Source organism: Dryobates pubescens, chromosome Z (assembly GCF_014839835.1).
Source record: "Dryobates pubescens isolate bDryPub1 chromosome Z, bDryPub1.pri, whole genome shotgun sequence".
Taxonomy (NCBI): domain Eukaryota; kingdom Metazoa; phylum Chordata; class Aves; order Piciformes; family Picidae; genus Dryobates; species Dryobates pubescens.
In genome coordinates this window covers 89542629-89686508 of record NC_071657.1, presented here as the reverse complement: position 1 = coordinate 89686508, position 143880 = coordinate 89542629, and the positions used below count along the sequence as shown (strand labels likewise).

The 143880-nt window shown below is 42.7% G+C and overlaps 5 protein-coding genes across 5 annotated transcripts; 3 read left to right on the top strand and 2 right to left on the bottom strand.

Moving 5' to 3' along the window:
* Window positions 1-54545: 54545 nt before the first annotated feature.
* Window positions 54546-78607, top strand: PRLR (prolactin receptor). The gene is made up of 12 exons (XM_009904033.2): window positions 54546-54642; window positions 55618-55750; window positions 57766-57935; window positions 58633-58799; window positions 62743-62884; window positions 64991-65123; window positions 66250-66419; window positions 71565-71734; window positions 73220-73364; window positions 75527-75626; window positions 76489-76558; window positions 77183-78607. Exons 1-12 carry the CDS (start codon window positions 54573-54575, stop codon window positions 78206-78208), a joined length of 2496 nt encoding a protein of 831 aa, XP_009902335.1. The 5' UTR covers window positions 54546-54572; the 3' UTR covers window positions 78209-78607.
* An 8676-nt stretch (window positions 78608-87283) lies between these two features.
* AGXT2 (alanine--glyoxylate aminotransferase 2) lies at window positions 87284-101890 on the top strand. Its single transcript, XM_054177823.1, has 14 exons — window positions 87284-87356; window positions 88968-89053; window positions 89488-89672; window positions 89989-90112; window positions 90825-90919; window positions 92032-92125; window positions 93793-93886; window positions 94919-95019; window positions 96069-96161; window positions 96935-97067; window positions 97726-97814; window positions 99761-99910; window positions 100267-100365; window positions 101774-101890. The coding sequence occupies exons 1-14, from the start codon at window positions 87302-87304 to the stop codon at window positions 101888-101890; spliced, it is 1515 nt and encodes a 504-aa protein (XP_054033798.1). The 5' UTR covers window positions 87284-87301.
* Window positions 101891-103857: 1967 nt separating this feature from the next.
* DNAJC21 (DnaJ heat shock protein family (Hsp40) member C21) lies at window positions 103858-121619 on the bottom strand. The gene is made up of 12 exons (XM_054178902.1): window positions 121429-121619; window positions 120974-121067; window positions 119824-119944; window positions 118819-118941; window positions 113594-113898; window positions 111763-111914; window positions 111324-111411; window positions 110933-111091; window positions 109076-109115; window positions 106817-107007; window positions 104804-104879; window positions 103858-104121 (listed from the first exon to the last, which is right to left on the bottom strand). The coding sequence occupies exons 1-12, from the start codon at window positions 121523-121525 to the stop codon at window positions 103957-103959; spliced, it is 1611 nt and encodes a 536-aa protein (XP_054034877.1). The 5' UTR covers window positions 121526-121619; the 3' UTR covers window positions 103858-103956.
* A 3872-nt stretch (window positions 121620-125491) lies between these two features.
* On the bottom strand, window positions 125492-130463 carry BRIX1 (biogenesis of ribosomes BRX1). The gene is made up of 10 exons (XM_009904045.2): window positions 130314-130463; window positions 129521-129632; window positions 129085-129128; window positions 127943-128013; window positions 127543-127592; window positions 127351-127424; window positions 127089-127139; window positions 126710-126811; window positions 126064-126192; window positions 125492-125778 (listed from the first exon to the last, which is right to left on the bottom strand). Exons 1-10 carry the CDS (start codon window positions 130461-130463, stop codon window positions 125509-125511), a joined length of 1053 nt encoding a protein of 350 aa, XP_009902347.2. The 3' UTR covers window positions 125492-125508.
* Window positions 130464-130592: 129 nt separating this feature from the next.
* On the top strand, window positions 130593-137332 carry RAD1 (RAD1 checkpoint DNA exonuclease). Its single transcript, XM_009904056.2, has 5 exons — window positions 130593-130801; window positions 132512-132620; window positions 135420-135678; window positions 136019-136117; window positions 137053-137332. Exons 1-5 carry the CDS (start codon window positions 130607-130609, stop codon window positions 137234-137236), a joined length of 846 nt encoding a protein of 281 aa, XP_009902358.1. The 5' UTR covers window positions 130593-130606; the 3' UTR covers window positions 137237-137332.
* Window positions 137333-143880: the final 6548 nt, after the last annotated feature.

The following is a 143880-nucleotide window of genomic DNA, read 5'->3' as shown; positions in this document are numbered from 1 at the left end:
AGTCTTCCACTAATGTTGGGCATTGGAGAACCTCCATCACGTAGCTGTGTGGAAGTGGTGTAAGAAAGCAGAACATGTATTTATAATGTCTGTTCATTCTCAGATATTATGAAATTACTCAATAATGTTGTGTATATATATATGTGTGTGTGTGTGTGTATATAATCTATGAGAATCACAGAATCACAGAAACATTCAGATTGGAAAAGACCCCTGGGATCACCAAGTCCAACCAATAACTACAAGGTTCACCCATAAACCATATCCCCAAGCACCACATCCAAATGACCTTTAAACACATCCAGGGTTGATGTCTCCCTGACCACCTCCCTGGGCAGCACATTCCAATGCCTGACCACTCTTCCTGTGAAAATTTTGTTCCTAATGTCCTGTCTAAACCTACCCAGACATAGCTTTAGGCTGTTCTCTCTTGTTCTATCACTAATTACCTGTGAGAAGAGACCAGCACCAGCCCCTCTACAGTGTCCTTTTAGATAAGTTGTAGAGAGCAATGAGGCCTCCCCTCAGCCTCCTCTTTCTCAAACTAAGCAGCCCCAGCCCCTTCAGTCACTCCTCATAAGATTTATTCTCCATTTCTCTCCAGGCCCTTCACCAGCTTCATTGCCCTCCTCTTCACTCGCTCCAGCACCTCCACATCTCTCCTGTGTTGAGGTGCCCAAAACTGGACACAATACTCAAGGTGTGGCCTCACCAGAGCTGAGTACAAAGGGACAATCAACTCCCTACCCCTGCTGGACGCAGCATTTCTGATACAAGCCAGGATGCCATTTGCTTTCTTGGCCACCTGGGCACACTACTTACTCCTATTCAGTTGCTTGTCAGTCAGAACCCCCAGACCCCTTTCTGCCAGACAGCTTTCCGGCTACACTTCCCCAGGCCTGTAGGGGTTGTTGTGACCCAAGTGCAGGACCTGGCATTTGGGCTTGTTGAAGCTCATCCCGTTAATGTTGGCCCATTGATCCAATCTATCCAAGTCCCTCTGTAAAGCCTCCCTACAAGAAGGTTGGGAGGAAAAGATGAAGGCATGTATGCACTGGCCAGAATAATTTAGAAAATATGCAGAACTTTAGAACAGTTCTAAGATACAACAGATACAGAAATAAAGGGAGAGAATGAAATGCTGAAGTAGTTTCAGCTAGACTAATCTGATACCTGTCTACAGAGAAGCAAGTAAATCTCTTCTAACTTCAATAAAGTCTATCTTTTGTTGACACATGGGAAAGTAGATAGCAACACTTGCAATGAAAGTTCTTGTGTAGAGGAGGTAGCTTTGAAATGCCTTAGCATGAGTGTTGTGTCTAGATCTTTAATACTGGTTGTGATCACTTGGATGCAAAATCTAGGACTATGGCGATGAAATTTCCTGGTTATGCAAAGTGTGCTCTGAATACCAAAGTGCTATACTGGAAGAAATAGGTGACCTTGAGAACTACAGTAATGTAAGCTGAGGGTGCTGGGGTTGCTTAGCCTGGAGAAGAGGAGACTCAGGAGTGACCTTATTGCTCTCTACAACTACCTTAAGGGAGGTTACAGACAGGCGGAGGTTGGTCTCTTCTCCCAGGCAACCAGCACCAGAACAAGAGGACACAGTCTCAGGCTGTGCCAGGGGAGGTTTAGGCTGGATGTTAGGAAGAAATTCTATACAGAGAGAGTGATTGGCCATTGGAATGGGCTGCCCAGGGAGGCAGTGGAGTCACCATCATTGGAGGTGCTCAGGAGGAGACTTGATAGAGTGCTTGGTTGCATGGTTTAGTTGATTAGGTGGTGTTGGATGATAGGTTGGACATGATGATCTTGAAGGTCTCTTCCAACCTATTCTATTCTATTCTATTCTATTCTATTCTATTCTATTCTATTCTATTCTATTCTATTCTATTCTATTCTATTCTATTCTATCATAAAGGTCTTTTCCAACCAAATCAAATCAGTAAACAGGATGAAATTCAGCAGTAGAAAATACAAATCCAGTGGAATGGAAAGCAGAGACTGAGAATGAACTCAAAGTACTTGGGCAAGTACAATACTGGGACCTTTGGCTTGCCTTAGGTGAATTCTATCTAGCATAACAAAAGGAATATTTATAATGTTATCCAAAGTTCTAGTGAACACATAAACATAATTTATGAGGTTCCTCTCATTCATGATTGTTAAACAAACATGAACTATAGTGCAAAGAATGGCTATATTCTTACTTTCTAGTAGACTTTCTTACAAGAAGATAGCTTAAGTATGTTTATCCTAGCAAAAAGTAGGAGAAAGAAAAAAAAAAACGACCCACAGAATCACAGAATGATTTGGGTTTGAAGGAAACTTTAAAGATCACCAAGTTACAAATCCCCCTACCACAGACAGCAACATCAAAACCCCATTCAACCATGAGAGGGAACATTTTATCTCTACATAAATGTCATACAATGGAGCAAGAATGCCAATAGGGTTCTGTAACACTAAGGACAGAGATGAAAGAAAATGCAAAACTCTTAGAACTATATGAGCCACAAGAACAAGTAGATAGAGAATAAACTGCAGTGGGCAAATGGAAGACAATTTTTTTCCATTAAAGCAATTAAAGGCTGGATCACCTCCCAGTAAGAACAGCCTGAGCCAAAGAAGTAGCTACTTTGAAAATGTACCTTGATTAGTTCATTAACAGGCTTATGCAATATGGTTATTCATTACAGCAGATGGCTTGGCTGAATTAGGTGGCTCCTTCCAGCCTCTGCTCCCAGTAGTTGTCTCTGTGAGGGTGGATCTGTAGAGAAATCTGATATATTGCAGATCTACCTTAATTCAGAAATTATTTTTTGAAGACTGAACCATGCCACTACTGTCAGCTCTTTGGAATTACCTGGTTTAGCTATTATTTTGATTGCCGGCAGCGTGTATTTTCATGGCAGGTCTAGGCAGTTGTCAGAGCTGGTTCATTTGTGCAAGGATATAGGATTTTCTCATTCCTGAGCTTTTGACATGTAAGTGAAAACTATGAAAGGCTTAATTATGCCTTTCTGAAGTTGCTGCCTGTGGTGGGAAAGAAGTGCTTCATGCCAGCTGGAGAGGCCACAATCCTCTTAAGCACTGCAGTTAAAATGGTTGGGCAGCACTGGTGGGACAGGTCTGGCCAGTATTCCCACAGCCTTCCTGACCATATTTCCGGACACATGCAAGTGAAGCAAGTTCCTTGAGAAAACACAGGAGGAAAAGGCAAAGACAAAAGGCTATAATCCCACCTTTCAGGTGCCTTGTCAGTGTTGCTGTTGCCTGTGTGAGTGGTAACTGAGTTTATAGAGCCTTATTTTGTTGACCTCTTGCTTAGCTTAATACAGATTACCACGCTGGTGACCTTGAACGTGCGCTTTTCTTTCTTTGCACTATTGCTTTTCTTTCCTGTGTATAACCCTGCTAAAAGTTTCAGGAGCTTTGCTTAGGGAACACACATGTTTAACTGCTTAAGTAAATAAAGGACTACGAAGGAGAAGAACTGTATGAGTTTCTCTAGCCCAGCTCTGTACAATGGACATAAACTTTGCACATTGTTCTCTTTTTTTCTTACCCTATTTTTTAATGAGGCATCCTGTAACATTCCTGACTCTGTCCAACACTGTGGAAATCTGCGATGTGCATTCAAGTAGGAGTAGTAACTACATAAACACTTCTGGTGTTTATGTGCTTCCCACAGACCACTTGGAGCCTTTGTGTAATAATTTTCTTCAGTAAAGAAAACTGTTAAGCATTAATTATCAAAATGTAGAGAGATCCTGTAGTTTGGTGTGTTGGGCAGCTTGCCTGGATTATGCAGAGTGCGGTTTGTCATTTTTTTGGCATTGGCTGCTTCAGAAAGGGTTGGGCTGGGTGAGTACATTGTGTCTGGATGGGATGGAGTTAACTTTCCCCATAGCAGCCCTCATAATTCTGTGTTTTATATTTGTACTAGAAAGGTGTCTTTTGGCTAGTGCTGAGCAGGTCTCACACAGCATTAAGGCTACCTTTCTAACATCTCCCTTCCAAAGCCCAGTAGTATTGTGGTGGTCAACAGGTTGGGAGAGACAGCCAGAATAACTGAACCAAGCTGGCCAAATGGATATTCCATACCTTATAACTTCTGCTCAGCAATAAATCTAAGAAAAAGAAGGAGGAAGAGCAGTAATTGCTAAGACATTTGTATTCTGGAGCAGCCTCAACACATACTGAGAACCTACTTCCCAGGAGTGACCACAGAAAAGAACTGCTTCAGTGTGCAACTTGTGCTTTTTTCTTTACTAACCTATCAATGCTACTGAGTTATTGTGGTGGGTCAGAAATTACCCCCAACACAAAATTGCCAGACCAGACTAGTGAAAGCGAATGAAGCTGTATTTACAAGCAAAACTACAATGTAGGAATGAAATGCAATGAATATGTATAAAATATATGGTATTTACATATATGTACAATTGACAAACAGCACAAGAACGCCCCTGGACAAACCAGGGGGCTACCAACAGCTTCCCCCTCCCTGCTTCCTTCCTCCCTGTACATGGCAAAGGAGAGAGAAGAGCAGAGAGTTGTTTGTTAATACTCAACCACAGCAAAGCGATGCAGCCAAGGTCAGCAAGGCCAGCAGAAGCCAGAGCTAGTATCTGCTAGAGTGAGGAAGCCAAAAAGAGAGAAAGTTAGTATACACAGCTAGCTTTTATGTTTGTTATCTGTCCAATGGCATTATTTAGACATCATTATTTTCCTTTTCACATCCAATAGTGATTTATTTATATTCTACTACTTTCTGTTCAAGATCTAGGCACGGCCTAAAACCACCACACTTTTTTAACTAGAAAGCCTGATGAGAACATGTACATTTATGCACACTTACTATCCTGACACTTTTTTGTCAAGGTCATCAGTTTGTACCTCAGCTGGCACATGGAGAAATGGAAGCATGTGTCCAGTAGCACATAGAATGAGGAAAATGAGATCTCCCCACTTTATTGATCCACTCAGCCATTCCAAAATGCCCCAGCTGCAGTCTCAAGCACATGGTATGCTGTACAAGAAGAAAGTGGGTAGACACTAAAGGTTGTGATGGTGTTAAAGGTATCGTAATTTGTGCAAGGGCCCAGCAACACAGTGCCTAAATAAGCCTAGGTAAGCCAGGTAAACCAGGTTCAGTCTTAAACCCAGATGGCCAGACAAGTCCACCAAGATGAGACAGGTTGAGGATCAAGCCAGGAGCTCAAGTTCAAAGCTCAGCATCAGTGTCCAGATGAGAGGGGTGCCTGACTCAGCACAAGCATGGCTGAGACACTGCTGCAGCATGCATCAGGTGAGGTCCAGGTATGAGGTGCTCAGCATAAAAGGCACTGCAGAGTCAAATGACAGAGAGTTCCCCCAGAGGCTTCTCCGGAGAGTTTCCTGGAAGAGCTATCTTCAAAGCCAGACACTTGCACCATTACTGAAGCTGACTCTGAGGCCAAGCAACCAAAGTCCCTGCCATGGGGAAGGTAGAAAGGTTGTGCTGAGAGCTCTGGCAGCTTTAGAAAACCATGCATTAGCTCAGACCTAGCAGTGCAGTGAAATAATAAATGTTTTGATTGGAAGGGGAAGTGTTCAAAACTTTTTATCTTCCAGTGTCTACAATATCTGATTTTTATATTCTCCATAGTGTAGTTAGAAAATCAAATAATTCTAAACACCATTTGCTTTCCTCAGAAAGCAGAAGATGGTGTATTTGTAGAAGGGTAGACATCTTCTTACAAGTGGATTTACCCAGTGTATAGGGACTATAGAATCATTTGTGGTATCTCCATTCACAGACAGTAAGTGGAAAACTCCCATAGATGAGCTATGCTGTGCATTCACAGTAGGAAATCTGCTTTGTATCAGCTATGAATGGGAAAAATAGAAAGATGCTGGATCTTCCCTTTCACATATTCAGTCACAAACAAACACAACAGAATTTATAGCAATTCATATGGGACTGTGCTTATAATTCAGAGTCATAAAGGCTTTAAAATATCACATGTACAAAACAAGAAAACCCTCCCTTTCTATCCTTCACTTAGCATATACAGGACAATGGTTAATGAATGATGAATAATTCATTGCAACATTTAAAGAAAAATCTTGCCTAAAAGCAGCTTACATTTAATGTGCTCTGGCCTTACAAGAAAGATCTACTTGTCATCATAATATAGTGGAATTATCCTCTTAAGTAAATTGAAATAAGATACTTGGTTCTTTTAAATGTCTTTGGGTGATCAGAGCTCTCTGCTGACTTTCACATTAAGATTTTCTTATATTTATTCTGCTTGAATATATTAAAACTGTATTTGGTGCTCAATAAAAAATAATGGAGTTTTAACATCCCACTATCATCATACAGTAAATAATATGTGGCCGTCCATCAGTGGTCTTGACCTAATCTTACAGAATATTACTGACGTCATTCTTCCTTCAAGCTGTCTGCTGTATTGTGTTCTGTAAAATTGTTCCAGCATCCTGCAAGTCTGTCAAGGCTAAATTATATGGAAGAATAAATACACCATCCCTGAGTCATTCTTAGCAGTCTGGATATGTGAGCAATTAATAATTTTACACTGCAGCTAGAAATCTAGCACTCTCAGCACTTACAGGATGGCCAAGAGATCAGGCCCAGCCAACAGGGGTTTAGGAAGGGCAGGTCCTGTCTGACCAACCTGATCTCCTTCTATGATCAGGTGACTGCCTGGTGGATGTGGGGAGGCCTGTGGATGTAGTCTGCCTGGACCTCAGCAAGGCCTTTGACACCGTTCCCCATAGCAAACTCCTGGCCAAGCTGTCAGCCCATGGCTTGGATGGGAGCACACTGAGATGGGTCAGGAACTGGCTGGAGGGCCGAGCCCAGAGAGTGGTGGTGAATGGTGCCACATCCAGCTGGCAGCCAGTCACCAGTGGTGTGCCCCAGGGATCAGTGCTGGGCCCCATGCTCTTTAACATCTGTATTGATGATCTGGATGAGGGCATTGAGTCCATCATCAGTAAATTTGTGGACAACACCAAGCTGGGGGCAGGAGTTGATCTGCTGGAGGGTAGAGAGGCTCTGCAGAGGGACCTCGACAGGCTGGGCAGATGGGCAGAGTCCAACGGCATGAGATTTAACACATCCAAGTGCCGGGTTCTGCACATTGGCCACAGCAACCCCATGCAGAGCTACAGGCTGGGGTCAGAGTGGCTGGAGAGTGGCCAGGCAGAGAGGGACCGGGGGGTGCTGGCTGATGGTATGCTGAACATGAGCCTGCAATGTGCCCAGGCAGCCAAGAGGGCCAATGGCATCCTGGCCTGCATCAAGAACAGTGTGGCCAGAAGGAGCAGGGAGGTCATTGTGCCCCTGTACACTGCACTGGTTAGGCCACACCTTGAGTCCTGTGTCCAGTTCTGAGCCCCTCAGTTTAGGAAGGATGTTGACTTGCTGGAACGAGTCCAGAGAAGGGCAACAAAGTTGGTGAGGGGTTTGGAACACAAGCCCTATGAGGAGAGACTGAGGGAGCTGGGGTTGCTTAGCCTGGAGAAGAGGAGACTCAGGGGTGACCTTATTGCTCTCTACAACTACCTGAAGGGAGGTTGTAGACAGGCAGAGGTTGGTCTCTTCTCCCATGCAACCAGCACCAGTACAAGAGGACACAGTCTCAGGCTGTGCCAGGGTAGGTTTAGGCTGGAGGTTAGGAGGAAGTTTTACACAGAGTGATTGCCCATTGGAATGGGCTGCCTAAGGAGGTGGTGGAGTCACCATCACTGGAGGTGTTCAGGAGGAGACTTGATAGGGTGCTTGGTGCCATGGTTTAGTTGATTAGGTGGTGTTGGATGATAGGTTGGACATGATGATCTTGAAGGTCTCTTCCAACCTGGTCTATTCTATTCTATTCTATTCTATTCTATTCTATTCTATTCTATTCTATTCTATTCTATTCTATTCTATTCTATCATAAAGGTCTTTTCCAACCAAATCAAATCAGTAAACAGGATGAAATTCAGCAGTAGAAAATACAAACCGAACCTCTCCTCTCCTCTCCGAACCTCTCCTCTCCTCTCCTCTCCGAACCTCTCCTCTCCGAACCTCTCCTCTCCTCTCCTCTCCTCTCCTCTCCGAACCTCTCCTCTCCTCTCCGAACCTCTGCTCTCCTCTCCTCTCCTCTCCGAACCTCTCCAAACCTCTCCGAACCTCTCCTCTTCTCTCACCAGGCATTTTTATTATAGGAGAATGAAGTCAACATATGTTTTTAAGGAAGAAATATGATGGAGGTCTTACAATTATTTTATTATTATTATTTATAAAATACATATCTGTCATCTAATTATGTTTAACTAGAAATCACATATAAATGTGTAGTTCAAAGGAATTCCCTTTTCTGTATACTTTGCTGTGCAAACTTGGATCTCATTGCTTTAGCTGCTCAGTTCTGAATTAAGGTTATGTCACCTGCTACAGGTAGAACAGTGGCTGCCTTAACTTGAAATGTACTCAGTTATGCTTCTAGAAATGAGATATTTAGCTCTTCAAATTCACTGTCCTGTGTGTGAGTTTTGAATATATGGGCAAAGGCAGCTTTTGATATTCTGATTTTTGTAAGACTCTTGCTTTTGCAAAATTTAAAATTACAAGACCTGCTGAGTGTGGTGGAGATGTGTGCCCTAATTTCCATAGGAATGCCTCTAATAAGAGGTGTGCAAACCTGTAAGTGTTTTTCTGCCGTTTCTGCAGTGTTCTCTCAGTTGCTATTCTTAGTCATGTAAATAGCAATCTAGGAGTTTTGATAGTCTTTCATTGTCTAATTCACTCACTGCAGTGATGCAGTAACTTCTTCTCACTTCAGAATACAAAGTCTTTGATTTTACAGAATCATAGAATCACAGCATCACCAAGGTTGGAAGAGACCTTAAAGATCATCAAGTCCAACCTGTCACCACAGACCTCATGACTAAACCATGGCACCAAGTGCCACGTCCAATCTCCTCTTGAGCACCTCCAGGGATGGTGACTCCACCACCTCCCTGGGCAGCACATTCCAATGGCGAATGACTCTCTCGGTGAAGAAATTTCTCCTCACCTTGAGCCTAAACTTCCCCTGGTGCAGCTTGAGACTGTGTCCTCTTGTTCTGGTGCTGGTTGCTAGAGAGAGGAGACCAACCCCTTCCTGGCTACAACCCCCTTTCAGGTAGTTGTAGACAGCAACACGGTCTCCCCTGAGCCTCCAGGCTAAACAATCCCAGCTTCCTCAGCCTCTCCTCATAGGGCTTGTGCTCAAGGCCTCTCACCAGCCTTGTTGCCCTTCTCTGGACACGTTCAAGTGTCTCAATGCCCTTCTTAAACTGAGGGGCCCAGAATTGGACACAGGACTCAAGGTGCGGCCTAACCAGAGCAGAGTACAGGGGCAGAATGACTTCCCTGCTCCTGCTGGCCACAGTATTCTTGATGCATGTCAGGATGCCTTCAGCCTTCTTGGCCACCTGGGCACACTTCTGGCTCATGTTTAGGTGGCTGTCAATCAGCACCCCCAGGTCCCTTTCTGGTTTTTTTTATCAGTTAGGATAGAAAACTTCAGTGTGTGAAAAAAAAAACCAAAAAACTTTTATAATTTTTATAAACTCTTTCAGATAAAGCTCATGCCTGTGGGGATCTGAAACACCATGATCAAGATCAGATGTGTTCTTTCCAAAGAGATAAAAAAACAAAAAAAGGAAAAAGAGACTCTGTATATCAATCACAGATACATGCTGACAGTCTATCTTTTAAATTCAGATTTGGCATGAGATTGTCAGCAGCAGCCCTTGCCACGTCTGCAACTGTTCCTCTTTTCTGTGTGTAGGTATGAGATGTCTCAGTTTACAGTTTCAGTTTTTATTGTGTCAGAGGGTGATACATAGAGCATTGCTAAACAATGTTCTGAGAATAGACTAGATTAGACTAGCCTAGCCTAGACTAGACTAGACTAGACTAGACTAGAATAGAATAGAATAGAATAGAATAGAATAGAATAGAATAGAATAGAATAGAATAAACCAGGTTGGAAGAGACCTTTGAGATCACAGTGTCCAACCTATCATCCAACACCACCCAATCAACTAAACCATGCAACCAAGCATCCTGTCAAGCCTCACCCTGAACACCCCCAGCGACGGCAACCCCACCACCTCCTCAGGCATTATGACTTTAAAAACACTTCACATACCTAGCCCATGAAGTCCAATTATTACAGATTGATTTTTAAGAATTTTCCACCAGTGTGCATTCATCAAGCTTTACAGGAACTGCGAGAAGAATAATTGTTTTCTAGAGATAACTTCTTTCAACTAACCATTTGAGTTTCAAACTTAGTTTATAAGAATGGATTTCCAGTATTCTGACAGAATGACATTGTTGCATAATTAAATCTGGGAATAAAATAAGAAAAAAGGAGGAATAAACAAAGTTGGTGAGGGGTTTGGAACACAAGCCCTATGAGGAAAGACTGAGGGAGCTGGGGTTGCTTAGCCTGGAGAGAAGGAGACTCAGGGGTAACCTTATCACTCTCTACAACTACCTGAAGGGAGGTTGTAGACAGACGGATATTGGTCTCTTCTCCCAGGCAGCCAGTACCAGAACAATAGGACACAGTCTCAGCCTGCACCAGGGGAGGTTTGGGTTGGATGTGAGGAAGAAGTTCTATACAGAAAGAGTGATTGCCCATTGGAATGGGCTGCCCGGGGAGGTGGTGGAGTCGCTGTCATTGGAGGTTTTCAGGAGGAGACTTGATGGGGTGCTTGGTGCCATGGGTTAGTTGTTTAGGTGGGTTGGATTGGTTGAGGGGTTGGACGTGATGATCTTGAAGGTCTCTTTCAACCCGGTTTATTCTATTCTATTCTATTCTATTCTATTCTATTCTATTCTATTCTAATGACAATAGTAAATTCCATGCTAACCTAAACCCACAAGAAATACAGCATCCATCACAAACAATTTTAACAAAACCTATTCCTAGTGCAATATAGATACAAGTGAAAAACAATAAATAAAACCAACCAACAACAACAAAACAACCACTTTTTTTCATTAAGAGTTTGGGATTATGTAGTTGTCAGGCAGTGTTCTCACTTGAACAGTCTCAGGTCCTGAGAAGGTATCTGAAAGCAGCTGAGGCCTTCACTGGCTGTAGACAAATGATGTGGCTTATAGAAAACACGTGTGTAAATGGACATTTTAGGATGAGGCAGACCAGAAGATAATGCATTGCTGTAAACAAACTGTCTAGTCACAGCTCACTGAAACTATTGATTTTAGAGAATGAAGATGCTGTCTCAGTCCCTAAGAGGAAAAGCTGAAGCCATGGAAACATTTATCTTTTCCTTGAAACTAATCTCCTCCACTACTTGAATGCACTGGTTTTGTTAACCCGGTAACACTGGCTTTGTTTCATTAACACTGTTTTAGTTTTGTTAACCCAGGCTGCTATTTAACAGTTTAGGTATACTTTCTTAATTTTGATTTTATTTTATTTATTTTGGAGGAATGCCTTGATAATTACACTTGCTATTTGCTATCCCAGTAGCTCAGAACTTGAATTTGTTGATTAAATCCTTCTCTACAAAATGTCTTTAGTAATCACTACTGCAGGGGGTGTTCAGGGCGAGGCTTGACAGGATGCTTGGTTGTATGGTTTAGTTGATTGGGTGGTGTTGGATGATAGGTTGGACATGATGATCTCGAAGGTCTCTTCCAACCTGGTTAATTCTATTCTATTCTATTCTAAGAGGTTGATGAAATATTCTACAAGCAACTAGAGGCTGCCTCAAGATCATCAGATCTTGTCCTTGTGGGAGACTTTAACCTGCCAGATGTCTGCTGGGAACTTAACTCAGCAGAGAGGAGGCAGTCCAGAAGGATCCTAGAGTGTATGGAGGACAGCTTCCTGATGTTAAGTGAGCCTAAGTAAGGTCAGGCTCTGCTTGATCTGCTGTTCTCCAATAGAGAAGGGCTGGTGGGAGATGTGATGGTAGCAGGCTGTCTAGGGTGCAGCAGCCATGAGATGGTGAACTTTTCAATATGCAGGGAAATAAGGAGGAGCAGTAACGGAGCCCTCACTTTGGACTTCTGGAGGGCAGACTTCAGCTTGTTCAAGCAGCTTATTCAGAAAGTATAGGGCAGCAGCCCTTAAGAACGAAGGGGTCTGGGATGGTTGGACCTACTTCAAACAGGAGCTCTTGAAGGCACAGGAACTGGCAGTTCCCATGTGCTGAAAGATGAGCCGGCGGGGAAGGCGACTGGCCTGGATGAGCAAGCAGCTCCTGGAGGAATTAAGGGGAAAAAAAGAGGTTGCATTGCCTTTGGAAAGGTGGGGAGGCAACTCGAGATACATTTAAGGATGTTGTTAGAACATGTAGTACAAAAAATTAGAGAGGCAAAAGCCCAGTTAGAACTTAAGCTGGCCATCTCTGTGAAAGATAATAAGAAACATTTTTGTAAATATATTAATGCTAAAAAGAGGGACAAGAAGAACCTCCACTCCTTATTGGACCTGGAGGGGAACACTGTAACTGAAGATGAGGAAAAGGCTTGTGATGGTTTAAACCTTAACTGGGTGTTAAGAGCTCAGATGGGGGGAAGGCTGAGAATCTCTCCCCCACTCCTCCCTCTTCCCCCCCAGCAGAAAGGGGAAAAAAAAGGAAAGGAGCAAATCCACCAAACAATAATTTGGAGTCATCTTGGAAGTACAGAGATAAACAGTTTTTTCTTTAAACAAAGTAAAACAAAACAAACAAACAAACAAATATATATATCAATAACAGGTAAGATTCACAAGGGCAAGGAACATGGATGGATGAGAGGGGGACTAAGAGGAAGAATACAAAACCAGTTTCTCTCTGAAGAGGCACGGAGGCAGCAGGTAGGAGGATCAGGCCCGACCACGTGGCAGAGGAGCAGGAGGGCAGCCACAGTAGCTCTCATCCAGGAGAGGCAGGAGCCAAAAGGAGAACTAGTGACCCCAATGCCTCCCCTTTTATACCCTAGCTGGGCAGGGAGGGGGGAGTGGAACAGACTCAGCTTCCCTGGGGGTGGGGAGATGGAATGCCCTGCAGAGAGTGCGAAGTACCCGCAAGCCCTCCGCCCTGCTTTGTTTTTTGTTTCCAGAATGAGCGTTAACCCACCACAAGGCTGAGGTTCTCAGTGCATTCTTTGCCTCCATCTTCAACAGTAAAGCAGGACTCCTGGATAACTGGCCTCCTGAACTGGTTGCTGGGGTCAGGGAGCAGTGTAGTACCCCTGAAATCCATGAGGAATTAGTCTGGGATTTGCTGAGCCACTTGGATACTCACAAGTCCATGGGACCAGATGGGATCCATCCTAGGGTGCTGAGAGAGCTGGCAGATGAGCTGGCCAAACCTCTCTCCATCTTTTTTCCACCAGTCCTGACTCACTGGAGATGTCCCAGATGACTGGAAACTGGCCATTGTGATGCCCATCCACAAGAAGGGTCAGATGGAGGAACCTGGAAACTGCAAGCCTGTCAGCCTGACCTCAGTGCCAGGCAAGATTATGGAGCAGATCATCTTGGGGGCAATCACTGTGCACCTGAAGGATGGCCAAGGGATCAGGTCCAGCCAACATGGATTTAGGAAGGGCAGGTCCTGCCTCACCAACCTGATCTCCTTCTAGGATCAGGTGACCTGCCTGGTGGATGTGGAGAAGGCTGTGGATGTAGTCTACCTGGACTTCAGCATGTCCTTTGATACCATCCCCCACAGCAAACTCCTGGCCAAGCTGGCACCTGGTGGCTTGGACAGCAACACTGTGTGCTGGGTTAGGAACTGGCTGGAGGGCCGAGCCCAGAGAGTGGTGGTGAATGGTGCCACATCCAGCTGGCAGCCAGTCACTAGTGGTGTGCCCCAAGGATCAGTGCTGGGCCCAGGTTCAATATCCTATTCAATATCTTTACTGATGATCTGGATGAGGGGATTGAGTCCATCATCAGTAAATTTGCAGACACTAAGTTGGGAGCAGGTGTTTATCAGTTACAGAGTATAGGGGCTCTGCAGAGGGATCTTGACAGGCTGGACAGATGGGCAGAGTCCAACATGATGGCATTCAACAAGTCCAAGTCCAAGTGCTGGGTGTTGCACTTCGGCCACAATAGCCCCATGCAGTGCCACAGGCTGGGGTCGGAGTGGCTGGAGAGCTGCCAAACAGAAAGGAACCTGGGGTACTGATTGACAGCTGCCTGAACATGAGCCAGCAGTGTGCCCAGGTGGCCAAGAAGGCTGATGGCATCCTGGCATGCATCAAGAATAATGTGGCCAGCAGGAGCAGGGAAGTCATTGTGCCCCTGGACTCTGCACACCTTGAATACTGTGTCCAGTTCTGGGCCACTCAGTTTAAGGGCATTGAACATGTCCAGAGAAGGGCAACGAGGCTGGTGAGGCCTCAAGCACAAGCACTACAATGAGAGGCTGAGGAAGCTGGAATTATTTAGCCTGAAGAAGAGGAGGCTCAGGGGAGACCTTATTGCTATCTACAACTACCTGAGGGGTGGTTGTAGCCAGGAGGGGGTTGGTCTCTTCTCCCAAGCAACCAGCACCAGAACAAGAGGACACAGTCTCAAGCTGCACCAGGGGAAGTTGAGGCACAAGGTGAAGAGAAAGTTCTTCACTGAGAGAGTTGTTCACCGTTGGAATATGCTGCTCAGGGAGGTGGTGGAGTCACCGTCCCTGGAGGTGTTCAAGAGGGGATTGGACGTGGCACTTGGTGCCATGTTCTAGTAGTCATGAGGTCTTGGTTGACAGGTTGGACTTAATGATATTTGAGGTCTTTTCCAAACTTGTTGATTCTATGACTCTAACTACTTCCTCCTGGATTACAGGAGAACTACACTGCTCCCTGACTCTATCTGCCAGCTCAGGAGGCCAGTTGTCCAATTAAAAAAATGATGCAAAGAAGGTGTTAAGTACCTCTGCCTTTTCCTCATTTTTTGTTATTATGTTCCCCTCTGTGTCCACCAAGGAGTGGAGGTTGTCCTTGCCCCTCCTCTTGCTATTAATACATTTATAGAAGGAATTTTTGTTGTCCTTCACAGCAGAGGCCAGTCTAAGCTCTAAATGGGCTTTTGCCTCCCTAATTTTCTTCCTACAAGACCTAGCAACATCCTTAAACATTCCATGGGTTGCCTCCCCTTTCTTCCAAAGATGATACACCCTCTTTTTTTCCCTTAGTTCTTTTAGAAGTTCATTGCCCATCCAGGCTGGCCGTCTGCCCTGGTGGCTCATCTTCTGGCACACTGGCACAGCCTGTTCCTGCGTCTTCATGAGATCTTCCTTGAAGCAGGTCCAGCTCTCCTGGACCCCTTTTTTTTTTAAGGGCTGTTTCCCAAGGAACCTTCTGAGTTAGTTCCTTGAGTAACCTGAAGTCTGCCCTCCAGAAGTCCAGAGTGGAGGTCTTCTTGCTGCCCCTCTTAGAGTGACTGAGTACTGAAAACTCAATTTTGTGATCACTGGACCCTAAACACCCTCTGACCACCACATCACCCACCAGCCCTTCCCTACTGGTGAAGAGGAGGTCAAGCAGAGCCTTACCCCTGGTAGGCTTGTGCTGCTCCTGGGATAAGCTATCCTTCATACACTCTAAGAACCTCCTAGACTGCCTCCTTTCTGCTGTGTTGAGATCCCAGCAGATATCAGGCAGGTTGAAGTCGCCCATGAGAACAAGGTCAGGAGATCTTGAGACAGCCTTTAGCTGCCTATAGAATGATTCATCAACATCTTCAACCTGGTTGGGTGGTCTATAACAGACTCCAACCAGGATGTCTGCCCTGTTGGTCTTCCCTCTAATTTTCACCCACACTCAACCTGACTCTAGCTCAATGGCATCTAGTGCCTCCCTGATGTAGAGGGCCACCCCTCCACCCCTTCTCCCTTGCCCAGATGACCAGCTGGGCCAGAGGTTTTGCTGAGAAATATTTACCCCTGTCTGCTTTCTGGAAAAGTCTTAACAACATTGCATCATACTAACTTTTCCCTCTTCAAGACACTACTTAGAAATATCCAGTGGGCTAGGGCTCTAGAAGGTGGGGGGGGGGGGGGTGGTCAGGGGGGGCAGTAAGAGAACTGGTTAAGATTGAAACATTACCTCCTCCAAGAAAAATTTATTCCCTTGGTGGGGGTGGGGGGTGGGTGGAAGTAAGGCAGCAGTAGACCTGCATGGATAAGTAAGGAGCTCTTAGAAAAACTCACAAAGAAAAAGGAGGTTTGCAATATGTGGAAAAAAGGTTTAATCAATTTGGAGGATTATAGAAATATACCCAGAGAACGTAGAGATGCAAAAACAAAGGCCAAGGCCTTCTTGGAACTGAGTCTTGCCAGTGGCATGAAAGAGAACAAGAAGAGTTTTTTCAAGTACATCAATGATAAAAGAAAGAGCAGGGAAAAGGTGGGCCTGCTACTGAATGATATGGGAGATAGGGTAACTAATGATACAGAGATGGCAGAGTTGCTGAATGCCTTCTTTGCCTCAGTCTTTACTCCTAAGACCAGCCCTCTCTTATACCAACTAAAGACACACAAATCCATGGGCACTGATGGGGTACATCCATAAGTGCTGAGAGAACTGCTGATACTGTTGCTTAGCCTCTCCCCATCATTTTTGGAAAGTCATGGAGAACAGGAGAGGTGCCTGATGACTGGAAGAAAGCAAATGTCTAAATCGAGTCTCTTCACACCTTGCAAACTCTTCTTTAATGTTAATACTCATGCCCATATTTTCATAACTACAGACAATAAAGAGGTTGAGCCAGCCAACCAGAAGAGACTTTATATCAGCCTTTATATCAGAAATTTTAATAAACATATTTGATGCTGGTCTAAGGCCAGACAGATCCTCTATTGCCCTGAGAGGGACAAAAGAATGACACTGACACATATGGACTGGATAGTGATGGAAAGTTTAAATGGAAAAGCAATTGGGGTTTTATAGAAACTACAAAGTAGTCCCTTACACCACACCCAAAGGCACCCAACACTTCCCTTCTCCATTCCTGAGGGTGTATCCAAAACCCCTAGGGCTCTTTCTTCTCCCCCTCCCACTGCTAGGCTGGTCTCAAGACTGGCCAGGTCTGAGACTGCCTCTCCCTTCTCCTCCTGTCATTAGGCCTAGGCAGGCCTAAGAGGCCTGAAGTACTCCCCCACCACTACCTGATAGGGAGCATCTCCCACAGGAGCAGGGAGGGAAGAAAGGGGAAGAGAATGGCTTTGCGGATGGATTTATAGGGCACAGGATTTATGGGTAGGAATATGCTGTTTCCTGTGTCCACCTTACTGGGTTGGACACTCAGGACACCGGAGGTGTAACTTATGTGGCAGTAACAAGAGGCACCCAGCCTGAACTGCCACAGATGTAGGTGTCAAGGTGTTGGCATGAGGGGGCTGCAGAGATGGCCTCTATGAGAAGAGGTCAGGGACTGCCCTTTGCTGGACACAGCTGTTTCCATATGACTCTATTCTTGAGTCCACGGACTCCACTCTGACTCCATCTGACTCCACTAAGTGCAGGACACAACTGAGCTCATCGGTAAAGCTGCTGGCACCACTATGAAAGCGTATTTAATAAAGGGTAAAATGTTGACCAGAAATGTACAGTATGAATTATTATTAAAAAAATGAAAACAAAACAAAACAAAACAAACAAACAAAAAGTTTGAGAAACAACAGTGCAAGCACCAAGTTTGGAGAAGAATGGAGGTGCTGCAGGCATCAGAGCAGGTACTCCCTTGCAGGTTGCGGAAGTTAATCACAGTGAAGCACATATTCACACTGTACCCAGAATGGTATTCCCTAAATGAACTGCAGCCTGTGGAGTAGTCCACAAAGGAGAAAGCTCTTCTGACAGGAACTCTGTCACGTGGAGGATCCACAAACAAACAGGTTTTTTTCCTGAAGAACCACAGCTTGTGGGGAGGACCCACATTGGAGCAATTTTTGAGGGACTGCAACCCAGATGAAGGACACATGTTGGAGCCGAGGAGTAATACAGGGAAAATGTGTGAGAAGGAAGTAACAGCAGAAGATGAACTAGTGTGTACTGACCATAACCTCCAACACCCCAGTTCCCTCTGGACCAGTTTGATGGCAGGGACTGGAGGAGTCAGGAATTAAGAAGTTGAGCCTAGTAAAAAGTATTGTGTGGAAAAGGTGGTGTTTTAATTTTGTCTTTGCTTCTTCTCAGTGGATTTGACACTCATGCTTAGATAATAAGTGTATGAGCTCATAAAATGCTCTGCACACTCTAATGGGGCACTTGCTAATTACAGCAAGTAATGCTGTACTTGAATGGGATTTTGCCTCTGCCAGTATGATCTTCCCTCTTCTTTTTCTGTAAGTTTTCTTTATCTGCTGTCCTGACTTTTTCTGCATGTTGTATTGCTTTTATATCAAAGGCAAATGAGCATCCATATTTCCACTTTTCCAGACCTTATGTTCTGTAACCCAGTTCTGCAGTCCTGTACCTTCCTCCTCTGCTATTTCTATCATGTACAACTGGTCCTATCTTCTAGAAGATTGTCCTGGTTTGAGGCCAGGCAGATCCTCTCTTGCCCTTGAAAGGGGCAAAAGAATGACACTCACACAAATGGATTGCAGAAGTGATGGAAAGTTTAAATGGAAAAGCAGCACGTGTTTTACAGAAGCTACAAGCATAGTGACAAAAGAATCCCAAAGCATACAGAATCCCCTATAGCACACCCAAAAGCCTCCCAACACTTCCCTTCTCCCACCTGAGGGTGTACCCAAAACGCCCAGGGCTCTTTCTTCCCCCTCCCCGCCCCCAACTTTTAGGCTGGTCTCAAGACTAGCCAGGTCTGAGACTGCCCCTCCCCCTTCTCCTCCTGGCATTAGGCCTAGCCAGGCCTAAGAAGCCTGAAGTACTCCCCCACCGTTATCTGATAGGGAGCATCACCCACAGGAGCAGAGAGGGAAGAAAGAGGAAGAGAATGACTTTGCAGCTGGATTTATAGGGCACAGGACATTATGGGTATGAAATACACTATTTCCTGTGTCCACCCACTGGGCTGGACTCTTGGGACACTGGAGGTATAGCTTGTGTGGCAGCAACAGGAGGCACCCAGCCTAAACTGCCACAAGGACACTGCAGGACTGCCTTTAATTTATCTCACAATGCAGGACTAACTTTGTACTCGTTGGAGATACACTTTCAGGAATCCTGTTGGATAAGACTCTGGAGGGTAAAGTAGCCCAAGAAAGTTGGTCAACTTTTAAATGCCACTTCCTCCAAGCCCAAGATAGGTATGTTTCCTTGAGTAAAAAATCATATAGATGTGCCAGGAGACCTGTGTGGATGAGCAAGGAGCTTTTGGAGGAAATCTCGTGGAAGAAAGAAATTTACTGTTCATGGAAGAAGGGACTTGTCACTTGGGAGAACTATAGGGCATGTAGGAAGGCAACAAGAAAGGCCAAACCCTCTTAGAACTAAAACTGGTAAAGGAAGTAAAAGAACAAGGGCTTCTTCAAATATATCAGTAGGAAAAGGAAGAATAGGGAAAGTGTGGGCCCACTGCTGAGTGAGGAGGCAGCCCTGATAACTGAGGATACAGTGAAGGCAGAGTTGCTGAATGCCTTCTTTGCTTCAGTCTTTACTCTAAAACCAGCTCCTGGATGAAGGAGAGAAAGACTGGAGGAGGGAAGATTCTCCAGTAGTCAGTGAAGACTGGGTTAGGGATCAGTTACACAAATTGAATATTCACAAGTCCATGGGGCCTGATGAGATGCACCCAAGAGTGCTGAGAGAGCTGGCTGATGTTGTTGCTCTACCACTCTGCATCATTTTTACAAAATCCTGGCAGACAGGAGAGGTGCCTGAGGACTGGGGGAAAGCCAATGTCCCTCCAGTCTTCAAAAATGGCAAGAAAGAGGTTCCAGGAAACTGTAGACCAGTGAGCCTCACCGCCATCTCTGGAAAATGGTGGAGCAGCTCATTCTGGAGGTTGTCTCTAGGCACATGGAAGAGAAGGTGGTTATCAGGAGCAGTCAGCATGGATTTACCATATGCTTGACTAATCTGTCAGCATTCCATGATGTTGTAACTGATTGGGTAGATGCAGGGAGACCAGTGGATGCAGTCTACCTTTTAAGGCTTTTGACAGAGTCTCCCATAACATCCTTGTAAGCAAGCTCAGGAGGCGTGTGGTAGAAGAACAGTGAGATGGATTAGGAACTGGTTACACAATAGAGTGCAAAGAGTGGTGATCAGTGGTGTCAAGTCCAGCTGGAGAGGTGTAACTAGTGAACTCTCCCAGGGATCCGTGCTGAGTCCAGTCCTGTTCAACATTGTCAATGCCATTGATGAGGGGACAGACAGTATCTGTTCAGCAAATTCGCTGACAATTCCAAACAGGGAGGCTTGGCTGATACACCTGAAGGCTGTGCAGCCATTCAGCGAGAACTGGAGAGTTGGACAGAGAGGAACCTAATGAGGCTCAACAAGGGTTAAGTTCAGAGTTAAGTTCTCCTGGAGAGCAGCCCTGTGGAGAAGGACCTGGGACTGCTGGTGGACAAGAAGTTATCCATGAGTCACGAATAGAATAGAATAGAATAGAATAGAATAGAATAGAATAGAATAGAATAGAATAGAATAGAATAGAATAGAATAGAATAGAATAGAATAAACCAGGTTGGAAGAGACCTTCAAGATCATCGTGTCCAACCTATCATCCAACACCACCCAACCAACTAAACCATGGCACCAAGCACCCTATCAAGTCTCCTCCTGAACACCTCCAGTGATGGTGACTCCACCACCTCCTCGGACAGCCCATTCCAACGGGCAATCACTCTCTCTGTGTAAAACTTCCTCCTAACTGCCAGCCTAAACCTCCCCTGGTGCAGCCTGAGACTGTGTCCTCTTGTTCTGGTACTGGTTGCCTGGGAGAAGAGACCAACCTCCGCCTGTCTACAACCCCCCTTCAGGTAGTTGTAGAGAGCAATAAAGTCACCCCTGAGTCTCCTCTTCTCCAGGCTAAGCAACCCAAGCTCCCTCAGTGCCCTTGAGGCCAAGAAGGCCAGTGGGATCCAGGGGTATATTAAGAGGAGTACATCCAGCAGATCAAGGTTCTCCTACTGCTCTGTTCTGTCCTGGTGAAGCTCCACCTAGAATATTGCATCCAGTTCTGGGCTCCCCAGTTCAAGAGGGACAGGGATGTACTTGAGAGAGTCCAACAGAGGGCTGCAAGGACTAGAGCATGTGCCTTATGAGGAGAGGCTGAGAGAACTGGGGCTTTTCAGTGTGGAGAGGAGAAGACTGAGGGGGGATCTAATAAATGTATATAAATATCTGAGGGGTGGGTGTCAAGAAGGAAGGGACAGGCTCTTCTCACTTGCACCCTGTGTTAGGGCAAGGGGCGGTGGGTATCAACTACCGCACAGGAAGTTCCACCTCAACATGCGGAGGAATGTCTTTACTGTAAGGGTCACAGAGCACTGGAACAGGCTCACTGGAGAGGTTGTGGAGTCTCCTCCTCTGGAGACTTTGAAGACCTGTCTGGATGAGTTCCTGTACAAACTGCACTAGATTATATGGTCCTGCTCTGGCAGGAGACTTGGTGTCAATGATCTCCAGAGGTCCCTTCCAACCCATGACATCCTGTGATCCTGTGATGCACTCATGCAAAGCCAGGACTCCCTTTGCCAGGCAATATGATAATAGCATTTGAGTGAAGAGATTACGTCTGCAGCCTGGAATGCCTTACAAGGAAAGATAGCATGATACAACAAGGTCCCTGGCCTCCATCTAAAATAATCCTTTGGAAAAAGCACGGAGCAAGGCCGCCAGTCCTTGTTGATCTAATCAGCCTCATCTATTTGGCCAGAGCATCTCTAACAGCCTTGCATGAGTATACTTGCTAGCACACGTGGTTTTCCATAGTGGCTCAAGGCACATTAAGCAAGCATTGCAATGGTGGTTTCACTGTGAGAGCATGACTAGGCATGGCATTGAGCTTCTGTCCTGATTCAGGACTGTGCTTCGTCCTTTGTCACTTTCTCAGCTACTCCCTCCAGAGCCATGGTCTACTTCAATGTCCACTGTCTTGGGATCTTTGCCCTCTGTCTTCGGTGATAATGTAACAGACTCACTGAAGCTCTGCTCGTTTTTGTGTCTGGCTAAATTTTGACAGAGAGCCTTTCAGAGGGAAAGGAGTTTCTTTATAGTCCAAGTAACAGGCTGGGTGGATGCCAGTAAACTGAACAGCAGCAATATTCCTTGCCAGGGGGAGGGAAGGATTTATGTGGCTAGTGTAGCAGCTCCAGACACACGGTTCACTCGCAGGAGAGGGCTGGCAGCGGAGTCGAGGCCGCCATCCGGCTCAGCGCCGAGCCCCCGGCGGAGCGAAGAGGAGCTGAACCGAACGGAGCCGCGCTAAGAGGCGCCGCGGTGAAGCTTCGCCAGGCATCGACCGACACTGGCCCGGCCCGGAGACGAGCCGGCGGCGCCCCGGCCCGCCCTGGCCCGCTCCGCCTCACCCGCAGGGCTGAGCTCTCGGAGACCGGTCGGTCAGTCTTCCCCGTGCTGAGAAAGCGGCGGAGGGACCCACCCCCCCGTCCCGTTTCTCAACAGGACTTCACTTCCCTGTGTGTAGGTGGGAGGGGACTGAGGGAGGTTGATCTCCAGGAGGTAGGCGTGACCTTGGGTGGCTTTAACCCCCCAAAGCGTTAAAATCAAACAAACACAGTGTTACTTGTGGTCACTCCCTGAAATGCCCACTTACAAAATGCTGATACTTTTCAAGACAGGCTAGCTACCCATGAGGAATTCAGAAGTCGTTAAAAAGCAGCAAAATTTGTTTTAATAGGAAATGTCACACCAGAAATTTCTTTGATTTAGCCTTCCGGACATGTGACTAAGAAGTGAAAAAAATATCAGTGGGATGTTTGGTCTGGAGAGGCTGAGGTGAGACCTTGTTGCTTTCTGAGCTACCTGAGGGGAGGTTGTTGTGAGGTGGGTGTTGGTTTCTTCTCCCAGGTGACGAGCAGTGCAACAGGAGGAAATGGCCTCAGGTTGAACCAATGGAGGTTTAGAGGAGGTATTAGGGAAAATGCCTTTCCTGAAAGAGAGGTCAGGCATTGGAATAGGCTGCCCAGGAAGGTGGTGGAGTCACCATCCCGGGTGGTGGCCAAGAAACTTGTAGACATAGCTCTTTAGGACATGGTTTGAATCTTAGCAGTCTTGTCTGACTTAATGATTCTGGGATTCAGTAATTGTATCTCATTCCTTCTGAACTGTAAACCTGGATAGGGAAGTTTTTGTTGTAAGAGTGGTGTGCCATGGTAAAAGGATACCAACAGCTGTGTGAGTGGAGTTTCGCCAGTACCCTCTGAGGACAAATCTACAGTGTATCCTGACGGCCCTTTTAATTTTTCTTCATCACATTATGGTGATGAATTCATGCACAGTTACAGACTCTCTAGCTGTCTCTGAAGTGAGGATCTCTAGAAATTCTGCCTCCCCACTCCTCTTCCAATTGTCCTTGGCTTCAGATTTGTGGTAGTCATAGTTTCTTTACTTTTGTCTTGCACTTGTTTCCAGTCCATTTGTAGCATATAGGCAGTGATGTGCATGTAGTTGGTGGCATTTTTTAAAACTCAGTCCTACCTGCACAAGTGCCTTAAAGAGAATAACGAAGGTGCTACTCTCTCTCTGCACTCATGTTGCCTCTACCTCCATCCCTGAATGATGTTTTGCAGCATGTTCTCCATTGTGCAGGAGGATGCTTTGGGAAATAAAGCAAACACTGGGCACTCAAGAGATTTCAGTGTTTGGTGTTTTTAGGGAGTGTCTTGAAAGTGCAGAAACTTGCTTCTCCTGAATGTGATGGCCAGAAACCTTCTGGTATTTGAGATGTAGAAAAAGACTGGGCATCCTCCATTGCTTACAGAATTTATCCATTTGCTGGCAGTACAAAATGTTCCCTTTTTACATAATTATGAAACTCTCTTGTGTTTATACATAAGCAAAGAATTACATCCTTTTTGACAATGAGCAGCAGGCCTATCCACTCTATAGACTGTTTTACTGCTCCTCTTTCTTCTTTTTTTCTTAAATCAAAACCTTATCCAGTCCTTCTGTAAGCTTCCATTTTAGCCTGACAGGCCTAGGTCATTAATCTTTCTTCTGTGGTCTGGAAAACATCCCCAGACTCATTCCCAGATGTTTTGTTCACTTTCTTATCCAAAATGTGCACCCTGTTTGTGGATCTAAGATTTTAACCCAATCATGGGTACTTTTCTGAACAGTGCCATTATAAGCTGCATGTTTTCCAGATCACTTGCAAACTCACAACATAAATAACTTCAATAAATTATGAAGTTTACCAATCTGAGTTTTACAAATTTGTCTGCTGAATTTCTCTATTTCCATCACTATGACCACATAAACATATACTGATTTTGTTTTAATTTTAGTTTTTATATCTTCAGGAAGCAGGAGAGTTAATTAGCTTGCATTGGAAATCCAAGACTACTTTTAATGAAGGGATATGTTTTTGCTGAGGAGACCCATTGGGCCTCCGTTTTGAAAACCTTTCAAGCTTTCATTCTGACAGTAGCTGTTTCACTATGTGAAACGTGGGGTCTACAAGATTCTGCAGGCTGTGATGTGGGCCACAAACATTTGCTTCTTAGAAGAGTGAAGTAAAAAATTCTAGGTTGTTTGTCCATGATCTAGAAGTGCGTTCTTGTGGCAGTTGGACCCTGGGAAGTGCTGATATTATGTGCTAAAAAAAAAAAAAAAAAGAAAGAAGGCTCTTTTAGTTTTAAATACTTAACTCTTATTTGTGCTGTGTATTACTTTGATTTACTTCCCTGGACCTTCAGAACAATGAAAGCTATTCTAGAATGCTTTCAGACATCCTTGTCTCCTCCATCACAACTCTTCTGCTTGGTTAATGGCTTTTAGAAAGCAGTACATTCTAAGTAATGTGTAAATGATACATGAAATGCTATTCCATCCTTTTGGTTGCTGTAGCAACATCACACTAAACTATGCATTGTTCAGTAGTTCAAGCCAGCAACTGTCTTGTTTCTATAGCATGGTTTACACATTATGAAGACAATTAGAAACAAATGCTCAAACAGATAATTGACTATATAAGCAGTTCCAGTGGAATAACATACGTGAGAGAGCATCACGGTGATTTTTGGTTAGAATCAAATCTGTTTATTAAGCTCCATACATAAATCTTTCAAACTTACCTCACTTCCTCTTTGTCCATGCAAGTACATATGCCACGTTTTATATGCATGCAATGAGGGGAAAAAACATGCTTCAGAGCCAGATAAAACCTGAGAGCTAGATGTTCTTTGTGATGACCTGTATACCTCTGTCCTGTCTCTGTCACAGTCATATGCTTTTGCTGTATGTGCCATGATCTTTTTCTTTCTGTGTATAATCCGATCACACAGATTTTAGGAAAATCATGTGGAGAAACTATATCTGAAAAACATCCTCCCCATGAGAAATAACCTGAGTTATTAAGGAGTTTGTGAGGAAATTGAAAAGAAAATTTGAATGGTTAAGCAAATTCTAGCTAAGGGGTAATGTGTTTTAAATTTTAATATGAGTGAAAATGAAACACTTCTTATGTGTTAATATTGTATGTAAAAAAAAAACCAAAACCAAAACAAAAACAAAACCAACCAAACAAAAACCCCCAAACCAAACAGTTGTGCCTAAACAAGCTCCTAAAAAAAAAAAAAATTACAGGCAGGTGAGAAACAGCTCAGAGTAAGCATGACAAACCTTGTTCCTGTGTAGTTGCAAAGCCAGTATAGTCTGCAGCCCATCACTAGAGGCACTGATATGTTTACAGTGGAAGACCTTAAGAGAAGAATGGAATTGAATTTGAGATGCAATTTGATCTACTGTGTTGCTTTCAGCTTTGTGTTTGTCTAAACAGTCTTTCTTAGCCAATAGGGCATTAGAGTAACCAAGACAACCTGGTAGCTATTTCTCATTCTTACCTTGTTGATTTGCCTTATCATGTGATGAATAAAGGTATTTGCTTTACTCTAAAGGAACCAGATTGGTGAGAGCAGACAGTCAAATGTTTTATGACTGAGCAGAATGTTGGTGCTTTTGTGGAGGCACAGTAGCAAAAGAAAATACTTTCTTCATACCTCATGCCAGTAGAGTTTATTGTAAATGCACTTTACCATAGTGGTGTATGCAAATCTGCGAGCTTTGTTTCCTGGATATATAAATCATTAACAGAACACTACATGTGGTCAGCAGTCAGCTTATGTTTTAAGCAATGCTTACTTTTATCTAGTGCATGTGGTTACAGCAAAGCATATAACTAGGAAAGGTTCAGATTTAGTAGTATGTCATTGCTAGCAGCAATAATGACACCTGGAGTTTTTAATTATATACACAAAATAATATAAATACTCCTTTTTCTTACAGACAAATCCAGCTACTGAAAATCAGTTCCTGCATAAAACCTGCTTTTCCTGCTTCACCCTCTTATGGAGTCAGTCCACTCATGCCCTTTATTTCCTTAAAAGAGAATTTAAGCAGCTTTTTCTGACCTCTCTAACTGTGAACCTGCTCTCTCCCTCTTTTGTGCTATTATCTGTCAATATTCTGTGCCTATTTATAACAAATGTGTTCAGGACAATGTAAACTTTGCTATTTCTCTTTCCTTGCTCAGTACAAAAAACATTTTGTAGAATCATAAAATTATTTGGGTTTGAAGGACCCTTGAAGATCATCTAGTTCCAGCCCCTCTGCCATGGGCAGATACCTTCCACTAGATCAGGTTGCTCAAAGACCCATCCAGCCACACCTTGAGCGCTTCCAGGGAGAAGGCATTTGAAGGACAAGTTAATACTTTTATATGGCTGGGACAGGCAGTGAAGGTTTGAATTTATAATCTGGGTTTTATGATATTCAGGTTTGCTTCTTTCACGGAGGTTTTCATGGAAGAGTAAGTTTCCCTGTTTGCAGATTCTGAGGGTACTTCTAGTGACACTTACTTCTTCTAGTACTTCTTCTAAATTACTTCTTAATTTGCAATTTTCTGCTTGATCCTTCTGAGCTTGTAAGGTGTTGGCCATAGAATGCATCTTAATATGAAAATTGAAACATGCTGTGTAAAAATGCAGTGTTATATTAAATATTTTTATTGGTAGCTTGTTTATGGATATTTTATAGTGCAAAAGTAGTTTGTGTTAGTTCATTTTAATCCTCTAAATTCCTCTGACTATACACAATTTTAGAGATAGACTGAAACAAAGGTAGTAAAGCAAATATTTCTTAAATAAAGGTTACTTGATCTTTCTTGGTTTTAAGCAGGAAGAACATACAATATTTGCCATACAAGATCTAAGGGTAAAATAAAACTTCCAAGTTTTATTTTCAGCTGAATTCAATATATTTTACTCACAATGCCTCCATAGAAAATTGAAATAATCCTAAGTTCTGTACAGTTTATGAAGTGTGAAAGAAATTAGGAGTCTAGTGTGAAATTTGGCAGGGAAAATTATAAGTTGTTCTGAGTATTTATTTTTTTTTGTGTACTGGAATCACATCAGTGGAGTAGAAGTCAGCTGTTTACTATAATGGATGTGCAAGGGCTCATCTGATTTATATAAACAATTCCTTACTCACCTAAACAAGGAGAAGCACCTGCGGTATTATACCAGCTGATGCTTGTATGTTCTTTTAAAGTCTTTTCAGCAAATGTAGTAGGCAAAGCCAAACAGTGAATGAAAAAAAAAGCAACAAAACAAATAAGTAGATATGTGTATGAATATGTAGATATGGAACAGGTAGATGGGTCAAGAGAGGAATCTCAAGGACTTACAAGGAGTGAAAGGAATGTTTTACATCAAGTTTGAGCTTGTTAAGCTGTGGGACAAACCCCCATGACTAGCTGAGATGCAATAGTCCTGGGACAAAGAGTTGTGAAGTATTCAAAAGGGTCATATAAACTCAACCAGCATCAAGATACCACTTCGAACAGACTATTTTTAATTATTAAATAATGAATCTGTATGAGTATGCAGGGGTGCCAGGGGTCATCTTTCCATTGCATTGAACAGCATATCTTACAAATCAGAGAAGGCTAAATCAGATGTACTGAATTTTTGTTCAAGTGAGATTCTAATCTCAAAAATTTAGCTTCAGGAGAGTTTTCTGTTTCAAATTAGTTCTGGGATCTTAATGGTTTGTTTATTAATTCAGTAGGGAAACACTAAGAATTTTCATGTGTGTATTCATTTCAGCTTTTTCTACAAAAGAAGAGGGAGGGGATTATTTTTATCTTCAAATAATTTTATTAACTAAAGGTACTACTGAAGCCCTTCTGCAATATCATATTAGAATCTTTCTGAGCTCATTTCCAGACTGTTCCAACATAAATAATTTGTTTATTTAAAGGTTTATTTAAAATAAGGATGTTACATTTCCTGTGATCTACAATATGTTCTGAGTGCAACGTTTTTAGTTTTTCTCAAGTGTTCACAGGCTACTTATATCATATGTGGATGAAACATGAGAAAAAAAGGCATTGCAGTCCTCTTATAAGTAAAAGATTCCATCACCAGCAAAACTTAAAAGGCTCTATAAGCACAGCGCCCCAAAAAAAACCCAACAGCCAAAACCAGCACAAACAAACAAAAACCCCAACAACAATGGGTGTGGCAGAAGAGTATGAGAATTTCAAAACATTGTGTTTTCTGTTGCTGAGTAAGGGCAAGATGACGCTATTACCATGCCCCTCCTTGAAGAAGTACCTTCAGTCTTTTGCTACAGTAAAAAGAATAGTGTATGTACTCTCAGGGCCAGGGGTCGGTATCTTGAGCCTTAGGACCTTAGAGACTAGGAAAAATGAGCTGATAATTATTGATTGATATAATTGCTTTCACTTCCACAGATTTAAACATAAACATCAGATGCCTAGTGATCTTATTTAACAATCTTTCTCGATAGGCTGCATTCTTCTAAGGCAAGTCAGTTTAATGAAATCTAATGCTATGAAGTACCGTCTCTTATGCTATTACAGCTGTAGGTTTAAATGAGCACCTGCAGAATTGTGGTGTTAAAAGGAGTGGACTAAACCTTGGAACATGCAGCTTTTATGAAAATGCAAATAAAAAAATACTGCCCACCTATACTAATCATTCTTGTCTGAAACAATAGGCAACTGCATCAAGCTAAGCTCTATGCCAGTTTCCAGAAGGACTTTTTCCATAAGTATGAAATGTCCTTGAACTATTTCTTTCACACATGAAATTTGGATAGGCTTTGTTTTACCAGTGATGTGACATTTTTTGTGCCCACTTATTTGTGTGTATTGGAATGCTCATCCCAAATTAGCTAGGGAAGGCTGGCCATGCGCAGGCAATGTGTGCTTGTAGCCCAGAAGGCCAATCACATCCCAGGCTGTATCAAAAGATGTGTGGCCAGCAGATCCAGAGAGGTGATTCTGCCACTTTGCTCTGGTGAGACCGCACCATGAATACTGTATAGGAAGGACACAGACCTGATGGAGCAGGGCCAGAAGAGGGCCACAAGAATGGTCAAGGGCTTGGAGGCCACCTCTATAAGGTCAGGCTGAGGGAGCTGATGTTATTTAGCCTGGAGAAGAGGAGGCTCATCCAGTACCTGAAGGGGGCCTACAAGAAGGATGGTGCCTGCAGTGGCAGGATGAGGGGCAATGTCTTTAAGCTGGAGAAGAGCAGATTTAGATTGGATGGTATGAACAAGTTGTTTACTATGACGGTAGTGTAACACTGGAACAGGTTGCCCAGGGAGGTGGTTGAGGACCCTTCCCTGGAGATATTCAAGGTGAGGCTTGACGACGCCCTGGGCAGCCTGGTCTAGTGGGGGATGTCCCTGCCAACTGCAGGGAAGTCCCTTCCAGCCCAAACCATCCTATGATTCTATATTATACCTGTCAATATGTAAAGGTCTTTTCTGAGCCTATAATCAAATCCCTAATTTCAAGACTGTTTAATTATCAACCATTTCTGCAGAGAGTACAAGAGCCCACAGGCTAATTCGTGTTCTTTGTTGAGATCCTGGTATTGCTGGCTTCTGTCTCCCTCCTGAAATCACAAAGTTTATTTACATCAAAGCAGGCTTCTAACTGCATTCGTGGGCACAACATATGAAGAGAGGGAAGATCAAAATGCAGAATGTAACAAGGATAAGAATTGTTATAATACAACTTCGCGATTATCTCACATGTATCTGGTTTTAATATTTTGACCTTTTTTCAGATCTGTTCACTATCATAGTTGACAGTTCTATGGGAGCTGATGAGATTTCTTCTATTTCATACAACTCATTCCAGAAAAATTAGTCAAAATTGTTTCAAGTTGAAGCTATGAAGATACAGCTGTCGCTCACTAGAGCATTTAATTTTGTTTCCTTTTGTACAAGTACACATTTGTATTAAGTAGCTCTTTTATGTAGGACAGGAGCATTTTTCTTTATCTTTGATTGTTGGTACTTAGCCAATGTGACTGAAAGAACTGCCTTTTTTGTTTTACACTGCTTTCTTTTGCTTCTAAGACACAGAAAAGGCTACAGACATTTTAGAATGAATATGCAGTTACCACATTCGAAGGGCAGCTGAAAATTCAGATAAATGCTCCAGGAGAGTAGAAGCTTTGCATTACAACCAGAAAATGACAATAGGACGTTAGAGCTATAAACAGAAAGGAAAATATGGGCCTGCATTTCCCTGATGGCAGTCTTTCAGTAGCTTCAGGGAAGTTATAGAGATGATGAGGCGAGGCTCTTGCTACAGTGCATGGTAGGAGAACAAAAGACAAAAGGCATATGCTGAAACAAGAGAGGTTCTACCTGAATATGGGGTAGTATTTGTTTACCTTGTGAACAGTTAAGCAGGTTGTGCAGTGGCCATCCTTGGAGATTTTCAAGCTGTGAATGGATAAGCCTAGAGCAGCTTGGGCACATCTCATAGGTGACTGCTTTGAGTAGAAGATGGATTTAGGATCCCCTAAAGTCTGTTCAAACCAAAATTATATTTTGATTCTGTGATTCTTTGCTGTTCTACTTGACACTAGTAAGCCCTGTGAAATGTTGGTGACCCTGCTGGGTTTTTCTGCTGCTTGTTGGTTTTGGTTTTAATTAACTTCTCACAGTCTGTTTCCATACAGACATATTGTCTCATTCTGTGCACAGCATTTCCCGAATTTAATAGTTCCTCTGTGTGTGTCCCACAGAGTTACCTCTGCTTTTCTAACTCTTCACTAGCAGTGCCCCCAGTAAGAAGCAAAGCCTGTTGGTTTTAGTCTGGGCAATAAGATTTGCCTGCCACATGCATCTTGGTGCAATTAACACATGCAAGAGAGTACGTGGGTGCTGTGCTTTCTAGCCATAAACCTTGCAGGTTTGTTTACTACATAGTAGGTAGCTGCAGCTGCAGCATTTCATGGGATTATAAACATGTTGTATTTGCTTTTCCACATTCCTAATTTAAACAGCTGTTCTATGCCTGGAGGTAAGGTCAACTAGCGTTTTTAACTTTCTGACTCATGTTCAGACAAATATCATTGACTTTTTCTTCAAGATTGCTTTTAGAACATTTTTTTTTTTAAGGAAAGTTAAACAAATATATACTTCTGCATGTCTAATTCGACACAGAGAGTTGGCTAATTTCAGTCTCCAAGGATGGTGACTCCACAAGTTCTCCCAGGCAAACTTTCACTATTTCATGTGCAGCTTGTGAAATATCAATTAAATTGCTGAGTCCCTTTTGCCTTACAACTGTCTTCTTCTCTTCTTCAGCTTCCCCTACCTGCATGTGTGTGTGTGAAGAAATACACATACAACAGAACACTGGGGCTTTCCTTTTACCTCTGTCTTCTATAATTCTCCTGACTGCTACAGCCTATCTTCTCTATTCTTTCTCTGCAGGGCTTTACTCTTGATACCTTTTTATTCTTCCTCCACATCTTAGTCTACATCTCATCTGAATTGACAACTCTGTCTGTCTTCTCTCTGGTAATTACCCATGAATCTACATCTCCAAACATTTTATTTTGCCTTTTGTCAAAACAAAAACTTTGGCTTCTTTCTCTGACATTTGTTTGTGAATTTGTCTCCAGCAGAGCAAGATAGGCAGGGCAGTTCCTGATCAATCACCCAAACCCTTTATTTCTCACATTCTTCCTTAACTACTGTAGAAGACCAGTCACCTTGCCAGTTAAGTAGCAAAGCACTTTTCACGTCTGAATTCAGACCCACACTGTCTTTAACATTCCTTTGCATTGCTATTCTAAAATGTAGCCACTGTGCAGTAAACAGAAAATTTTGCCAAGGAGCAAGCAAACCTCATTCTTTCCCAACCAAGTGCCCTAAACACTAACCTGTGGTCATTCTGTCTTGGTTGTATTTTTGCTGTTCCTGTAACTCTTGCATTCACATCCAGAACGGAAACAAGATGGGGAGAGAACGGTTCTAGCACCAGAATACTCTACGCTATAAGAAATAAGAGATTTGTGATTGACTTTCCCTAGGATGAGATGATAATTTAACTTGCACCTCCTGGTTTCTAGGCAAATGACCAAATAGGTGTATTTTTTATTCAAGTGAGGTAATAATTTTTTGTCCACATAAAACCTTGTGTCCTGTTTGCTCAGGTGGTAACCCATTAAAAAAAGGAACTACATGCTCACAGTGAACAGAAGCACTGCTATAGACTTGACAGAGAAATAAAATTGCTCTAAAATTACACAATAATCAATAGAGGTTTTAATATGTGAAACTGTTCTCAGTTGATTAAGGAAGTGAGGCTATCTAATCTTACAATCTCTAGGCCCCATTCCTTCCAATATTGTGTTGCCCTGTTGCCCAGTGTAGATCATATTTAAAAGAAGATAGAATTCCCAAAAATAAGAGAGGGATTTTTTTCTGAAAATTGTCAAATGAAAATGGATAAGAAACACTTTAATTAGCATTTCTTCTCAAGTGGAAGGAAAATTGAGCAGAATTTAGTTAACATTGCATTCCACTTGACAAAAGCCCATTAGACTGTCATCATGTGCATGCTGACCATCCAAGCCAGCTTATGTCTGCATATGTTTATATTCAGCCCAGCCATGTCCTTTTGGTCTTTTGGCCAATGGAGTATATCTTAGAGGGAGTCAGGAAGGAGGAAGGTGGCATTGCAGTGGCAAGATGACACAAATTCTTAGAAATCAGGCTTTGTTAGTTTCACTGCTTATAGAAAACCATGCTGTTTTTTCCCAGGCTGGTCTCAGTTTTAATCGCATGTTATTACCACGTTATAGAACTTATCTCCTGTTGACTCAGTATTGCAAAACTGTTCATGAAAGAGCTTTTGTTCTCATAAAATTACAGACTTACTGTATCCAAGGGCACAAAGTGTTCACAGTGGCCAAGAAATGTTTGATACAACTGAGGGTATAAGGGATAAACAATGTCTCTAAGACACTCATCACACCCTGACACCACCAACACAGGTCAATACCACAGTGTAGACTGCAACTGTTTGAAAATAAGTTTGTTTCATACCAGCTGTCTGTGATCCAAACCTCATCTCCTGGCTTGAGAACATAAATCACTACATAAATCACCACAAAAATCAGGATGAGTATTCTCTTGCTCTGTGCTGCCATAGCCATAGCTGGGGACCCCATCCTCAGTTTACAGTGTCCTTAGGTATCTTGTTTGCATGACCCTCTCTATTATATTCCAAAAGTCATGGCAGTCTGGGGAAGTCCCCACAGACTGGAAAAGGGGAAACATTGCTCCCACTTTCAAAAAGGGTAAGAAGGAGGAACCAGGGAACTACAGGCCAGTCAGTCTCACCTCTGTGCCTGGAAAGATCATGGAGCAGATCCTCCTGGAGGCACTACTGACTCAGAAGAATAGTGAAGAGGTGATTGGGAACAGTCAGCATGGCTTCACCAAGGGCAAATCCTGCCTGACCAACCTGGTGGCCTTCCATGAACAGGTGACATTAATAGATGAGGGATGAGCAACTGATGTCGTTTCCCTGGACCTGAGCAAAGCCTTCGACACTGTCCTGCACCACATCCTGGTCTCCAAACTGGTGACACATGGGTTGGATGGGTGGACCACTGATGGATAAAGAACTGGCTTGATGGCCACACCCAAAGAGTGGCTGTCAATGGGTCCATGTCCCAGTGGAGGCCAGTGACAAGCAGAGTCCCTCAGGGATCAGTCCTGGGACCATTCTTGTTCAACATCTTTGTGGGTGCCATGGACAGTGGCATTGAGTGCACCCTCAGCAAGTTTGCTGATGACACCAAGCTGTGTGGTGCAGCAGACACGCTGGAGGGAAGGGATGCCATCCAGAGAGACCTGGACAGGCTGGAGAGGTGGGCACAAGCCAACCACATGAGGTTCAACAAGACCAAGTGCAGGGTCCTGCATCTGAGTCAAGCCAATCCCAGGCACAAATCCAGGCTGGGCAGGGACTGGCTGGAAAGCAGCCCAGAGGAGAGAGACTTGGGGGTGCTGGTGGATGAGAAGCTCAACATGAGCTCTCAGTGTGCACTTGCAGCCCGGAAATCAGATCCTGGGCTGCATCAAGAGAAGTGTGGCCAGCAGGTCAAGGGAGGTGATTCTCCCCCTCTACTCAGCTCTGGTGAGACCCCACCTGCAGTACTGTGTCCAGATCTGGAACCCCTATTACAAGAGGGATATGGATGTGCTGGAATGTGTCCAGAGAAGGGCCATGAGGTGATCAGAGCACCTCTCATATGAGGACAGAGTGAAGGAGTTGGGGCTGTTCAGTCTGGAGAAGAGAAGGCTCCGAGGTGACCTAATTGTGGCCTTCCAGTATCTGAAGGGGGCCTACAAGAAAGCTGGGGAGAGACTTCTCAGGATCTCAGGTAGTGATAGGACTAGGGGGAATGGAATGAAGCTGGAGGTGGGGAGATTCAGGCTGGACATGAGGAGGAAGTTCTTCAGCATGAGAGTGGTGAAGCCCTGGAATGGGTTGTCCAGGGAGGTGTTTAAGCCCAGGCTGCATGTGGCTCTGGCCAGCCTGATCTAGTGTGAGGTGTCCCTGCCCATGGCAGGGGGGTTGGAACTAGATGATCCTTGTGGTCCCTTCCAACCCTGACTGATACTTGATACTACGATACAATGTTTTGGTAGTGACAAAGCTACAGGTTTGGCTTCTGTGAGAAGATGCCAGAAGATTCCTCTATGTCCAACAGAGTCAATACAAGTCTCTACCCAGCACTGGCCAGTGCTGAGCCCATCAGCAATGGGAGTAGCACTTCTGGGATAACATGTTTAAGAAGGGAAAAATAAACCAAACACTGCATAGTGCAATTACAGCTGGTAGAGAAAAGTGAGAATATGTGATAGAAACAACTGTGCAGACACCAAGGTCTGTGAAGAAGGATGGGGAGTGGGTACCAGGTGCCAAAGCAAGAGATTCCTTTGCAACCCATGAAGGTTAATAGTAAAGAGGGGCCCTGCCCTGGAGGAAAGGAAAAGTGTGAGGAGGAGGAAAGTGTGGCAGAGACATCATATGAAGAACTGACCTGAACCTTTATCCATTATCCTCTGCAGGAGAGAAAGCAGAGAAATCAGGAGTGAAATTAAGACCAGGAAGAAGGAAGAGGTGGGGGGGTACCATTTTTAAATTTAGTTCTTATTTCTCGTTCCCCTACTCTAATTTGATTAATAATAAAATTCCCCAACTTGAGTCTATTTTGCTTATAACAATAATTGGTGAGCGTTCTGTCCCTGTCCTTTTCTTGACCCACAACACTTTTGTTATATTCCTTGTCCAGTTGAGGAGGACAGTGATGGTGGTGGTAATAGTTCTGGTGGACACCTGACATCCATTCAAGTGCACCCCAGCCCAGTCAGGTGCTCCATAATCTGCTACTACTTTTGTCATATAAGGAGGAGACTTCGGTGGGTTTTAATGTCAAACATAGCTGTATAAATAAAGCTGCAGGAAAAACATAGGCCTGCATACTTTGCAGTTGCTAAAACCAACAAAGACTCGTGTTCTTCAGTAATGAGAAGTGTGCTGTCACTCTGAGCTTTTTGTAAAGTGATAATCATTAAAATGTTCTGGGATGTAATTTCAGTGCAATCACTGAAAATGTCACTCAAATAGAAATGCCAGGCATATAATTCTTGTCAGGGGTTACCAACCTGCATGCTAATGGAGGGAGAGAAGAAAATATCAAGAGATGACAACGCTTTTATTTTCCATGCAGTTAGCCAAACACAACAGATGAACTTTCTGAAGAATGACAGTTTGTTCCCAGTTTGAGAATTTATATGACTTATTCAATGGTTTGGCTGTAAAGTTAAAAATCAAGTGGTTTGTAAAGGAATCCAGTCATTGGCTGCTGCTTTTGTTATGAACACAGTTCCTCTAAAAAAAGAATTCGATTTTGACTAATGGAAAAATATCATATAAAAGAAAATAAAAAGAGATTCAGGATTAGAACCAGAATTTCCTGAACCTCAATGCCAATTCTTATACATATTCACCACTGGAAAATGAGCATAGCAGAGCTCCAACATGAGGTTCTTCTCAGAGCTGGCCTCACAATATCTCCCCTTCTCAATTAATGGGATTAGTTATCTATTTTAACTTTGTTTTTCTAGTGCTGTCCTGAAGGACTACCCAGTCTTAAGCCTAAAGCACCTGGAGTTCAGGGCTCCTTAGTAGTAAAAAAGTACATGGCCATACCAAAGTAAATCCAGCAATAGTACACTAAGAAGATTAAGGGACTCTGATGAGGAGAGGCTGAGAAAGCTGTCCCTCTTCAGCCAGAAGAAGGCGGCTCAGAGGAGTCTCATCGGTGGGTGTAAATACCTGTTAGGGGAAGTAAAGGAGAGTGGAACAGGTTTTTCAGTTCCATCCAGTGAAAGAAAAAAAACTTGCTATGAGGGCATTCAAACAGTGGAAAGCATTGTTGTGGAACTCCTACCTTTGGAGATATTCCAAACTCAGCTGCACTTTTGCTTTCACAGAATCACAGAATTAACCAGGTTGGAAAAGACCTCCTAGGTCATCAAGTCCAACCTATCACCCAACACCATCTAATCAACTAAGTTCCTCATCCAGTCTCTTTAAACATTTCCAGGGGTTGTGACTCCACTATGTCCCTGAGCAGCCCGTTCCAAGTGGCATATCACTCTTTCTGTGAAGAACTTCTTCCTAACATCCAGCCTAAACCTCCCCTGGTGCAGCTTGAGACTGTGTCCTCTTGTTCTGGTGCTGGTTGCCTGGGAGAAGAGACCAACCCCCACCTGGCTACAACCTCCCTTCAGGTAGTTGTAGAGAGCAATAAGTTCTCCCCTGAGCCTCCTCTTTTCCAAGCTAAACAACCCCAGCTCCCTCAGCCTCTCCTCCAAGGCTTTTGCATCTTAACGAGCAGGAAAGACAATCATAGAAGGAGATCAGATTGGTAGGGCAGGACCTGCCCTTCCTAAATCCATGCTGGCTGGGCCTGATCCCTTGGCCATCCTAGAAGTGCTGTGTGATTGCATTCAAGATGACCTCTTCCATAATCTTGCCTGATGATGCAGTTGTTATTACTGTTACTGTATTTATTTCACATTCCAGCAACTGGGGCATTGCCAATCACATGTTTGTATAGGATAACAACATTCTGACTGCACTTACAGCTTCTTTTGAAGGGCAGGAACATATTTGTGCATGAGGGTAGTGGTTGCATGTTCAGATGTATACACCTGTGACTTTCAGTCTCTGTGATTCTAGATGCCTGTCCTGAGTAGCTCACAGTTGTCCAGAACAGAGAAGTGAGGTTGCATTGGCACACTGCTCTCTTAGCAGTAGTCATCTGAAGCACTTTAGGAAAATTGCAGAAGTGACTTTTGAACATAGTGTGTCCCTAGTGTATGCTACTCACCATCATCTAACTGTAAGGAAGGATTGCTTTGTATTATTGAATAGATAGTTATTGTTGTACCAGTAGGCATACTTCATAGAAGGTAGCTATGTGAACAAAAAGTAAGACAACAGATGTTTAAATATAGCTAGGGCTCTGAAACTAAAGTAAAAATCAGTATGATGAAGCCTGAGAGAGTAAAAAAAAAAACCCAAACAAGCTGGGGGAGATGTGCTAGAAAAATGGTATTTATAACCCAATGGATTGCTAAGACTCACTTGGTCTACTTATTTCTAAAATGTATATTTGCATCTAAAGATTTCCTAAATACCCATCCATAGTCTACAACTAATTTGCCCTCTTAAGGTTTTATTGCTGTTTGTGCTACCTTGAAAGATCACCTCAAGACAAGCTTCAAAACCTGTTCTACATCCAGATAGCAACTTTGCAGCTGAGGCCCCTGTACTGTCTGAGCTGTGCCTGGAACAAAATTCCAGGGAGCAAGAAGGAAGGTGATTCTGTACCCACTTTGATGGCTGGTTTTTAGTTTCTGTGTGCTGCTTTGGTCTGTGTGACAGTGATAGCCACCTAAGACTATTAGATTGGCAGCCACATCAGATGTGTAATCATTCTTTCCTTCACTCTGAAAGATGAATAAATTTCAAGCTGAAGAAGACCTTAAGGGAAACAAAGATCTGACTCAAAGTTACTACCATGCTCAGTTAACCAAGCTGTCTGAATTAGATTTGAAAGTCTGGTGCTAGTTTCTATTAAAGAGTGTCTTCAGCACAGGGTCAGTGAAGCAATTCAAGGATTAAATTAAAAAAAGTAAAACCTGGTTGTGTTACTCCTCAATGATTTTTCCATTTAAATTACATAAACTACACTGCTACCTGGGGCATGCAGCCAATAAGATGCAGACATATGACCATAAAAGGCATCACTGAAAAGGCAACTTGAAAAGATGCAGGTAACATTAATGACTTGTGTGGTCCAAGTTTCAACAAAAATGACTTTTATATCAAGTGAAAAGGTCAGGCTTTATGTAAGCAAGGATTTAAAAGCCTGTGATGTTATTACCTAAAGTGAAACCCACAGTTAGAGCATTTTTTCCTCCTACTATTTCATAAATGTCATCATGATGGTTTTTATTTCAGGGATTGTGAAAGAAATGTTGTGGATTAAATGCAAAATTAATGTTTTTGCCATTAGGAATATAATAGACTAACTGGGTACCTCTAAAAAAACACTAATTAAAGTGGATTGTAGTGAGATATCAACTAAAATGGATTAATGTTAATTGTAGAGCCTGATAGTTGATTACCAGTGATCTAAATTACCATGCTTAAAACTATTTCAGCTGTAATTTTGGTAGTATTATTAGTTTGCTGCAATTCATCATGAAGTCCACCATGTGCTGGGCAAGCACGAAAGTTCCTGATGCTTATGCCTGTTCTTTCATTCCTTGTAAACATCAAATAATTCTAAAAGAAATGTCATTGACATTTCAAATTTGTTGTTTTCACCATTTGCTTGTTTGGACATTTTTTTGAGATAGCCTTTCATAGAATCATGAAGTGGTTTGCCCTGTCATGGGCAAGGCCACTTCCTACTAAACCTGGTTGCTGGAAGCCTCATCCAACCTGACTTTAAACAATTCCAGGGTTGGAGTCTCCCCTATGCCTCTGGGGTACCTGTGGCTGTGCCTCACCACCCTCATGGTGAAGAATTTCTTCCTAATGTCTAATCTAAATCTAGCTTCTTTCAATTGGAAGCCATTACCCCTCATACTACCACTACATAGCTATCTCCAGCCATGCTGTAGGCTCCCTTCAAGTACTGGAAGTCTGCTATAAGGTCTCCCCAGAGTCTTCTTTTCTCCAGACTGAACAACCTAACTCTCTCAGCCTATCTTAGTATGAGAGATGCTCCAGCCCTCTGGTCAACAGTCCCATGTCCTTCTTGTGTGGGGGCACCAGAACAGGATGAAGTACTCCACATGGGGTCTCACAAGGGAATCACAGAATCAGCCAGGTTGGAAGAGACCTGCAAGATCATCAAGTCCAACCAATCACCCAACCCTAACTAATCAATTAAACCATGACACTAACTGCCTCATCCAGACTCCTCATAAACACCTCCAGTAATGGTGACTCCACCACCTACCCAGGCAGCCCATTCCAATGGCAAATCACCCTCTCTGTATAGAACTTCCTCCTGACATCCAGCCTAAACCTCTCCTGGCGCAGCCTGAGACTGTGTCCTCATTCTGGTACTGGCTGCCTGGGAGAAGAGACCAACCCTCGCCTGACTACGATCTCCCTTCAGGTAGTTGTAGACAGCAATAAGGTCTGCCCTGAGCCTCCTCTTCTCCAGGCTAAGCAACCCCAGCTCCCTCAGCCTCTCCTCATAGAGCTTGTGCTCCAAACCCCTCACAGCTTTGTTGCCCTTCTCCAGACACATTCCAGCAAGTCAACATCTTTCCTAAACTGAGGGGCCCAGAACTGGACACAGGAACTCAAGGTGTGGCCTAACCAGTACTTGAGTACAGGGCCACAATGACTTCCCTGCTCCTGCTGGCCACACTATTCCTGATAGAGACCACAATGCCATTGGCCTTCTTGGCCACCTGGGCACACTGCTGACTTACATTCCACCTACTGTCAACCAGTATCCCCAGGTTCCTTTCTGCCTAGCTGCTCTCCAGCCACTCTGTCCCCAGCCTGTTGTGGCTGATGTGTAGAACCCAGCACTTAGAAGAGTAGAGGGGGAGAATCCCCTGCCCCACTCTGCTGGGCACACTTTTCATACAACCCAGGGTATGGTTGGCTCTCTGGGCTACACGTGTGCATTATCTGCTCATGTATTGACACTGTTACTGGTCTGGCATGTAGAAAGGAGAGAGTAGTTTGAACAGTTGATTTTCTGTGTTGAGACACTCCTCATAAGGAAGCTGTGTGGTTTTTACTTACATCAGGAATTAATGCCACCCTATGTAAAGACCTGTGAACTAAAAAAATAATCTATTTATAGAACGTGTTAACCACTCTACTCAGCAAGGTTCCCAAGGAAATCCACAAAATGCCACCAATTAGAGCTAGGCATGATAAAGACACTGCATATCCATATACTTCTGTATTAAAGGGAGTATAATGTTTTAGGTTAGGAGTGCCAAAAAAGGTTATTTCTTTTAAGAAAGAAGCTCCCCATCCAAGCTTGCTGAGTAATCAGGGCCATCCACTTACTCCAGGTGGCATCTGTGGCATGATGTGGGGTAGAGCCTCTCCCTTTATACATCCAGGTCAGGACTGGAAGCCTTGGAGCTAGAAGTAATGGTGATTCAGTCCCAATTACCTCAGAAGCAGCCCAGACACCCTCATAGGCAGCTAGGATTTCCTTCTCTGTTGCAGCATAGTTGGCCTTGGAGCCTTTGTACCCCTTGCTCCAGAAACCTAGGGGCTTGCCCCTTGTTTCACCAGGAGTCTTCTGCCACAAGCTCCACATAGGACCATTCTCACCATCCGCAGTGTACAGCACATTCTTGATCTCTGGTCCAGTTTGAACAGAGTTATAGCACGGACCACCTCTCGTTTTATCTGGTCGAATGCAACCTGCTGCTCAGGTCCCCACATGAAATAATTTTTCTTCTGTGTTACATGGAAGAGAGGTTTCACAATTTCACTGAACCTGGGAATGTGCATTTTCCAGAAGCCCTCAAGCCCCCAAAAGAACTGTGTCTCTTTCTTGTTCGTGGGTTGCACCATAGTGGCTACCCTGTTCACCACCTCCTGAGGGATGTGCTGCCGGCCATCTTGCTATTGAACACCCAGGAACTGGATCTCCCTTCCAGGCCCTTTTACCTTGCTTCTCTTTATGGCATCAGTCACTAGAGCTTACAAAAGACTGCCTTGTCCCTCTGCAAAGAGTTCTTAATGGATTAGCACTTCCCCCTCCCAACATAGAGCGAATGCCACTATAAGGATTATATTTAAGTATATCGAACAAATCATTATGTAAGGCGATTTTCCCTCAATGACATTTTTATCTACACCGATAGTTTTGTAGCCCGCTTCAGAAAAATTTCCAATGTTAGGAAATTACCACTGCCAGTAAAATTCAAAGAATTGAAGAGGTACATGGCCAACTGCATTGGTAAAGTTTTTATCCAGTTGAACAGGATCGCTACCATTAACCACACTACATGGTAAGTTATTAATTCGTAGATATGGGTCCAAAAGATCCAACCAAACACCCATGGAAAAGCTTGGAACATCAGATTCTTCAAAATTAATATCTCTACTTCCAATCCTTTTCATTTCAAACAAAGTATTACTTTCCAAATAAAAATATTGTGGTGGTTTGAGCCTTAACTGGAATTTAAGAGCTCAGATGGTGGCAAGGCTGAGTACCCCTCTCCCACGCCCCCTTCCTTTTTTTCCCAATCAGGAAAAAAAAAAAGGAAAGGGAAAGAAGGGGGGGGGGGGGGGGGGGGAGAGGGTGAGGGGGGTGTAAGGAAAAAGGGGAGGAGGTAAATCTACCAAGAAATAATTTTCAATTGATTTGGAAGCAGATAAGTAAACTTTTTAAAATAGTGTATATATATATATATATATGTAACAATAACAGGAAGAGTTCACAAGGGTAAGGAACAAGGATGAATAGGAAGATATACAAAACCAACAGTCCTTTGGAGAAACATGGATGCAGCAGGGAGAAGACCAGGCCTGGCCACATGGCAGAATCAGGAAGCCAGCAGCAGCTCTTGGTCCTTTTACACAGGCGAGGCAGGAGCAAAACAGCAGAAAATAGTTGCTGTGCCCTCCCCTTTATAGTCTTGATGGACAGGAAGGGGGAATGGAACAGACTAACTTAGACTCAGGAAGGGGGAGCCACTCTGGGGGGTAGGGAAGGAAACAAGTCCACCTGGATCAGGTTTCCCTAATCTCCGGCGAGAGCAGGGCTCACTCAATCGTCCCCCTCCCAGGATGGGTGCAACCCAGCACAGTGTTCTTTTATGGAAAAACTCTACAGTCACTGAAGCAATTCAAATATAAACATACAATATGTACTCAGAAAAGACAAAGAAGCAGCTGCTTTTACTGCAGACCTCGTGAAAAAGAGAATACTGAAACAGAAAACAATTACTTGTTCAATGTTTTTTTCTGCTCTCACTCATATTGCCACACATACTGAGCATAGCTTATTACCTGACTGCGACATGTAGCCAGTCTTAAAAGAGTGATAAAGCTTTAAAGAGAGAATCTAGACACAGACTCAGCCAAAGTGGGCTGTCTCAGTGAAAGGGAATAGGTGAACTCTGTTAGATGTCATGGGTTTAGCCAACTGGATCTGTGGATGAATATTCAATGCCATGCTAACAGCATGCCAGCTTTAAAAGGGAAGTGCTGGCTGGAGTGAAGTATCATGGGACTTGGAGTTCAGATTATAACATGAGAGGCTTCCTGTCTCTGTCTGCTGCTTCTGGTTTCTGGTTTTGGGGATTTGGTCTTTTCCACTGGGCAGGTTGAGGTCTAAAGGGTTGTGTTGGGTCATTTTATCACTGGCTTCTGCTGCTGCTTCTACTTTTGCTGTGCTTTTTTTGTGAAATAGGCTGGTAATTGTACATTCTATCATCTTATTAAACTCCCTGTCTCAACTCAGGGCTTTTTGTGATACTTTCCTTCTGGGTTGTTTGTTTTTTTTCTGGGGGGAGGTGGGAAGGAAGCAGGGCTGGGGAGGCATTGCTTGTGAGAGCAGACTGTTAAACTGGTACTTAGGGTCTCAGCTTTCTTTAGCATTATCCTTGTAGGCACTGCATGCTTGTAGGCACTAGGATCCAAAAGGTGCTTCTGCTTCACCCAACTCCATCACCTATGTCCACCAAGAAAAGGCTGTTTGGGGATGGCATCCAGTGGATGAACCTTTGAAGCTCACAGGGGGCATTGGAATACATTCAAAATTACAAATTTATCTGACCCATTATCTTTCCCTTTTCTGTGTCCTTTCTCATTGTGTCTTTCCTGCAGATTCAATCCATAAACCTTTCACACTTTTCTCTATTACTGTGTTCCCTTTACTAACTTCTTAATCTGTTCACTTCCTTACTGTAAAGTTTTTGTCATTTTATTGTCTCTGCAAAAAATTGCTTCATCTCTATATCTTCCCCAAGAGATGTGAAGATAATAAGACATTTTGTGTCACTGCTTTGCTCATTGAAATTCCATGTATAATTAAATATTATCAGAAATTTTTCATTACAACATGGGTTTATGGAATTAAATAAAAAACAACAAAAACCAACCAAACAAACAAACTAAAAAGCTATAGTAAAGCCACAATTATTTGCTTAGATTTCAGAAAATATTCTACTGGGAAATTTCAAAACACAGAATCATAAAATCACAGAATCACAGAATGTTGAAAGGGACCTCAAAAGATCACCTAGTCCAACCCCTGTGCCAGAGCAGGATCACCTACAGTAGGTCACACAGGAAGGCATTCAGGCAGGTTTTGAATGTCTCCATAGAAGCTGACTCCACAACCTGGTTCTGTTCTCCTCACAGTGAAAAGGCTTTTTATTATGTCTACCTGGAACCTGCTATACAAAAGCTTGCACCAATTTCCCCTTATCCTATCACTGGACATCACTGAGAATAGTCTGGCTCTGTCCTCCCAACACTCACCCTCACATACTTAGAAACACTAATGAGTTTGCCCCTAAGTGTCCTCTTCTCCAAGCTCCCTTAGCCTTTCCTCATAAAGGAGATGTTCCACTCCATCATCTGCACTGGACACAAAGTAGAAAACAGAAAAAAGTAGAGGAAAGTTTCAATTTACCTTTAAGTTTTAAAGTTTTAATTTTAATTTAGTAATCATAACCATATATTTCTCTTAGAACTAGGATAATTTAACAATGTTACATAAGTGGATAAGTTTTTAAATGCTCCTATGAAGTGTTCTAGGTCTACAAGACCTAGGCTTGAGGTGAGGAGAAAGTTCTTCACAGATAGAGTTGTTAGCTGTAAGAATGGGCTGCCCAGGGAGGTGGTTGAATCACTGTCCCTGGAGGTGTTCAAGAGGGGATTGGACGTGGCACTTGGTGCCATGGTTTAGTTGTCATGAGGTGTTGGGTGACAGCTTGGAATTGGTGATCTTTGAGATCTTTTCCAATGTTATTGATTCTATGATTCTAAGATGGTTTGTCTTTTGGGAAAATTCTTTTATTTGGCTGATCTTGTGACAAGCAGGCTGATCTTGTCCCAGCATGCAAACAGTCAAGCAGATAGCTGTTCTCTCTAAAACAGAGAGCATTTACTGAGCTTCACCTTTATACTACATTTCACCTTATGCAATAGTTGGGTAACCTCACTGCAAGCATAATTTCTGCCATATTCAGTTGTATGCCATTTTATATATGCACCTAAAAAAGAAACCACTTATCATCTTCAATTTAATCCAGTCCTCTGTAATGGCATCATGCCAAATAATTTCATCTTACTTTTATAATTCTCATTACCTTTACTGAAATGGAGCCATATAAAAGAATACCCTGAAAACCAAAGAATGCAGCTTTTCACCTGGTCTCCAGGTGACACAGGTCATTAATAATGTTAGTTGTAAAAAATGGTCTATTTCCAATTATTTAAAGAGATAAGATCTTGTAAGAAGTAGTATAATGAAATTAGTGATTTCAGTTAGTATTTTAATGTATAAATAGCGCTTCTTGCTCTGGCAGATAAGTTGCCCACTGAAGCTCATCTAAATTACTTCTTCACAGCACAGTGTGTTCATACGGGATGACAAAGAACAGTTAGTTAAACATACTGACTTTTTTGGTAAGACATTTAATTTCAGTCTGTTAGAGGCATCTGAGTCATGTAGCACCATGGATGTGAGGTTGCTGTAGGTGCATATCCTCAGGTTTTGCCAGCAAAAATAAGATTCTTCTGATAGGTGGATGCATGGACACAACAAATGCACAGAGAGGCTACACACATTAACAAAGATGTAAGGTATACATTCACACATATATGTGTGTATATTCACACACACACACACGCGAAAGAAAATATTACTCTATAGCTGGTCTTAGATGTTCAATCAACCCAATATATAACCCCAGCTCCTCTGGTCTCTCCAGCTGTGAGGGATTTGCATGAGCCTGGAGGTCTTCACTCCCATTCCTCATTGGCTGAAAGTTCACTTGCATGCAAATGTACCTACTCAGAACAGAGCACACCTAGACATAAGAGAGACAGAAATAATCTTAATGAGAATGTAGGGTAGACTGGTGATCAGGCACACATCTCAGTCAGATAAGCCACCAGTTTACATTTAACTAACCCTTTTATTCCCTTTTTCATCTTATTTTCCCATGGTTATTTCTCTCTAATCCACTTTGATCCCTTCCTTTCCTTCCCAAACTCTTTCCCCCGTAAGAAGTGCTATACCTCCTTCAGTCTGTGAGACATATGGGGCAGGGGATTCTGTTTTGTTGGCTCCTCCTAGTGTGTTCTATGCAAGGGACAATGGTGTGACTGCTATTTGCTTGTATTTGTCGTAGCCAACTCCCTGCACCCCATTTTCACTGGTTAGTCTGCTAGAGCTCTGAGCTCAGAGCTTTTGTCTGATCCTATCACAGGGCTTTGTGAAGATTAGCCTTTAATTGCACAGCCTATCACAGTCTATTGGTAAATGTAAACTGCATGCTGAATTGATGCAAAATTTTGTGCTTTTACTGAAAGAAAGCGTGTACAATACAAGCTATTTTAGCACAGTCACTATTGCTTTTCATGTTTAAGTATACTGAGTTACAGTGACAGTATCTGAATCACCTGATACACAGAGTGAGGATTTTTGTGGGGGTTTTGTTTGTATTGTGTTGGGTTTGGGGGTTTGGTTGTTTGGTTTGGTTTTGTAGGTTTTTTTGCACTTTGTATCTTAGGAATAGTGACGCTTCCAGTAATATACTAACCTTGGAACTTTTTTCTCTTGCAGATTATCAAGTGATCTGACATTCATTAAAGAGAGGGACAAAAATCTTCCTCACACACATGACTCCTTTAGGTAGGAAACTGAACTTTGTGTTCCATCATTATGCTACATATGTTTAATTATTATAGCAAGATCACGACTGTGTAGTTGGGCCTGGTATCTGGCAGAGATCAACTTCCATCATGTTTCAAGTGTAATTTTCAAGTTCTAATGTGAAAGCTAATTTTCAAAACTCAGATTTTATTGTTGGCAGCTTATGTTTTTCTTGTCTGTAAAAGGCTGCTGTAAAAGTAATAATGGTGAAATTATGGCTAAATTACAGACCACCAGGGAAGAAAAAAGAATATTCAGGAGCTGTGAGACTGGTAGAGGAAGATTGTTATTGTTAGCAAAATAAAGTTTTATTGGAAAAACAAAGGCAGTAGATGCGGTATTCATAAAAGGAAAAAGAAAATTCTAGTAGGAAAGGATCAGGTTTTAGCATTTGTTACATTTCTAGGTCTGAGCAAAGCACTTGATCATTCTCTGTCTTGGTTCCCCACCTCTAAGTAGGGTTAACAGTGTTTTCTTCCTGTTGTCTTGACTTTTAGTTTAGATGTTGAGAGTTTTAAAAAGATCTCCATGCTCAGATCTATTAAACCAACAGAACTTAAGTGTATAAATACTTGGATGGAGAAGTGTCTAAACTATTTTCAAGAATCTGGGGTTTCATGATTTTAATTTTTCAAAAATGACTGAAGCCTTTCAGACTGAGGAGTTCATCTCCATGGGTAAGAGAAGCTATCTGTTCATCTTGACTGCTAATCAAAGGAATTCAAAGGAATGGCTATAAACAGTCATTAGGGAAAAAAAGTGTTTAAGGGAGAAATATAGGGAAAACATTTTAGAAACTCTTATGTAGGCTTTTCAGGTGAAATCTAAATGAACTTGTATGAGCTTCCAATTTATGTAACAGAAATATGAAGTACTTCGCCCCAGAAATATAATTTGATGTCAAGGTTCCCTTACATAGCCAACAGCAGGAGCTAAGCATCCTTAAAAAGCACTCCACAAAATCTATGTGCTAGAAGAAGTCACCTGGAATAGTCACAGGAAATTCAGATCAGAGACATGTCTGAACTCCTCATCTTTTCTGAATCTTAAACATTTCTATGATGACAGTGCCAGGTACCTAAGGGATTTAGAGTTTGTAGACTTCCAATTAGGACTTGTTCAGAAAGAGAAAGCAAGAACACACTGCACATCCACATCTTTTAATCTGCATCATAATTCCAACTATCACTGTCATTCTGAAACACATCCAGTAATAGCTGTGTCAAAGACTTGGATAGGGACATGTATCAGGGTTGGTATTTGAGAACTCAGCATGGCAAGGCAGACACATGGAACATGCACAGTCTATATGAATATATGGCTAGTAGGATTCTGGATGGTTTAACAGACTGTCACATTCTTGCTTTATTCTGCCCTCTGTTTGTACTTGGTTTCATATGGCTGTAGTTCAGCCTTTCAAATGGTAACAGCTACAGTGTTTTGATGCTCTTTAAATTGCCTCTCCCACTGCCTGAAGTGGAAAATTGTTTATCATCATAACTAGTGGGAATGTGAATCTAGTTGTGTTCAAATTGGTAAAGCGCTTTTTTTTTTTTAGGTTTCTTAAGTAGCATAGGCACAGCTTGTGATGGACTGACAGTGTGTGCTATACAATTGTTCCCTGTCCTGCAAGCCTGAAAACACTGCAGACAGAAAATTTTCCCATCTGTACAGAACTGAGTAAAGGCTTCTCTGTCAATCTCAATAAATATATCCACCAGCATAGCCAAGACATCAGACAAGGATGTTTCTCTCTCAACCTTGTGCTCCACAACACATGATTTCAGTATTGGCATTTAACCTCAAGCTTCATCTCGTAGCATCGTAAGCACAGTTTTCAAACCTACAATTTCATAATATTATTATCCTGGCCTGCATCAGGAACAGTGTGGCCAGCAGGAGCAGGGAGGTCATTCTGCCCCTGTACACTGCACTGGTTAGGCCGCACCTTGAGTACTGTGTCCAGTTCTGGGCCCCTCAGTTTAGGAAGGATGTTGACTTGCTGGAGCGTGTCCAGAAAAGGGCAACAAAGTTGGTGAGGGGCTTGGAGCACAAGCCCTATGAGGAGAGATTGAGGGAGCTGGGGTTGCTTAGTCTGGAGAAGAGGAGACTCAGGGGTGACCTTATTGCTCTCTACAACTACCTGAAGGGGGGTTGTAGTGAGGCGGAGGTTGGTCTCTTCTCCCAGGCAGCCAGTACCAGAACAAGAGGGCACAGTCTCAGGCTGCGTCAGGGGAGGTTTAGGCTGGAGGTTAGGAGGAAGTTTTACACAGAGAGAGTGATTGCCCATTGGAATGGGCTGCCTGAGGAGGTGGTGGGGTCGCCGTCGCTGGGGGTGTTCAGGGCGAGGCTTGACAGGATGCTTGGTTGTATGGTTTAGTTGATTAGGTGGTGTCGGATGATAGGTTGGACATGATGATCTCGAAGGTCTCTTCCAACCTGGTTAATTCTATTCTAATATCTTCTATTCTATTCTAATATATTCTGGGGTGCAATGTGCAGCTGTTGAATACTATGCAACAGTTGTGTTTGAAGGAAAAAATTCAGCTATAGTGTCAGAATGTAATATTCTCGTTGAAATTTAATCAAAGCTTTCATAGTGAAGCATACGATCTTTTAATTTTTGGTTACTCCTTCCTTCATTTTGCATGATATTCTGGCAAACCAGCATCCACTGTGCCCCTTATAAAAGAAAGCATTCATTCCTAAAAGTAAGGCATTCCCTCAGCATCTTCAGTATTGATGGTTATCCTTTTCTGAAAACACTTTCAAGAGAGACATTTTTTATATAGTTATTACAAAGTGTACATTGTTCTTTCTATTAAAGCAAGTATTGAAAAACAAACAAACAAACAAACCCTAGATCTTTCTCCAGATTCCTTATCAATGATACTTGAACCACAAGCACCAAGTGCCAGGCAACCATGGAAACATAGGCACTGGAACAAATGGAATATGGTTAATATGCCTGGAGCCTTCTGGCCACTGCTGTCCTGCTGCTTACATTTTTTTTCAGAAGTACAATGAGATATCAGAATGAGGCTTTGTTTAAGATGTTTATAAGCATGATCTTCAAATAAACAGAGGTTCTGATAGCTGTTTTAACAGAAAATATTTTGACAGCATTAAATCATCTATGCTTCTATGAAATCATTAATTTAAAATTGGACATCCAGTCATCTCATACTTCTACACAGTTTTCTAACTTCAATAACTCAATTGGAACACTGGCCTGGAAAGCATACATTGATTAATGAAGTCCACTCCTCAGATACCAGAAACATAGAATACATAGAATACATAGAATAAACCAGGTTGGAAGAGACCTTCAAGATCATCGCGTCCAACCCATCAACCAATCCAACACCACCTAAACAACTAACCCATGGCACCAAGCACCCCATCAAGTCTCCTCCTGAAAACCTCCAGTGATGGTGACTCCACCACCTCCCCAGGCAGCCCATTCCAATGTGCAATCACTCTTTCTGTATAGAACTTTTTCCTAACATCTAGCCTGAACCTCCCCTGGCGCAGCCTGAGGACAATTATGTCATATATATTACACCATGGGTTAGACTACCTGGGAAAAGCAAATTATATTTTTGTGTTTGGAATCCTATTCATCCAGTTCTGGGCCCCTCAGTTTAGGAAGGATGTTGACTTGCTGGAACGAGTCCAGAGAAGGGCAACAAAGTTGGTGAGGGGTTTGGAACATAAGCCCTATGAGGAGAGGCTGAGGGAGCTGGGGTTGCTTAGCCTGGAGAAGAGGAGACTCAGGGGTGACCTTATTGCTGTCTACAACTACCTGAAGGGAGGTTGTAGCCAGGTGAGGGTTGGTCTCTTCTCCCAGGCAGCCAGTACCAGAATGAGGACACAGTCTCAGGCTGTGCCAGGAGAGGTTTAGGCTGGATGTCAGGAGGAAGTTCTATACAGAGAGGGTGATTTGCCATTGGAATGGGCTGCCTGGGGAGGTGGTGGAGTCACCATCATTGAAGGTGTTCAGGAAGAGACTTGATGGGGTGCTTGGTGCTATGGTTTAGTTGTTTGGGTGGTGTTGGATTGGTTGATGAGTTGGACACGATGATCTTGAAGGTCTCTTCCAACCTGGTCTATTCTATTCTATTCTATTCTATTCTATTCTATTCTATTCTATTCTATTCCATTCCATTCCATTCCATTCCATTCCATTCCATTCCATTCCATTCCATTCCATTCCATTCCATTCCAGAAATTCACTGCTGTGACGGTAACAATTTTCTTGAATATTTGGAGCTCATTATGACCATTTATTCCAACATTTGCTAGAGATTACAGTCTTATTTTCCCATTTTTGATGTTAATCTACCATGTTTATAGAAGACAAATACCTTTGCATTGAGCAAAAAGCCAGTTCTTTATCAGATGGCCTGTGTGCCCCTTCCTTATCTTTGTAGCTGTGGTCTAAATCTGTTCCAAATAATCTAACCTGAGTTTTTTTTCCCAAGGTTTAGGTGACCAGAATTGTACATAGCTTTTGGTCTGGGGAACTAAAGGTCCATATTTACCCCTGTATCCTTCCTGTTCTTTTTCATAAACACGTCACAGAAACGGTTCAGAGTCATCTAATTTTTAAAAAACAAATACTGCAAAGAAAAATACCTGGGTTTCAATCAATTTCATCCTTTTCTATTAATTTGGTTCCTTAGTTCTTTGGTTTCAAAAATTAACAAATTTTCTTTGCAGAGTGCCCTAATGCAGCCTTTTCTTTACAGCGCCTCATTTATCATATTGACAAATTTCATTCTTTTACTTACTGTAATCAGTTTCTCTAACCTTCACAGAGAAAATGTATGTCTGTAAAAGTGAAAAAAATAACCATGGTACCCATTAAGTCTTATTTTGAAAATGCTGTATTTTGAAAACATTCAAACTATTGTTAGAAATAATACAATACTGTAAGTGGTATTTTATACATATACCTGAAATAGTTGCTTTTTATAGGTCATTATTTCACCTTTGCTTGAAAAAAACAATGGGCTGCTTCTCACCTGAGCTCAATGATCTCTGCCCCCATATTATGTAACACCAAGTGTTTGGCTCAGTTCACAGTAATAAACTTTGCATGTACTTACACAAAGATGGAATTTACATTTAAATGCTCCACTGGCTGTATGCACAGATTGCTGTAAGTTACTTCAACGGAATGTAGCTTAGTTAGAGGTGAGAATCATGTTCAGAGGTAGTATGTAGAAATGCAGCCAACTCTTCTCCACATTGTCCGCAGTAAACATGTTTTAGACTCAGTTAAATTAGCTGATACTTCATTTCCCTTTGCACTTGAAAAACATCTATACGCTGACAGATGATAGTTTCTTGATATAGAAAATTAATTGGGTAATGAAAATTGAATCGTCTGATAAACCACAAAGAATTTTTCCTCAGTAAAGAGACAGCTTGTTCTCATGCTATACTTCACTGAATGGGTTTCAAGAATACAGATGCCTCTCGAGGTACGAGTTTCCTATATAGATAGCAAACAGTTGTTATTTAAGGTGTGGGGTTGGCTACCAATCATTTGATAGACGACTGCAGTCACCCACTCCAAGCAAGAAGCATATTGGTGGGAGAAGCAGTTTTGCTTTAAGTCATACTTGTCTTTTCTTCGGGCTAAACCAACAGGTTTAGCCGCAACTGGGACACTTTATCACCCAGAGCTGTAATCTGAATTCTGAGGACATCTAGTGGCCTTTGGCCACTGCAGGAAAGCGGTCTTCACAGCTGGGTGCTTCTCACTTGCATCTGTGCATTTTAGCAGAGTTTTGCCACACTGCTTCTGGCCTTAACAGGTTAAAGAGAGAGAGAGATAATTGCCTCCCGTGTTGCATTTCACCTAATTAATTAACTGTGAAGTTAACCATACTTTTTCTTGGTTTCTTTTCTTCTTCATTGAGTCCATCATCAGTAAATTTGCAGATGACACCAAGCTGGGGGCAGGAGTTGATCTGCTGGTGGGTAGAGAGGCTTTGCAGAGGGACCTCGACAGGCTGGGCAGATGGGCAGAGTCCAACGGCATGAGATTTAACACATCCGAGTGCCGGGTTCTGCACAGTGGCCACAACAACCCCATGCAGAGCTACAGGCTGGGGTCAGAGTGGCTGGAGAACAGCCAGGCAGAGTGGGACCTGGGGGTACTGGTTGATGGTAGGCTGAACATGAGCCTGCAGTGTGCCCAGGCAGCCAGGAGGGCCAATGGCATCCTGGCCTACACCAGGAACAGTGCAGCCAGCAGGAGCAGGGAGGTCATTGTGCCCCTGTACACTGCACTGGTTAGGATCCACCTTGAGTACTGTGTCCAGTTCTGGGCTCCTCAGTTTAGGAAGGATGTTGACTTGCTGGAGCATGTCCAGAGAAGGGCAACAAAGTTGGTGAGGGGTTTGGAACACAAGCCCTATGAGGAGAGGCTGAGGGAGTTGGGGTTGCTTAGCCTGGAGAAGAGGAGACTCAGGGGTGACCTCATTGCTTTCTACAACTACCTGAAGGGGGGTTGTAGTCAGGCAAAGGTTGGTCTCTTCTCCCAGGCAGCCAGTACCAGTACAAGAGGACACAGTCTCAGGCTGTGCCAGGCGAGGTTTAGACTCGAGGTTAGGAGGAAGTTTTACACAGAGAGAGTGATTGCCCATTGGAATGAGCTGCCCCAGGAGGTGGTGGGGTCACTGTCACTGGGGGTGTTCAGGAGGAGACTTGATAGGGTGCTTGGTTGCATGGTTTAGTTGATTAGGTGGTGTTGGATGATAGGTTGGACATGATGATCTTGAAGGTCTCTTCCAACCTGGTCTATTCTATTCTATTCTGTTCTGTTCTGTTCTATTCTTTTCTCTGCTCTTTGCACGTGCACTCCACTTTGCATCTCCTCTTCAGTGCACAATCAAATGAAGTAAAACAAATTACTTGAACACACGGGAAGAGTAGCATTCTTCAGCTCATGTGATATTGAATTCAACACTGTCAGTCCCAAATATTCTGAACTCATGAGATTGGCTCAGAATTCATAAACTTTTAAATATATGTTGGATATTTTCTATTTGCCTTATGTTTTCAGAACTATGTTTTCAGAAATATGTTGAACTCTTATTTGTATCCACAAGGATAAAAGTTGTTGGGGTTTTGGGTTTTTTTTTTGGTTGGTTGGTTTTGGGGGGGTTTTGTTACTAAAAGGCTGATATCTCAGATCACCTAATGAGTCTAAAAGTTAGAGCTTTAAGAAAAGCACCCAATATCCCAAGATGCCAAATAAATATGCAAGATTTGTTAATGCTATGGAATTGTAACCCTATCATTGCTAACCATTCAGAGACCTTCAGGAAGACCTACCTACTACTCTGTGATTAAGGTTTTCTCCTTCTGAAGTGGAAGCATAGGTGTTTCTGTACCTTTTTGAGAAATAACAAGGATCCCTTAGCTGTACCTCCAAAAGGACTTTGGTCAAGCCAAGTGATATGTATTACATGTTATGCATTGTTACTGACAATTGCCTGATGGTGTATTTTTCAGTGCTCCCTTGATCTGATATTTCCTTCTGAGAAGAAGCAGACATCATGAAGCCGAAATTGACATCATCAGTTCAAATTATATTGCTACTTGTTCTAAGCGCGTTGGGACTCACTGGTAAGTACAAGATTTCCCAAAGCATGTTTTATTCCTTAAAACACGTTCTGTAGAAAAGTCTGAGGCTTTGCCCAATCTATCCTGACCACCACTGCAGCCTGTACATATTTAAAGTACTTTTTTCTAAAGTCTTGGAGATTCTGGAAACAGCTTGAGTCCTCTTTTCTCTTTATAGTACTAAATGAATTATTATATGGTGGTGATAATGAAAGGCACTCACTGTACTCACTCCACGCTTGTCACCTTGGGAATCAGCAACATATGAATAGTAACATTATTAGAGATAATGGCATGGAACTTCAATGAAACAAAGGCAAGCTTAGGCTGAAAAGCCACACATTTTGCATGTCAAAATCTATGTAGAACTCAAAACATTGGTAGAAATTAATAACAAGAAGTCTCAACAGAAAATATTCCTATATGTGTTGGAATTGTTAAAGAATATTCAAATAATTCACAAATACATTCAGATTGTCAGTAACAAAATATTCCATCCAGACCCTTGATTCCTTCTTCTTATTACTTGTCTCACCTATAGTTTATCACAAATGTGTGCAAATAGTTGAACTTTGGATCTATTGCAAAGTTTAAGGTGAAATTTAATTTTAAGATGACCTGACAATAAAAAATGTTGGTATTTCAGGAAAAGACAAAAGGTCATATATTTGTCTCCAAGCATCTTAATTTAATTTGGAGAGAACGGTACACTTTTTAAGCCAAAATGAAATTTTTATTGGGAAGAAACAAGTAAAGTAATTTTAGAAGCTATTTCAGAAGTTTGAGGTAAAAGATATTTACTTTTCTGCAAGTTTTGATCCTTTATCTAGGACATTTATTTATAAATTCAGTCTATGGCTTCAAATAGTTTTACTGTCCTCAGAAAAGCATTCCATGCTGAATTTATCATTTAACAATAACCACATAAAGCCGTTGTCCAACTCTAATATAACTAGCTGGATTTCTGCACTTCCCTAGGTCAGTCATACCCTGGAAAACCTAAGATAATAAGATGTCATTCTCTAGAAAAGGAAACCTTTTCATGTTGGTGGAAGCCTGGCTCAGATGGAGGACTTCCTACCAATTACACCCTGTTCTACAGCAAGGACAGGTAACAAGCAGTGCATATGTATTCTGTAAGTGACCAAGTGATGATTATGACAGAATGAGAGAATGATAACATTAATTTATAAAAGTGTTTTTATGAATCCTTGTTAAACCTCAGGTAGCCAAGAAGATCTAGGTGAATGGCTTTCAATATTTGGAAGAGAACATGACCAGCCTTTCCCTACTGAAACTCAACTAAAATCCCACTGGTCTAAAGACATGTCAAAAAAGGTGTAGTTTGTCCATCCTATCAGAAGGCACACACCTCTTAGCTGAAAGGTGTGCTTCTCTGAGACAGGGCGATTCAAGGCACCACAGGGCTGTGGGATCCTCCCTGGAGCAGCCGGGCAAAGCCTTCATCCAGAGCCATTCCTTCAACCCCAACCAGTAAGCAGGGCAGGCTGGGGACAACCTAGCCCTGGGCATCAGGCTTCCTCCTTGGACATCAGCCTGTGGGTTGGGGCTGGTTAGGGGCAGGCCATGACTGGCAAGGGCAGGATTGTAGAGATCAGGAGACCTGCCGTGCTGTGGCAGGATAAAAATGGGACACAAGCAATAAATGTGGAGGCACTGGGGAAGCTGGGAAGGGGTACTGAGGGCTAGTGCTGCCCTCAGAACCCTGCCAACGAGCTTGTCATTTACCAGGCACAGCGAACCTCCATATGAAGGAAATCTTTGCCTCCCTTTCTGGATTTGTAGCCAACCTTATGATTTCCATAATGGACTAAAATCAGATGTGGGAATTACATCTCAAAATTCAGTTGTCTGGTAAATTCTGTGACTCACTCTTCTTGTTTAAAATGGGTGTATGATTAGCAACTTTGCTTTACCTGAGCTTTTTTGTATAACTGCCCTTTCTTCCCAAAACCAAGGTGTCTGAATAGGGGCAAGTAAGCAGGGAGGCTCAGAGATTAAATTTTTGTGAATATATCCAGTGAGGTTCAGAACAGATAAGGTAAAGCCTCAGACTTCCCTGCTTCAATTAAACAATATGAACAAGAAAGAAACAGCTTTTAGTGAAGTTACCACTCTCAACAATGATCTGAGAGCATTTATTTTATGAAAGGTCAGATGTTTCAATCTTGATCAACACAGAAATTTTAATGAACATTTTGAGTCATAGCTATCACAGCGCAGAAGTCCTGCTTAAGAATGGATAGGAGTGCTTATCTGTATCTGCTGAAGACCAGGCATTGCCAAGCCTGCACCATTCAGATCTGCACCATAGCTCTTTGTCTCCAGGAGTCCCCCTGCTGCCATCTTTTCTTTGTGAAATGGGACCAAAATTCCTGGTAACCAAGTGACCTTGTTATTAGCAGCGCATAGAGCACAACAGTAGGACTGAAGTGTATCCTTGAACCATCTTGGGTGGTGCTTTGGGTTTGTGCAGTTCTTCATACCTGCGATTGCTTCTGAGTGGATCACCCAGTTCAGCTTTAACTGACTACAAAACAAACCCTCTCCTAAAGAAGCTGAAGAGTTACATAATGGTAATAGGTTAGATGTAATTAATTAGTTGAACATTTTTTGTTGAGGCAGTTGTGATGACAGGCATGGTAAAAAGCAGATAAACTAACATCTTGCTGAAAACAAAATAAAACACTCCTCTGCTATAGGGCCTATCAGGTTACTTTCAAAGGGGAATATGTAAAGAAGATCTTTAGTTACTTTCATTCTTTGGTCAGTGAAGTTAATTTGCCTTTTAATATGCTTTTAAGCATTTTTTTTTTAATTGCCTTGTGCTACCTCTGGAAATTTCTCCTTTCATTCTTTTGTTGACATATTTCCTGTGTGTAAGGAAGGGATAAAAGCATTCATCCTGAAGAGCTGCACTAGAAGTAGCAATGAAGCATTTATGGTACTGGCATTTGATACTCACTAAAATGTTTTCCAGAGGTGGGTATATAGGTTTAAATTAAACATTTTAAAGTTCTTTGCTGCATCTAGGTCGTTACTAGAGTATTATGTGCTTTGCTCTAATTCCTCAGATTTTTAACTTTTAAAATAATTTTATTTCAGTGAAGAAAAAATCTATGAATGTCCAGACTACCAAACATCAGGCCCCAATTCCTGCTACTTCGATAAAAACCACACTAATCCCTGGACAATATATAATATCACTGTAACGGCAATGAATGAGATTGGAAGTAACAGCTCAGAACCTCAGTATGTGGATGTGACCTCCATAGGTAAAAAGGGAAGAATGAAATGGAAAGCAAGCTAGTTGGGCATGTATATTTTAATCTCAGAGCAAGTAGTGGTGACAGATTTTTTTTCCTCATGATATAGAACTTGCTATGACTTTTTACTTACGAATTAATTACATACTTTATTCTCACTTCAACTTTGGCTGAAAAATAATGGTTCCAGTTTCTACTTATCTGCAGTGTTTCAGTAATACTTTTGTAGCTTTCTAGCACTTCAGGTTGCAAGCTTTCAAATTAAATTAAGGTACCTTAATTTTCTAAATGTAAACATATTTCTGGCTGCTGGCAGCGCAGTACTGGGAGAGTAAAAATAGCTGCTTAAACACTCTCTGGGCTTTTTGTAGTATTTTGTATTTTCAACTCCATTCTCCTTTCTGCATACAGATAATCTACAGTGTAATATATGACATTTTAATTTTGCAAGAGTGGAATAATAAAACTCTGAGCTGTCTTTCTTTACACTGACAAATCCAGAGTAAAGTCTGATGTTTGCTGATATCATAGGTGATGTATTTTCTGTCAGTAGCCAGTTAAACATTATTAAGGAGAAAGAACAAACAATCTCTTGTACTGTTCCATTCAGAAGTGCTGAATGTATGTGATGAAATACAAAGCCATAAAAGATGACTGGTTTGAGAAAAAAACTGAATTGTTAATGGCAAACTTTTCATTTATACAGTTCAACCAGATGCTCCCGTGAACCTCTCTCTAGAAACAAAAACATCTACTGGCATAATATACCTTTGGGCAAAATGGTCTCCACCTCCATTAGTTGATGTCAGCTCTAATTCACATGTATATCACTATGAGCTACGACTAAAACCTGAGGAAAAGGAAGAGTGGGAGGTAATGGGAAAGTATATTTATTGTATAAATGCTCTTTTTGGTGATTTCTCTTGTCTGAATTTAACCGGTATTAGGAAACTATTAGTTTCTGTATTGATAGAAATTTAATGCAACCATATGGTTTGCAAAGACAGTGAAAATTAAGGTAGTTGTATAATTGTCCTAATGTCATATACTAAAAAAAATCTGTTTAGTCCACTGATAGAATATTTAATTTTAATGTTTGTCAGTGTGTCTGTTCCCAAGTGACTACAACTCCCTCTGTTTACACTCACTTATGGAGGGGACATAGATGCTTTAACTTAGTGTGAACCTGTGTCCCTTCTTACAGTCTTGTAAGACACACATCAGTAAGAAAGCACTCACAACATTCAATCAAATGTCGAACCATGGTTGTCACTAGGATGAAGGCTAGAAAAACAGCACCTACACAGACAGAGTTGTTGCATCAGCACGCTGGAGTCCAGGCTGCCAGCTGCAGAGAGTGCTTGAGCCTGGCACTTGGAATAGAGGGGAAGGAGAGAACACCTGTGTCAGGTGTGACCAGGTGAACTTTCTCCTCAGACTGGTGGCGGAGCTGAAGGATGAAGTGGCTGAGCTGAAGGAGGAGGTATCTAGGCTGAGGTCAATAAGGGAAAGTGAAAGGGAGTTAGATTTGTGGGAGAAGGCTCTGCAGATCTCCCCTGCTGAGGGAAGGGTCCCTGGAAACAGGGGGGATGGATACAGGTCCCTGCCAGGGGTGGCAAGAGAAATCCACCCCGGCCCTCTCCTCCTCTTCTGCTTCCCTTGCATAATAAGTATGAGGCCCTGCAGGCCGAGGGCGGTGGAGATGAGAGGGCCGAGGAGCAGCCATCCGGAGAGGAGCCTAAGGCCAAGCAGTCCCCACCAGCTATAACGACCAGCTCCACAAAGGAGAATTGTTATAGTTGTTGGGGACTCTCTCCTGGGGGTTACTGAGGGACCCATATGTCATCCCAAGCCATCCCACAGGGAGGTCTGCTCCCTACCCGGGGTGCGGGTTAGGGACATCGCAAGGAGACTCCCAAAGTTAATCCATCCCTCTGACTATTACCCTCTGCTGGTGATACAGGCTGGGAGTGATGAGATTGACAAGAAGGGCACCAGGGTGATTAAGGAGGAGTTCAGGGCCCTTGGACGATTGATGGGGCAGGAGCTCAAGTGGTGTTCTGCTCAGTTCCCTCAGTGGCAGGGGAGTACACCGAGAGGAACAGGAGAACCCATACCATCAACAATTGGCTCAGGGGATGGTGCCAGCAGCAGGATTTTGGTTTCTTCGATCATGGGGCAACTTTTACTGCACCCGACCTGCTGGGTCCTGATGGGATGTAATTATCTAGAAAGGGTAAGAGTCCTAGCACTAGAATTGGCAGGGCTCGTTAAGAGGGCTTTAAACTAGGTCTGAAGGGGGTGGGTGAGGATATCAGTCCCTCTGCAGAGGAAAGAGTAGGGCACAAGGTAGGGTCAATTGAGAGGTCGAGAGCCCAGCTGAAGCGCGTGTACACCAATGCACGCAGCCTGGGCAATAAGCAAGAGGAGCAGGAAGTCCTGGTCCACCAGGGCGACTATGATACAGTTGCCATCTCAGAAACATGGTGGGACAACACACACGATTGGAGTGCTACACTGGGGGGTTACAGGCTCTTTAGGAGGGACAGGTGAGGGAGAAGAGGAGGAGAGGTGGCTCTGTATATTAGGGAGTCACTCTCTGCCACAGAACTTGAGGTGGAAAATGAAGGGATTGAGAGCCTGTGGGTTAAAATCAGAGGGCAGCCTAACAAAACTGCCATCCTGGTTGGAGTCTGTTATAGACCACCCAACCAGGATGAGGAGGCTGACGAATTAGTTTATAAGCAACTGGAGGCTGTCTCAAGATCATCAGATCTTGTCCTTGTGGGTGACTTCAAGCTGCCAGATATCTGCTGGGAACTTAATTCAGCAGAGAGGAGGCAGTCCAGAAGATTCCTGGAGCAAATGGAGGACTGCTTCCTGATGCAGCTGTTAAGTGAGCCTACCAGGGGTCAGGCTCTGCTTGACCTGCTGTTCTCCAATAGAGAAGGGCTGGTGGGAGATGTGATGGTGGGAGGCTGCCTAGGGTGCAGTGACCACAAGACAGTGAAGTTTTCAATATGCAGGGAGATAGGGAGGAGCACCAACAGAACCTTCACCTTGGACTTCTGGAGGGCAAACTTCAGCCTGTTTAAGAAACTTATTTGTAAAGTTCCCTGGGTATCAGCCCTCAAGAACTGAGGGGTCCAGGATAGCTGGACCTACTTCAAACAGGAGCTCTTAAAGGCACTGGAACTGGCAGTTCCCATGTGCCGAAAGATGAGCCGGCAGGGAAGGCGACCGGCCTGGGTGAGCAAGCAGCTCCTGGAGGAGTTAAGGAGAAAAAGGAGGCTGTATCACCTTTGGAAGGAGGGGAAGGCTTCTCGAGGTATGTTCAAGGAAGCTGTTAGATTATGTAGGAAAAAAATTAGAGAGGCAAAGGCCCAGTTGGAACTGAAGCTGAACACCTCTGTGAAAGACAATAAAAAGCATTTTTACAAATATATTAACTCAAAAAAGAAGGGCAAGAAGAACCTCCACTCCTTACTGGACCTGGAGGAGAACACTGTGACTGAAGACGAGGCAAAGGCTGAGGTCCTGAGCACCTTCTTTGCCTCAATTCTTAACAGCAAGGCAGGAGTTCATGACAAGTGGCCTCCTGAGCTGGGTGATGGGGTCAGGGAGCAGTGTGGTGCCCTGGAAATCCATGAGGAATTAGTTTGGGACCTGCTGAGCCACTTGGACACTCACAAGTCCGTGGGACCGGATGGGATCCATCCTAGGGTGCTGAGAGAGCTGGCAGATCACAGTATCACAGTATCACAGTAACTAAGGTTGGAAGAGACCCCAAGGATCATCAAGTCCAACCTGTTCCATTCTATTCACAGCTAGATCATGGCACCAAGTGCCACGTCCAATCTCCCCTTGAACACCAGATGAGCTGGCCAAGCCGCTCTCCATCATTTTCCTCCAGTCCTGGCTCACTGGAGAGGTCCCAGATGACTGGAAACTGGCCAGTGTGGTCCCCATCCACAAGAAGGGCTGGAAGGAGGAACCTGGAAACTCCAGGCCAGTCAGCCTGGCCTCAGTGCCAGGGAAAGTGATGGAGCAGATTATCCTGGCGGCAATAACTGCACAGCTGAAGGATGGCCAAGAGCTCAGGTCCAGCCAACATGGATTTAGAATAGAATACATAGAATACATAGAATAAACCAGGTTGGAAGAGACCTTCAAGATATCAACCAATCAAACATCACCCAAACAACTAACCCACGGCACCAAGCACCCCATCAAGTCTCCTCCTGAAAACCTCCAGTGATGGCGATTTAGGAAGGGCAGGTCCTGCCTCTCCAACCTGATCTCCTTCTATGATCAGGTGACCTGCCTGGTGGGTGTGGGAAGGCCTGTGGATGTGGTCTACCTGGACTTCAGCAAGGAGGTGGTGGAGTCACCATCACTGGAGGTGTTTAGGAAGAGACCAGATGGGGTGCTTGGTGCCATGATTTAGTTGATTATATAGTGTTGGATGATAGGTTGGACTCAATGATCTCAAAGGTCTTTTCCAACCTGGTTAATTCTATTCTACCCTATTCCATTCTATTCCATTCTATTCCATTCCATTCTATTCTATTCTATTCTATTCCTACAATTAAATATGTTTATGTGACAGCCATTTATAAGAAAGGCTGTAAGGAGAACCCCAAAAACTATTTTCTATTCAGTTGCTACCTTTGATTCTTTGTAATTCACATCTTGTAAAACATCTGACTGAAAGTCTTGCCTTTCAGAAGTCAAAGACACAAGCCTACTACTGCATAGTTTATTTGCTAAAATGGCTCAATTCTTTCTTATTTTTCCAGTGCATTCTCTTTTCCAGACAATACCTGCTGGAGTGCAGACACAGTACAAAGTGACTAAGCTGAAAGCTGGGGTGAAGTATGTTGTTCAGGTCCGTTGCAAGTCAGACCTTGGAGAATTGAGTGAGTGGAGCTCCGAAAGACACATTCAGATCCCAAATGGTGAGTTGATGATTACTGTTCTGTTAATAGTCTTTAAATTTTAGCCAGTTTATTGTGGTGAAAGGTGCTTAAATGGCAGCCCTGAAAACCAGACTGTCACACAGATACTTCCTAGTGCTGGAGGAACAACTTAGCACATCTTACTGTGCTTTGTGTGCAGTTGCCTATTTAGTCTTGCTGATGTACTCAGGATCCTCTGGGGTTGGACTCAATGATCTTCAGAGGTCACTTCCAATCCCTAACATCCTGTGATCCGATGTAACTGGTTATGACAAACAGGTTGGGATTTACTAAGAAGCCACTTCTGACACAGGTGTGCCTAAAGAATTTATTGTTCCTATTCCTCTATTTAAAAACCCTGTTGATTTCATCTGTAACTTAAGGTAAGGTTCCCTGCGTAAGAATCACTCATTGTTAGTAACTGGGCTGAAGGCACCGGCACGGCTAACAGAGCGTTAACACTTGCAGCATAATTATCTGCATTTTTTGTGAGTTGAGTGGGCACATTAAACAAGCATGTTGTCAGACACTTTAGCCAGGTCATCTTGAATCTTCTTCTTCTATCACTAGTTGTATTTGACTATCACTATTTGACAAGGAGATTGTTGTAGTACTGTTAATAGGAAAATATTTTTTAAATGGAAGTTAGTATTTGGAAAACCAATGTCTCTAGTCTGGATAGTAGAAAATATATATTATTGATGTACTGGGACAATATTTTGCCACAAATACATAACTGCAAAAGTTATTTTGTAATTAAGCACTTTTCTCTGCCCTAATCCAAGTGTTTTCTTGAGTCTATAAAAACACCATCAGGAATCCAAACAATTATAAATGGCTTGGCAGCAATCGAGCAAGTAGCCTAAATACTACGCATAACATTACTTTGCAAGGAAACATGAGAGTTGTTCCATTGTAGCTTTTAAGCTTATGTAGAAAGCAGATGGGTAGCAGAGGGTATTTCAAATCATTTTATAGAACCATGTATCACTACAAGTGGGGAGCTGACCTGCTGGAAATCAGCTGTATGGAAAAAGACCTGGGAGACAACAGGATGACCATAAGCCAGCAATGTGGCCTTGTGCCCAAGAAGACCAATAGTATCCTGGGATGCATCAAGATTAATGTAGCCAGCAGGTCGAGGGAGGTTCCTTTGCCCCTCTGTTCTGCCCTGGTGAGGCCTCATCCACAGTAGTGTGCCCAGATGTAGGCTCCCCAGTTAAAGAAGGTCAGGGAACTTCTTGAAAGGGTATGGCAAAGGACTATAAAGACTAGAAAATCTCTCTTATTACTAAAGACTAACAGACTTGGGCTTTTTAGCCTAGAGAAGAGAAGACTGAAGGAGCATGTTATCAATACTTATAGATACTTATAGGGTGAGTGTCAAGAGGATGGAGCCAGTCTTTTTTCAGCAGTACCCTGTGACAGGACGAGAGGTAATTGACATAAAGTTGAACATAGGAAATTCCATCTAAATATAAGGAGGAACTTCTTGACGTTGAGAGTGGTACAGCACTGGAAGAGACTGCCCAGATAGGTGGTGGAGTCTCCTCTGGAGTGAATCAAAGCCCATCTGGATGCCATCCTGTGCAGACTACTCTAGGAGGGAAGGGTAGACTTAGATCTCCAGAGGTCCCCTCCAAATCCTATCATTCTGTGATTCTGTAAACCTGCTATGACAGCATTTGAGCATCCCTTATCAGATTTGGAGTCAGAGAAGAGCCACAGCCAGGGAACTAAAAGATAGCTCCTCAGCATAGCTACAGTGGAAAAGGATTTTGAATCCAGGTCAAAGTAACAGGGTGCTGCCCTAACCACTGAACCATCCTTCTTTTCCTATAGTACTATGAAAGAAAACTTTTTCTGTGCTTGCAGGAAAAAAAACACAACAAACAACAACCCAACCAAACAAAAAAAAAACACACCACCAAACAACAACCAAAAAACCCCCCCTACACACACACACAAAAACCCCCCACAACCCCAAAACAAACAAAAAAACAACACAACACCAAAAGCCCCACAAACTTCCTGTGTTCTACTCCACATTCAGGTTTAACCTAATTAATTAAACTTACTAATTATTAATTTCTTTTTCTCTTACAGGACAGTCACCTCCTGAAAAGCCTACAATAATAAAATGCCGTTCTCCAGAAAAGGAAACATTTACTTGTTGGTGGAAACCTGGTTTAGATGGAGGACATCCTACTAACTACACATTGCTTTACAGCAAAGAAGGGTAATAAACTCCGTATTCAGCGTTTTATTTCAAGGATCTGGAAAACCAATCCTGACCGGTTTTGCATTTAAGAGATGTCATTTTCTATAGCGCAGGGTTTTGTCCAAGTGACATATTCTGAAATAGCTCCTGCAGCAACGTAATTAAGGTTGAAATAGGATATCTTCATCATGTCATTTTTTTTCAGATTTCTTTTAATGCCTCTGCCCTGAAAGATGAACTGCCGTGAAAGTAACCATAGCACAGCAAATGCGTAATATTATGTGATACAAATATACAGCCCTGTATCTCTTTGGTCATGCAGCCCCAGAAATAAACCCTTCTACATGTACCAAATATAAAATTTTCCATCTTCTGATAAAGCTTATTTTGCACAAGTATTCATAGGCCATGAATACCTCCTGGCTTCCACAAGAATCTTGGTCCTGGAACTTAGGTCAAGTGTAAACATTAATTTTAAAGGTGTAGTTAATATTTTGTTTGGGTGATGTGAAGTATTTTTGGGCCACCTAGAATTTCTCAGCCTTGGACTGACCTAACTGGATGGTAAACTCTGTACTTGTCACCTGAGAGCCAGGTCTTAGTGGAAGAAGACAGATACTGGTTCAAACAGTCAGGGCAGAGAGTGAGGTCCACAACCACAACTTCCTGGTTTGTTGTTGGGCATCTCAGATGAGCATGGCCACAAGTACTCCATACTCAATTTTCTCTCCTATCCCTTCTCACTTTGAGAAACTTGGGAATGTATTTGGGAGACAGGTACAAAGTAGATTTTTTTGAGAAACAAGTGATGAAAGACCAAAATTAATTCTGAATGCATATTAATGCAATATGAAGAACTTACATAAGTGTTCAAATAATCACTGAAAACACTCATTTTTTAATAGATGGGTTAGAAGGCCTTAGCAATCACTTCTACTACCTCTCTAAAAACTGTAAGTGCTATGCAGTAGACAATGGAATTCAGAAAAATAAGAGCTGCATGCTACTAGCTCACTGCTGCAATTGTAACTTCCTAAATCCTTCAGCTTTTGCTTTGTACAATCTCTGGAATGATGAAATGCCAGTAGTCAAAGTCAGGTGTTTTGGTCTGTTTAACACAATCACAGTGATTCTTTCATTTCAGAGAAGAACAAGTTTATGAATGTCCAGATTACAGAACTGCAGGCCCCAATTCATGCTACTTTGATAAAAAGCACACCTCTTTCTGGACCATATACAATATTACTGTGAAGGCAACTAATGAAATGGGAAGTAACATCTCTGATCCTCATTATGTGGACGTGACTTACATAGGTAAGAGATAAAAAGTCCCAAATAATTCAGAATTATGTCATTTAACACAATAATTTTAATTCCAGGTCTTCTCATATATAGTGTAATATCACAGCAGAAAACTTGCACAAACAAATAAGGTCTTACCTGGTGTAAAAATAAATCAATATTAATCCCTTTACCATTTCTTTCTCAAAGAAAGCCTGAAAATGCTAAAAGCTTTAAAACTGCAAACAGATAACCAGTTCTTTTCCAAATAAAAAACATCCTGCTAAAATATTTTTCCACTCTACTAGCAAGTGAAATCGAATTGATCTTTTAACTACTTATAACTACTAATACTTCAATTTGATCACCTAAAAGTAGTTGGGAACAGATGTTAGTCAGTTAGAGGGTGGAAAGGCTCTGCAGAGGGACCTCGACCGACTGGACAGATGGGCAGAGGCCAATGGGATGGCATTTAACAAGTCCAAGTGCCAGGTGCTGCACTTTGGCCACGGCAACCCCATGCAGAGCTACAGGCTGGGGTCAGAGTGGCTGGAGAGCTGCCAAACAGAGAGGGACCTGGGGGTGCTGATTGACACCCGCCTAAACACAAGCCAGCAGTGTGCCCAGGTGGCCAAGAGGGCCAATGGCATCCTGGCCTGTATTAGGAATAGTGTGGCCAGCAGGAGCAGGAAGTCATTGTACCCCTGTGCTCTGCATTGGTTAGGCCACACCTTGAGTACTGTGTCCAGTTCTGGGCCCCTCAGTTTAAGAAGGACATTGAGACACTTGAAGGTGTCCAGAGAAGGGCAACAAGGCTGGGGAGAGGCCTTGAGCACAAGCCCTATGAGGAGAGGCTGAGGGAGCTGGGATTGTTTAGCCTGGAGAAGAGAAGGATCAGAGGTGACCTCATTGCCCTCTACAACTACCTGAAAGGTGGTTGTAGACAGGAAGGGGTTGGTCTCTTCTCCCAGGTAACCAGCACCAGAACAAGGGGACACAGTCTCAAGCTGTGCCAGGGGAGGTTTAGACTCGAGGTGAGGAAAAAGTTCTTCACCGAGCGAGTCGTTCGTCATTGGAATGTGCTGCCCAGGGAGGTGGTGGAGTCGCCGTCCCTGGAGGTGTTCAAGGGGAGATTGGACGTGGCACTTGGTGCCATGGTCTAGTCGTGAGGTCTGTTGGGACAGGTTGGACTTGATGATCCTTGGGGTCTCTTCCAACCTTAGTTATACTGTGATACTGTGATACTGTGATAGTTTCCAGACCCAAGAGAAGGTAAACTAATTGTTTTTATAACAGTGAACTGATAATCCCTTTTCTCAGACATTTCCCTCCACAGACAAAGTATTTAGGGCTGGTTTTTTCCCAAAGGGAATGGAATATTCTCACCAATAATCATTTTGTTGTCAAGGATCTGGCTGCCAGAAGTCTAGAAACTAGAAAACACCTGCTGAAGAGAAGAGTAGATTTTACCTCTGTGCCCTGACTTAATCATAGAATCACAGAATGATTTCAGTTGGAAGGGACCTTAAAGATCATCTAGTTTCAACGACCCCCTGCCATGGGCAGGCACATGTTCCACGAGACCAGGTTGCTCAAGGCCCTGTCCAACCTGGCTTTGAACACTTCCAAGGAGGGGGATCCATAGCCTCCCTGGGCAGCCTGTTCCAGTGTCTCACCATCCTCACTGTAAAGAATTTCTTTGTAACACCCAGTCTTCCAGTTTTAATCCATTTGGGGTATTGAGAAAGTTCAGTTCTCCCAACACACACAAACCACAGCTAACTCAGTCAGAGAAGCAAATGTAAAAGGCTGTATTTTCACAAACAGAATGAAATGCAATGAATATATACAAAATATACAGTATTTACAGTATATACAAAAATATACAGGAAAGAACGTAACACAGAAACTCCCCCCCCCCCCGATGGAGGAGGCATCCTCCCACTTTCCCCAAAAAGGATTAAAGAGAGAAAAATGGATATTAAGGAAAATTCTGTTAGTTCAAAGCAGGTGTTAAGGGGGAAAAAAGTTAGTTTCTTATGTCATTAGTCCAAGGTCAGCACCGGCACCAGCCAAGAACAGAAAGAAAGCAGCTGCCCAGATTGACTGAACAGACTGAACTCCAACTAAGTTCTTAAAGTTATGTTTCTACTGATCTACCAATGAAATTAGTTTAGAATTATCTTTGTTTTCCTTTTTACACCAAAAAATTCAGCTAGAGAATTCTGTAGCTGTCTTTTCTTAAAGCCACAGCCTAAAGCCTTTGACACCGTTCCCCATAGCAAGCTCCTGGCCAAGCTGTCAGCCCATGGCTTGGATGGGAGCACACTGCGATGGGTTAGGAACTGGCTGGAGGGCCGAGCCCAGAGAGTGGTAGTGAATGGTGCCACATCCAGCTGGCAGCCAGTCACCAGTGGTGTGCCTCAAGGATCAGTGCTGGGCCCCATGCTCTTTAACATCTTTATTGATGATCTGGACGAGGGCATCGAGTCCATCATCAGTAAATTTGCTGACGACACCAAGCTGGGGGCAGGAGTTGATCTGCTGGAGGGTGGAGAGGCTCTGCAGAGGGACCTCGACAGGCTGGGCAGTTGGGCAGAGTCCAACGGCATGAGATTTAACACATCCAAGTGCCGGGTTCTGCACATTGGCCACAGCAACCCCATGCAGAGCTACAGGCTGGGGTCAGAGTGGCTGGAGAGCAGTCAGGCTGAGAGGGACCTGGGGGTGCTGGTCGACGGTAGACTGAACATGAGCCTGCAGTGTGCCCAGGCAGCTAAGAGGGCCAATGGCATCCTGGCCTGCATCAGGAACAGTGTGGCCAGCAGGAGCAGGGAGGTCATTCTGCCCCTGTACACTGCACTGGTTAGGCCGCACCTCGAGTACTGTGTCCAGTTCTGGGCCCCTCAGTTTAGGAAGGATGTTGACTTGCTGGAACGAGTCCAGAGAAGAGCAACAAAGTTGGTGAGGGGTTTGGAACATAAGCCCTACGAGGAGAGGCTGAGGGAGCTGGGGTTGCTTAGCCTGGAGAAGAGGAGACTCAGGGGTGACCTTATTACTCTCTACAACTACCTGAAGGGAGGTTGTAGACAGACAGATGTTGGTCTCTTCTCCCAGGCAAGCAGTACCAGAACAAGAGGACACAGTCTCAGGCTGCGCCAGGGGAGGTTCAGGCTGGATGTTAGAAAAAAGTTCTATACAGAAAGAGTGATTGCACATTGGAATGGGCTGCCTGGGGAGGTGGTGGAGTCGCCATCACTGGAGGTTTTTAGGAGAAGACTTGACAGGGTGCTTGGTGCTGTGGGTTAGTTGCTTGGGCGGTGTTGGATTGGTGATGGGTTGGACGCGATGATCTTGAAGGTCTCTTCCAACCTGGTTTATTCTATGTATTCTATGTATTCTACCATTCCCGCTTGTCCCATCATTACAAGCTCTTGTATAAAGTCCCTCTCCAGCTTTCTTGTAGGCCCTTCTGTAAGGCTGCTATAAGGTTACCTAGAGCCTTCTCCTCTACAGGCTGAACAGACCCAGCTATTGCAGCCTGTCCCCATAGGGAAGGTGCTTCAGCCCTTTGATCATCTTCACAGTCCACTGGATCCTCTCCAGCAATTCAATGTCTTCATGTTGGGGGCCCCAGAACTAGATGCTCAGAATTGTCCTCCAGGTGGGGTCTCACGAGAGCAGAGTAGAGGGAGGGAATCATCTCCCTTATCCTGCTGGTCACACCTCTTTGATGCAGCCCAGGACATGGTCAGCCTTCTGGGCTGCAAGTACACATTGCTGGCCCATGTTGAGTTCTTCATCCACTGACACACCCAAGTTCTTCTCCTCAAGACTGCTCTCAAACCACTTCTTGCCCAGCCTGTATTTGCACTTGGGATTGACCTGACCCAGGTGTACAGCTTTGTACTTTGCCTTTTCGAACTTCATGAGATTGGCTTGGGCCCGCTTCTCCAGCCTGTCTCAAATCCCTCTGGATGGCATTCCTTCCCTCCAGCATGTTAACTGGAACACACAGTTTGGTGTCATCCAGACTTGCTGAGGCTGTATTCAGTCCCACTGTCTGTATCACCAATACAGAGCTTAAATAGTGCTGGTCCCAATACTGGCCACTGAGTGAGACCACAGTTGGTCTGCATTTGGATGTTGAGCTGTTGATTGCAACTTTCTGAGTGCAGCCACACAGCCAATCCTTTATCTAGTGAGTGGTCCACCCTTCAAATCCCTGTTTTTCAAATTTAATGACCAGGATGTCATGCAGTACAGCATCAAATGCCTTACACAAGTCTAGGTGAATGGCATCAGTTGCTCTTCTCTTAACCATTGATGCTGTAATTCAATCATAAAAGGCCAGCAAATTTGTCAGGTATGATTTGCCCTTGGTGAAGCCATATTGGCTACCATCACTCACCTCTTCATTTGCTGTATGCCTTAGCAAAGCTTTCAGGAGGATCTGTGCCATGATCTTGCCAGGCACAGAGGTGAGACTGACTGGCCTGTAGTTTCTGGGGTCTTCCCTTTTTTTCCTTTTGGGGATGGGGGTTATGTTTTCCCTTTTCCAGTCAGGAGGGGTTCAAATATATGCAAGACTATCAGAAACTTGCATTCTGTTTTGGTTTATTTTTGAGTTGTAAACTGGGCTTTAGTATTACTGGTTTATTTTTAAATGCTCTGAAGTTTTCATGTATGGATTATGCAGCTGTGCTTTCTGAATGTAAAGATGGCAAGGGCTATGGGAGGGCAAGTTTAATCATCCCTACATCTGTGTTTTTAGAATTCCTAAGTATATATGCCAATTTTAATAAGATTATAGTAAAACACAACTTTCATAACAAAGCATTAAGGATGTTTGAAACACAGCTCTGAGTAAAAGCAACAATAAATGGTATTGTAAGAAAAAATTATTTCTAAGGATAAATTAGTAAGGCAAATCTCAACATGAACTCAATATATTTACTGTTCTTTGGATTTGGTTTTTTGTTTGTTTGTTTTTGTCAAATTCATTAATCCAGGCTTACTTTATCATGAAAATCTTGATCGCTATATTCCAGCACCAATTCTGAATTACTAGACACAATGGAGGTGAGGACTTACCATTCATATCATTGTTTACTTCTTCTGAAGATGTAAAGGAAAAAAACATTTAGACTCTTACTGTAATTTCCTTTATTTTAACAGTACAGCCAGATCCTCCTGTGAATGTAACTCTGGAGTTAAAAAAACCATTAAATAGAAAACCATATTTGGTCTTGACATGGTCTCCACCACCACTAGCTGATGTCAGATCTGGATGGCTTACCCTTGAATATGAGCTGAGACTAAAACCTGAAGAAGGAGAGGAATGGGAGGTAAGGATCTTCTGACCAATTGTATTTTGTCACCCAGGTCCCACTCCTGAATATGATGAAGTAGGCACAGTGAACAGCTCTAAAGAGCTGATTTTGTATGGAGTATACTAGTATCTCAGATCCTGTTGTGTGACAGCAGGTGATAAAGTACTTTTAAAAATTGTGGCCATTATATGTTATTCCTATTTGCATTACAGATTAAATTGTTCATTCTTATTTAATTGGGTTCCTTTTGTAATAATTTATTCTTCACCACAAGTACTTCTTAAGTAGCAGAAAGCTCATTGACATTACATAAAATCAATAGCCATTAAATAATCATTTTCATGGCCACATAATAATAATAATTGTCCATAACCAGGATCTGTAACTCAGATAACTGGGTGGCAAATTAAAAACTCCATCTATTGGTATTCAACTACATCCCTTTCTTGTCTGCTGCAATACTTCCCAGCCATCTCTGTATCTCCTCCACCCCTCCCCTTACCACTGCACTTACCAGCCCTCTGGCCAAGTGTCCCAGTTTGAGAGGCCAGGCAGATCCTCGCTTGCCTCCCACTGAGGCAGAAGAATGAGACTCACACAAATAGATTGCAGAAGTGATGGAAAGTTTAAATGGAAAAGCAGTAAAGTGTTTTACAGAAGCTACAAGCATAGTGACTAAAAGGATCCCAAAGCATACAGAGTCCCTCACAGCATACCCAGAAGCCTCCCAGCATTTCCCTTCTCCCTACCTGAGGGTATACCCAAAACCCACAGGGCTCTTTCTTCCCCCTCTCCACCGTTAGGCTAATCTCATCTTGCCATATCTGAGATTGCCTTTCCCCCTTCTCCTCCTGGCATTAGGCCTTGCCAGGCCCAAGAGGCCTTGAGATAACTCCCCTTCCATTACCAGATAGGGAGCATCTCCCATGGGAGCAGCGAGGGAAGAAAGAGGAAGTGTGAGACCTTGCAGATAGATTTATAGGGAGCAGGACATTATGGGTATGAAATACACAGCTTCCTGTGGCCACCCACTGGGCTGGACACTCAGGGCACTGGAGGTGCATCTTGTGTGGCAGCAACAGGAGGCACCCAGCCTAAACTGCCACACCAAGGTGCAACCAGCTCCACATTCCTTCTTTTATCTCTGCATTTTGTTTCCTCCATCTGTGTTTCTTGCCTCCTCTTTCTCTGACCATTGCAGTTCCCACCATTACCATAGTTCCTTACTATCTGCCGTATACTCATGATGTGGCTTTGTAGGAGCTTAGTTTGCACAGTATACTATAGTCAGATATCTTCCCCACTGAAATTATGTTAGAAAACTGAACTATATAAATAAAATAAATGTACCATTAGTCCATGCCTGCATAGCAACTCTTAGTAAGCTATCCAGATATTTCTATATTCCCAACTTGGTTATCAAGACCTAAACCTACCTGTGACTTTCATAGCAAGATGTCTCCATTTATATGCATTTTATCATTTTTATTTAATGTCCAGGCTATTTTTGTTGGACAGCAAACACAATATAAAATGTTTAGTTTAAATCCTGGAAAGAAGTACATTGTACAGATTCACTGCAAACCAGACCACCATGGATCATGGAGTGAATGGAGCTCAGAAAAGTATATTCAAATCCCTACTGGTGAGTGACCAGACATTCCTTTGGTAATTGTTATTACATGGAAGTCCATGTAATGCTTTTATTTAGCTGCTTGTGGCACCTTTGTAGATTGACACTCCATATATTCCCTAAGACAGGTAAGAATATCATTGCCAAGCTAACTGCATTCTCAGCGTTCCCACACCTGAGTAGCTTTCCCTTTCATTACTTTTTGGAGTTAAGAAGATGAAGCAGTTTATTTACTTATTTAACCCATGTCCTTTCTGTTATTGTCATATTTATTTTGCATGATGGTAGGTTTTAATTAAAAGAATATGGGTAATGGCATTGAAACTGCCACACAGACAACAAAGTGTGATTGCCTTCAGATGGTAACAGCTCTACATTACTTTTTATGTAGAATGAATTTGAAATAAACACTTGAATGTAAAAAGTGTCATGTTACAATATAAATCCTTAATAATAGAATAGTAGAATTGTCAGGGTTGGAACAGACCTCAAGGATCGTCCAGTTCCAATCCCCCTGCCATGAACAGGTACACATCCCACTACATCAGGTTCCCAGAGCCACATCCAGCATGGCCTTAAAAACTTCCAGGGATGAGGCTTCCATCACCTCCCTGGGCAACCTGTTCCAGTGTCTTACAACCCTTATGGTGAAGAACTTCTTCCTACAGTTTAATCTAGATCTCCCCTTCTCTAGCTTGGATCCATTCTCCCTAGTCCTGTCACTACCCAACATCCTAAATAGTTCCTCACCAGCTTTCCTGTAGGCCCCCTTCAGATACTTGAAGGCCACAGTAAGGTCTCGTCAGGGTCTCAAAAGTGAACAACCCCAACTCCCTCCACCTGTCTTCATATAGAATAGAATAGAATAGAATAGAATAGAATAGAATAGAATAGAATAGAATAGAATTAACCAGGTTGGAAGAGACCTTCGAGATCATCGTGTCCAACCTATCATCCGACACCACCTAATCAACTAAATCATACAACCAAGCATCCTGTCAAGCCTCGCCCTGAACACCCCCAGCGACGGCGACCCCACCACCTCCTCGGGCAGCCCATTCCAATGGGCAATCACTCTCTCTGTGTAAAACTTCCTCCTAACCTCCAGCCTAAACCTCCCCTGACGCAGCCTGAGACTGTGTCCTCTTGTTCTGGTACTGGTTGCCTGGGAGAAGAGACCAACCTCTGCCTGTCTACAACCCCCACTCAGGTAGTTGTAGAGAGCAATAAGGTCACCCCTGAGTCTCCTCTTCTCCAGACTAAGCAACCCCAGCTCCCTCAATCTCTCCTCATAGGGCTTGTGCTCCAAGCCCCTCACCAACCTTGTTGCCCTTTTCTGGACACGCTCCAGCAAGTCAACATCCTTCCTAAACTGAGGGGCCCAGAACTGGACACAGTACTCAAGGTGCGGCCTAACCAGTGCAGTGTACAGGGGCAGAATGACCTCCCTGCTCCTGCTGGCCACACTGTTCCTGATGCAGGCCAGGATGCCACTGGCTCTCCTGGCTGCCTGGGCGCACTGCAGGCTCATGTTCAGTCTACCATCAACCAGCACCCCCAGGTCTCTCTCAGCCTGACTGCTCTCCAGCCACTCTGACCCCAGCTTGTAGCTCTGCATGGGGTTGTTGTGGCCAATGTGCAGAACCCGGCACTTGGATGTGTTAAATCTCATGCCATTGGACTCTGCCCATCTGTCCAGCCTGTCGAGGTCCCTCTGCAGAGCCTCTCCACCCTCCAGCAGATCAACTCCTGCCCCCAGCTTGGTGTCATCAGCAAATTTACTGATGATGGACTCGATGCCCTAGTCCTAGATCACTAAACCCACCATTTAATAAATTGTATGATATGTATTTGAAATTACCACAATATTGACATAATTGGATGTGAAACCAGGTATTGTAACTGTCTGGGCAGAATTTTCCCCTTCACACACTTTTGTATCATTTTTCCAATAGTTTATGTCCTGCATAGTGCCATTAATACAAAATATATTTATTGTAAGATATTGCAATAATTATTGAGATTCATCTATGCTAGTAAAGGCCTCTAGGTTCAATACCAAACTTGGCAGTTTAGACCATTTTTCAAAATAAAAGTAATATAAGATTTTTTTTTGCATGCTGACTACACAGATGCTAGATGTGTGTCCTTAAGTAATTCTGTTTGTTTCCTAGACTTTAGAACAAAAGATATGGTTGTGTGGATCATCATTGGTGTCTTATTGTCTCTTATATGTTTAATCATGAGCTGGACAATGGTTTTGAAAGGGTACAGGTAAGTCACCTATTTCACAATTGCTTAGAGTTGAAAATCTCAGCAAACTTTTCAAACATAGATTCTAACATCTGATTCAATTTTCTATCAGTTTTGTGTTCTCTTACAAACTTTAAGTTAGAGATACTTGACTTTAAATTCACAATTGATAAAGAGGTATTTCTGGGTTTTAGGGGAAACAGGCTAAATTCTCACTTGGTAAAGTCATGTCTCTATTAGATCTGACCACCTTGGTTAGCCATGTAAGCGTTCAGCAAACATCATTTGGCGTATCCCTGCAGAAGACATGGATTTGGGGTTTGCTCTAATTTGTCTGTCAAATTCCCCAAATAATTTATTAGAACACTGGCTAATTTCAATCAAATCCGAAAGTGAAAGTTGTTGCCAAGACTATAACTTTTATATGTCTTGCAAAAAAATACTGAAAGAGGTAAAAACTGTTGATGGAAAAGTCATCAGAAGTCATTCATTGTACTGTTTAGCAGTAGTCAGCTAATAATCACGTATGTATATACAGACTCACTAATACTCCTGAACTGTGCCCCACATAGCTGATTCTTGGCCAGTGATGAAGTTAGTGATACTAGAGAACTGGAGTATAAGGGGAAGAGGACAATAAAAGGGCATTAGCAGTGTTACCTTCCCAGTTGAGTAACTTCTGTGCTGTTCTCTTTTTTATGCATCCATCCAAGGCTAACTTATGAACCATGATGGGATTTGTAAGATACTTGGCTTGAGAGGAAGATAGGAAACACATGGAAGAAGTGTTTAAAATGTGACTCACATCCTGAGGAAATGGTAAACACATAGAGACATAGGGCCCATACTTACAACTGTGTGTTTATTGTGTGTTTTTTTTCAGAATGATAGCCTTCATCCTACCACCAGTTCCTGGACCAAAGATAAAAGGCATAGACACACATCTGTTAGAGGTGAGTACCACAGGAGAATTAACCGTTACTTGCTTTGCCAAATTGAGTTCCAGAAAACACAAATACCCTAATAATTTATTAGCCAGCTTCAATTAATTTCACCCATTAAAATAAGTCACAGTTTCAGGGTAACTGTGTAGAAGATGTATGTGTGACACAGTCTTGCCTTGCATTACTGGTAGGGTGCTTTGGAGAAGACAGTCTGTGACTGCAGCTGTTCCCTGAAGCCCCACAAGAGCTGATACTTGTGTAGGCATCCCAGTAGTTCTTACAGACATTGCTCTCCACAGTCTCTTACCATGCCAAGGAGACACAACTTGGCTTTTTATCAGTCTGCTCCATTTTTTCCTTCTTAAACTCATGAGACCCATAAATACTAACAGCACCTTAGTCCTTCCATTTTAGAAACAAGAATTCTGGGATTGTCTCCCCTCTGATGGAACTCAATAAATTTTCTCATTCTTCTCTATTTTCTGCAGCAGTAGAAATCAAACTAGTTTAGGTCGAGTGACATAACTAGAAAAGTATTTGCTTATTAAATATGTAGATTGTTCACAGTTGTTCCAGTCATGTAAACCTTAAGGTTAACTGTGAAAAAATGTATCTTATTTATTATGCCTATAGAGAGGAAAATCCGAAGAATTATTGAGTGCTCTTGGTTGCCATGATTTCCCTCCAACATCAGACTGTGAGGAACTGCTGATAGAGTATCTGGAGGTAGAGGACAGTGAGGATCAGCAACTCATGCCAAGCCATGACAATGGTCATCCCAATAAAAATGCAAAAATATTACCCAAAGAAACAGACAGTGACTCAGGTCGAGGGAGCTGTGACAGTCCCTCTCTGCTTTCTGAGAAGTGCAGGGAGTCTCACACCCTTCCATCAACACTTCAAAGAAAAGATGTAAGAGATGGTCAAGAAAATAAAGGAGGAAAAAGGATCAGGCAAACTCAATGTATAGCCTCAGAACAGAAAATACTCCTTTTTGACAATGAGACTACAAAATCATCCACATGGCCTGCAGCTTTATTACCTAGTAATCAGCCTGCTGTGTTTGCCTACCACAGCACTGTAGATGCACTTAAGATAACACTGAGTACCACAAATGTGAACATTGCACCAATTTTGATGGGAAATGAAGAAAAGCATCAATCACAATGTCCTATCACTGGAACTGTCTGTAACGGTGTGGAAAAGCAAAGAGAGATGGCGAATTTAGATTCCAAAACCGACCAAGCTACAGCACAAGTCAAAAAACCCAGATCTGATGGCAAGCCACCTTTTTTGAATCCTGAACTAATGGATTATGTAGAAGTTCACAAAGTCAGACATGATGAGGAGCCAGCAGTATTACTGAAACATAAAGAAAACAGTGGAAAAACTGAAAAATACACTGTTCCAGGAACAAGCAAAGAATACACCAAAGTCTCAACCGTTATGGACCATAATATTCTAGTATTAATGCCAGATTCACGCACCCAGCATACATCTGTGTCTCAAGAACCTGCAATGGAAATATCTCAGAACCTTCATCAAGGTGATGCTGAGAAAAATATGAACTATTGTCAGACAGTTCCAAGTGAGTGCAAAAGAGACACCAGTGGGTCAGAGTACATGGACCCATCTTCCTTTATGCCCCCCTTTAAATAACTCGTAGTTACAGTACATGCTTAGTAGTTATGTACCATAAAACAAAACCAGAAAGCAAAAAGTTCCTTTAAAAAAACCTAGCCTTCTATGTGTATTATACAGTGAATAAAGTAAACTGTGGGTTGAGGTGGTAAACATGGAAGTAAACCTTAAATCATTAACAAGTTTCTGACACAGGGAAATGAAGAAATGGACCTTGTAAACTAATTACTCAGCTCTGTGGATCTTCTGTTAGTTGATTAATCCTGAGGGAATGCTGCAGATTCAACAAAGATGAAAACTGATATGGCTCAGTCAGTACACTATAGTGATCTGAGCAGTTCCTAAATCAGATAAATCATTGCATAACAACATTCTGATCTACAATGTACTTTCTTCTGAGTGTATTCTGAAAACAGATTGTTTCCTTTATATTTTTTTCTCAATCCTTAAGAAAAAAAGCTGTTACACATAACAAATAATATATAAAAGAGAATATATTCAACAAACTACAGTAAAGTAACAAATTCTTCTAAATGTATTTTTGCATTGATTCAAGGTGACAGGACTTTGCATCCCATTCTTATCTTAGTCTAATCAAACCAAACGTGAAAAAATAGGACAATATTTGATATACTGCCTTACTGTATATACTACAGAATTCTACTTTAGTACAAGCCCATGTTTAACAATGTATTTTTAAAGGCTATTTTTCTAGTACCCCCGAAAAAAAAAAAAAGAAAAAAGAAAAAAAAAAAAAGACCAAAATAAAATATTTTTTAATTTCCCAATGCTATTTAGCTACTTAGGAACTTTTCTGTTTCCTTCTGCTTAGACAGTGGTAACAAGTAAAGCTAACATTTCTATACAAATAATGAAATTACAATTTATACTAATTAAGAATATGAAGTAATTTTTAAACTATATTTCTAATATATTGCAGATATATTACTATTTGAATTGTAAATTATTTATTTCATGTTTTTTATCAGCTGTAATTACAAAATTAAAATAGAATCTAGGTTCTCAGAGCAAAGCTTCTTTCCCACTGATGCCAGTCATGAATGGAATGGTGTTCTGCATCTTCAGACATTGCACTTTTTGCTGAGCCTGAAAGGCAAGTTTGAAGTCAGATTTCTCATAATTAATTTGATCCAGCCCCCAAAGACAGATTATGAGGCATAACACCAGAGCTCTGCTGAAACAGTGGTGAAAAGAAGGAAAGGAGTCCATGTACTTGGATTGAACAGATATGGGAACAGTGAGGATTCCTCATATCCTATGTACTGAAAGGGCTCTGAACTTTCTCTGGTCCTTCCTCGCTTGAAACAAAAGTTCAGTGTACTCCAGGACAGGGTGACTAAGTGATGACTAACTAAAACTAGGCCAAATATTTAGCTTGTATCACTAGCTTCAGGGGAAACTGGAAGTACAAGGTAAGGGAAAGTGTACTGTGCATTTGTGACAGAAAGTCCATTTACTATAGGAGCTTTCTTCTGTTCTTGTCAGTCCTGAATGGCTTAACATTTCTCCAGTTTTTCCTGATTTTATGCAATGAGCAGCCTTCCTGCCACATCAGTTAATCTGCTGCAGAGCCAGCCAAAACAAGACTTTCAGATTTTGAAGGTCCCAGAAGGGGATATGGCAAATGATATTCTCACCATTTTACTTTCATGCCATGGAACAGCTCAAGTGCAGATCAGTAGGGCTGTCTATCCCTTCTGCTGGGAAGACTTTAGACTTTAACTATCTGTATGTCTGTATACATGGTTAGTATATACTGTAACATTTGCTTTAGGTATCAAATTTAGTGCCTGTGTCCTCTATATAGGCAATGTACCGCCCACATCCAGAGGTTGATGGGAGCAGTCTGGATGCTCTGCTGAATGTGTAGGGAAGTATTTATCCACTTATTTAACACTTGAAGACATCAAGTGGCTACTCCAGATAGCAGCCAAATATTTTTTTTAGTTACAGTTAACAAGACAATTTTACTGTAGTCTTTATAGTATATTTTACAGATTTGCTAGAGATGCTAAATATACTGCAAAGAAATTATCACATTATCAGTCAAAACTGGAATGTTTTGCAGGGCAGCAGCTTGTGTGTGTGCATATATGCAAGCTGATACTGTACTCTTTCTGACAGTACTTAATTTTCATGTCAAGTTTTCTGACTGAATCTGACAGATCTGGTCCGGATTAGACACATTGCCTTTCTTTACACAGATAGCCATATCTGAGCCAAACCATTGTTTTCTATTTCTAATGCTGTGCACGAAGACATACTGCTACACACCTTTTGTGATGCATCTGGTGATGTGTAGACAGTATAGAATTTTAGCAAGCCACAGTCTAAAGATTTTCCTTTATAGTGGATTTCTTATGGCAAAACATAGGTGGCTACAGAGATGCAAACCAAAGAAAGCATGGGATAAGGTGTCAGCAAAAGGCTGTTGCTTCCATATTGGTTACATTGGACCTGAGGCAAAAAGTCACAACTTTTCTTTAAGAAGAGTTGAAGTGTATGATTTGTCCTACCTAACTTCAGGTATTTCTGTATGTACCTCTAGTAATCCACACAGAAAGAGAATTGAGTGGAAGAGTTTCTATGCTTTGCCATAAATATGTACCAATAGTGCAAAAAACTTAGCTGTACCCTAAGTTACATTGTGAGATGTAGATTCTCTGCCACCTTTGCTGCTGAATGTCTCAATATGCCAAATCACCACAACTTTCTGTGAAAAGGGAAATTCAGACAGTGGAAAAGGTGCACTTTGCTCATTGCTCTGAGGCAGCTAGCTCTTTTAGGGTTTTGCTAGCTAAATAAAATTTGAAGACAATTTTTGTAAATATATTTCCTTCTTTAAAAAAGCATGAAAGTTGATTACTTCTCCCTTGAATTCACTTTTATTTTCCAAGACACCTTGTTACTCCCAAGGTGAGAGCAACAACTTCTGAAAGTGGCCTTTAAAACCTGAAAGCACAGTAAGAAGAGAATAAACCACTGTTCTGTAAAATCAGAATAACCCTCAGTTCAGTGTGTGAGCCTTTGGATGTCCATATACTTCATTATTTGTGTTTGCAAAAGTACTTTTACTTGCTGTTCTTTAAGAAAAGTTTTCTGTATTAGGAGACAGATGAGATTTTGCCATAGCTGTATACAGCCTCTTGCTGTAAAATTATGTCATACCATTGGGGAATAACAGACTCTTGACACAGAATTTACCCCAGAAACAGGGATTAGCCCTACAGCTCTTGCAACATTAGTTAAATTTCTCACTTGGACTAATTATTAGAAAAGCCTGAACAATTTTTTTCAATGTCAAATTTATGCATGTGTCACTTAAAGCATGAATTATTTTTTTTTGGCAGCATAAAACCCCTAAAAAGAAGTGCAAAGGCTCTTCAGAAGTAATTAATTTTATAAAATTAATAATCTGAATATAAATCTTTATAATTAATTACCTTTCATTTGGACTTGGATTAATTTTATTAACAGTTCTTCTTCAGAACTGACAAATATGACTCATTATTTTAAATTTGCTAAGCAGACATTTTTATTTAGCAAAGGCATACCTGATGTACAAGTTTAGTATTTAAGTGTAGTATTCCTGAGTTTTAAAGAAATATGATTTATTGAAGTGGGACATGTGCTCCCAAAACTCACTTCACATAAAATACAGGCTTGAAGAATGGTCTTGATGATACTATGTAACTGTAAAGATTATTTTACAAAAACACAGTAAAGTGACTATATAATAATACTAGTAAGAGGACATATGTGTTTATTGAATAAACTGTAAAACAAATATGTAATGATATTTTATTAATGTTAAAGCAGTGGATTTTGTGGTATATCTCTTTATGTGTCTATGCTGAAATGGCTGAAAAATATACAGTTGCTTTAGATGTCATTTAAGTGTTTAGAGTGCAGTAACAGCAGGTGTTCAAAATGAATTGTCAGAATTCTTTTGTGATCTATAAAGCATTGTGTATCTGGGGTTCACATCATATAGCCTGTAAACATTTTTCATAATTTGACATCAACTCAAAGCAATTTGAAGGTGTTGTGCAAAGAAACCAAAGTCATCTAAGCTAGCTGATAGGTATTACACATCTTCTACAAAGCCATAAAGCCAAATGAAATGACAAAGTATTATAAGATCAGGCATCATACTGTCAAAGAATTGCTACCTCAGATTTTTTTTTTCTCTCCCTTTAAAAAGGCAGACAAAGTATTTTACTTAGTGTGTGAAATTGTTCTATCAAGATTTTAAAAGTCTTATTTGTAATGTTCAAATTATTTTTGCTAACTAACAGCTTGTCGTGGAATCGTCATTTGTGTTGCACTGGTAGGAGGAAGATGGGATATTGTAGATGTGTAGCAAAAGGAAATGTTTTTAATATGAAAGAATAACAGAGACATTTCCATCTTGTAGGGAAAGCCATATGGCCCAGCTTGGCACCCCAGCATGAGTCCCCTTTCCTGGGCTGAAAAATTTTGTACCACTGCCTGTGTGGCCAGCTTACTAGGACTCAGTGAACTGAGTTGTCAGAGATGCTCTGATTATGGCTCTCAGCAGTGGAACTGAGCATTTATCAATGCTTGCTATTTAGAAATACTTGTTTTCAGCTGAGTTCCTGAGAAGTAAATCTTCAAACTCTGTCCCTAAATGAGTGAAAATAGAGACTAGCCCTGCTCTCAACTATCTGAAACCCTTACCATAAATTCAGACTCCAGTTCTCATGGGGGTGGATATTTGGACTGAATTGCATTAATTGGAAAAATCTTGTGGCCCTACCTTGGAAAATGCATTTTGAAACACTAATTTCTTAATCTTTCCTGTGTATTTCAAGCAGGAGATTAAAGATAAATGGTATACAGGAATACAGCATATATGGGGATAGAAAGGGAGGTTAACGATGGGGAGAAGGACATGGTTGCTGCATGTGGCAGAATGGAAGAGGAATACAGTCACTATAGGATGGTACACAGGTAGATAATTAGAGAAATTGGAGGAGGCAAACAAACATTTTGACCACAGTTGAAAGAGAGTGAGGGAGAACAGAAAATGGAAGTAAAAGAATCAAATAGAAGACCAGATAGGAAAAACTGATAACTGGTAGAACTGACAGCAATCATAAATGAGATTGTGAGGGAAAAAAAAAAAAAAAAGACAGAGAAAATACTTCTACAATAAAAGTGGAAATATGCACAACTACCTGAGATAGTCCACAAAACTAGTAAAGCCTTATTAAATCCTAAAGAGTTGGCAACACACCAAAACTTGCTACTACAGATCAGCTATTCTATATGAGCAGAAAAGGTCCTACACATGAGAAGTGGTCATACATGCTGCAGCCTTTTCTTCCATGTACCTGACATTGGTCCTGGGAAAACAGAATACTTGAAGAGCTAGATCTCTGATCTGTTGTTGCATTCCTACATTCCTTAGGAATTTACCAAGACAAATGAAGTGTACCACACTGTTTTTAAAAGCAACCTTCAATTTTTCAGATAGATCTACAGATAAGGTGTATTTATCCATTTACATTTTCTCACACTTATGCCTATCATTCTTAAGCATTCTTTTATTTTTTTCTTATTAATTAAAGATAAGACCTAGAAGATCCAAGAGGAAAAAAAAAAACAAACAAAAAAAACCAACACAACTTTGGGGATATTACTCTTGGTATTTCTGGGCATTACTTAGTTTGTACCTGTGACAATGTATATATATGTTAACACTTTCCTTAATCAGAAAGTTCCTGTCTTGGTGATGAATTTGGAAAATTACTAAGTCAGGCTTAAAATACATCTCTCCCATTTAAGGTAACTTTTAAAGAAAAACTATTATATCTGTGAAAATTAACTAAGAAAAATAGCTGCATTAGTTGTGTGGCCTCTTGCAGTGCTGATACGCTAAAAGATGAGCTTATACTCAAGATGCTGATGTGTACAACACTTAGATATAGGCAAATTTTAATTATTGTTTTTTATATCTTCCTCTTCTGGTTTTGAATGGTTTAATGTCCTGTTCTACTTTGTGATGCTGCTTCCCTTGGAGCTTGTCTTTTATTTAACTTTTATTTCAGACAGTGCTGCTTTGAGGTCTGTTCTCGTGAGCTGCTGAGTACCTTCACCTCATTTTGACATCACTAAAAGTGGAAAGATTTCACTTTGTTTACTACAAAGACTGCAATGGTCAGTTTTACAGACATGTAGCACTGAGTAGAATTTTTACAGGATGCTGGAAATCTTTGTAGAAGTCACTTGTAGAAAATCTCTCTTCAATAGGGCAGAAAACTATACATGGCTAGGAAGATGCAGATTTTTCTACATGTGAAATACATGCAGAAACATAATGATGTCAGATCATATGGTTTTTAATAATCATAATGCTGTAGAATACTTTTGATTCTCATCTCTGTGTCCTTCATTCCAAAAGGAAGAGGAAACTACTGCTCAAATTACATTCATAAAGAACATCTGGGACACTTTAGTGTTCCTTATTTTTCATCTTTGAAAGCAATTTTTTTATTCTGACTACAAATACATCATCTGGAATAACACAACCATCAGTTCAATATATGCATTATTCCGCTCAGAGATACTCAGCATGATCTGGGCTTCTGAAATCTTTATATTGTGCTTCATATATATATTTTTTAGTCATTTAGTAAAATATATTAATACTGAGGGTGCTGGTCTCAAAAAGCACTGCCCAGGAAAAGCACGTCAGCAAGCACTAACTAACTGTAATTGTTCAAATTTCTGCTATGCTGTTAAGTGCACATAAAAGTTTCTGAACTTCCTTGCCTTTAGTTGTGCCAGCAGGTCTCTCAAAGAAACATATTTAAATTGCATGTTCTGAATCATATGGCGAATAAAGAGTATACTTTCTATCAGAGAGATGATCCAATTTTAAAGCAAAATTATTTCCATTTTCATAAACCATTTCATTGCTGGCCTTGCAATACAAGCTAGGCATTTTTTCCATTACACTTTCAGAATCTGTATACAATTTGGAATCCAAGTTACAGTCGTGTCATTACTGTAACAGCAGAATGACTTGAAGCACAATTATTCTACGAACCAGATCCAAACGTTTTGTAAATTTCTAACATGTAAGAATTTATTGAAAGTAGATTTCATATGCAGAATGTACATTGGTTGGAGAATACTGGTATTAAAAATAGTTGCTCAGGAATTCTTTGCTGTTTCTAAGTGTATCTTAAGGAAAATGCTTTAAAATGTATTTTTTAAGTTCTTAATTTTGAAAATGCTGGCTTTAATAAAACCTGTTAGTGATTTCACTTGTAAGATCAGTATTGTTCTGAAGTCTGTAGCTTTCTGATGGACTTTTCAAACTTTTGTCATCGTAAAATCTCTTTGCAATGGTGTTCGCATTTCAATTTAATAAAAGTTCTTGAATAAAATTCACAGATTGTAGCTTTCTTCATGAAATATAACAATTCCAGTATATAACACATAAAAAAAGGAGGCATCCAGCAGTCTGTAAGACAGGCTGCTACAGCTTTGTGTGTTCCTCCCCAAGACAGCTGTGTTTAATCCACTTTGCAACTGAAGCAGTTAACACAGATGGCTTGTGCACCACATCACAACTTGCATACTTACGTTTCTTTACAGCTCTGTGTGTTGATGAAAACTATCACTAAAAGTCAGGGATTTCAACTTAACAAAAGTTTGAGGGTTGAGAACTTGGGAGTCCTAAGGTATGCAAGTACAACCTTGGATAGCAGAAAGTACAAATCTCTGGCCCATTGTAGCAAGATCAAGTAGTTTTTCTGCAAAACTAGGGCTGCCCCTCAGAATACCCTTAGGAATGGTTAGCATCCCCTAAATCATCATGCAGTATCTTTTACTGGCAATTCTGTCTAACTACAGTGTATGCCAATTACTATATGAGGGAAAGCCATCACAAATCTTGTTTCTTTTAGTATTGTGAGGAGTTATAAGGTAAGTGGAGGAAGGCAACAGGTAGCTTTCTTCTCGTCTTTGTAGGAGATTGTGCTGAAATGGGTCATTACTTATTTCTCCCACATGAAATCATTTGAGTAAATGCCTAGGTTATAGTGACACTTCTTAAGTTAGGGTTGAATATACTGCATTTATCTTCTAAGGAAGAAGCTTAGGGGAGGAGGATCAGGGGCTTCACTGTTCAAAACTGGTAACTATACAAACAATGCCTGCCTTGCTAGGAACTATAGCCATGGAGAAGAGCAGAGAGACTGATGAGGACTAGTTTGTGCTGGAAATTCCCACCAAAATGAAACAAAATGAAGGACATCAAGGCCTAAAGAAACAAGAACTTGTCAGCAGAAGAAATATCAGCAAACTGTGAAGATGTAAAACTGTTGTGACGTATGTTCCTAACGAGTGAACTTATTAACATATCATTATAATTCTACAGCACCCTTGTGCTAAGCCCCTTGCCTACAAGGTCACTCCTCTCAGCACACACTGTGAATTTTATAGATACCGTTGCTTTAATTGAAGGTAAAGAAGCTGTAAACCAATCAAAAAGTAGAACAACAATAAATATGCATAGGTAGGAGGAGTAGTTAATCAGACCTGTATAAAGAGGTGAAACTTTGTAATTAGGTGGGGTTTGCTTTGAAGAATACTGTTAGCGCCCAGCTTCGCACAGGTCTGAGATGAGTAAGAGCACCCCTGTGCTGTGTGCATATTGGCTGCTGCACACTGGCCTAGTGACCTCACGTTTGGGGTAACTCGGTGTCGCCAGTATGGCTAGGTCAAGCACAGCCTGGCAAGCTCAACCCTGGGGCACTCTGGGGCGCTGCTGTGAGGGCAGCCTGCACTGGCACGAAGCACCGGTGCTCGGTACGGGTACGCCGCGCGCCCTTTCAAACCACTTCTTTGATTCATGTACATTTAGATTTTGCTAGAAAGAGACTCGAGATGGGACAGAAGTTGATTACACCGGAACTAAGGTATCGGCCGTCGGGCAACGGCGGCCGCTGCCCGCGAGGCCACGGCAACCGCCGATTCCCGCCGGCACGCGCGCGGGGGCGGGAGGCGGAGCGGGGCCGGCGGTGTCCCGCCGACGCTGTCCCGGTGCCGGTCGACATGGAGCGGGGCAGCGGCCGCCTGCTCTGTGCGTGCAGCCGCCAGCTCGGCAGCGGTAAGGGACGGGCGTGGTAACGGGAGGCTGCTCTGCTCTGCCGCGGCCGTCCGAGTCCCTGAGGGACGAGGCGGCCGCAGCTGCCCGAGCGGGCGCTGCGGGGGTCCGTGGGAGGGTCTGTGTCTCCCCGCAGAGAGGGCTGTATGCCCTAGGGAGGCCTGGCGGTGAGTCTTTGGTGCCCCGGAATGACCGCTTGGACAGGGGTTTTTGATCGCGGTGCAGTGTTGGTGCGTGGCAGGCAAAGAAGCACTTCTCATTGTGGCTATGGCTCCCGTCGAAAGGCAGAGCTCCTGTAACCTATGGCGTTGAACCAGTATTTGTGAGACCGGGCTCTTGTACGGTGCTGTCAGGGGTTACAGGGGACGTGACAGTGTATGTACTTTATCTCAGGAAACTTTATGAATTCGTTTACATTTTAGAGTGTTTCTAAAGTTGTTTTAAAAGACATTTAAAAATAAATGTGTCATTCTCAGCAAATAATGTTAGGGATGCAGAAAAAGAATGTACTTAAATTACAGCTTTTCTGATTCCTGATTAATTACATTTCCAGTTAAACAAAAAGTAGGACACTGTGATGTTAGGGTTTTGGAAAGCGGTCAGAAGATGGCAGTGAGAGTTGTCAGGCCCCTGAGCACACCTTGTCTACCTTGTCAGTCTCGCCTAGGGCTTTTTGCCCACTACACAGGAGCCCTCTTTCAGTTCAGCCATGAGCCTTCAATCTCAACCTCAGCAGTGGCGTGAGTATAGCCTTGCTGCTCGTCCAGCCTCTGGCTCTCTCTTGGATGGACCTTGGACCTATGTTGTAGCCTTTTCTCCAGCCCTGTCTCTGGCCCCATCTGCTGCTGCTCCTAACTGGACCCCACAGGTGAACTCTGAACCCAACTCATCTCCACTTACGTGAGACACTCTGAAGGAACCATACATTACCCGTTAGTTCACCCATATGGCAAATAGCAGAGTGTCTGCATTTTCAGAATTAACTGTTTAGGTCTGTTGAAACTGTTCTGTGGTACCTGTGAACATTGCCTGTGCTGCCATCACCCAGAGTCTGGGCTCACACCCTTGTAGAAGATCCTCCTCTTGCTGCTGCCAGATAAGAATTTGTGCTAGAAGTGAATGTTGGGTTCTTGAGTGTTCTTCTGTCAAATAAAAGTCCATGAAATTGAAAAAAAATATTTTTAGGAGCTAATAAAGTAGCTTTTAAAAAAATAATAATAGAATCATAGAATTGTTAGGGTCAGAAAGGACTGCATGGACCATCTATTTTCAACCTCCCTGCCATGGGCAGGGACACGTCACAGTAGATCCAGGTTGCTCAGAGCCGCATCCAGCCTGACCTTAAAAGCCTCCAGGGATGGGGCTTCTACCGCCTCCCTGGGCAACCTGTTCCAGTGTCTCACCACCCTCATGGTGAAGAGTATTATCTATTTTGCCTTTACAAAGATGTTACTTACTTTTTTCCCTGAAGAAAATCTCTCAAGACACAAAGAAAAAAAGTACTCCGAAACCTCATTTGACCATAACTTGTGTGTTCTCTGAGCAAGTTTACTGAGAAACTCTTTCAGAGGGGCACTTTGGTAAGTGTTTGATAATTCTCTTGCTATTTTGTAGTTGCCTTTAGGCAGCAGAAATGGAAAAGCTCTGTCTCCACACAAGCAGAAATGCCTCCTTGCAATTTTGTACCTGAAAAATATGAAGTAAGTTACTCATACAGTGCTGGATGTAAGTAAGACTACATCACTAGATTTGAGTGATAGGATCATCTGCTATAGATTGTGCATTAAATATGGTTATAAAGTTTTCTTATTTGGCCAATAAACAATTGTATTACAACTAATATATAGCCTGTAGGTGTACCTGTGTGACAGTTCTGTTATTTATGGGTAAACTGTTTATTTGAAAAACTTTAAGGATGAGGTAAGTGTGGAACAGCAGTCTCACAGTTGGGCTCAAGGGTCCATTCCAATTTACATGATCCTGTGATTTCAAAAGATGAGTCTTACAGGTTTGTAGAACCCTCTGTGTGTTCAGAATTTGTTAAAATGTTAGGTCTGTGAACAACTTCTGTAGACAGCTTTGTAATCTGTGTGATCCACTACGGCTCCGATACTGAGTTTTTTATTCCACCCAGTCTTACCTCTACGAACGTATGCAGAGGATTCGTAAACAAAATATTTCCCCTTCACTGCGGACATATTACAAGAAGCCATTGTTGCTGCATCAGGGACATATGCAGTGGTTGTTTGATTATGAAGGACGAAGATACCTTGATCTCTTTGCTGGAATTGTCACTGTCAGTGTTGGACACTGTCACCCGTAAGTGAATTGCTGTTTGATTTATGATACAAAATACATAAAGGGACCCCTGCATTGATTTTGTTCTTTGGCAATCTGTGGCACTGTGAGCTTAAAACCAGAAGATTGGATTCACCAAATTGCCATGTATCTCTTAGGCTAAGGTCAATGACTAGTGCATTTTGAAGAATTTATCGATTTTTGTCTACTTGATCATCCATTTGGCAAATGGTACAGTGTCTGCGTTCTCAGAGTTAGTAACGGGTAGATGTGTGGATGTGTAAGTGCACATGTGTGTAGAATTGAATCCCTTTGTCTATTCTTGTGCTACATGCAGGAAGGTAACTATGGCTACCAAGAAACAGCTTGATCGCCTGTGGCACACCAGTAATGTCTTCATGCACCCATCAATCCATGAGTATGCTGAAAAGCTCACTGCTCTTCTTCCAGATCCACTTAAGGTACTTTGCTTCTGATGGAAGCAGGGGCTGCTGAAGGAAGTGCATCTTTGAAAGAAATATTTAATATAAATGTATTTTTTAGATGAGAGCCTTATGGGCTGTTAGATAAAAAGAACATGATGACCCTTAAGGCCTTTACTTTAGATTCAGATGCAGGCACACATAATATCCCAAGCTCCTGTTCTGTTTGTTCTCTCCCTCCAGTTGTCACTGTGAAAGGGCATTGCCAGCTTAAAATTTACTGATGATTCTAAGATGCTAACTATTGCTATATGTTGCCAGCCTTAATTTGATGAAAATTCACAGTGAAAAGTATTTGACAGTACTTAGTGTAGAAAGTACTACTGACATTTAAATAAATAAACAGTGCAAGTGCTACGTTCCATGGTTGCATCTATATATGCCACTGCTAGTGGCTAACATGTGGGGACACTACAGACCCATTTAACTGTGTGAAGGTTATTTCTGTTCATAAGCCATGGTCAGTTTGACCCAGACACCTTTGAATTACAGTTCCATCTTTGGAAAACCTGCAGACTCTTAAAAGATTTTTCCACACTCTTCCTACGTAGATCAGATAGATCTTAGTTCTGTAGTGCATGGACAATGCTAAGCTTATTGTAACAAAGTCATCTTGTGGTGGTGATAGGTTTGATGCTGAACACAGCAGTGGTGATTGTGCCCTCTACTGATCATAAGCATTCTCCTATAGGTGGTTTATCTAACCAACAGTGGATCAGAAGCCAATGATTTGGCTATGTTCATGGCAAGGCTGTACACTCGTAACTTTGATATCATAGCTTTCAGGTAATGGTGATGGATCTTTACAAACTTATTTGTGTGTGTGATCAATCTCTATATGCCTGAACAAAGAAAGAAACTCTTTAACCCCAGATCTGCTGAGGAGAACACAAGTGTTCTGTTTTCTCAAGGGTAAAAGAGTTAAAGACTCAATACAGTATATTGGGACTAATGTGCATACAAAACACAGCATGCAATTTTGCTTTTGTTATTCAGAAAACGGTCTAGTCTCTGTGTTCACAGTGTGCTTTCTGCACAGGGCCAGAGCAGGCTCCAGCAATTGCTACTTTTTTCCTTCATTTCAGCCCTGCAGAGCCTCACTTTGTCACAGTGCAATGGTACTTGTAGAATAGTGGTGCAGTGCAGTGCAGCAGGGAACAACTGTGTTTGAAAGCTGGTGGAAAGATTTACTTTTTTTTTTTCTTCTGAATTTCATTTTGTTTGTTTCACCACTTTATTTTTCTGCCAGATCCCTGAACCACAGTTCACTGCATGGGTACACAAACAGCCCTTCTGGCTTAATGACAGGGGTGGTGCAGGGGTGAGTGCTCTATAAGCACCAGTTTAAACAGTTCTCTTTACTATGCATCCCAAGTTACCTTAAATACTAGAATAAGAGGCCTTGTTATGAAGAGCTGTATTATTCTGTTTGTCTTCAGCAGAACATTGTGTGCCCACCTTGCTTGTATATCCTCATTAATGAACTTTTGATTTTTATATAAAACTGGCAGCAAACCACTGTGTAGTTTAATGATTGGCAGCATCTGTTGGAGAGAGCAGCAGTTCCCAAGATTAAAGAACAGAGATATTTGCTCTGTAGGGCTCAGGTGCTACAGCTGAACTTTGTGAGGCACTGTCTGAATTGTTCTTAGTTCAAATCATTGTTCTCCTTTTGCAAACATTGCCTCACAATTTTAGTATTTGAAATTTCAGGAAAACAGTGCAGATGGGTATTCATGGATCTTCTAAAACCAGAGTGAGAAATGGCAGTAGGGATCTTCAGGTTTTGAGTTTCCCCTGTAATTTGTAGCTCAGAAGTATGCTTTCTCAGAATTAATATTGCTACAGTCTCTTCTTGGAAATGAATGATGTTCATGTGCTTCTTTTTTTTTGCACAGAGGAGCGTACCATGGAGGCAGCCCTTACACACTGGGATTGACATCTATTGGTCTTTATAAGCATGGAGTTGCCAATGGCTTTGGCTGTTCAACAGTGAGATTTTATGTTATAGTTTTTTTTGGATAATCTGACTTACCAAGAGTTTGTTAGAATATTTCAGCAATTAGTACATTTTCTACCCTCAAAATGTTTTTGTGGTCACTAATTAAACTGCAGTGTAGCTGTTCTTGCTGGACAGGCACAAGAGCCGAGAGTCCCCTTTCTTACACCATATTGTTATTTATGCTAATTTGTGGTCATGATTTATACAGTTCTTCAGCCATTCTTGGTTGTGTGGAAGTCTCTTGTAGGGTGAAAAATAATAGCATAGAGACCCCATTGTCTCAAATTTGTTTTGGCAAATCCAGGTAAAGCTACTGCTGGCTGGGCTGAAGTGGATACTCCCCTGTAGTGAAAAAAACTGCTGTGATGTTTCTCTTTCAACAGGACAGGAGACTTACGTGTTACAGAGATCCACTGAGGATAAATGGCAGTCACTTATCTCCCTTTGCTTGAGCAGATGGGAATTACTTTCTGTCTACCAGAAAATAGCATTGACTCCTCTGATCTGCCACGCACTGGCTAGAAGAAGAATGCTTTTCAAGTAGACTCCCAGCCTGTCTCAGTAAATGAGTTCCCTGAAGTCATGTGGTATTTCATCAGCACTTATCGTTAGAAGGCTGGAGTTCCCAATTTCCAGCTCTACCTGCCTTTCTGTATTTTGCAGATCTTTATCATAGAATCATTTCAGTTTGAAAAGACCTTTAAAATCATTGAGTCCAACCATTATCTGACTCTACCAAGTCTGCTGCTGAACCATGTCCCTTAGCACCACATCTCCCCATCTTTTAAACACCTCCAGGGATGGGGATTAAACCACCTCCGTGGGGAGCCTATTCCAGTGAAGAAGCAGCTTCTAATAACCAATCTAAACCTCCACAGGTGCAATTTGAGGCCACTTCCTCTTGTCCTATCACTAATTACTGTGGAGAAGAGACCGACATAAGGCCTCTCCTCAGTGTTCTTTACTCCAGACCAAACAACCCCATTTCCCTCAGCCACTCCTCTGACCTGTGTGCCAAACCCTTCACCAGCTTTGTTGCCCATATCTGGATCCACGCTAGCACCCCAGTGTCTTGTAGTGAAATACCCGAATTCAGTACTCAAGGTGTGGCCTCAGCAGTACTGAGGGGGACAATCACTTCCCTGGTCCTGCTTGTTACACTATTCTGGATACAGACTAGGATGATACTGGCATTTTTGGCCATGTGAGCACACTGCTGGCTCGTGTTCAGCTTGCTGTGCAGCTTTCCAGCCATTCTGCCCCAAGCCTATAGAGTTGCATGAGATTGCTGTGACCCATGTGCAGGACCCAACACTTGGCCTTACTGAATCTCATACAATCAGCTGTGGCCCATCCATCAATCCAGCCTGTCCAGATTCTTCTGCAGAGCCTTCCTTGCCTCCAGCAGATTAATGCTTTCTTCTAGCTTGGTGTCATCTGCAAAGTTACTGAGGGTGCACTTAATCCCCTTGTTCTGATCATTGGCAAAGTTAGAGAACTGGCCCCAAAACTGAGCTCTGGGGAACGCCACTTGTGACCAGCTGCCTTGGATTTAACTCCTTCAACATCAATCTTTGGGTTTGGCCACCCAGCCAGTTTTTTACCTTGCATCCCATTGAAAGATGCCATCTGTAGCTATTTATTTTCTATTTGACAGACAATGTTACCAGATGTTTTTCGTGGACCATGGGGAGGCAGTCATTGCAGAGATTCTCCAGTACAAACAGTTAGAAAATGCAGCTGTTCTGAAGGTTGGTCCATAATAAAAATTATCAGGGTTTTATGAGAGAATACTAGAAGTCTGTGGAAATAGGTTATATTTACCTCCCCCAGTAAAGTTATACCTCTGCTTGGGATTTGAAGGGAAACAATACTGCAAAGAACCTCAGGCAACTGATGCCCAACTGAGAAAAATTTTGAGCACATGACACCTTATTCTCTGATTTCTTCTTAACATCCCAGCTTTTATTTCCAGTGTTTGTGATGATCAGCTCTGGAAGCTGTGGAACTGTTTAGCACATTTGGAAGAACAGAAATGTTGATTGATGTTTTCTGCTGTTTCTGAAGTTTTGACAGCTCTCCAGCTTTTGTTTTGGCATAACATGAAAAGTAAAGACAACTTGAAGCCAGCAATTAGGCAAGAAGTCATAAATGAGGGAAAATATTCCATGGCAGCACAATGTGAAAGCTCCTCTACTGCTCTCCTGTTAACAATTACAGTATTTTTTCCTGCTGTCTCAAGGTCATTCTTTAGTATTTTAATTCACATGCATACATAACAGAAAGTGTTCTTTTTAGCTTTCCCCTCTCCAGTAAATGAGAGTATTAGCTATACTGCTTTCTCTAGTCTTTATTTCAGTATTGACTGATAAGCAGCTCTGTTCTCCAGAATCCTCATACCTGCACTAAACTTATCAGTGCCTTATATCTTACACTAGTGTTTGCTAACCCCCCAGAAAATGTCTGCTTATTCCTGCTGTTGATGCCTACATCACAAACACTCTTTCTAAGCCTGTAGCTTACTGGCCTGTATTATGGTAGCACTGTATCATCTGGCAGCTTTGCCTTGCTGTTTTGGCACTCCTTAGAGCATAAATGGTTTAAGAGAAAATGAGGGACTCTCTCATTTGATGTTTAAATACACAGTAAGATGCTGAGGGATGATATTTACCATACAGCCAGATCTGTAGATCTGTACCCTTTAGATCTGTAATTGCATGTTTTGAAACTAGCTTTGTGTCATTTTAAGTAAATTCACTAAAAACTATTTCCCCCATAAACAGGTGTATGCCATGCAAACAACCAGTACATTGAACAGCTGAAAGATACTCTGAATACCTCAGTGCCAAAGACAATAGCTGGATTTATTGCTGAGCCAATTCAAGTAGGTAGTTTGTCATTCTCAGTTGTGATAGCAAAAATATCGTGAAGCACTCAAACCTGATATTCCTTAGTGATACCCTGTAGACTTCTGCCTTAAACACCGTAAGTATTTGAAAGAATGGATGCACTGCCTTAACATTTCTGGTTTTGTCATTGATGTCAGTGGAACTAGAATTTTGTTCATGAAGTGAAATTAAATAATCATGATTGAACACACACATTTCTTCTGTATTTAAATAGCAAGTGTACTGCATGGTATTAGTTTCTAGTGCCATCTTCCAAATTTTCTTTTACTGTTTCTCTCAACTTCAACCCAGTCCCCTTCCACCTCTTTCTACCCATGTTGTTCACTGTATTTTCAGCAGGTGTCAGCAAGTGGTTGCCACAGGATTCATTTTCTGGGTGCTTCACCCTAGTTTCAGAATTGCTGTATACATGGTGCTTAAATAAGAAAATTGGAGAACGTATCCTGGGAACAGGAAATGCAAGAAGAAAAGAAAAAAACGGTTAAAATTGTACCACATAGAGCTGTTTCTTGTTTTTGCTGTCTTCTAAGCCTTTACATACATAAATCCAAGAATCCAGGTGTAGGGTGGAATTTCTCATCCAAATGAAAGCTGGCAAGATAAAAAGAAATGGAGGAAGCAGTATTTACAACCAATTAACAAAATCAAGGATGTGAATTCTCTTGTTTAACTTTGTCATCAAACAGTTTCTGGGTTTCTCTGTGAGTCAGTTTTCAAGGTGCTTGTTTTGGCAGTGTGATTGACTCTCTCTTACACTGATACAGTTACAGGATGGTCCCACAAATGTTTACACCCGCACAACTAATGGCACAGCAGCCTGCCCTGTGAAATGGGAGTGAGTGACCTAAGCATAAACTTTTTGGAGTAGTTTTTCACTGCTGAAGGCAGAAACTTGAAACAACAGTCATCTTCTTACTTGAGGGCTGCTGGTGTTTTTATTTATTGTAGGATAGTCACACAGTGGAACTCCTGTGTCCTTGTCTGTTCCTGAAGACACTTTTCTTTCCTTTTTTTTTCTTGGCAGGGTGTTAATGGAGCTGTTCAGTACCCAAGAAGTTTCTTAAAGGAAGCTTACCAGCTCATACGGGAAAGAGGGGGTGTTTGTATTTCAGATGAAGTGAGTTGGTTTTGGTTGTTTGTTTTTTTTTTAACATAAGAGATAGAGAGTTTGGAGTGCCTCTGAAAGTCATTTTAAAAGAATGAAGGCAAATTAGAAGCCTTGAAATAATCTAAATGAAATGCTATTCACTTCATGGCATAAGATGTGTATTTGCAGGCATAGGACCCTCCCAATTTTTACTCTTTTTTATTCTGCTATGTGGTGGTCTGATTTTATACACAGCTAATGTTAGTAGCAAACTTCAGTTCTTATCTTTTGGGAGCAGTACCTTTACGTAAATGTCCAGTGAATTTAGTGCCAGGTGTGATGCAAGTTTTTTCATGATGCTTCTTCTATGAGTGTTGTTGACATACATAGTCTGGAAGGAAGGTGATTTCTGTACCTCTACAAATACATTTTGTAAACAGAATTGTGTAGCTAAAGCTATTTTGAAATAGTAAAAAACACCACCACAGTGGTGGTGGTAGCTACCTCAAACAATATAGCAGTTGGAATTAGCAATTGTTTTAGAAATGTGGTAAGCAGCTGCATTTCTTCTCCATTTTGCAGTGGGAGCTGCATCTTATTTGTGCATCTTGCCACGCCTGTGGCATTGTGGTGTTATCTTCTTTCAGATGCAAAAAAATAGTCCACTGACAGTATTTTGTGCAAACCATCTGAATGAGGATCCTAATACAAGTTGACACCAGATGTAGAAAGACAAGAAAAAGAAAACATACAGTAAACTGTGAGAAAGTGATGGGGCTTTCTCTGTATTTTTCTTTTGAAAGGTACAGACAGGATTTGGACGGACAGGCAGCCATTTCTGGGGATTTCAAACACACGGTGTAGTCCCTGACATTGTTACTATGGCAAAAGGAATTGGCAATGGCTTTCCTATGGCAGCTGTTGTTACAACCAAAGGTATAAGTGTTCTGATAACATTTAAAATAGAGCCATTACAAAATATACTACACAACAGTTACTTAGTGGAGAGACACGAGTTCAAACAGCTGAACCTTATTATTAAATGTCTCAGTCTTACCTTTTGACAAATGGATTGTCATTACTCACTTGTTTTACCACATGCTGTCCTCTACCAGTGCAGTGCTTTATTCAGATGAGGTTAGTTGAATCCCTTGAATCAGGGACAATCTTGTAAGTCATTCAGATGCTGGAATTTATCACTAAATGTACCATTTTACTGATCAGTGTACTGGGAGTATCTAAGGCAGCATGTTAGCCAGCTGCTTGACTCACAAAAATAAATGGCTGAATCTAGTGGAAAAAAAAAGTGTAGATGTCAGTTTAAGGGGTTAAGACAGCAGCTGACAGCATGTATTACAAGAGTGACTTTCTCTTTGAAAGTCTAGGTTTCATAACTGCTGGACACTGGAGTTTTTGGAGATAGTCATCTTCTGCACAACCTACATGCAGGGAAAAAACCACCGTCTTCCGATTGTGTTAACTCCAGCAGAACTAGGGTGCAGCACATTTAACTTAGCAGTGAAGTCTAAGTAGGTAATTACTGTTACCAGACAAAGCAACTGTAAGAGTAATCAGTGTTTTCTTTTTCTTTCAGAAATTGCAAGTTGCTTGGCTCAAAACCTTCACTTTAATACATTTGGAGGAAACCCTTTGGCCTGCGTAGTTGGAGCTGCAGTTCTTGATGTAGGAACAACATTATACAAATTACACTTTTGGTTGTTGCAAAAGATGAAAAATGCTTACATTTGTTCTTACTGTAAAGTTATATGTGGGCAGTTTAGCGACGATGGAGAATGGAATCAATACATCTGATCAATATGATCTAGTATTGTCCTTTATTGCTTCAGTATTGCAGGCCTATGGCTCAGGCCTATGGTGAAAGCATGGTACAGAGCAGACAGTAGAGCTGACAGGCTAGTAAGAAAAGCATGGAGGAAAGTGCACAGTAAGAAAACCCTTAGAACTTATATCAACTCGGGAGGGCATTGCTGGCATGGCTTCATTGGCCCCTCACGAGTGACCACACACTATCACTATTGATTATTGGTTAAACCAGTAATGACAGGCAAGGTTGTTGATGCACGTGTGCGTCCTGTTATTCTAACTCTCTGTGTTTATAGCTACCGGTGTCCTGCTTTGGCTACACGGTGCAGGCACAGCACTATTCTGCTATGCCGCTAGCTACTTCTGCACCCATGCTGGACACAGCCTACCACCATGTCAGGCTCTAGGCCTACACTGCCAGATTGCTCACACTGCTTATTGCAACCATTACCACAGGGCAGTTGTCTAAATAAATGTATAAAATGCACAGACACATGCATGTATTATGAATACATAGCCCATGTGCTGTGTGTGTTTGAAAAACTCCTCCTTAGTTTCCTTGCAAAAGTCAATCTCTCTAGCAAGAGTATGAATCCTCCAGTTAGGTTTTCAGAATCATCTTTCTTTGTCTCCCTTACATTCTCTTCTGTGTTAATGAAAATGTAGAAATCACTTTCTCAAAAGCTAATGCTTTCACGGAACTATGCAAATTCTCAGCTAAACTAAATGTCTTCTTTGTCACGCATGCTTAACAGATTTGTTTTAACTCCACAGCTTTTGCCTTTTGCCTAAAAAGCCTTCACAGCTAGACAGCTGGATGTCTTTAAGGTCAGAATTCCATTAGAAATAGAAGATAACAGAAAAATCTGCAACATACTTCACTTACTATATACCAGAAAACCAGCCAGTGGGCACTAGGTTGCTGTTTAACGTGGCTTGTCTACGGACCATTTATCCTTGAATCTCATTTCATTACAGCAGACACTGCTTCTATTCAGGTTACTTTCCCTGAGCGATTGTTTGTATTTATCAAGCTATTCTGTAAGATACTTGATCATATAAATATTTTGAAAACCAGTTTACAAATAGGAAAGCATGAATGCACGTCTTGGGATTTTTTTGGCTCAAGAGGTAACTTGGAGCCTGAATCTGAAGTAAGTCCAAGGAGGCTGTCAAGAGTCAGGAAGAATAAAATGGAGCTGAAAAAAAGAAATTTATAAAGGAAGAAACACACACTTCATCCACTGTGGTTGTATTTTTTGTTGTTTTGGGGTTTTAAATGTAAATTTTCTTAATGCAGACAGTAAGTTCAGAAAATAGTTTGTACTTTTCAGTACTGATAGCTGGCTGCTTGTCAGAACTTTTAAGGAGATTGGAGTAAGGAACAACAGAAAAAAAAGGATTGTGACTACAAAAGAATGGTGTGGTTTGATCTAGTACACTCAGACCGTTCCCTAAAAGGCTGCCTACTACACATAGGTATGCTTTGTCAAATTACATTCTTCTCATGACACTCTGAGGGAAAAAAAGTTTCTTTTGCAAAAATAATCTTTTGAAAATAGTCATGCTGTCCAGGTATGATGACATGAATTATGGGATTATGTTTATGGAATAATAAGTAAAATATGAAAAATGCCACAGCAACATCACTTTCTGTTCTGATGCCGTTATTTAAGAGAAGAAAACTGTAAGGACTGTAGTAGTTAAGAAGTCTGCAAGTAAGTGAGATAATCGTGTCTTCAAGCTAAATGGGGATTAACCAACTGTATTGGAAGCTTTTCCTGCAACACTGTCCTTTTAACCAGGCTATTGAAGAAGATGGTCTACAAAAGAACAGTGAGGATGTGGGAACATACATGCTACTGGAGCTGGCTAAACTACGGGATAAATTTGAGATTGTTGGAGATGTCCGTGGCAAGGGACTTATGATTGGAGTAGAAATGGTGACAGATAAGGTTAGTGATTTACTATTTGTTTCCAATTTACAGTGACATTGGAAGTGTTGCCATATTTTGTTTCAGTTCAACTAATAGAAAGATTTTTATATCAAAAAACAACTACTGAAATTAGAAAACTCTGCTCTGGCTAAAAATGAGCTGGAACAATCCATCGGTTCAAGTATTTCACAAGCTTTGAGTAAACAGTGACTCATGTAACTTAATTGCATAAACTCATCTCAAAAAGCAGATAAATTATGCCCCTTTTTTTTTTAGAGAGATGGGAGGGAGATCTTGGAGAGAGTAGAATATACATCTTATTCGTGGAACTAATTTAGAAGATCTAAGTGAATTTTAATGCTCACTTTCCTTAGGAAAGTCGCCACCCTCTTCCTGCTGAAGAAATCAGTCAGATCTGGGAGGACTGTAAAGACATGGGGGTTCTGATTGGCAGAGGAGGACTCTACAGTCAGGTACTGAACCTTTGCTTATACATATTATTTTCTGTACTCATTAACTACATCTTTCTTCCCCAAGCTAAACTAACTTCATATGCCCTTAGGAAATGTCTCAGCTTAATTTTGCATATATTGTATACCAGCCAGGATCTGTGTGAGTCTTTTCCAGTGTGCTGAACCAGCTCTAAGCTTAGAGTTTTCCTTTAGAGGAGTAAATTCCCCTAGGAAGTACTGTAGTCTGTATAAAGTAGAAGAAAACAATATTCAGGCCTGCTAAATCTTTGCTGCTGTTCTGGTTATCACCTGACCTGTTTGTACAGAACAAGTTTGGTTTTGCTAGTTCCTTCTGTCTGGAGAGCTGTTAACATTTTACCTGTAGGGTAACTGGAAAAAAAAAAAATGTTGATAGCAAGCTCAGCAGCACAGCTCAAAAGTGAGCATGCGAATGGGCACTGTGCCACCAGCTTCTTACAACGGAAGAGCTAAACGCAGAGAATTGCCTCTGGACTGGTCAGGTCAGTAAAGCCCTTTGGCATAGAGGAAGCAACTTCTGTTTAAGACACCTGCAGATGATGAATAGGATGTGGCATCTGTCACTTCATGAGCTCTTCCACAAGTTACAGACCAAAACACAGCTAACACTCTGAATCTCAGGGTGTAGTAAAATCTGATCCTATCTCACAAAGAGTGCTGTTTATCAGTGCTACCTTCAGCTGGGGCTGTGGGTTGGAAAGACCATTATTCCTCCTCTTGCTGCAAAAAGTCCTGTGATATGACAGAAATGTAAATGACAGTTTAAGTTTCTCATGAGTTTAATACTCTTGAAAACATTCATACATTTAGTCTTAAGAACCTGCATTCTCAACACATTAAACTGTGCATATATCCCTCCCAATCAACACAAATTCATACTATAGTAACCTAACTGAAAGTTACTATTTAGTGATTATTTCATAATACATTCTCTTCAAAGCCTTTAAAAAGCCTGTAACAGCAGATCAGCTGGCACAGTGCAATAGGCTATCACTCTTAGGAGATACTGCTTTTCCCTGTGTCAAACCTGCCAGGAAAGAAAATACATCCATGTCTCCTTTTTTAGCACAAACCCATCTAAGGTTTTATACAAGCTCTGGAGTAACAGCTACAGACAGGACCCTGCTCTAGTCAGGTCTCTTCTGGAGTCAGTTGCTTTGTTACAAGAGTGGAGTGGAGATTTCAATGTAGAAAAGTCCAAAGTTGCCTTACTTCAGAGTGTATTAATCAGAAGCCTCAATCTTTGTTCTGCTGTCTCCTGTAATACAATTTTGCACACTTTTGGTTAGATTTTTATTTCTTTGTGTGCAGAAGGTGAGTGCTGACCTAGATGGTCTGCTACAAACTATATTCTTTCCATAATCAAGGATTTTTTCCTCTCTCTTCCCAGACATTTAGAATTAAACCTCCTATGTGCATTACTAAGAAGGATGCCGACTTTGCTGTGGAAGTATTTCATACTGCTCTACAGAGACATACGGAAAGAGCAGCTGCAAAAAAGACCTGATCCTTACATGAGGCACACATGGAATCCCTGATACTTGTCAGCTGGACTCGGCACTAATCTACACTGGAGAGAGAAATCAGTCTGAAGATTAAATGCTTGTTCACTACTATAAAAGCAGTCTAAGAGATCCAGTGTTTGGTAAACATATTAGTTTATTAGAATATGCTCTAATCTGCTTTGTAAACATACAGTTCTGTTCTACAGTGGTGGTGTGTATTATTTGCACATCTATCCCAGCATTAATAAACACTGATTTGATTACCTGAGTATCAGATGAAGACATACATTCATCTTTCATATCAAAACTAGTAAATTTTAGAAAAAGTAAAAGGAAAAAATATAAAGTTGTTTGGGGGAAGTACACTCTTTGGACTCCATAGCATCCATGGAGCCCTTGGGAGTGGTACCACCATGGCTCTGTTCGTTTGTGCGACAACCTTTACTCCCAGTTCTTACAGATGGTTTTCCACAGCAGCACCACACACTCCTGAACTGCTGAGTGTAAGCATGTGGTGTGCCAGCATGAGCTGGGACCAATGCAAGGGTAGTCCCCAGCTGCTTTCTGAAATAATCACTGCTGCTGCACCCACCCACACTACCAAACTCTTGCCCTTTACAACCAATACATGCCAGCATTTTTAAAACATAAAAATGGTAAGTATTTGGGTTTATTTAAATAAGAAAGAGAGGGGAAAAAACACGTCAGAAAGTTGGACCAGAGGATTCAGTCTGTGAGATTTCAGAGTCTCTAGTTGAGAACCACCCTGGCCAGGACATAACTGGAGGTTTCAAACTGCTTACCTGTACTACAAAGATACAGTGCAATTAGAGCAGCTGAAAAACCCAGCAAAACACCCACCACCACCAAAAAATAACAAACCTCCCCCAAACACAACCCTAAATGAACCCACGAAGTTGGAAAGCTTAATTACAGTGATGGTTTGTATCATGGGGCTCTTAATTCCATCATCATCCTTTCTGAAATACGCTTTCCTTTTGCTCCTGCTTTAGGGAGAGCAAAAAAGGCATTGTGGACAGTCAGCAAGAACTGTACATTTACAATTTTAACATCTGAATGATTCCTTGATCCCAACAATGCTACTGTGACAGCTTTCTGGGAAAGAAGAGTATTCTGCCACTTTGTGTGATTACTTGAAACTTTACAGGAACTTGGTTAATGCAGGATCAATGCTTCTGGAAAATTTCACTGCAAGGGTTTCCTGAACAACATAACACACTCATGCTGAGCATTGCCTTCTCCAGTGCATTGACATTTCCTGTGCAAAATCCACTTCCATTCCAAAATCAGGTGTATGTTTTTTCCTTCTTCAGGTGTTACTCAAGATCAACTAAATTAGACATTTAAGCAGAGGTACAACACCAATTCCCATGCTGTTTTTCTATTGAAAACAGGATGTACTTTATATGTGTCACTTGGAAATTCAGAAGAGCCTTGCCAGAATAAATGAAGGGAGAAATGACTTTTTCCAACACCTGGTATGCAGGTAGATATACCAAACCAACAGTTCAAACACGATCAGTGAGCAGCATTTGTCATCTTACTTGTCCTCTGCTGTCTGCTGTTTTATGTAATTAAGTAATTTGGAAGGGCCCTTGGGGATGGCAGAAGAAAAGCCTGTGTATTTTGATGCCTTGGTGATGTTTCATCTTTGATCATCTGTCCAAGAGGCACAGGCTCTTCTGTGGGATATACTCACCCTGAGCTAAACCTTCTCAAAAAAACAACCACCACCAAACTGCAACACAAATGTTAATTTATTCTTTCCTCTGTGTAAGTATTTTATCCATGCAAGTTTCTGAAGGAATGCAAGTGGAGTAGCTTTAAATTACTACTTCCCTATCCCCAGTATGAAAACTGCTGAGTCATTAAAGGCTGATAAAGTGCAGATTTCTTCACAAGATCACATTCCTTTTATTGCATCTTCCTTTCCCCCCCAGAAAAAATTACAACTTGCCTCCTCTGTTTAATTCAGAACACAGGCAATGTGCACCTTTCAGTTTGGGGAGAGTGTTCCACGTATGATTCAGAAGGCTCTCACAAAGTTCTATCTGTTTTTACGTTTCTCTTTTTTAGTTTTGGCGTTTACAGCTCCATCTACAGCTGGTGCTTGTGTTGCTTTTGCATGTCCTGTGGCTTTCAGGTGTTCAAACAGTTTATTTCGAGATGGAAATGCACAGTTGCAGGTTACACAGTGGATAGGAACTTCATTCTACAACAAAGAAAAAACCAAAATGCTTGACATTCATATGGAATACATAATAAAGGTCATACACCAGTTTATTGTATGCAGTTTCTCTTAGATGCTGAAGTGTGACCAAGCTGTATGTTTCACAGATACTCCATTACTGGTTAACATTTAAGTATGTATCTACATAAAACCAGCAACAAGTGTAACTTCTTGAACTTTCAAAGAATACTAAGTAGAAGCAAGAGTAAGAATAGAAGCCTTGCAAATCTAATTCAAGATAAACAATACTTTTGATCTCATCTGACTATACACAAAACACTTAGGGATCCGAGAGTTAGAGAATTTAGTATGTCTTAGCTGCAGTTTAGATTTTGCTCTTAGAAACAGCAATATTGGGAAAGATGCAAATTCTACTGCCTGTCACCTGCATGATGACAACAGTTTAATTTACCTGGTTTGAACTGCCCTGGATACAGAGCTTTATGAATTCTCTTATAACTAAAATTCAGTCCTGCTCTGTGAGGACAAGAGCTGGTGTTCCAGTCTCCTATCCCTGTGATTTTATTAGAAGCAGAAATGCCTGTAGTATTAGAAAATAAGCAAAAAACTGAAAGAGAGTGTGTAGACTGGAGGTGACCAAACACCAAGCCTGTTGTAGTAACAGGACCTCCAGCTATTAAATAGTGGAAGTGAATTGACATACCGTTGCAGGGTGCTCTGAAGATGCCTTGGCAGACTTCTTTGCATCCTTGGCTTTTTTCCCTTTAGGCTTAGTACTGCTGATAGACAAAGAGAAACCCAAGATTAGTCTACAGGAACATTAAAAGAACTTCTGATAGTTTTCAATAATGAATGTCTCCACTGCTCTCCCTTGTTCTTCCTTTGCACAACATAATGCAAGTACCTAATACAATGCAGATAGAAGGAGTATTTTGACCATCTGGTCTGGTGAGACCTCACCTGAAGTACTGGGTCCAATTCAGGACACAGTACTCAATACAAGAAGGACATGGACCTCATGGAGAGGGTCCAGAGGAGGGGCACAAAAATTATCAGGTGGCTGCAGTACCCATCCTATGAAGACACATGGAGGGAGTTTGGGTTGTTTAGCCTGGACAAGAGAAGGCTCTGGGGCAAACTTATAGTGACCTTCCAGTACCTTAAGGGGAAGATAGGGAGGGACTACTGTCAAAGGCAAGCGGCACTAGTACAAGGGTCAGTGGTTTTCTAACTAGAGAAGGGCAAATTATGAGAAGTTCTTTATTATGAGGGTGGTGGAACACCGAGACAGGCTGCCCAGGGAGGTGGTGGAGGCTCCATCCCTGGAGATATTCTTAGTTCAGGCTTGATAGGCCTCTGAGCAACCTGATCTAGTAGGGGATGTCCTTGCTTACTGCAAAGGGGTTGGACTAGATGACCTCTTGTAGTGAAGGATGCTTATGGTCAGGATTGTGCCCCAAACATTTCTGGAACATACTCTTCTGAGTGTTAAACCTTTTTGTTTCCCGCTTCTTTCTGGGGGCAACAGGGGGGATCCTGGCGCCACTGAGTCCAGGTAAACAGCCTGGGCATAGCATATACTTACACCATATTTGGTAGGTGTTAGTCCATTGGTTAACCTTGCGTTAGCAACAGAATGCTCATTGGGCCAGTATTCACTGGGGCAAATGGTAAATAGGGGTCGTTTGGTAAATGAGCCCCCACATCGTGTTGGAGCCCGTGAGTGTGTGTGTGCCAGTGCTGCCGTAGTCCACCTTGCCCGAGACTCAAGCCAGTGCCCCCAGAGACCTCACGCTCCTTTGCCACCGTCACCCAGCTGCGTGCGGTGCCGTGGACAGTATCCCGTGGGATCAACCACGACGCGATCCCTTGCTGCAGGAGGAACGCCAGCAGCCCGTGTGAGCCAGCGTCACTGACCTGCCACAGCCCCCCTCGAGCGGGAGACCTTTGTGTCCTGGGAGAAGCAGCAGCCACGCGGTGCAGCCACGCAGCCAGGGGCATTTCCTGTCTCCATCTTACGGCACATCCGTGCCACGTTTCTGGACTATAAATGTTATTAAGGAGAGATCTCACGAACTCCTCAGCTTGTAAGTCAAGCCTTTCTTTATAGTTTCCAGTTGAGGTAGCGTTTGGATTTCTCTGAGTGGAGGGTTGCCGGTCACCGACCAACCCCTCCCCCGCCGCTTTCTGAATTAGTTTCGATTCTAGGTTCTGTGAATTGTTTGAGTCAATTGCCCACATTTAAACATTCTGTAAATATTGTTTCACTAACCGGATATTGATACCTGTGAAGGGTGACTGTAAATACCCCGTTACAGAGTTTATAAATAAATGTGACATATATTTTCATTGGTGTATCTGCCGCTCATTTTCTGAGGGCATATTCACAACACCTCTCAAGGTCCCTTCCAACCCACTGCATTCCATGAATGATTCTACTTTCGGGAAAACTAAAGAAACTTGATTTTTTTGTGATCAGATGTGGATCTTACAATTCAGAGATGATAAACCAGCTACTGCTAAGTGATGTGGCACAAATCTGCAGTCAAATGCCGCTTCCAAAGTAGATCCTAACACTCCTTGTTTGGTATCATACTTATTTAACTCCGATTTAGAGTAATCCCCAGTTCACACTGCTGAGTAAATTTAGACTTGTTTGATAGCATCAAACATGACACAGAATGACAGGGTGACTGCAGTACTGCAATCAGCATACCTTTTCACTTCGTTTTTTGCTTCATTTACTTGGCCAACATCTTCTGTAGCACTTGCGTCCTCTGACACAGCAAAACTTTGGCCATCGTTTACCAACTCTTCTGCTGAGCCACTATCCTTGTCCACACCGGGAAATTCCTTTTGTTCTACTGTTTCTTCATCAGCACTTTTATCAAGGGAGTCCTCATAAGTCTGTCCAAACAGAAGAAATGCTAATCAACTACTTTAAGTTCATTAGTGATTACATTTGTAGTATTATACTCATTTACATCTGTGGCAGTTTATCTGTTCCTGCCACATAGGTTACACCTCCAGTGTCCCGAGTGTCCAACCCAATAAGGTGGACACAGGAAATAGAGTATTTCATACCCATAATATCCTGTGCCCTATAAATTCAGCTGCAAAGTCTTCCTCTTTCTTCCCTCTCGGCTCCCGTGGGAGATGCTCCCTATTGGGTAATGGTGGGGGAGTATCTCAAAGCCTCTTAGGCCTGGCTAGGACTAATGCCAGGAGGAGAAGGGGGAGGGACAGTCTCAGACCTGGCCAGCCTGAGACTAGCCTAGCAGTACAGGGGGGAAGAAAGAAGCCTGGGGGTTTTGGGGACACCCTCAAGTGAGGAGAAGGGAACTGTTGGGAGGCTTTTGGGTGTGCTGTAGGGGACTCTGTGTGCTTTAGGTTTCTTTTGTCACTATGCTTGTAGCTTCTGTAAAACACGTGCTACTTTTCCATTTAAACTTTCCATCACTTTTGCAATCCATTTGTGTGAGTGTCATTCTTTTGCGCCTTTCAGGGGCAAGAGAAGATCTGCCTGGCCTCAAACCAGGACAACATCAAACATGGACGGGTTGGGAGAACAGAAAGCCATGGACCCTCTTAATTTGACTGTGTGCTTTTAGATAGATTTTAACAGATAAAACCTTATTTCCCTGTTTTGAAAGATAAGGCCACCAGTGATGAAGGGAAGAAACATCAATAAAACAGCCTCTAAAACTACAGAAGGGAGAGTAGACAATACATCCAGCATAGCAAAAGATCAGTCCCTGAGCATGCCTGAAGCTGAACAGCTCAGCTCCCACCAGCGTGATAATAAATTTGACCCCACACTGTATACATGTAATCCTATCACTTCTAGTACCTCCTGCAAAGTCTCAGCTCAGGAAAAACAAAACAAAAACCAGTGATCCCCTGTACTCCATAAAGCCTGACAGAGGTTACATTTCTAGAAGAATCTTTGCACAAAATTCCAGCTTATGCTATGTTAAGAGTGACGCCTTCTGTCTGGCATGCAGAAAACATCATCATCAAACTGATGGAACAGACAACACAGTGCCTATATGCAACCTATGCAGTGAGAAGACAACCTGTTTCATACTGAGGAGGCAAGAGTTCAACAAGAGCCTGACAGCCTGAATGGAAACAAGAAGGTCAAGCCAATACTGATTGGACTATGCAATACCAGCCATATTGAAGCAAAAAAATTCAGTTGTTTGAAAGTCTCAGTGAAGTTTCTTGAGTGATGATAACTATAATGTAAGAGAGGGCAAAAAAGGTGAACACTTAAGGATACTTGAGAAGTTAGGCTGGAAGAAAACAGAAGAGCATCTTGGGAAAGGCGAGAAGAGGCAGCACCTTGGTACAGGCAGCTCACTGGATCAAGGTTAGGACTGAGGTAGTAAACAGGTAAGACACAAGACTTGAGAAGGATCAGCCTTGAGGAAGGCAGACAGAAGAATCTTCTCACTATGGCTGCCACTCAAGCCTGGAACAGCATACAGTTCCTGAAATTTGCCCTGCTGCTGCCAGCACAGGTCTGTTGTATCTGGCACAGACTCACGTCCTGGAGTACAGCAGATTCACATTACTCATGCTTACAGTTCAAGTGAAAGGTTAAGAAACAGTACATTATATGAACTTCAGCAACCAAAGCAGAAAATGACCCTCAAAGAACTGGGCTGCTAACACTCTTTCTGATCAATTCCTTGCATTCTCCCACTGCCAGTTTCCCTGTTTTCCTTACATTTCAGTCTGTACTGTTTTAGAGCCAGCATCACATTTATTAGGATCTACACAGACAGAACAAAGTCTATGAGATTATTGTAATAAAACATGGGCATAGTGACAGTTACTTTTCAGTATAAGAAGAATTAAAAAGATCTAAAAACAGTCTGAGTCCTTATTGTTAGTGACAGAAAATAGTTAAGTTAGAACATAGCAAAACCGGGCTAGAAAGTTCCCTGAATATCATTATGTGAGTACATACCATCATTGTTTTCTGTTTCTTCCTCTGCTTCTTTGAGAGTCTGTAATGACAGGAATTTAAAATTACCTCTTTTCAAGGAAAAAAAAATTCTGAAAAGATAGAAAGCTGTATTTTGTTTACCCTCTCACCCGATAATTGACATCCTCAGAGAGACAACAGCTATAAACAGACAAATAAATCTGGCTGAAATGGAAACTACAGTTCGCCTGTAGCAGCTAGCACAGCATTTGTTCTGCTCAGGGGAGATAGCTGGTGTTATGCTTTGGACACTCCAAAAAACTGAAGCTGTGCAACCTGCTTCATCAATTCTGATTTTAAGCACGCTCATTAATATGTATGCCAGCATCCAACTGACAGAAGTAGCAAATCAATAAACACTGACCCTGTGCAAGCTCCCCTGTGAAAAATAACAATCACTACTTTTTTTTAACTTGTAGCTCTAAGAAGCAGAGGAAATATGAGAGGATTACCCTACAGCATCTGAACTCAGTCACGCTAATACATTTTACCAGAACTCTGACGCTAAGAAATATTTCAAATTGCACAACAGTGTGAGTTACGACACAGCTACAAATCAACACGAGCGCCTCCTGAGAGCCTCCCAAGGCTTATCAAATCATTACAGTATCACAGTATCACCATGGTTGGAAGAGACCTCAAAGGTCATCAAGTCCAACCTGTCACCACAGACCTCACGACTAGACCATGGCACCAAGTGCCACATCCAATCCCCTCTTGAACACCTCCAGGGATGGTGACTCCACCACCTCCCTGGGCAGCCCATCCCAATGACGAATGACTCGCTCAGTGAAGAACTTTCTCCTCACCTCGAGCCTAAACTTCCCCTGGTGCAGCTTGAGACTGTGTCCTCTTGTTCTGCTGCTGGTTGCTATAAACAAGAGACCAACCCCTTCCTGGCTACAACCACCTTTAAGGTAGTTGTAGAGAGCAATGAGGTCTCCCCTGAGCCTCCTCTTCTCCAGGCTAAACAATCCCAGCTCCCTCAGCCTCTCCTCATAGGGCTTGTGCTCAAGGCCTCTCCCCAGCCTTGTTGCCCTTCTCTGGACACGTTCAAGTGTCTCAATGTCCTTCTTAGACTGAGGGGCCCAGAAATGGACACAGTACTCAAGGTGTGGCCTAACCAATGCAGAGTACAGGGGCACAATGACTTCCCTGCTCCTGCTGGCCACACTATTCTTGATGCAGGCCAGGATGCCATTGGCCTTCTAGGCCACCTGGGCACACTGTGGCTGTCAATCAGCACCCACAGGTTCCTTTCTGTTTGCCAGCTCTCCAGCCACTCTGACCCCAGCCTGTAGCTCTGCATGGGGTTGCCATGGCCAAAGTGCAGCACCTGGCACTTGGACTTGTTGAATGCCATCATGTTGGACTCTGCCCATCTGTTGAGCCAGTTGAGGTCCCTCTGCAGAGCCTTTCTACCCTCTGATCAAAATCTGCTCCCAACTAGGTGTCATCTGCAAATTTGCTGATGACTGACTCAACCCCCTCATCCAGATCATCAGTGAAGGGGCCCAGCACTGATCCCTGAGGCACACCACTAGTGACTGGCTGCCAGCTGGATGTGGCACCATTCACCACCACTCTCTGGGCAGCTCCTAACCCAGCACAGAGTGCTGCTGTCCAAGCCATGGGCTGACAGCTTGGCCAGCAGTTTGCTGTGGGGGATGGTGTCAAAGGCCTTGCTGAGGTCCAGGCAGACCACATCCACAGGCCTCCCACATCCACCAGGAGGGTCACCTAATCATAGAAGGAGATCAGGTTGGAGACGCAGGATCTGCCCTTCCTAAACCCATGTTGGCTGGACCTGAGACTAAAATTAAAAACAATTTAATGTACTTCTGCTTGGGCATCTCTTCTGTTTCTTCCTCCTCTTTGGAATACATTCCATCTGTATCATCCAAAGACATGGGAAATTTCCTTTCGTCTTCTTCCAGCTGCTGTCGTAACAGCGCAACCATCTCTCGATGCTTCTTTGATTTTTCATGATTTTTCATGCTGTGGAGAACATCAGACCATTGCTGAGGGAATGCTGGGCAAATACTGTTGTATTTACATAAAAATTGGTAACAGGCACATTATCCATCATTACTAAGGATGGAAAATTCTGCCCCGACAATGTCTCTACTGGGAAGACGACACTGACCATTATGCGAAGTCAGAAAGTCTTTAAAACACATTTTTTAAACCCAAGACCCCCACCCCCAACTCCCCAATGACAAGCACTTACGCTTTCTCAGTTTTTAACAATTTGTCACAAGCAGGGCAGTACAGACCATCAATAAACTCAGCTTCTTCAGTCTCATCATTCAGTTTGTCTGAAGAGATCAGTGGGGATCAGAGAGACAAAGTCAGATGAGCAATTTTTGAGCAAGCTGCTCTTAAAGACCCAGAAAATAGTCACAACACTGACATGCAACTTCCTTAGTGCTACAGACCTATCAGGAGCATGGCACCAAATCATACATTAGTTTAAATTTACAGCTGTAGCTTGACATCTTCTCATGTTCAATGGAAAACACCAGAAAGGGCCAGATTAGCCTGGCACCTCTCAGCTGGAGGCAGGGGGTTCCATTCTAGTCAGGACTGTGCATCTGGGACTCTAAGTGCAGTAAGCCAATATTCAAGCTGCAACCACTCAATACAGACCACCCCCTGATATCCCATACCTTCGATGCCTTTCGTTTCCTGTTTGTCTACTTCATCTTCATCATCCGATCCATCTCCAAATTCTTTTTCATACTGTGCCTCCATCTCTTGCAACTCTCTCTCCAGATCTGACATAGTCATCCAGCTTTGCTCTTTATACTGCTCAGCAAGCCTTTAAATTAAGAGTAACACAGTGATTTCTACATTGCCTCCATGACAGGAGAACTACAGAAACAGTATTATTTAAAAGATAACTTGTTCTTCTCTGTGGTACCTTAGGAGGAACGTCCTGAACATAACAATTATTTGTAAGCCCTGAAAATCAAAGTAGTTGACTCCAAGAAAAGAGGTATTAACGTCAGTGGGTCCTGCTTGAATTTCAGGCAGAAAATGCTATGCAGTACAGTCAGTATCAAGCTGATAGCAGGAAAGACAGCTCAATCCTCAAAGCAGTACAGCTGCTTTTATCTGCTTCAAGATCCAAACCCACCAACAGCACAGGACCATAAAAGCCACAATCGCCTTACACCTTGACTCTGCACTATGGGAATACAGCAGCTTGGTTTTTAAATGTGGCCTGAGTTATCCATCAGTGATCCACAGTACAGCTGAATTTTGCTCCAGCTGGCTCCCAGACTCTAGAGGTATCAAGCCATTTGCTACTAAATGCATAACTCTGTTTTGCTCTTCCTTTAAGAAAAAATATAGAAAACCATGCATTGCAAATTATATATTCCACAGATATGAATTACTATTATTATACAACTGTAATCAATATACAGTTAGCTTGCAAGTGCACTTTTTTAATTAGGAATTCCATCTCCTTCCTCCCATTTTCAGGCAGAAAGCTCTTCCATTTGGAAGAATAAATGGTGGTTACACTTGGGAGATCACATCTTCCTTCTATTTATTTTTGGGGAAAGTGAAAGCATTAAAAATGCATTTAGTCCAATTAAAAGGTCCTTCCTGAAGAGTTGAAAGGAAATGCAAAACTTAATTTCTCCCACTTTATTTTTAGGAGCTGGAGCTACAAAGCAGATAAAGCTGACTTTAGTCCAGGTGCTCATAGTCTTATTCTCCCTCATTCCAAAACACACTTCTTTTTTCTTTAAAGGAACAATGATAATTATTAAATCTTATTTCCCCAGGTAAGTATCATAGTCATGGTTGGAAGGGACCACAAGGATCATCTAGTTCCAACCCCCTGCCATGGGCAGGGACACCCCACACTAGATCAGGCTGGCCAGAGCCTCATCCAGCCTGGGCTTAAACACCTCCAGGGACAGGGCCTCAACCACCCCCCTGGACAACCCATTCCAGGGCTTCACCACTCTCATGGGGAAGAACTTCCTCCTCACCTCCAGCCTGAATCTCCCCACCTCCAGCTTCATTCCATTCCCCCTAGTCCTATCACTACCTGAGATCCTGAGAAGTCCCTCCCCAGCCTTCTTGTAGGCCCCCTTCAGATGCTGGAAGGCCACAATTAGGTCACCTCGGAGCCTTCTCTTCTCCAGACTGAACAGCCCCAACTCCTTCAGTCTGTCCTCATAGAAGAGGTGCTCCAGCCCTCTGATCATCCTCGTGACCCTAGTAAGTAAAAGCACACTGGATCCTGTGTTACTACAGACCTGCAGCGCACACAGACAACCATTCCCTGGTTATCTTGGATCACTGCATGTCAGCACCATGCAGAGACCCTCAAGTTTTAAAACCACCTCAGACTGCAGCTAATGCATAAAATTTTCCGGAACATTTAAAAGAGATAGTGGAGCTACTACTAGACTCTATATGGTACCCTCATGGATACATTCTCCAAGCTTAAATAAAAATATTTGGTCTACATTTACGTACTTGGCTTGTTTAAGCTTCTGCTGCCTGCGAAACTCCTCTGCTTTCCTAGTTTTTTCTGCATTTTGTTCTTCTACAAGTTTCCTGTGAGCCTGCACTCTTCTGTCTCTTTTACGAATGAAGGCGACTAGCTGGCGGACCAGCTCATTCCTCTCTTTCCTTGCTTTTTCTCTCGTTTTCTTGTTCTCTTTTTCCATAGCTCTTTTCTCCCAGCGGTTTGAGGCTTGTCGTGTGTCATATTCTTCTTTCCAAGCAAAGTTTTTCTGAGTACAGAAGCTCTGCCAATATGCATAGAAAGGATGGACTACCTGTAAGAAAAAAATAGAATAGAATAAACCAGGTTGGAAGAGACTTTCAAGATCATCGTGTCCAACCTATCATCCAACACCACCCAACCAAATAAACCATGCAACCAAGCACCCTGTCAAGTCTCCTCTTGAACACCTCCAGTGATGGTGACTCCACCGCCTCCTCAGGCAGCCCATTCCAAAAACCCACAAACGATTAAACAAGTCACTTGTTTAAAATAAATAAATAGTTCAGGACTTCTGTAGCAGTTTTGTCTCTTCCAGACAGGCCACAGAACAGTCCTTAAAACTACAAACTATGCCAAACAGTAACTCAAAAAACACCTGTCTGGATGCATTCCTATGTGACCTACACTAGATTATATGGTTACATGGTCCTGCTCTGGCAGGGGCTTGGGACTTGATGAGCTCCGGAGGTCCCTTCCAATCCCCAGTATCCTGTGATCATGTAATATCCCCTTGCAGGACTGGATTATGTTTACACTAGTACCCAGTTACTCAGATGTGCTGTGTTTTTCCTGCCAAACTGAAGAGCACAATCAGAATCAGATATGCAGTCTGCAAAGCAGGCATCTGCACATACTGCATGAGAACCACCACCTACGTTACACCAAAGGGGATCCATACATTTTCATCAGCAGCCAATGACCAAAACAAAGACAGCAGTAAAACACAAATACATAATCTTATTTCTTCCCTGTATACTCTTCTCTGCTTCCAGTGCAAGACAGACATTAACAGCCCTTGATGGATTTTTCTTTCATCATTTCTTATTTTTGTATTTCTTTTATTTATTTTATTAACCAATATAAACTGTTGGCATATACAGCAGCACAGAGCTGTGACTTGCACAGCTGAACAAAGGGCTATATAAAGATGCATTTACTCTTGTTGTGCTAGCAAATTATATGTCTGCATGTTAACATGCTGCCCTCTAGCTCTCACATTAAAAGAAACAGTGAATTATCTTTTCTTATTCTCTTTTCTTTTACTCTTAATAAGCAAACACTAGATTAATAGCATGGCAAAATAATATTTTCTTTTGTTTCATTTTACTACACTCCAAATAATTATTAATCTTCTGCACTCAGTGATTTAAGAAACAAGATATGCCTGAGCTCCCTTACTACTTCCCCCATTAAGCTGCCTTTTTACTATTTAATCATACATGCACTGCTGTTTGTACTTTGGAATACCTCAGAGAAATATTTAACCTAACAGTTTAACACCTCTCATTCTAGTTACTCTTCCTTCTTCTGCCATTGGTATTCACATAGACTACAACAATCAACACCTCCACACTAACTTCTAATGACCTACCTACATGCAAACATTCATGACTGACTTTCAGCAGGCACTGCGTTTTTTTCTCTGCTACCACAAAAAACACATCTCCATAATAACCAATAAATATGCATATTTAATCCAATAACCTAAGTGAGATTAGGCTCCCTGTTCCAGAATTCTGCTTCCGAAGAGGGTATCTCCCGTGCAAAACAATGCATAGTCATCAAATGATGACAGGGGTCACCCTCCCCTTCACCAGCTGCATGAGCTGAAACTTTCCTCATCAGCAGCTACCTGAAATACAAGCACATCTCTAACCCAGAATTATAGAATCAGTCAGGGTTGGAAGGCACCACAAGGATCATCTAGCTCCAACCCCCCTGCCATGGGCAGGGATACCTCACACTAGATCAGGCTGGCCAGAGCCTCATCCAGCCTGGGCTTAAACACCTCCAGGGATGGAGCCTCAACCACCTCCCTGGACAACCCATTCCAGGGCTTCACCACTCTCATGGGGAAGAACAACTTCCCCACCTCCAGCTTCATTCCATTCCCCCTAGTCCTATCACTACCTGAGATCCTGAGAAGTCCCTCCCCAGCCTTCTTGTAGGCCCCCTTCAGACACTGGAAGGCCACAATAAGGTCACCTCAGAGCCTTCTTTTCTCCAGACTGAAGAACATTCTCCAGAAGACACTATAGCAGCACTTGCTGAACTCCCAGATGGATTTTGTTTTGCCTACTTACTTATATTTGAAGCTGATCACTTCTGTTTCTGTATCTAATTGATCTATGAGTCTTTTCTTCCTATGGAGCCTTGAAGTCACTGACTCAAAGAATATCTTCCCTGGCTGCCTTGCCTTGATCAAGGTGATCAAGGCATTACAAATTTTGAAGCCTCTGTAGTTTTGTAGCTCCCTTCTAAAACTGTTGTGTTTGGTGTTTTGTCTTTTTCACAATACTCCCACAGTATTATAGTATCACAGAATACTAGGGCTTGGAAGAGATCTCTAAAGATCATCTAGTCCAACCCCTCCTGCCAGAGCAGGACTACCTAGAGCAGGTCACAAAGAAATGCATGCAGGCAGGTTTTGAATGATGACTCCACAATCTCTCTGGGTAGCCTGTTCCAGTGTTCTGTCACCCTCACAGTGAGAAAGTTTTGACTTATGGCCATGTGGAACCTCCTGTGCTCCATCTTGCACCTGCTGACCTTTGTCTTGTCACTGGACACCACTGACAAGAGCCTAGCTCCCTCCTGTTGACACTTGTCCTTTAAATATTCATAAACATTAATGAGGTCATGCCTCAGTCTCCTCTTCTCCAGTTCTCTCAGCCTTTCCTCTTAAGGGAGATGTTCCACTCCACCACCTTTGTGGCTGGACTCTTTCAAGCAGTTCCCTGTCCTTCTTGAACTGAGTGGACCAGAACTGGATACAATATTCCAGATGTGGCCTCACCAGGCCACAGTAGAGGGGGAGGAGAATCTCTCTTGACCTGCTGCCCATACCCCTTCTAAACAACCCAAGATACCACTGGCCTTCTTGGCCACAAGAGCACACTGCTGGCTCACGGTCAACCTTCTATCCACTAGGAACCCCAGGTCCTTTTCTCCTTCACTGCCCTCCAGCAGGTCACTCCCCAGCCTATGATACATGAGGTTGTTCTTTCTCAAATGCAAGATTCTACACTTGCCCTTGCTGTATTCCATTCAATTTCTCCTCACCCAACTCTGCAGCCTTTCTAGGTCTCAATGAATGGCAGCATAGCTTTCAAAGATGCCAGCCACTCCACAGTTTTGTGTCATCAACAAAGTTGCTGACAATGCACTGTTTCCTTATAGAATAGTACTGGTGCCAGTACCAACACCTGGGGACTCCACTAGGTCCAGGCCTCCACCTAGACTCTTTTCCATTGACCACAAGCCTCTGACTTTCCTTCAATCAGTTCGCAATCCACCTTACTTCCAGATCATCCAAACACACAAGGATGCTGTGAGAGATAGTGTCTGATGTTTTCCTGAGATCAAGACAGAGCACATCCACTGCATTACCATTATTCTATCCACCTGGTTAGATTTTAGCAGCTTCAGAGACACTAAATATTCCCTCCCTGAAAAAGACTTCCGTTTGTTAAGCCATCCTGTAATTTTATCTGACATTGCAACACACATTCTGACACTTAGTTTGATTTGTAACTCTGTTTCCAAGTCCACACAAGTAGCTAATTTTTAAGGTATGTATCAATCTAAATTTCACAAATAATTTCTCATCCAGTACAATCTATTAAAAATAAGGAAAAGTAGTAGACTAGAAGCAGCATTTGAGTACACCCATACTGTGCTATTATTCAGTGGGTAAAGTACTATTACTTCACTATTTAATTTCAATACAGGAATGCTGGTAACCTTAAAAAGGCCCTAGAAGTCCAACAGAATACAACAAATGTGTGCCAAGGTGGCCAAGAAAGTATCAGAAATGCTATGACCAGTAGGAGTAAGAAGGTGATTGTCCCCCCCTTGTACTCAGCAATGGTGAGGTCACACCTCAAGTGCTGTGTCCAGGTTTGGGCACCTCAATACAGGAGAGATGTGAAGGTGCTGGAGCAAGTGCAGAGGAGGGCTGGTGAAGGGCTGGAATGTAAGTCTTATGAAGAGCAATTGAAGGAGCTGGGAATGGTTAATTTGGAAAAAAGAAGAAACCTCATTGCTCTCTACAACTACCTGAAAGGACAGCGCAGAGAAGCTGGTGCTGATCTCTTCTCACAGGTAATTAGTGATAAAACATGAGGGAATGGCCTCAAGCTATGACTGGGCAGGTTTAGACTGGACATTAGGAAGAAGTTTTTCACAGAGGAGTGGTCAGGCATTGGGATGTGCTGCCCAGGAAGGTGGCTGAGTCACCAACTCGTGTTTAAAGGTCATTCGGATGTGGTGCTTGGGGTATGGTTTAGGGGTTTAGGGAGTAGGGTTCTTGGTTGGACTTGGTGACTTGGTGATCCTGAGGGTCTTTTCCAACCTGAATGTTTCTGTGATTCTGTGAAATAGTTGGCAAACCAGGTGACAAGAATACAGGTGTCCCTCATATACTTTGTTTTCTTGGTTTGTAAATTAAATTTTACTAAAGAATAATTGCAGATTGTAAGAGTATTGCAGCTCACAGTGCAGACCAACCACATCTAACATCCTCTAAGGGCTGTGTTATGCAGTGAGTGCTAAGCGTTTTCCTAAATAAGACAGTGTTATTTAAAAAGTAAATTATCTCAGTGGAATTTAAGTTAAATTAAGTTAAATTAAACATCAGGGAGCAAAGAAAACATCTGCTCTTCATCTGTTTTGTAGGCCTTGCACTACACTTACATTTCATTGCCACAACTAGTTGTTAGCCCTGCAAAGCCCTAAAAGCCTGGTTAATAACATAGTCCAACAAGAAGTAACAATTTTAATTCACCTGAGTGTCATGAATCAGAACACAAGCACTTCCTTCCACTAATGGTCTGGAGTAATAGAAATGACATCAGACACCTGGCTTTGTATTCACCTCAGAGATCAGCAGAGGCCCTTCCTTTCACTTCAGTGTGAGACAAGCAATGACCTGATTGTGGTACTTTCAGTTCAGTTTCACACGTGCTCTCACCGTATCATAGTCACTATGGGAATATCCAAACATGGGGAACTCTTCAATATCTTCCTGGGTCATATATTCCACCTCTTCTTTTGCAATCTTTTCAAAAACTTGTCGATAGACTGTAAAGAATCCCTGAAAATTAAAAACAAATAAATAAACAAACAAACCCATTCCACTCATGTTGCATTGGCTCAATGACAGATGCACAAATGCTACGCTCGAGCACTGTGTTTTAGAGAAATACTACAATTCTGCAACAGCAACTCCAAATCAGAGCAATGGCCTTGTAAGCCAGACCCTTTTGTTTACTTAAGTTCCCATTCTCTCTCATTCCTTTTATTTCTGTCTCTATCATGTAGACTCTGTCCCACATACCAGGGACCTATATTCAAATCTGAATTAAAAACAAACCAAAACAAAAGACATTTCAGCATGCTAAACATACTGGTAACTTTCTGGCTCCACAGCATCAACTTTTGAGGAAGTTCCAAATATCTCTTTTTAAATTAAGACATTACTAACTTACTTTGTATGGTAATACAAAGATAGGTAAGAATTTTCTCCAGCAGAGGTTTTTACATTCACCTAGAGTAATTTAGGTTATGGAGACTCTTAAAATACAACAGGCAATTCAATTATGGGTAGCAAACTTTCCCCAACAACTGCTGTTATATTGCCTTTTTGTTGTTGTTTTTGTTTCCATTTGAAGCATTCTATCTGGTTAAAGATACTTCTGAAAAAACAGAGGGCATTGCAAAGCACTGGAATGCTTCACTGCATAACATAAATAAACGATGCACACACTCAGTACTGTTGTATAGCTGGACATCAAGACTAAGTAACTGTTGGACAATAAGCAGGAATTGAAGCTTTCCTGTTAAGCTTTAGAAAAATGTGTGTAAGCATTTTTACTACCTGTGCACAACTACTCCACACAGATTTTCAGCACAGAGCAAATGGCAGCACTTTTCATGAAATTTAAACTGACTCATGAAAGATTAATTAATTCATTACCTTTTCATCATCTCCATATCCAGAGTAACAGCTGACGGTGAAGTAGCGCAGCAGATCCAATGTATCATCTTGGTAGTCTCCATCAACGCCTTTCAGCAGAGCCTCCCTGTGGTTATCGTACCTAACGAAAATGCATAGTATCAAGGATGCAGAGACACAGAACATTCCTCAGTGCTGGTGAGTTTACACAGTACACACTATCACCTTAATGTATAGCTTAGCCCAATATTTAGAATTTGTGTCTCATACCCAAAGTCATCACAAAGAGACAAGCTCACTAAATATTTTCTCTTGACCCTTAGTTTACTTTAGCTGCAAACACATTTGACCATGATGCTTCAATAAACGTTCAGAAATGGGCAACCCATTATTTAAATCATCCAATACACACACAAAAACCCAACACCCAAATCACACACTAACATTTAAAAGTGAAAAACGGTACTTCAGTTTCAAGGAGGACAAACACTACTGGTGTGTTCACCACATAACCTGGTAGGTGCTTCTGCCCATTAAAAAAACCAAGCGACAGAGAATATTCAAAGTAGTGATCTCTTAAAAAGAGATGCCTGTGCATCTCTGCGGACTTGTCACAGAATCATAGAATCATTAAGGTTGGAAAAGACCTCTAAGATCATCAAGTACAACTGCCAACCCACCACCACCACACGCACTAACCCCATGCCCTGAAGTGACACTGAAATACACGTATGTCATCAGGGCTTACCACCTGCAGCAAACAGCAGTACTGAACATCTGCATGCCCTCAATGTGATGCTGGCTCTTCCTCTCTAAGGCAGGAAGGACTACAGCCAGAGGTACTTGTACATACTAACATGCAACTGCCCTCCCGCTCTGGGAAGAGGGAGCAGAGGCCAACGCCGGCATGTCCCCAGAGCATGTCCCCTTAGCCCTCAGCTCAGTACTACCGCTCCAAACACTGCAAGGAAGGTGTAGGTGCTCAGCTGTGCTTCCCAAGAGACTACACTTTGCTTGGCTCCCAACCGTTTCAGCAGCCTGAAGCAAAGTGGCCGCTCCTGACACAGAGGCCGGTGCTAACTTACAGCAATACCCAGGGGAAAACGAAATCCTGGCTGAGATGGAACTTTAAAAGCCTTTTCCAGGCTTAGATCAGATAAAAACTGCTCACCAGGCTCTTTCCTGGGGGTCACTGAGAACGTCATACGCTGCCTGGATTAATCTGAACTGCGCTGCTGCTTCCTCCGTGTTCTCTAGGTTTTTATCTGCAAGACAATTTAATTAAATTGTAAACCATTCAACAGACAACGGACAGCATCCGCCACTGCCGCTTCGGACACCGAACGCCAAGGGGCGAGCACTACCGATGGCACTGCCTCAACCACCGACACGCTGCCGGGACGCTGCATCCCGGCCGCGCTTCCCACAGCCAGACTCGGCGCAGCCCAATCGGTGTGGTACCGACATCACCGGGGAAGCACCGACCGCAGCCGCCTACGCGCAAAAGGCTCTTCTCTCCCCTGCTGACAGGGCCCCGCGGAGCCAAGCGGGGCAACGGCGGGCCGGGCCCTCTCCTCAGGCTTTCGGCAGGGCCCGACACGCGGAGGGCGGGCGCCGCAGCCGTACCCGGGTGCCAGCGCAGCGCCAGGCGGCGGTACGCCCGCTTCAGCTCCTCCTCGCTGGCGTCGCGCTTCACCCCCAGCACCTCGTAGTGACACTTCATGGCGGCGGCGCCGCCGCTCCTCGTGGGGGCAAGCGCCGGCCGGCGGCGCGGCCACGGCAGCGGGCAGAGGCGGGACCCGCCGTGGTGCAACCGCCCAGCGCCAGGAGGACCTAGACGGCAGGAGGCGGCGCAGGCTCCGCCGGGGGCAGGCGCCGCCGCCTCCGGCTGCCTTTATCCCGAATTGCGCCTGCGCCCTCTCATCCGCCTGACTGGTAGCTGTCGGGAAAACACCGGGCGGCTGCTGTCTCCGTGCGTACAGCCGGGTCTTGGTTTTGTCATCATCTGATGTCAAACCACCCAATGCCGTGTGCTAGGACTTCCGCCAACGCTCCGGAGCTCAGCGGCGCAGCCCGCGCAGCTCCCTCGTCTGATGTTATTCGCGTTACCTTTGGGCTGGTGGGGTTTTTTTGGTTGGTTGGAGGGGTTTTTTTTTGTTTGGGTGTGGGTTTGGGGGGGGGGGGGTGGGGGAGGGGTGGTGTTTGTGTGTGGTTTATTTTGTTTTTTTTATGTTGTGGGGTTTTTTTTTGGTGGGGGGGAGGGTCGATTGGTTTTTGTTTTGATAGTTGCGCTCTTAAGGGAACTGAGGTTTGGCAAAAGCCACTTTTTTTTGCTAGATCAGATGTACACCACCATCTCTCTGGTGATGGGTGAGAGGACACAAGGAAATGGAATGAAGCTGCTGCATGGCAATTTCAGGTTGGACATTAGGAAAAGGTTCTTCACTGACAGGATCAACAGTCCCTGGAATAAGCTCCTCAGGGAAGCTGTCATGGCATCAAGCCTGTCAGAGTTCAAGGAGCATCTGGATGATCTTAGTCATATGATTTAGACACATGGTTTAGTTTTGTGAGGGACCTGGAGCTGGACCTCTCATTCTATGATTTTATGATATGAATATTTTATTATATGAACTGAGCAGATGCTTATATTCATCAGTCTTTGTTTCCAGTCAGGTAACAGACAAGCCAGACTACCTCATTAGACATGACACTGAATTTATCCTGCTCTGCTGGGTGGGATATATTGCAACTAACAAGGTCAGCATTCTCCTTGGGCCAGCTGTGCCTGTTCAGGACCAAGACACCAGAGGCTGAAACCAACAGAGGAACTGAACAAGATGAGGGCATAAGCAAAGACCTTGAAAAGCATGGAAGCAGGAAGACAGCACTAGAATCAATGGAACAATCAGGTCATAAGGTCTGGAACTGGAAAGTGGATTAAAAGAAAGGTAATTAGAATAGAATAGAATAGAATAGAATAGACCAGACCAGACCAGGTTGGAAGAGACCTTTGCGATTGAGTCCAACCCATCATCCAATACTATCTAATCAACTAAACCATGGCACCAAGCACCCCATCTGGTCTCTTCCTAAACACCTCCAGTGACAGGAACTCCACCACCTCCCTGGGCAACCCATTCCAATGGCCAATCACTCTTTCTATGAAGAATTTCTTCCTAACATCCAGCCTAAACCTCCCCTGGTGCAGCTTGAGACTGTGTCCTATTCTGGTGCTGGTTGCCTGGGAGAAGAGACCAACCCCCACCTGGCTACAACCTCCCTTCAGGTAGTTGTAGACACCAACCCCTCATCAACTTTGTTGCCCTTCTCTGGACATGTTCCAGCAAGACAGTATTTTTCCTAAACTGAGGGGCCCAGAACTGGACACAGGACTCAAGGTGTGGCCTAACCAGTGCTGAGTACAGGGGCACAATGACCTCCAAGCTCCTCATACAGGCCAGGATGCCACTGGCTTTCTTGGCCACCTGGGCACACTGCTGGCTCATGTTCAGCCTACTGTCAACCATTACCCCCAGGTTCCTCTCCACCTGGCCGCTCTCCAGACACTCTGATCCCAGCCTGTAGCTCTGCATGGGGTAGTTGTGGCCAATGGATGGAACCCAGCACTTTGGATGTGTTAAATCTCATGCTGTTGGACTCTGCCCATCTGTCCAGCCTGTCAAGGTCTCTCTGCAGAGCCCTCCCACCCTCTAACAGGTCCACACCTGCCCCCAGCTTGGTGTCATCTGCATATTTACTGATGGACTCAATCCCCTCATCCAGATCATCAATAAAGATGTTAAAGAGCATGGGGCCCAGCACTGATCCCTGGGGGACACCACCATTGACTGTCTGCCAGCTGGATGTGGCACCATTCACCATCACTCTCTGGGCTCAGCCCTCCAGACAGTTCCTGACCCAGTGCAGAGTGCTGCTGTCCAAGCCATGGGCTGACAGCTTGGCCAGGAGTTTGCTGTGGGGGACAGTGTCAAAGGCCTTGCTGAAGTCCAGGTAGACTACATCCACAGCCTTCCCCACATCCACCAGGTAGGTCACCAGAACATAGGAGATCAGGTTGGTCAGGCAGGACCTGCCTTTCCTAAATCCATGCTGGCTGGGCCTGATCCCTTGGCCATACTTAAGTGCTGTGTGATTGCACTCAAGATGACCTGTTCCATAATCTTGCCTGGCACTGAGGTCAGGCTGACAGGTCTGGAATTCCCTGGCTCATCCATCCATTCCTTCTTGTGGATGGGCATCACTTTGGCCAGCTTCCAAGCATCTGCGACCTCACTGGTGAGCCAGGACTGGAGGAAAATGATGGAGAGCGGCTTAGCCAGCTCATCTGCCAGCTCTCTCAGCACCCTAGGATGGATCCCATCCGGTCCCATGGACTTGTGGGGATCCAGCCAGCTAAGGAGGTCTCTAACTACTTCCTCCTGGATCACAGGGGAACTATACTGCTCCCTGCCTCCATCTGCCACCTCAGGAGGCCAACTTGGATTAAGGGAATCCAGCTTTTCTGAGCACTACATAGAAATCCTCAACAAATTATGCTTCAGGTTTTTCAGTCTGGTTGGAGGCTGATGCCATTAGAATTTGAGAATGGTTGCATGCATCTTTCCCAGCCAGTAACTCACAGACTAATGACCACAGACAGTAACTACCTATGAATTTTATGAAAATACAGCCCCAAATTAAAGCTAACCTCATGCTGCAGCTCTGAGACAATGTTAACTTTGAAGGGAGCAGGTGAGACCTACAGTGAGCCAAACTCTGGACTGCTCATGTCTGCATTTGAACTGGAGGCAGTATCCATGAGCAAAATGAAGAGCTTTGGTTGCAATGACTTGAGCGCCATACTGGAAGCTTGTCTGCCAGTTTTAAATGGAAAAACCTTATTTAAACTGGAAAATAATCACTGTATTTGAGAAACAAGACCTAACAACAAACATTTGAACCAAGAAGACAGCACTTTCAGAAAAATTACCGGGTTTTGATTTTCTAAGTGTATAAAAGCAGGGAATTCTGTGCTTAAGCACTGTTGCTGTAACAGCAACGCAGGCCATTCTGTTTCTAGCTACTATAGGTGTATGGTTTTGATATCCATTCAGGGGTAGCATGTACCTTTAGGGAATCTGCAATTAATTTAGTATTAGGGGCCCATTTTAACTCCATAGCTGTGTTTCAGGTACTAAGAACCTGATTATGTACAGGAGCTACCACAGGCAAAATTAGGTTTTTTAAGGCAGTTAAGAGCTGTTATTTGTTTGCATTTCCTAGAGATTATGAAGATTAAAAATACACCACTCCCTATGAGATCATTTTTATAAAGTTAAAACTTCTGAAAGGATATTCTACTGCTGTCATACTAGGAAAGCTAACTTTTGAATTCCACTTCATGACATGCACTAACCAGTTGGTTTTATTCATTGTACATGTGTTATGATGGGTTGCTTCCCAGAGGTATTCAAGAGGTCAGCTCTCAAAATCAGAAATACTTGGGAGTGTCTCATTCCTCCTTTCCTGCAGCCGTGTTTTTCAAAACCCACTACCCCCCTAAGAGAGGAAGACAAATGTAAGAGTACAAACACAAGTAAAATATCCATTTCTTTATTAAAACTGAAGTCCAGTTAGTTTTGCCTGTAAAAATGAGTATTTACAGTATTATGTCGATATAGCTGGATTCATCACCTGTATCATTTACCCTGACGCTTCAGTTCTGAAAAGCTTTTTTTGCTTCTTCCTCTGAATTTTGCGTGGCTTCTTTTTATCTTTAACAATTGGCTTTGACTCTGGTTTCACAAGCTGTATTTCTACTGGCTTTTCTTCAGCTGGAGTTTGAAAGACCACTTCAGTGGGATCTTCTCCAATAAGCACTTTACTCCCCGTTTTCTTTATCTTTTGCACCTCCTTCACTTGCTGTTTCTCTCTAAGTTTGGTTGCCACAGACAATCTCAGCAGCCTTCGATGCTGTGAAAAGAAATTACACCAGGTTTCAAATAAACAAGATGGAAGAATGAGGTAGCAAAAAAAAAAAAGGTAATTCTCAAAAAAGCTCAACTCTCAAAATCCTCAGTGCAATGCTCAGTGACACGAATTCATGCATTCATTCAACTTGTTACCAAAATTGCTCTGTTCTCAAATTCTACAAAGGATCCCAGGGGAAGGCATATATGAGTCTCCTGCACAGACAGAACACAAGATCATTTTTTAAATTGGTTGCTAAATAAAGACAACAAAGACAAAGCTACTCACCGTATTTGGAGACTGGTAATGGGGATTTTCATACAGAGTTGGTCCTCCAAAGCTGCCTTGGAAGATTTTTATGAGGTTCAGGACAAAACGAGGCCCAATTTCTACTAGAGATGCATCTTCTTCTATTATCTGCAATGAAGAGAACACTTTCTTCAGCCTCATGGATTGAAACTAATGACCTTATAAGCACCTGGCATACAGCAATTTAACTGAATTTAAATCCAAGATATGATCCCACTGAAGCTGATAAGCTGGACTGGTGTAACAATTCCATATATAAAGCAATTCCCCAACTAAAAGCAAGCATTGCAAAGTACTAGGTATCTGTGAATTCCTCCTTTAGAAAGTAAGCTCCAGCACACTTTAGGTCAAACCAGTAATTAAGGTTAACAGGGAAACAAAGCTTAGGCTTTCGCTAGTACCCTTACCGAGACAACCATCACAGAATCACACAGGTTGAAGTGCACAAAACTTAAACCAACTCTCTCCAGAGACACAGGAAGTAAGTGATTTTAAGAACCACAGTTACTGTGGGCAAGCATACGTGTTGGCATATTCTGACAATACTGATTCTTCTCATTTTATTGCAATTAATGGATTTGATACTATGTTCCTTCAGAGCACCTCTTCAGAGGTGACCACTAACCTGGTAATTCCGGAACCAGATCCTCTCATCCGTAATAGTGAAGGTGAAAACATGATCTACAAAAGGCTGGCTCTTGGGGTGATAGTGTGGTGTACTAAATATCTGTAATAAAAGGCAGCATTTCTACACATCTGTAACTTAAAGGCCATTTTAAATTAATTGTAATTTACTGAAGATCCCAATCCCAGGTTACATTCAAAACTCAAAACTGAGAACATGCATCCAACTGATTTTTAAGCATGACTCTAATTCTCTGAAGAATTTTTGCACATTTGGAAGTGCAGAACTACTTAAAAAAACACTTCACATTTTGAAGTATGTTGCCAAAAACTAATTCAAATGACAAAAAAAACACTGGACAGAAGAAATACAGACTGACCTGAATAAACAGTTCTTTTAAGAGGGCATAATGTGGCTCCTTGTCAAATATCTACAAAGAAAGAAGTGCAGTTTTACATACAAGCCTAATGTAATAGTCATGCCAAAAAAACCCAACCCAAACCAAAACATGTTCTGGCCAGCCTGATCTAGTGTGGGATGTCCCTGCCCATGGCAGGGGAGTTGGAATTAGATGATCCTTGTGGTCCCTTCCAACCCTGACTGATACTACGATACTGATACTAAGTAATACCTATACTTACTGGATCAAAAGACAGTAGGGGCCGTGAGCCTCTTAAGCAGTTTCCTGTCATCTTCAGCTCAGCCAGTGTGTGAACTACAGTGATTTTTTAATTAAAAATAAATAAATAATCATTTTAGTGCTTACACAAAATTGCACAGACAAGAAAGCGGGAGCCCAAACAATAATGTCAAAATAATGTCAACCAACTTACCATTCTGCACTAAGAATTTAGCTGACGGTCCCTGTGGTATATTTGAAAGCCTACAGGTAACAGGTAGTGGGGAAGAGACAAAAGAATTTAGCAGTAGTCAGAAGGCATGATAGATTCCTGCAGTACACCAACCAGTTATTTATGTCTTGAAGTCATTTCAGATGTTTTGACAACACTGGGAAATACTTTCTAAGCAATTTTGTAAAATCCTTTTGTAAACAGTCTACAAAAGCTGGCCTTGCATTGTAAACTTGCACTGCCCACAGAAGTAAAAGATAGCAAAGATTTCACCAAGTGACAGTATTTTATGCATTTCCACTACTACAATATAAAACTGTAGCTAGACTGGGAGCATTCTCAGCCACAGACAGAAACTGAAGAAAACATAACATTTCCTTACCACATATAGAGATCCTGTTTCTTCTTGGCTTCAAAAAAAATGCACTTATTGCAGTTTTTCATTTCACACACCTACACAAGACACATCAAATTATCTGTTTACAAAATTCTGGAGAGGTATTTAAAAAAAAACCAAAAACAACAAACACACCAAACTTTCCACATGACTCTCTGCATCTTTCACCCTCCAAAATACATCTTTGAAAGCAAAGGTCTCATCTCAGTGTACTACACCTACTGATTCCCAAACTTAAGTTAAAGCACTTGTTTTGTTGAAAAATTTCACATGTTTATTGCCAGGAGTAATAGTCTCACTGAAGCTACAAGCAAGCTGATAAGCTCTTGTAATCACAGAATCATAGAATCAATAAGGTTGGAAAAGACCTCAAAGATCGTCAAGTCCAACCTGTCACCCAACACCTCATGACTACTAAACCATGGTTCAAGTGCCACGTCTAATCCCGTTTTGAACACCTCCAGGGATGGTGACTCCACCACCTCCCTGGGCAGCCCATTCCAATGGCAAATGACTCAGTGAAGAACTTTCTCCTCACCTCAAGCCTAAGCCTGGCACAGTTTGAAACTTGAGGATATAAACAAGAGAGCAAGAACTGCGACACTGGGTACTAGTTTCTGAACTACCACTGCCCTACTACATTGTCTTTAGTCTACACAGAAAGACATGTTCAGCGGTAATTCTCCACTAGGAAAGGTTTCATTGACTTTAGTAATCACTACTGAGCTTCCTGTTTTAATACAAGTACCTTCTGACTATCAGGGGAGGTTTAGGTTGGATGTTAGGAAAAAGTTCTATACAGAAAGAGTGATTGCCCATTGGAATGGGCTGCCTGGGGAGGTGGTGGAGTCACCATCATTGGAGGTGTTCAGGAGGAGACTTGATGGGGTGCTTGGTGCCATGGGTTAGTTGTTTAGGTGGTGTTGGATTGGTTGATGGGTTGGACACGATGATCTCGAAGGTCTCTTCCAACCTGGTCTACTCTATGTATTCAGTAGTTTTCATCTATAAAGCCATACAACTCCTGTAACTAGAACTGAGATTCTTTAAACTTGGTTGCCCTTTTCTCTTGCACATTTAATTTCCACAGAAAAAATAAAAAGGAGCACTAGTTAAATCCTGATTACCTCATTGATAACAGCCAATTGGTCTTTGCGGTCCATTTTAGTATCTGGAAGACAAGAAAAGCATTTGGGAGGCTGGAAACCAATTTAACAAAAGATGTGTTTTTAACAGTCAGTCCCTTTGCAAAATTTTTACTAGCTACAAATGAAAGATCAGGAAAAACTATCAAGTTGTTTCAACTGTATTATGCAATAAATAAACACAGCAATGAAAGTATCTGTGCACTTATAGAGTCAACTGAGGCCACAGGAGTAAATACCCCGAAATACCAGCTATAATTATAGTTGTGATATATGTGTCTCAAAAGGGCTCTTTTGTTTAAGACATAAATTTTACCAGAAGAGTAATGTACCACATTTTGAAAAGGAAGACATTGTTACATGTCCTTCATTTAAAACTATCCTGAAAATTTAAATTAGGGGTGTCTTCTAACCCTACCTGCTTTGGAGTGGGGCATCAACGTCCTTAAGTCTTGCATTAAATGCCTGGTTCTGAAATTAATTCCACGAGAAGAGAATATAAGCACTCGCTCCTTGTTTTTCCATTTACCCTAGGAAAAAAACAAAAAAGTTAAGCAGGAACTTTCTAGCCTTAAACGACTACAGCACAGCAACAACGAAGGTTTGTAGCAACATTTGTCATTATTTGCCCATTCACACAGAATCGTTCCCCCAGCAAGTGATGACTTCACTGCAGAATACAGGTAAGTTTCTACATAAAAACTGACACCAGTCCTACTTCAGCACATCCCTAGAACACACGTACAAATTAAGAAAGCCATAGACAGGATTTATTTACTACAGGCAGCCCTTCAGCTCTGCAAAATGAGCTGAGCCACAATTCCAGAGCACTACCTAGCTCCTCCTACTCGTGGCATGCTACTTTCCTTTAAACTGCGTTTATTAAGCAATTAGTAAATAGCTCTCTGTGCTCGCTTAGCGCCCGGGCTTTCCCCTACACCCCAAGTTCTGGTGCCTCGACCCTGGGACCAGCAGAAAACACTGCAGGAACTGGGTTTCTGCCAGCAGCGGGCTGGGCCGGCTGATGAGGATACAGCGGTGGGTCACCCGTGCTGGCTACAGACATCGGCGACGAAACCTCTCTCTTAACGGCTGTCCCGGGGCGGACACGAGACAACGGACAAACACCGGCCCGGGCAGGGAGCAGCGCGGGAGCACGCGACCCAGCGCGGCCCTGCCCTCCCGCCCCGGGCAGCGGGGCTGGCGCGTACCTGGGAAACCGGTGGCGGGATGCTGTACTCCTCTGGACCCGCTCCGTCCGCGCGCGGCTTCGCATCCGCGCCAGGCCCGCTCGGAGCCTTCTTAGCGCGCTTCTTTGGCCGCGCGGCCGGGACATCACGCTTCCTCTTGGCCGCCGCCATCTTTCCGCAGCACACCGTAGGCGGCCGCTCGCGCTTCCGGCCCGGCTGCGCTTCCGGCCCGGCTGCCCTTCTGCCTTCCCGCACTTCCGCCGCCCAACTTCCGCCCCCTCCGGAAGCGGCGTGCGGGCGGCGGGTCGGTGGCCATGCCTCTCTCCACGCAGCTGCCTACCAGCGGCGAGCCGTACGTGCTGGTCGTCAGCTTGGACAATGCACGCCACCTCTCCAGCCTCCTTAGGGCCGTCCACTTCCAGGACCACGCCACTTGCTTCGCCACGGCCAACGGCCTCAGGGTGACGGTGGAGGATGCCAAATGCATCCAGGCCAACGCTTTCATTCAGGTGCGAGCTGCGGCCCGGCCGGGGTCCCTGGCCGGGGGGTGCTGACAGGGCAGCCCCTTTTCGGTGTAAGCGAGGGGCTGGTATCGCTGTCAGAGACCTTAGGGGGGTCCTAGTTGCATGGTAGAGGAGGTATACAGCACGTTTACCCGCGGACACGGGGAAACTTCGCGGAAATAACGGCAGAGAGATGGGAGGTGACGTGAGGAAGTGCTGTGATGAGGCTGTTGTCATTTGTGACATTCCCGTGCAATTGAAAGGTTTCGCTCGGTGCCTGGCTTGTACGTGCGTGCTTGTCTGTGTGATGATCTTGCACTCGTGTTTAATGTGTTGGCACCAGCTAAGCCTACTGCTACTTGCATGAGCATATTCAAAAAGCATCTATCAGTCTTTAATTTTTTAAATTGTATTTCATCCTAAGGCAAAAAAAGGTGAATTTGAGTCAACTTGAAATGAGAGTGTTGATTCACTGATGCTTATCCACAGTATCAGCTTGGCTAAGCTGATCCAACCACAGGGAGGAGCGTGTGTTTCTAAGCAAGACTGGAGCAGTGGTCTGCCCCTTTCACTCTGATTCTGTGTCAAACTCTCCAGAAAGAATGCTTGAGAGATTACACCTAGGCAGGGGATCTCAGCTACACTGAACTGTCCATATAGACAGCTTTAAATAGCCATCTAGATTATTTCTTCTTGCATTAATACAAGATGAAAAGCATCCTTGCTCACTTTTCTGCTACCTCTAGTGGCTGTGACTGCTGACAGTCGCAGACTAGACTAGTTGTTGACTAGTAGCTGACAGTTCACAGACTAGAATACACCCATTTCTTGGTCCTCATCAAAAGAAGCATGGCCAGCAGTTTGAGGAAGGGATTCTATCCCCTGACTCTGTTCTGATGAGAGCCTCCCTGGAGTACTGCTTCCAGCTTTGGAATTGTTAGCACAAGGAACACATGGACATGTTGAAGCAGGTCCAGAGAAGGGCCACAAAATGTAAATCACAGAAGTGGAGCACCTCTCCTAGTACAACAGACTGAGAGAGTTGGAGTTGTTTTCTCCCTGGAGACAAGAAGACTCCAGGGAGGCCTTATTGCAGCCTTTCAATACTTGAAAGGAGCCTGTAAGAAAGATAGGGCCAGGGTTTTTTTAAGCAGGGCCTCTTGTGATGGGACAAGATGTAATGGTTTCAATCCAGAAGGGGTGTATTTAGGCTACATATAAGGGAAAAAATGTATAACAGTGAGGGTAGTGTAACACGGGATGAAAGAGGTTGCCCAGAGAGGCATTAGATTCCCCATCTGGCCCTGGACAGGACTCTGAGCAACCTGATGTAATCAAAGATGCCCTTTCTCACTGTAGAGTGGGTGTCTGGACTAGATGATCTTTAAAGGTCTCTTCCAACACAAACCATCCTGTGATTCTAGATCCTTGAGTGTTTCCAGCTCCAGAAATGGGCAGCTTTAGGCTTTAAGATTTGTAGCTTGTTTTTAAACTATAAAAGAGAAGTTCTTATCTTTCCATGCTTGTGCCATTTTACTTTGTTTCAGCTGTGACCTGGTTTATTTTACTGATTGTGAGGATGGAGACTCATTTTTGTTTAATCAGTACGCTGTTACATGGAGGCATGACTTTGTACGGCCTTGGTCTCTGCAAGTGGAAGTGCTGTAAAATAGTTGCAGGAAGTCCCTTCTTTTATCTCTGCCCTTTCTTTTACAGGCAGAAATTTTTCAGGAATTTACTGTTCAGGAGGAATCAGTGACTTTCCGGATCAACTTGTCTGTTCTTCTTGACTGCTTGACCATTTTTGGTGCCAGTTCTTTGCCAGGTATGCTGCATGTTCACATATATATGTGTAATCACATGGCTGTAGGGAGATTTCCAGTCTTGGCACAGCTCCTGACTTCCTCACCCTAAGTGTTTTTGAGCATGGCAGCTATCACTCTCTATCAAGATTCATCCTTTTTGCTTAAGCTAGTAGAAGTGTGTGCTGCGATAACTGCGGTTGGAGGGGAAAAATGTTGCTGATGAATGTCAGCCCAGGCAGTGTGTCAGGGCCCACTGCAGCAGGAGAGGCTCAAAGTGGCTGACTGAGTTTGGAAGATGGAATAAAGGTAAATGTCTGTGTGGTGCTATTGGGGTCATAGAATCACAGAATGGTCTGGAATGGAAGTGACCTCCACAGGTCATCTAGAGCAGCCCGCTCTGCAATAAGCAGGGTCATCCTCAAGTAGATCAGGTCGCCCAGAGCCCTGGCAAGCCTCAGCTTGAATGTGAGCCTCACTATAAATATAGTGAGGTATAGTGTAACCCAAACTAGTAACTAACCACCACTTGGTTAGTTACTAGGTTGCTGCTCTCCCTTCTCAGTGGGCTGGAGAGGATAATCAGTGAAAAAGAAGTAAAACTCGTGGGTTGAGGTAAAACCAGTTTAGTAACCAAAATGGACCAAAGTGTGATAATAAAAAACCAGAAGAGTTTTATTAATTGTAATGGGAAGGAATATAAGAAAACCAAAGAGAAATAAACCCCCCAAAAAGACATGTGATGCACAATGCAATTGCTCACCACTCACTGGCCAATGCCCAAATTGATCAGCCCCTCCCAGCCATCTTGCACCATAAGGCATACCACCATCCTGTGGCATGGACTATCCCTTTGGCTAGTTCAGGTCAGCTGTCCTGGCCATGCTCCTTTGCAGCGTCCTGTGTACCTGCTTGCTGGCAGGGTGTGGGAAGCTGAAAAGTCCTGTAAATTTCTATAATCTTGATAAGAAAACACATCTTCAAGTACTTTATTCTGGTATCTCTGTTGAATTGTGTGATGTTTAAACTGAGACCAGTGCTGAACACTGGGACTGACACATGTCAGGGCTGTCTTACCTGTCAATATGTTTTCAGTCCAGGGCTGAGATACCCACATCACAGAAAGGCGAATTTGTTCCAAAGTACCCTTGACTTCAGGGTAAAACCTGGGCACAGCTGGCAGGTCAGTCCCACTGCAGCCTATTCAGGTTAGTCACTATGGCTGTAGTGAGTGCCAAGGTTCCCTCTGCCGTGCTGGCCACTGTCATGTACTTTGAAGTGTCTGGCTGTGAGGCTGCATGTACCCTCAACGTAAGGCTAAAAGACTACGGCTGGGGCAAGCTGGAAAAGTGCAAAAGCTGTCAGTACATCTTAAGGCCTCAGGGGATCTACACTTGGGCTTTCAAGGGACTCAGGATGCCTTATTACTGTGAACTGTTGGAGAAATCAGCATGCTGTGGCACCTTCTGTTCCTTCTCCAGGCTACACCTGCATCTACTTTATGAGTATTGTCTCCAGCTTGCAGATAAGGTACTGAGAAATGATGCTTCCTTAAGGTCTCACAAGAAATATGTGTCTGGATTGGGTACCACTTCAGGTGCTGTAAGAGCACTTTAGAGCTTGCATACCAAGTGTGTCAATTATAAAAATGAAATAGAATAGAATAGAATTAACCAGGTTGGAAGAGACCTTCGAGATCATCATGTCCAACCTATCATCCGACACCACCTAATCAACTAAACCATACAACCAAGAATCCTGTCAATAGACTGTGTTATTGATCCTGTTTGTAGTCTTTTCAGTGGCACTGCTACATGGGAACTGAAAAAAAAGCAGGTCTTCAAGACTTTTTTTACTTTAAGTAATTGTTTTTTAATTTATTTGTGTTGGTTTTTTTTTACTTGGTGGTGGTTTACAATATTTTCACAAGCAAAACTAACTAAATGTTAGTATGACTCTATGAGTGCTGCAGGTTGCACTAGGTACTTGTGGGGGTGATTTCCATGACAGGTTTTGGGGGCAGTACTAGCATTGCAGGTTTGGGCTGAACTCAACATTCCTCTACTGTTTCAGTTGTGACTTTGACCTAAAGATCTAAATTGTAGGATGTTTGGGGTTGGAAGAGGCTTTCAAATATCATCTAGTCCCTGCAGTGAGCTCAGAAATCCTCAGCTAATCAGGTTGCTCACAGCCCCATCCAAACCGACCTTGAATGTTTCCAGGGATGGGTCATCAGCCACCCCTCTGAACAACCCCAACATTCCTAGCCTGTTGTCATAGGAGACACATTCCATCCTTCTAATAATTTTGTGTCTCTCCTTTGGTCTTGCTGTAACAAGTCTTTGTCTTTCTTGTGCTGTAAATCAACTGTACTAAACATCTGTCTTGATTTTGGGAAACCAAACATTCAAATTATGGTTACCTAGCAAAAGGAGAACGTGGCCATAATGAAAGCTAAGCTTCAGTTTGGGTTACACAAACAGCAAGAGTAGTAAAGAAATGAGTGAGCTAGAGAGAGCTTCAGGACCATGGAGGGTTTCCATATTGCAGTAGAACCTTTCTAGCATATCCAGCTTCATTGTCACAGCTAGTGTTACCTGAGGGGTACATCTACGTACAATAACGTCATTCAGCTGCGTAACCATTAGCAGTGCTGAGGATGTCTTGAGACGCTGCACCCAGTGTGCTACATCATTGTATTGGAGGCTGCACCAAACATGCTAAACCCTGCTGATCTGTGGCCTCTCCACCAGTAAAATGTGAATTCTCTAAAGTGTGTTAAGTAGCTCTCTGAAGAAGGTTTATTTCATTCTCTTTCTCAGGAACATCAACAGCCCTTAGGATGTGTTACCGTGGTTATGGTTATCCCTTGATGCTGTTCTTGGAAGAAGGAGGAGTGGTGACAGTGTGCAAAATCAACACACAAGAACCTGATGAATTGTTAGACTTTGACTTCTGTAGTACGAAGGTTGTTAATAAAATTATCCTGCAGTCAGAAGGGCTACGGGAGGCGTTTGCTGAACTGGATATGACCAGTGAGGTTCTGCAGATTACCATGTCTCCAGATAAACCCTACTTCAGGTACTGAAAACTATGCTTTCAACTCAAATGCTCGTGCCTGGCCTCCATTGTTAAGGACTGGAAATTTTCAGGGTGAAGAGAGGGGAGCTATTTGAGAATACTGCTCTATTTCAAGAAGAATTGTAAGAAGTATAGCAAATCACAGTGTGTAATCTAGCTGAGATATTGAGAGCCTTATAAATGTGGTAGTCATGTGGACAGTTTAGTATTTTTAGTTAAGTACAGCAAAACAAGCGAGTATTTTGTGAAACAAGTGTTGAGATGTGCAAGATGACTGATTCTGATGAGTTTTCAGAGAGCTATAATCAGGTATGTTGGGGTGGTGCTTTCTATCTTCCAGATTATCTACTTTTGGAAATGCAGGGAGTGCACATCTGGACTATCCTAAGGACTCTGATTTGATGGAAGCATTCCACTGTAACCAGACCCAGACAAACAGGTTAGGAAGTCTGTGATCAGTCCCTTCTGTGGCAGGTCTGGAAAGTTTAAAAAAACATTGTTTGCATTATGCAACATTCATTTTACTCCTGTGAGGGGAAAAATACTTTCCATCTGACGGAAGTCTGTGTCTGTGATCAAAAACTAAGTGTTAATAATGTCTGTCCAATATTCTTACCAGGAAAAAGATCAAATTAGCATGTTGCTAGTTGTTTTTAGTTACTCTGTGGGAGTAATCATAAAATTGGTCTGTTTGGATCGAGCCAAACAATTAACCTGACACCACCACAGCCATTAAACCATGTCCCAAAGTGCCATGCCTAAGTGGTTTTTGAAGACTTCCAATGATGGGGATTCAAACACCTCTGTGGACAGCCTGCCCAATGCCTCACCTGCCTAGCTAAACCTTTTCTGGCACAGCTGGAGGACATTTCCTCTTGTCCTATCACTTGTTACTGGGGAGAAGAGACCAACACCTACTACAACCTCTGTTCAGGTAGCTGTAGAAAGTAATGAGGTCTCCCCTCAGCCTTCTTTTGTCTGGAGTGAACAATCCCAATTCTCTCTGCCACTCCTCATAAGACTTGTTCTTCAGACCCTTCACCTGCTTCATTGCCCTTCTCTCGACGCACTCCATCAACTCAATGTCCTTCTTGTACTGAGGGCCCCAGCAAAACTGAACACAGTATTCAAGGTACAGCCTCAGCAGTGCTGAGTACAGGGGCATGATCACTTGCCTACTCCTGCTGTTGCTGATACAAGCCAGGATGCTGTTGGCCTTCTTGGCTACCGGAGCACGGTGATGGCTCATGGTCAGCTGTGACCCAAGTGCAGGACCTGGCACATGGCCTTGTTGAACCTCATACAGCTGACCTTGGCCTATTGATCCAGCCTGTCCAGTATTTTTTTCAGATGACTTTTGTTTTTCCCCTGCAGGTACAAGATTTCTTTGCTTAAACCATCGACAAAGGCACTGGCTTTATCTTGTAAAGTGTCCATTCGAACGGATGCTCAAGGATTTCTTTCACTGCAGTATATGATTAGAAATGAAGATGGACAGATCTGTTTTGTGGAATACTACTGTTGCCCTGATGAGGATATCACGGAAGCAGAACTGTAGGTGTGTGCTTTGGCATCCACATGGTATTTATAGAGCTATAAAATAATATATTTTTTTATAAAACTGGGTAAAAACTGTAAAGATTAATAACTTCATATTTGGGGTTTGGGGTTTTTTTTTCTAAACTGTGGAATTTGAAAGATGAAGACTTCCTTTTTATTTCCTTGCAAACATCTGTTATCCTTGACTCAAAAACACTGAAGCTGAGGGAGCAATAGAAGAGAGTTGATCTCTTCAGCCACTGATTGCAGCACGGTTGTTAAAGTGCTGTTTGTGTAGTACGTTGCTGCTATTTGCAGTGTTCTCCAAAAGGTTTTGTTTGGGTTTTGTTCTTTGGCTTGTTCTGAGCAATTACACAAGAGAAAAATATGAATACTAGTTATATGTTAGCCAGTTAAATTTCAGTGACTTACAAATTAACCCAAATTTATCGTAAAAGGGAGTAATATGTTCAAACTTGCCTTAATAGCAGCAGGTGGTTTCTTTCTGGCAAATGCTGGCTTGTTTTACTGGTGAACCCATTAGACTCCTCCTCATTTTGTTTATTCTTACTATAACTCAGTTTCTTGGAATTTATTCTGGAACCAATTTACTCTTTTGTCTGCAGTACTGGTGTTGGTAAATAAAGATAGAATCCAGGATTTACTTACTCATAACTGCTCTGCTATGTTGGTGTTCTGTATCTAGTAACTTACTCTGAAATGTTTCTGTATATATGTGTCCTCATTACCACTGTGCTACTCTTTTACTAATGCTAGTGAGAATCTTAAGAGAGAAAACTTATGTATTTGAAATGGTGAATTTTGTTTAGCTTTTGAATACCCTTTCTCAGCAAGAGGAGGAACCCCTCAAAAATGCCTGCCTGTGTCCAATGGAGTGGTCTGTTTATATCACTGCTTAACATGGACTTGACCTCTTACTGAAGAGGGACTGTGGTTTCTGGAGTGGACTGTACTTAGGTCAGAAGTTGCACTTGCCCTTTCACATCTCTTTGTTACAATCAACCTGCTGAGAACAGGAGGTTCACCAAACCAGGTGGGTGTTGAACCAACTGCAGAGATCGCAGATCACACTGCAAGAGACTGAAATCTTCCTGCCTTGCTGCCATGGGCTGTTATCCAAGAGTCAGAGATTTGTGGGTACCTTCTGCAGCTTCAGATCATAGTTGGGTTTTGTTGTTTGTCAGAAGATGAGGTTCTGCTTTGCAGATGTGGAGAACAGTTATGTTCATGCGTTGCCTAGCTGATTGCCCCACAGTCCAACAGATCCAAGTCATTTGGATTTATTTTAAGACGCTTTTGTTGATTATTTTTCACCTGTTGCTTGTGCCAACAAGGATACTCTTTCAGAGTAGTCAGTGTTAGAAGATCACTTCTGTTGTCTTCCATGCAGATCATCTATTTCTTGCTATTAACTTTACATATGAAAAGCAATTACAAATCTTTAAAACTGCAAGAGTGGTAAAGATAGATAATAACTAAATTACTTACTTTACCCTAAATTACCTGCAATTACTTACTTTACTCTTGTTTTATCTCCCTCCCAAACTGAAGTGTTCAATGTAGGTGAATTTCCCTTTAGCTTACTGTCTCAGTTTCTTCAGTGAAAAAATGTTATTATGGTCTCATTGGGAATTACTATTTTCACTGATTACTGAGTGTTGAGAATGTTCTACATAACCTCTGTGTAAGAGGATGAAAATGAACACATCACTAGTGTGAACTGTTAGAGTATTGGTTCTTCATGTTGTGTTCAATAACACTATTGTGGCTTAGCATTTGTACTTTTATGTAATTTCTTACACATGTGCTATATTACTTCTTAAAATAGTACTTTGTAGTAATTTCTTTTGTAATATACCAATGGTGACCATGTGAGTAATATCCTTAGAAGTTAAAACACCAAAAATACCAGAAAGTGACTTGCATTTCATAAATAATGACAATGACAGACATGCATGATTTGTGCAAGGCTGTCTGTGCCTCAACTGGACTAGATTCAGAAAGGTGGAGAGGAGCCCATGCCTGTTCTTGGTGGGCAAAAACATGGGAGGTTTCAGCTGCAGTCCTTGCAGTAAGGTAAGGAGTAGATTTAGAATCTACCTATGATTGATTGTATTACATCTCTGCCTTCAGACGCAGAAGGTGAGGAAAACAGAAAAGGTGAGGAGGAGAATGTAAGGCCACTGCATCTTTTTTACCTGGTAAGCTGCCTAGAGACCTAATTGTATTTGCTTGAAGTTGCTCAAGATTTTATTTAGTGCCACACTTTGCATGAGAGCCAAAACCCAAGTGACAGTACCTTTAGTACATTTTATCTCTTCTACTTGGCAAGTCTTTCTCCCCTTGCAGACATATCACTGAACAGGCATGTGATGACTCAGATTTTGCTCACCTTTCTTATAAATGGTACATAAAAGTACTTAGAATTATTAGGGGTGTAAACTAAAACCAGTTCTTGGACCTGAAAACTGGAACCAGTGTGGGCTCCCAAGCTTCACCCACCCATGCAGATGCTGCATCAGATACTCCTGGGCACGCAGGGCTTGTGGCACTGCACAGTTGGCACTGTGGCAGAAACCTCATTGCAAGGTGCAGGGCCACCTGCACTCAGAAGTGGTCTGATCCCGAGCTGTGCTATGCAGTTCCTAGCAAAAACTGCTGGTCAACCTGGGCTAACGCCATGGCAGGGCCTATTCCAAGCAGTGCTAATGACGGGGGGTGGGGCTTGTTCTAGTATCTGACAATATTCCCAGTCACTTTCATAGGTGACTGGGAAAGTCACCAAGAAAATGTGTCATCCCCCAGTAGTTTTACTACAAGCTGTTTACCTGGACACAGAGAGCCTTGTCTTTCTCTTGAACACCGTCATCCAGCTGCTTGGAGATACACAGTCTCCTAATAAACTAAGCAGAGGAATGAAACAGGTCCCAGAGGAGCCAGCAACCACTCTTTGAGGCAGTGGCCAAGGGTCACAGAGGGTCTTCCAGAGAGGTGCTGGCTGCCCAGAGCTGCTCACAGGTGGCCAGCATAGCTGCATTCTCCTTTTCTGCACTATAACTCAGACCAGGCAATCAAACACAGTTTTACTTCTGTAGCTATTTGCAAGGTAACATGCTACTGAGACCTGTCAGCCAAAGGATCTGCAGAGGAAACTCTACCCGCTTGCTCCTTGCTAGTCATGGGACAGTTACGTGTTTTCTTCACATGGCAGCAAGGACAGGAGCTTAGAACTGTTGTGGATACTGTGCACTCGCCCCTCAGGCAGCACAGGGCTTTGGGGCAAGTTCCATTTCTAAACCCTCTGTACACAATGCTGCAGGGGACGAGGCAGGAAGAGCACTACTGAGAAGCATGTGGCCTTTCCCACAAGTACAAGGACCCCACCGCTGCCCCACTGCAACCTTCCAGTACGTACCCAGCTCTGCAACATCTGCACAAGCATGTCTGCACATCTGGCCAGCTGTGCTCCCATTCAGCTGTGGCCCCACCAGCTGCTGAATGCAGTGTTGCTTTTTTGTGGAGCTGCACTTTAAACAACAAGAGCCCAGGGGAGATTATTTCTATGAGTGGGGCACTGCAGAACTTGGTGTCTTCACTCCCTGATCTGTCTTCCAGCTACAAGGGAGGCTCAGAAGCCAGGTTGGTTGGCTTGGGTTTTTTTTTGTTGGTTAGTTTTTTGTTGGTTTGGGTTGTGGGGTTTTTTGTGTTTTGAGGGGTTTTTTGTTTGTTTGTTTCCCTTTTGGTTTGGTTTGGGGTTTTTTTGTCTAGAAAATGCAGTTTAATCCACCTCCTGTCTTGCTCCCCAGCCTCTTTTCTGGGAGATGGATGGCTCCTGGTGGGCAGCAAAGTTCCCAGCAAGGCAAATTCATGCAAACATTTTTGGACATGGCTCCTGAGTGTGCAACAGGTCCAGGACTGATGCTGCTTTAGGCTAGGGGAAGGAGCAAGAAGTAACACTGAAGCAACAGCTTCCCATACAAACAAATTTGTATTTTGATGCAGGGGATGAGTCATTCCTGAGAGCCACCAAGCTGCAGCATCACTCCCATGCAGGGTTAACAGCACACTATGAGCATGCAGAGTGCAGCCTGGAAGGCAGAAGACAGCTGCTCATCAGGATGCAGGAACATGGGCTCCAGCCCCCATCTTCTTGCAGGGGATGAGGTCACTGAGATGTGCCTGTTTCCAATTTCCAGCTGCTGGTAGGAAGCCCCATTACCAACTGTCTGAGCATTTCAGACTGTTGGAAAAATGCACAAGGAGGGCCAGAACTGTGAATCTGGACAGACCAGCATGCAAGCAGGCTTCTAAAATAAGAGACTGAAAAAAATGATGAATACATTTCTATGTTAAACTCATCAAAGAAGAGCCTGTTAGGGCAGTCAAAGGACTGTAAACAGTGACAGATACATTGTTGTAAAATGACTCAGGATACTACAAGCTTTATCACAAATCAGACTCCTGAAGCCACCACTGTGAACGGGAACTGGCATCTGCAGGAGTGAGAGCATAAACCTCTACTGCTTGTGCAAAAGAGCAAAGCCAACACTTATCAATGGAATCTTACACTGGTGACATCCCACACCAGGATCCCATCACTGCATCCAATCAGACAGAGGCCATCATTTCTCCTAGAAGATACTTTGTCACATGCTGTTGTAATCTAGGGAACCCAACACTTGTAGGTTCTTGACAACAGCAGGAGCTGCTGGTAGGGCTGTCATTTAGATATAAAAATTGTATCTTGGGTTTCCTCAAGTAAGTAGGAACTCACTAAATCACAGATTGTAATTTGCTTCAGCTGCAGTTCACCACTGGATATAAATTCTAAGACAAAGGGATTATAGAAATGACTGTTAACATGAGAATTAATTTCTTACTGCCCTGACAAAAACACAGACATCAATATATGGCTCTAGTCTGTCTTTATTATCTCCAGGAGTTATTTTCAAAAGGATGAGTACGGGTCCAAATAGAGGAGAAGGTAGAAGGGATGAGGAAGAGCATTTGGAAAGTGCTTCTATGAAACATTTTACTGAGAGTTGTCTTGCACCCACAAGCACCTCCAGTGAACAGTGTCTGCAGAACTAGACAGTTCTAGATGGTTTCAGGGTACTCAAACTCTTGGAACTGTGGCTTGACATTAAATTCAGAGAGCTTTGGTGGTCCCTGTGGCAGATGCAAACCACAAGGAATGGCAGATTTAAAGCACTGATCTGTCCTAAGCCTTGCACCCATTCCTATTTATTTCAAAAAACTTGCTGGGTTATGCTTGCACTGGCAGAATGTCTTCTGGGTTACATCATGTCTGCCTATGCTGCTACTCTTGAAACCTCAATAGCTAACTCCTCCAAGAGCTTTTCCATGAGTACACCCAACATGCAGCACCACGACCCACTGTGCAGCTGTTTCACAGCCTGGATGCAGAGGCCTCCTGCAGCAGTGGGCTGAGGACTTGGCCTCACAAAGCCAAGCCAGAAGAGGCTGAGGCTGCTCCAGGACCTGCCCCATACTGAGAGGTCCGACCACACTGCTTGAGCTAGCAATTCTTCCCTGCAGCACACAAGTCTCACATGTTTAAGAAAAGATTGAATCAACCTTTTGTGTCTGTCTCTTACCCAGGTGAATGCTCACATCGATGTAGAGAAAGCCCCAGGATGCTTTGGTTTGCCAAAGCCCTCGCTTCCCTGGGGTCAGGTCAGATGGTCAAAGGCTCCATTACCATGAAAAGCAGCTCTCTTTTTGGCCCACGTGGACCTCCAGCCTCTTTGCTTATTCCCCTCCCTCCTGCACTCTAGGGTAGTACCCTAGACTGCCAAAGCCCTGCAGAAAGCAGCTTTTATGGTCTAAATGCAATATACATATAGCAACAGTAATTTGCTTAGTTCTGCACCATTCAGAGTAGCGAAAGCATGCACCACCTCCTTCCTTCTCCCAGCCAGCCAGCCACTGCTCAGGAAAATTCACATAATGTGAAGTGCATTTTAAAACTAAATTGCAGCCCCACATAGTGCTGAGGCATCTGTCAAGTGATTTCCAGACAGTTATCCCACTGGCCCTCTCTTGGTCACTTCTCTTAGGGCACTGTGCTGTAGTCTATTGCAGCACACAGCAGCATGGCTCTTCCTTGGCTGTTGCTGTCTTGGGGTGACATATAGCCAGCACATTGTGATGTATTTGACCCAAGGAGTGGTGGAAGGGCTCTTCCTGCTGTCACCAAGCCTCCTGCTCAGCCAGCATGGAGAAATACTATCTTACTCAGAACTGTGAAAGCCAAAACAAGCCACTGGCAACTCTAAAATCTCTGAGGAAGTTCTTTGTGTAGCGTGATCATGCTAAGGATAGAGAAACAGAGTTTGAAAAAATGTGGGACCTCAACAATCTGCATTGCTGCTATAAGGTAGTTTTAAATTTTGTTAGAATGGGAAAGCTTAGTTGGAGTGGGAAACCTTTACTACCTCTAGCAGTAGGTACACATAAGAAATGGCTCCAAACTTACCTGTCAATAGAGGGCATGGTTTGAAAATACGGCTACGAGGGCTTTGGAGTGGATTCTATTCTGCCTGACAGATCCAGAAAGTCAACAACCAAGTCGCAATTTCAGGTAGGAAAACCTGGTACATCTGACATGAGCTGTCCTAA

Bases quoted from the DNA above. Each gene is read 5' to 3' on its own strand.
- RAD1 (XM_009904056.2), top strand. From the start codon at position 130,607: ATGCCTCTCTCCACGCAGCTGCCTACCAGCGGCGAGCCGTACGTGCTG. The intron at 135,679-136,018 runs GTACTGAAAACT...TCTATCTTCCAG, and splicing joins CCAGATAAACCCTACTTCAG to ATTATCTACTTTTGGAAATG. The intron at 136,118-137,052 runs GTTAGGAAGTCT...TTTCCCCTGCAG, and splicing joins AACCAGACCCAGACAAACAG to GTACAAGATTTCTTTGCTTA.
- AGXT2 (XM_054177823.1), top strand. From the start codon at position 87,302: ATGGAGCGGGGCAGCGGCCGCCTGCTCTGTGCGTGCAGCCGCCAGCTC. The intron at 92,126-93,792 runs GTGAGATTTTAT...TCTATTTGACAG, and splicing joins ATGGCTTTGGCTGTTCAACA to ACAATGTTACCAGATGTTTT. The intron at 97,815-99,760 runs GTAGGAACAACA...CCTTTTAACCAG, and splicing joins TTGGAGCTGCAGTTCTTGAT to GCTATTGAAGAAGATGGTCT.
- BRIX1 (XM_009904045.2), bottom strand. From the start codon at position 130,463: ATGGCGGCGGCCAAGAGGAAGCGTGATGTCCCGGCCGCGCGGCCAAAG. The intron at 127,140-127,350 runs GTAAGTATAGGT...CTTTCTTTGTAG, and splicing joins CCCTACTGTCTTTTGATCCA to ATATTTGACAAGGAGCCACA. The intron at 126,812-127,088 runs GTCAGTCTGTAT...CTTTTATTACAG, and splicing joins TAAAAGAACTGTTTATTCAG to ATATTTAGTACACCACACTA.
- DNAJC21 (XM_054178902.1), bottom strand. From the start codon at position 121,525: ATGAAGTGTCACTACGAGGTGCTGGGGGTGAAGCGCGACGCCAGCGAG. The intron at 113,899-118,818 runs GTGAGAGCACGT...TTTTTCTTACAG, and splicing joins CCCATAGTGACTATGATACG to GTAGTCCATCCTTTCTATGC. The intron at 104,122-104,803 runs GTATGTCAATTC...TCTTTGTTGTAG, and splicing joins CTTCAGAGCACCCTGCAACG to AATGAAGTTCCTATCCACTG.
- PRLR (XM_009904033.2), top strand. From the start codon at position 54,573: ATGAAGCCGAAATTGACATCATCAGTTCAAATTATATTGCTACTTGTT. The intron at 66,420-71,564 runs GTAAGAGATAAA...TTATTTTAACAG, and splicing joins TGTGGACGTGACTTACATAG to TACAGCCAGATCCTCCTGTG. The intron at 71,735-73,219 runs GTAAGGATCTTC...TTTAATGTCCAG, and splicing joins AAGAAGGAGAGGAATGGGAG to GCTATTTTTGTTGGACAGCA.